The sequence below is a fragment of the Stenella coeruleoalba genome (assembly GCF_951394435.1).
Source record: "Stenella coeruleoalba genome assembly, chromosome: 10".
Lineage (NCBI taxonomy): Eukaryota > Metazoa > Chordata > Mammalia > Artiodactyla > Delphinidae > Stenella > Stenella coeruleoalba.
In genome coordinates this window covers 5,672,929-5,817,107 of record NC_137156.1, presented here as the reverse complement: position 1 = coordinate 5,817,107, position 144,179 = coordinate 5,672,929, and the positions used below count along the sequence as shown (strand labels likewise).

General features: G+C 41.6%; 2 protein-coding genes across 4 annotated transcripts; both read left to right on the top strand.

Moving 5' to 3' along the window:
- Positions 1-29,591: 29,591 nt before the first annotated feature.
- On the top strand, positions 29,592-54,517 carry EEF1E1 (eukaryotic translation elongation factor 1 epsilon 1). 2 transcript variants are annotated; one of them, XM_079935308.1, is made up of 4 exons: positions 29,592-29,716; positions 33,254-33,454; positions 39,430-39,525; positions 44,984-45,891. In XM_079935308.1, the coding sequence occupies exons 1-4, from the start codon at positions 29,630-29,632 to the stop codon at positions 45,122-45,124; spliced, it is 525 nt and encodes a 174-aa protein (XP_079791434.1). In that variant the 5' UTR covers positions 29,592-29,629; the 3' UTR covers positions 45,125-45,891. The 2 variants fall into 2 exon arrangements, with proteins under 2 accessions (XP_079791434.1, XP_079791433.1); XM_079935307.1 differs by lacking the exon at positions 44,984-45,891 and adding an exon at positions 54,454-54,517 and having other exon boundaries at positions 29,621-29,716.
- Positions 54,518-61,201: 6,684 nt separating this feature from the next.
- On the top strand, positions 61,202-138,816 carry BLOC1S5 (biogenesis of lysosomal organelles complex 1 subunit 5; the record flags this gene model as incomplete). Of its 2 annotated transcripts, none has more annotated exons than XM_079935491.1 (5): positions 61,202-61,325; positions 65,771-65,853; positions 82,666-82,795; positions 88,955-89,013; positions 138,107-138,816. In XM_079935491.1, the coding sequence occupies 5 exons, from the start codon at positions 61,202-61,204 to the stop codon at positions 138,275-138,277; spliced, it is 567 nt and encodes a 188-aa protein (XP_079791617.1). In that variant the 3' UTR covers positions 138,278-138,816. The 2 variants fall into 2 exon arrangements, with proteins under 2 accessions (XP_079791617.1, XP_079791616.1); XM_079935490.1 differs by lacking the exon at positions 138,107-138,816 and adding an exon at positions 99,364-101,969.
- Positions 138,817-144,179: the final 5,363 nt, after the last annotated feature.

Genomic DNA, 144,179 nt, shown 5'->3' with positions numbered 1-144,179 from the left:
TATTTGGCTGTGCCAGTCTTTAGTTGCAGCATGCGGGATCTTTAGTTACAGCATGTAGGATCTTTAGTTGTGACATGTGAGATCTAGTTCCCTGACCAGGGATCGAACCTGGGCCCCCTGCATTGGGAGTGTGGAGTCTTAGCCACTAGACCACCAGGGGAGAACCCTGGCATCTTTAAATTTCACATCTTTTATAATTGCTTTTTTTTTAAACATCTTTATTGGAGTATAATTGCTTTACAATGGTGTGTTAGTTTCTGCTTTATAATTGCTTTTTTTAAATTTCCAACTCAGGAGAAACTTTAACCCAGGCAAACATTGTAGACACCCAAAGCCCAAAAGCGGTTTCAGAAATAGAAAACTTGCATGCCAGAGTTATTGGATGATGGTTCTAAAATTGATGCCACATAAATATCACAGATAAAAATCTTCTCACTGTGTCACAATAAGAAGGCTGTCATTTCCAGGCTCAGTTTACCGTGAAGCTGACCATCGCAATCATCTTCTTTTCCCAACAGAGGTGGTTTTGAAATATCACAGTGAGTGATCACACCACTTGCAGGATGCTTGGCACTGCCTCGGTCATTCACATTTCGTTTGGACTTTCTCTCTTCTGATGAACCAAAAGTCCTTCTCCCTCACCAAGCTGTGAAGGGGGATGTTTCTAGGCACAGTGTGTTAAAATACAATTGGGGAGAGGTGGTGGCCCCCAAGTTCTCTTACTTTTGAGTGGTGGCAGCATTGCCTTGCTGCGTGATGAAGCAATTAGGCCAGCCAATAAGTGCTCTAATTCCTGTGATCCAGGCTTGTAAAATCCCACCATTTACAAGCATTATTATTCTGCTTACAAGTGATGGCACTGAGTGAGGCTGTATGCCTGTGAAGTTTCTGCTCGTCCACAGTGAGGGGGAAAGGCTCGCGTACCGCAAAGAAAACAAAAAAACAGGTAACTATTTTCTTTTCAGGAAAGAAAAATAATAACGACAATAATAATAATAATAAATAATCCAATTCCAATTTGCATCACAGTTTTCCTCAAATCTTTTTTTTTCATTGAAGCAGAGTTGATTGACAATATTGTGTTAGTTTCTGGTGTACAGCAAAGGGATTCATTTATATAGACATATAGATTTTCTTTTTCAGATTCTTTTCCATTATAGGTTATTAAAGGCATTGACTCTAGTTCCCTGTGCTATACAATATGACCTTGTTGTTTAGGTAAAAGGTAACAATTAAATGCTGTTGCTGGGCCACAAATAAGAGATGTGCCCACTGAGTTCTACAGCGTGTTGGTACTTATGATAGACAGAAATCAGCAGGAGAAGAAAAAATTTTCACTTACCCCGATCAAGTCAAATACCTTGTCATGTATCCACGGCTATATTTGATCACCAAAGAAATGACTGGCCCAGTCTTCTCATGACTGTTGTCCGAGAATCAGCCAAACAAAATAATCCTACTTTCATAAAAATTACTAAGATAATTTTTCTTTTTTTTTTTTTGCGGTACGGGGGCCTCTCACTGTTGTGGCCTCTCCCGTTGCGGAGCACAGGCTCCGGACGCACAGGCTCAGCAGCCATGGCTCACGGGCCCAGCCGCTCCGCGGCATGTGGGATCTTCCCGGACCGGGGCACGAACCCGTGTCTCCTGCATCGGCAGGCGGACTCTCAACCACTGCGCCACCAGGGAAGCCCCCTACTAAGATAATTTTAATACAGGTGTTAGTACAGCTGAAATACCCTATAGCGAGCAAGACATCTGTTTTCCTTTTTTAAAGTAATTCCTAATATAGTGTCGCAACTCTTCCTTAATTCTCTCTCTGACAAACTGGAGGAGGGGGTAAAAACGTTCTCCTGACCTGCTCTGGAAGAGGCACACAGCATTTGTAGCTTTCCTTCACTTCTCATATTTTTTTAAGAAGTGTTATATGTAATAGCAACGTTTCAATTATTTTTGCAATCCAAGCTCTTATTTATTCTTCACCCAAAAGTTCATATTTTAGTTTATCATATGTGTGAATCTTAGTTGCCTTAAGTTGAATGACTTAGAGAGGCAAGACCGTGTACATTTAATTCCATTTTTATGGTATTCTCATGCCACTTCACATATACACAGGTACCTAATGGCAGTGGAAACAGGGAGAATGCTGGTGAAGATGATGTTGATGAAGATGATGATGAGGATGATGAGGATGAGGATGGTGGGGATGAAAATGCTGATAAGGTTCACGGTGATGAATGATCAATTCTTCCTCTCCAGCATCTTCCACAAGCCATTTTTCTATGGCCTTCAAATGTCTTTCCTCCTCGGTGACACCAAGTTTCTCTAAAAGGCTTTAACTGGCCCTTCAGGATGATTTGGGATGAAAGAAAAGGAGAAGTTTTCCATAGCTCAGAAAAACTCTTGCATTATCGCAAGGAAGTTTGGCAATCAGGTGGGGTAAAGGAGAAATTGCAGAAGAAAGATAAATCGTAACAAGCCTCAGATGACCTCCTCTGAGTAGAAGGACTGTTAAAATAGAACAGAGACATAAAGGTAAGAAGGTTAGGTTTTGCCAGTAAGTGTTCGAAACTTGAGTGTATCTGCGGAGATGCTGACGACACCGTCCGACAACAATGCTCTTGGCCTGAGAAGGCAGGGCTGGGCTACCTCTTCCCATCAGGCTGGTCAGAGCTGATTAGCCATGACAGGCAGCTCTGAATAATTGCTCTAATTGCTTCAGTGAGCCCTTTACCTCGTCCTAAGAAAGGAATCATGCCTCAGCCAGCTTCAGAGGCCAGACACCCCTAACCTGACATCTCTAACAAAGATGCGTTTATTTCCATGGAAGCATCATTTGATGTTGTTCGTCAGAAGCAGAGATGCGAGAGTTCAACCGAGACCTCAAAGTTGGCCGTAGGTAAGGGCCTTGTTAAATGGCTCGGGAGTTTGTATTTGCAGGTTGACTTGGTGTGATGAACAGTTAGTGGAGACTGCTAATCCCAAGAAGGGCAAACATATGTCACCCTGAATTGGGTTGTGGATTCCACTCTCCCGGAGAGCAGGAGATAATGAGTGCAGTGTGTCATCAAAACTTTTCATGTCAACTGTAGAACACATTCTCTCTAAATAGGAAACTGTCAGATCCGCTTAAAGCCGTGAGTGACAGGGACCTCTTTCCAGCCTATACCTTCTCATTGGAGATGCCAACTTACTTTAGACGGCTAAGTGGTGAGAGGCTTCACTTGAGTCTTGGTCTCTTATGCATTTGTTTGTTTTGCTACAAAATGAAACATAAATGATAAAACTTCTCAACCCTTGAGGAAATTTTCTGTGGCCTTCCCTAATACTTGAGCATTTTTACCTCACTACTCAGATAATTTCTACAGAAGACAAAATAATTTATTCTGAGTCTAAGCGATGCGTTACCCTAACTGTCCATCTAATGGCAAGGAATTTTCATGGAAGGAAGCATTGCATAAAACTCTCTGTAATGTGTTAGAGACTACGGGAGCTCAAAGAGGTCAATCAAAGTAATCTTTTTGTGTAATGAGATCACCCGTCCATTCACCAATGTGCAGACTTCTCTTTATTATGGAATTTAGCATATCTTGTTCGAGATAATTATTTTTGTACCAGTGCCACCACATGAATTTGAGGTCCAAGAGGGCTGGAACCAGTTTGCTCACTGTATAATCCTAGTGCCTATCCTAGTACCTGGCAATCAGTTAAATTAACAATTAACTAAAGTTGTGCTTTTGAACTCATTTTCTTATTATATTGATACCATTCCTTTACGCTTTTTTATTCTCTTTCTTTCTCCCTTCCTTTTTTCCATTCTTCATTCACTCTATTGCATTTACTTGAGGCTAACGTAAGATTTTCCTTGAGTATGTCAGAGAAAAAAAGTGAAAGAGAATGGATATTTATTGAGGGACTTACTATATGTTTGGTGGGTGCTAATTTTTTTCCACACAGTATCTCGTTCAGCACTCACCAAAAATACTGAGAGGCAGCTAATATTATCTCAGTTGAGGAACTGGGGCTCAAAAAAGTAGGGACTTTCCCCTATGCCTACTCAAACTCCAAATTGCATAAGCTTTTCCCTGTACCAAACTGTGAGAAAAAAATAGGAAAGTTGTTCAACTGGAGTAAGGTAGAATATCTTCTAAAAATGTTTCAAAACTTCACCTCGATGCCAACCAACCTGAGAATTGAGTACAAGCTGATCACACACCCTGCAGTCCCCTCCCTCACACTGCCTTTAAAAACCTTCCCTGTATATATATAACTGAATCAATTTGCTGTTCACCTGAAACTAACACAATGTTGTTAATCAACTATACTCCAATATAAAATAAAAAGTTAAACAAACAAACAAACAAACCTTCCCTGAACCCTTCTACACTGTTGGTGGGAATGTAAATTGGTGCAGTCACTATGGAAAACAGTATGCAGTTTCCTCAGAAAACTAAAAACAGAATTACAATGTGACCCAGCAATCCCAGTCCTGGGCATATAACCAGACAAAATTATAATCAAAAAGATACATGGGGCTTCCCTGGTGGCGCAGTGGTTGAGAGTCCGCCTGCCGATGCAGGGGACACGGGTTCATGCCCCGGTCCGGGAAGATCCCACATGCCGCGGAGCGGCTGGGCCCGTGAGCCATGGCTGCTGGCCCTGCATGTCTGGAACCTGTGCTCTGCAGAGGGAGAGGCCGCAGCAGTGAGAGGCCCATGTACCACACACACACAAAAAAGATACATGCACCCCAATGTTCATTGCAGCAATATTTACAATAGCCAAGACATGGAAACAGCCTAAATGTCCATTGACGGATGAATGGATAAAGAAGATGTGGTATACATATTCAATGGAATATTACTAAGCCATAAAAAAAGAATGAAATAATGCCATTTGCAGCAACATGGATGGATCTAGAGATTATCATACTAAGTGAAGTAAGTCAGACAGAGAAAGACAAATACCACATGACATCACTTATATGTGGAATCTAAAACAAGACACAAATGAACATATCTACGAAAGAGAAACAGATGGAAAGAAAACACTCCCCAGAAGGGTGTTAGCAAAGGGAAGTGAGGGCAGGGTGAACCTTAATTTGAATCTTGTTTTAGAGAACAGACTTGTGATTGCCACGGGGTGGTGGGGGTGAGGAAGGGAAGGATTGGGAGTTTGGGTTAGCAGATGCAAAGTAGTAACAAAAAAACCCCCAAACCTTCCCTCAAAGCCATAAGGGAGTTTGGGTCTTTTGAGCATGAGCTGCCCATTCTCCTTGCATGGCTCCCTATAGTAAACGCTGTACTCTCCTTTATCACAACCTGGTGTCAGTAGATTGGCTTTGCTGTGTGTCCAGCAAGTGGACCCAAATCCAGATTGGGTAACACTTGCATGGGGCTGTGTGTTCACTGTGGCTGGCATGACAAGATTGCTTCCCATTTGAACGTGGTCAGGTCTCAGATCCCACTGGAGCATTTGGTTGACAATCTGACAGTTATCCCAAGAAAAGGACATTAAAAAAACATAAATTGACATGAAGTAATTGCATTTTTTCTTCAGCACAGAAAGACTGCCTGGAAACCCCCTGCAGCTGCAAGACACAAAAGTAACATGAGCTTGTGCTTCTACATAAACCAATACCTTTTCATCGGGATTTTACTCCAGTCAGTGCCCAGTGCTCTGACTTCCACGCTGTGTCACGTGGGGAATGCACAATGTCATAAGCCACTCCAACAGGGAATCTGATGAATTGATTGCAAGATATTCTGCCTTTTGAAGGAAGCAGTTGGCTGTATTCATCTATGGATGAGAACCCTAGGCAAATTCCATTAACGTTTGAAATGATATTAATGTACCTTCTGTGCATACGTTGAGTGGCTAAAGCTGATTGAGTTCAGCAAGAAGCTAGAAAGTTTGGACCCTCACTTATAATTCATATGCCATGACTGTGCAGGGTTTTCATTTTTTATTTTTTTTATGTATACACCCAGTATTCATAAACTGCTTCAAATAGATTGGCAATAATAAATAAATAAACAAATAAATTAAATATCTAAAAATTTGGAAAGTGGAAAGCAAGCTTTCTAGGGGAAAACATGCTTCTCTATGATATGGGAAAGTTGATTCTTTGGGGGCATTAGTTAGTAACTTTCCATTTCATACTTAACTATAAACCTCCTTCTAAAGAACTTAAAGAAACCATTCAATCTCCCTTATAAATCTAGGTAATTATAAGTAACATGTAGCAGTAAGTGTCATTCCTCTAATTTACTTGTTTACTTACTGGGACTAGTGATGTTTGTAGGAAAGACAACTAAGCCTTTCTCCTTAGCATAAAGAATCATCATCCAAAATCCTCTTTTCTGATTCTTTCAGCATCAAATGTTTTGGTCTCTTTTGTGTCCGCCTTCTCTATTTTTCTGATCAAAGTACCAGTTGTGCAGACCTTGCTTTATAAACTTATAATTACTGCTATCATAGGAACTACACCCATATCACATGATCAAAGCCCATTTCTTTAGCTGCTACTCCCTTCAATAGCTATTCCATCAGCATTCTAGAGACAAAACAACACAGCATGTTACTAGGAATAAACTAGATAACTAATGAGAACCTACTGTATAGCACAGGAAACTCTACTCAATGCTCTGTGGTGACCTAAATGGAAAGGAAATCCAAAAAAGAGGGGATATATGTATACGTATAGCTGTTTCACTTTGCTGTAAAGTAGAAACTAACACAACATTGTAATGCAGCTATATATGTAATGCAACTCCAATAAAAATTAATTTTAAAAATAAAATAAATTTAGAAAAACAGCATAGCATGAGGATGCATGCAAAGGAACAAAAGAGCATGAAATATCAATAAGAAGGAAGCATTTTATAATCACTACCGAGAACCAACTCATATAAGATAGTAATGAATAACATGCAGGGAATTTTAACTAACAGGCCTCCAGAGCATACACTGATACAAGTAGATGCCAGGATCTAAATATTACAGCTCCTTAAATAGGACAAATATATTGATACATGCTACTTAAAAAAAAAAAAAGATTTTGTTTGCTTGAGTTTTGCAGACTTTTACTGAACTTTCTGTTCAGTGTCACGAAATGTCGTAATTGTGTCCTCCAAGCTCCTGTAAACTGGATTCAGCGATTCCCACTCATATCTTGCACAGAACTTGTAATCAGATCAGCTCAAGTTGATAAGCATCTTAAAGCTAATTGTCCAGGTGCTAAATTCATCTCCATCTATTTATTGCAAAGCAATGAGTTAATGCATCTTGTTGGGGGATTCTTAACATGTCTCCCACTGAGCTTGATGAGGTTGAGATAAAAAGTTGGAGAAGGGAGACAGATGGGGCCAAATACAAGAAGAGATCTGAGAGGGAAGTTCCCGGGGACAGATCTCTGTCTGGAGAAAGCCATCTCTCCTTTTTCTCCTGGCTGCCTTCTTATCCTCAGTTTTCTTATCTTACCTAAAAGCCTGGGAAGCATCCGTTTCCACCCAGAAATCACTTGGATGCCGAAAAACCAAATTAATTACTGTTTTCAGGTTTTCCATTTCTATGGAAAGTTGAGATATTTTTAAATCCCATGTTTGGTATAATATTATTTTATGACATAATAGACACATTCATCAGACCAGGTTATGCTGGGTAACAAACTGTCCCCCAACCTCAGTGTCTTAAAGTATCACATGTGCCTTCTGATCATTTCTATTGTGCAAAACATGTCACATGAACATGGGGAAATTATGATTTCACCCCCAGAAGGGCTGTGCATATTTGTGTATAATAATAAGATCTACCACAGTGATGGACCACTTGATAAAATTTTAAATGTATGTGTTTTAATCTTTAAGTTGAGATTTTTTGGTATCATAATTTATTTTTAATGGAGTGTGGGTACGAAAGAGTCCATAGAATATACTGAATTTCTCATTAAGTTAAAATAGAATATATGCCTTTGAGAGAAAATTTTAGTGTATATTACCGATTTCTATTTTTTAACAAAAAAAAAAAAGCAAGTCTGCATAATGATCTTGGATGCCCACTTATGGCATAAAAAAAGGATTTTGCTGTGCTAGTCGTATCTTTCTTCTAACAAATACCTGGATGACTGTAATAGACCCCTCTGAGCCATCCTCTGCAGCACAGCTGAGCCACCTGCTCAAAAGGCAATCTAACTGGATCATTCCTCTGCTTACAAACTTCCGGTGGCTTCCCATTGACCGGCTGCAGTTACCATGGTTACTGTGGTTTCTCCAGCCCATCTGATGTGGTCCCAGCTTCCTCCTCAGCCTCATCTTTTGATGCTTCCAGCTCCACCTAAGCACACCTTACCCCTACCTTTAGTTTCTCAAATAAGCCTGCCACTGGGCCCCTCACATGCTGTTCCTCGTCTGAAACACACACTCCTCTTTTCCACCCCCAACTCTCAAAACCCTCTCTGCCTTGGCCTGGCCGACTCCTTCCTACACATCCTTCAGGTTGTAGTTTGAGAGAAACTTTTCACAGGAAGCCTTTCTCAGGAACCGGAGACTAGGTTCAGAGCCTCTGGTTTACATACCTCTAGCACTCGGTAATAAGTGCTCTCCCACCGCACTTAATACACTTTAGGCTAATTGCTTGTTTAATTGTTCAGCTCCTTCAACAGACTCTTAGGTGAAAGTACTGACAGAACCAATGGCCCATGCAGGTCTGGGGTGAGTTCAAAGAGATCTCAGAATTCAGGGACCACAGCATCCCCCAGCAGGCCCTGGGAGGATGCCCGAGACCCATGCGGGACCTACCATACTTCAGCAGATCCCTCTCAAGGTAAAAAGTGACCAAGGAGTGGACATCTCAGCTCCCAAGAGGATTCATGAGCGTTTCCCTTCATTCACATGCCATCCTGAGCAGAGTGAGTGGGAGGAAGTCTGTCAAAGGTCACTGTCTGAAGGGCCGTACCATCTTGGCCTTCTTCATATATACCCCCAGCACCAAGCACAGACCTGGGGCGTGGTCCTCAGTAACTCTTTGTTAAATGACTGACCCTATGAATAAATATCAGGTGACAGGGCTTCCCTGGTGGTGCAGTGTTTGGGAGTCCGCCTGCCGATGCAGGGGACACAGGTTCATGCCCCGGTCCGGGAAGATCCCACATGCCGCGGAGCGGCTGGGCCCGTGAGCCATGGTCGCTGAGCCTGCGCTTCCGGAGCCTGTGCTCCGCAACGGGAGAGGCCACAACAGTGAGAGGCCCGCATACTGCAAAAAAAAAAAAAAAATCAGGTGACAATTGTTAAACCCCTATGAAATACGCAGGGCACATATCATTTGGCCAATGAGGAAGCTGAGCATGAAAGAAGTTAAGGGATTGCCCCAAAGTCACAAAGGACAAAAATACAGGGGCTCCTGGTTACTCCTGCAAACCAATTCTGTCCAGCTGGGTGCCTCTCTTAACAGACTGAATGTTTATATCCTCACAAAATTCTTATGCTGAAGCTCTAACCCCCCACTGTGATGGTATTTAGAGGTGGGGCCCTTGGGAGAAAATTAGGTTTAGATGAGATCATGAGAGTGGCGTTCCCATGATAGAATTAATGACCAGAACTAACTCTCTCTCTCCATCTCTCTGTCTGTCTGTCTGTCTGTCTCTCTCTCTCTCTCTCTTTCTCTCCCTGCCATGTGAGGAGATGACAAGTAGGCAGCATTTTCCAAGCCAGGAAAAGGACCCTCCTTACCAGAAAGTAACCAAACCTGCAGCATTTAGACTTCCCAGCCTCCAGAACTGCGAAAAATAAATGTCTGTTGTTTAAGCCACCCCCCTATGGTATTTCGTTATAGCAGCCTGAGCTAACTAATACAGCCTTCAAGTTTACCTTTAATTTACTTGAGTTATCACCACGTGATATAGCACCATATTTCATAGAATCTAAAACGTTATCTATTGGCGACATGCACCTGTATTTTGTGTGTATCACTAAGGGGAAAACTACTTCCAATTCCACTGGGACACAATGCTTCCTTATCACATACAAAATAATTTTTTGCTCATTAACAGAGCTTTTTTAGACAGAATTAGGCATAGATTTCATCATGGATCCTCTTTGCCCAAACATTTTTAATAAGTGAAATAAATCAGTTAAGATTTTCCTAAAACTGGGACTTCCCTGGTGGCACAGTGGTTAAGAATCTGCTTGCCAATGCAGGGGACATGGGTTCGAGCCCTGGTCCGGGAAGATCCCACATGCCGCAGAGCAACTAAGCCCATGCACCACAACTGCTGAGCCTGCACTCTAGAGCCCACGAGCCACAACTACTGAAGCCCACGTGCCACAACTACTGAAGCCTGTGCTCCGCAACAAGAGAAGCCACCACTGTGAGAAGCCTGCGCACCGCAATGAAGAGTAGCCCCCGCTCACCGCAGCGAGAGAAACCCTGCGTGCAGCAATGAAGACCCAACACAGCCAAAACAAAAATGAAAACAAAAGAGAAAAAAAAGAAGAGTTACAGTGAACTGATTTTTCTTTCTTTTATTTATCTGTACTTTCTAAATTTTAACATGACATTATTATGTCATTAATTTTATAATAAAAGTATAATATCTGCACATTTGCTTTCTTTTTATGTAGTCGAAGGCTAAAGCTATCCATACGGCAGAGGAAAAGCCAAATAATTCAATTATTTTTGCATTAACCCTATTTTCAATAATTTAACTTTTAAAGTGTCTTGGTATAAGATTTCTTAAAAATGCTATCTACAGCCTGAGGATCCATGGAAGGAGACCACATTAAGGTACTTTGGGATCCACCATAATCTCTCTCTGCAGCCGAGGCCTGGGCCCTGGCTCTGTGGGCTTGTGCAGACTTTGTTCTCCCAGGCTCCGTGGTCTTCAGGGAGGCTCCCTGGACATCCCCAAATTCTCTATCATCTCATGGTTCTGAAGAGGGGAACTACAGGCCATCAGTGAGTCTATCCCATGCTATTCAAAAATGCATAAGGAAGTTAAGGAAATTGAGGGATATATTTCAGTCAAATAAATCAGCATCCCAGACTGCTCAACTTCAATCTAGACCAGGGAGGGGGTGGAAGGGGTGTTATGGGCTGAATCATGTCCCCCTCCAAATCACATGTCAAGGTCCTAACCCCCAGAGCCTCCAAATGTGACTGCATTTGGAGGTAGGATCTTTAAAGGTGATTAAATTAAAATGAGGCCTTTAGGGTGGGTCCTAATCCAATCTGACTAGTGTCCTTATAAGAAAAGGAATTTAGACATAAAGGCATACACCAGGGATGCACACATGCACAGAGGGATGGCCGTGTGAGGACACAGGGAGAAGACAACTGTCTACAAGCTGAGGCAGAGAGAAGTCTCAGAAGGAAGCAATCCTGCCGACACCTTCCGACACCTTGATCTTGAACTTCCAGCCTCCAGAACTGTGAGAAAATAAATTTCTGTTGCTTAAGGAACCCAGTCTGATATTCTGTTATGGCAGCCGGAGCAGACCAATGCAGGGGGTACACAGTAAGTGACCCCATGTCAGCAGGACTCTTCTTTTAACACTTTATTTTTTGTTTGTTTTTAGCAACTTTATGCACTTTTATGACTCCAAACAAACTGCTTTGTATGTACATATATGGTTTTTAATTGAAGTACAGTTGATTTGCAATGTTTCTTGTTAATACAACCTTAAGCTCAGGAAGTTTCATCTGTGGCCTCTGAGAGCCTGTGCATGACAGCAAGTGGTGGCGTAAGTGCCTTCTACCTATGGATGGTTCCAAGGTTCTTTTCTAGCTCTTACTCTTAACCTTCCGCCCCCATACCACACCTCCAGGATTTGCTAAAACTTTGTGACCAAGAGACTGATTTGAAATCTCAAGTCCAGCTGGGACTCTGCGATGGCCCGAACAGATCAAGAGTAGGCACAGAAAAGGATACAGGGAATAGGAGGTCTAGAAAATAGCCCACCCAATTAATCCCATTTATAGATACTGTAGTTCTAAGTTAGTTGTACCTAAGAAAATGAAAGTGAAAGCTTATAGCACTGGAAAAAGAAACTGACAGATTATTAGCCTGACACTCACCATTTGCGAAACAGAGATAATAGATTCATTATCTCGAGTCCCGCCCCGCCCCCATCCTTAACAGTGTGGGTTTGATTGCCCTCTTGCCTACAGGTAATACTCCATCAAAATTAAATCTGACAGCTAGTTCTCAATTTTATAAACTACACAGGCAGGGGAAGAGAGGAGGTTGGGCGGAGGCTGGCGCTGGGTCTGAGGGAGGTTGTCTTTCCCCAGGCTACCAGGACGCTAATCCAAAGTCCCTCTGAACCAAGGGTTTGGAAATACGCTTACATTCACGGTCCCATAGTGACATCAGCTGGTCAGTTCCCAAACAACAGCCTAGCCAGGGAGGAACAGGCCCAAAAACAGTCATCTACAGCCAAGAATCACTGGGTAAATGTATTTTTTAAGCAGCTGCACAATAGCTAGATTTTCAAAGTGTCTTTTACAATGATTCTTCCAAATATGTAATATCGATAGCTGATGGTAAGTACAAATTTAGAAGTAAGCTTTCAGAAATGGGAGTTTAAAACCTTCCAGTGGCAACAAGTACGATAATCAACCCCAATAAAGTATATGCATTTTGTAGATCATGAATGGATTTTAATTTTGAAATATAAGGTCGAAACCAAACACAGTTTGAGATGGATTCTCAGACAATATTAAGACATAAAGTGACTTTTTTTGGAGAGTTACAGCTATGCCAATTAGCCCGGGCCCAGCATGAAGTACAAGAAGATTAACAATTCAGGAGAGTGGGCATAAGAAAGTACAGTCAAGTCTATGTCAGTTAGACCTCTTTTGTTGGGTCACCAGAAGGAGGGCTTTGGGTAGGGATTTCAGCATGGTGCTCATAATTCCGTAACCCTGTGGTTTGCACTTTCTTTTAACAATACAGGAGATTCTGCGGTTGAAGCCAAACAAGAATGCAGGTACAGAAGATTGAGAAGGGGGTGAAGAAGGCTCTGAGCATCATGCCTCTACTTCACAGTGGGGAGCAGAGCAGAGATGAAGACGTATCCTTGGGATCCACAGAGCACAGTTTGAAAGCAACTGTCTATAACCTAATGGTCTTCTGAAGAGGAGAAATCGGAGGACCAAATATTAAACGAGATAATCTAGACGCTCGGGAAATGATTTCTTTCTTAATTCAAGGTAAACTCATTTTAAAGCTAAAGGAAATATTAATATATTGGTAAAGAAAGAATAAGAAGGTTGATTAAAACTGAAGAAGCCTTAAAAATTTAGATATTAGAATTAGATATTGGCTGTTGGAATGTATGATCACAAAAACACAACCAATTACTCAATATTTCAAGTTGATTTGCTCACGTAGAGAAGCTCTTATGTGTAACTACTGCCCACAATAACAAAGATTTCTTACTCATTATCCGTATCAGCTGTAGGTCAGCAGTTGTTCTATGTGCCTTGTTCGTTCAGATTCAGGCTGAAGAAATGCCCCATGTCTGGGGCACAGTAATCCTGTGGCAAAGAAAAGAGCTAAGACCAAACCATTCAATGGCTCTTGAAGCTTCCGCTCACATTTCATTGACCAAAATAAGTCAAACGTCCACCCCTGACATCAGTGGGGTAGAGAAGTATAATCCTCATGTAGGGAGGCACTGCAAGCCACATGGCTACAGACAGGGCTGAATAATGCTCTTATAGAGAGGGCAGAAAACAACCAGGGACAATAATACAATCGACCAGTCCACTAAACTCCCAGTGACTAGCACAATGTCTTGTACAAAGTAGATGCTCAATAAATGATTAAAATAGTTTGTGAAATGACAATGTTGGCCATGAATTCACATTAAATGTAGATCAGTCCATCTGTTCTGCTGCAGAGTTTTTCTTCCTTGGAGTGTTAACACAGTGATTTCCACTTTGCTACCGTAAATATCCTACTAAGAATGAATCTCACCAACATCATGTTGAGCCAAAAAAGCCCAGATGCCAAAAAATACTAACAGGCGAATGGATAAAGAAATTGTGGTGCATCCGTCCAGAGAACGACTACCAGCACTAAAAAGGAATGACCTAGTGATACACACAACAGCATGGGCGAGTCTCAAAATAATTACGGGGAACGAAAGACAAAAAAAAGAGTACACTCTGTATGATTCCATTTATAGAAAATTCTAGGAAATGCAAAGTAATCCATGGTGACAGAAAGTGGTGGCCTAGGGAGAGGAGAGGTAGGGCTGGGGGAGAGGGTAGATAAGGGAACTTTGAAGGCGATGAACATGTTAATTATCTTGATTGTGGTGATGGTTTCATGGGTGTATTCATCTGTCAAAACCCATCAAATTGTACACTCCAAATATATGCAATCTACTGTATGTCAATTATGCCTCAATAAAGCATACAAAGTACTTTTTAAGGCGTGCTTACCGGGCTTCCCTGGTGGTGCAGTGGTTAAGAATCCGCCTGCCAATGCAGAGGGCACGGGTTCGAACCCTGGTCCCGGAAGATCCCACATGCCGCAGAGCAACTAAGTTTGTGTGCCACAACTACTGAGCCTGCGCTCTAGAGTCTGTGAGCCACAACTACTGAGCCCGCGTGCTGCTACTACTGAAGCCCATGCACCCTAAGGCCCGTGCTCCGCAACAAGAGAAGCCACCGCAATGAGAAGCCTGCACTGCAACGAAGAGTAACCCCCACTCGCCACAACTAGAGAGAGCCCGCGCACAGCAACGAAGACCCAATGTAGCCCAAAATAAGTAAATAAAATAAATAAATTTATTTTTTTAAAAAAAGCGTGCTTACCTCATGATTTATATGAAGTTCAACAACAGGCAAAACCAACCTCTGGTGGTTACTCTTAGGCTAGGCGCTGACTGGAAAGATTACAAAGGATTCGGGTGATGTTACCTTGAGCTGGATGCAAGTCAGTTACACAGGTGTGTTCTATTGGTGAAATTTCACTGAGATGTATGTTTATGCCGGATGAGCTTTTCTGTAGGCAAGTGATATTGCAATAAAAAGTTTTTAAATATGTCACTATTTTTAAAATACATACTGATCATCTTAACAGTATTAAAGAAAGCCATCCTCATAGACAATTTATGACAGAAAAATAATAGTTATGTGATTGCCTTATTTATCACCTCCTTTGGAAATTCGAGGGCTGTGAGTGGATTTTTGTCCTGCAAGTCTCCATGACTGAGGACAGACCACAGAGACTAGAGACTCGTAGACTGTAGACCCTGGGAGGGAGCAGTCACAGGGACAATGGGGGCAAGTGTCAACACAGTCACCACGAGACCAGTGTCTGTCCACAAAAATGTGCCAATGCTGACGCTTCTGCTCTCTTTTGTGTCCCTAATTCTAATTACTCTTACCTTTATTGTCATCTTAGGCAGGGATGCAGGGAGATGCCACGTATACACACAAGGGGTTCACGTGTACCCAAGAGCAAGCCAGCTATGCCAAAGCCCCACCGATGGGATAACACGATTGCAGACAGCTGAGCGAAGATAAGAAATGAAAATGCCTAAACATTTTTATGAACCCATCTTTTTCACTATTTAATATATTTTTTAAAAAAAGAAAACCTTATTCCCATTGACCGATTACTTTAATGAATAAATATAATGTGCTGTCAATGGTTGGACGGTTGAAGTGGGTTATATTTCCCTTGCTGGCAAGCATGGTCTTAAATAAAAACAAATTGAAGTTTCAACAACCCTCTGCCCCCCAAAAAAGAGAGAAAATCAGTCTGAGTTTCAAATGACTTTGATCTTTGTGTTTATTTTATAAATTACTACCTGGTCCCTATGAATGTCCCTATGGATAAAAAAACAAATCCAAGTGTCTCCAATTGTGTGTTTAAGTAATTTTAAAAGACAAATTTTCAAAATGCCATTGATCTATGGTAAAAACTAGTACTCTCTTCTCATGCATAAAACTTTAAGATTCCCCACTAAGCTCCAACTAATCAAAGAAAAATGAAAATAACCATAACCACTTATGATCACTATTTAAAATGTGAAGAAAAAGGAGACGAAAAGAACGAACTGAAAATCGAATTCCGCATCAAACAGCCACTCTACCCCGTGCTGTGCTACAAACCACATAGATAGATAAAGACCTGATTTGGGTACGAGAAAGTGGGGTGCTGCCCTAACTAAATCCTAGAACATATGGCAGTTTTCAGGACAGAGTGTTGGTAGAAGGCCTGAGGGCCTTCGAGAGACTGTTGGCAGAACCCTGATGATGGCCCCCAGGAGGCTGTTGGTGAGCTTAAAGGAAAAGAAAAATGTTCTAGGAAACTAGAGGAAAGGGGATCATTGTGATGCCGTAGCCGAAAATGTAGTAACACTCTTGTGTGGGAATGTGGAAATAGAAAATGTACTTCTGGAAGGGATAATCTAACTAAGGAGACGTCCAAGCATAGTATGGAAGGTGCCACCGGCCTCCATTTGCTGCTACAGAAAAGGCGAGTAGAGAAATAAACTCAATAAACTAAAGAACTGCTAGATATAAAGGAACCAGGGCTTGCTAGGCTCAAAAATAAAACTTTCTCATTCCCAGCCTTTCCAGGTAGCAAACGGTGCTAAGATTAAGAAATACCTTTCGGACGAAGATCAAATCCAAAGTATGTCAGGAAAATATGGTCTAAAAATGAAGCCAAAGGTGTGATTGTAAAAGTCTTTGTTAAGATCTCAGAAGGCAGCACCCATTTCAAAAAGAAAAAAAAAGTCTAAGGGTCTTAAAGCCACTGTTCCTTGGCTGCTTTCCAGGGAATCTAAGCTGCAGAAGGGTTTATTCAAGAGATTTCAAGTGTTTCTTTTAGTTAATGGAATGGATTTCAAATCAATTCACCGAAAAACCTGTGAATTTTTAAAGTTACATTAGATTGAATTGAGAGCATAGACGGTACAACATGAAATGATGCCTTCAAATGCTCAAATTTCTATGGTTAGAAACCAGATAGAGAAATTATTCGAACACTTCAAACATGGGCCACATTTTAGGGAAAAGGAAGGGTATTTCAGAGGGTGGAGGAAAGAGCCGCAGTGAATCTTTCCCAGGCGTTCGAATTGAGCCCTAATCATGGAACTGCCAACACATGCCCAGCTGGACCTTGGAATTGTTACAAACCTGTAACTGCTGTGTGCCTTCACCTGTTTTGAACAGAAATGTCTAAAATGGTTATCCCATGCCTATCCCATCGTTGGGTGTTGGCTAAGTGGGGTCCAGATAACTTAGCTCACAGGTCTTTCTGTCAAAAGGAACAGTTCTCAATGAGTTGTTCCAGAAGAATAATGTTCAAACATCCTCATCTTCACCTGGACCATATTTAAATGACAGGATACTGGACACTGACTTGGAGCCTAGTGTCATAATGGGATGATGCTTCCGGGCAAGTATAGTTTCCATGTAGGAAGGACTTGCATTGCTGTGACCAGAATGCAATCTGTGGAGACTCCAGCAGATTGCATTTTCCAAAAATAACTGCAGCAATAGTTTTAGTCCCACATGGTCTTCAGAACCTTGCAACTACTCTTCAAGAGGTAGAGTCTATTTCCCCTGCCCTTGAATCAGGGCAGCCTTGATCAATAGAATGTGATGAAAGTAATACTGTGAGATTTCCAAGGCTTGGTAATTTTAGAAGGAAATTTTTCAAAATATCATTGATCTGTATGAAAGCTACAACTCTCTTCTGATTCATTGTAGAAACGAAATGTCATGCAGTGGAATTTCCAAAGTGAATTCTGCTTTTGACAAACACTCCTAACCAATATCATAGTTTCCTGATAAAAGGGAAAGACTCAGTTGGCAAGTGATATTTTTCCTTTTGCCCTTCTTCCTACCTGGAATGCAGATGCAATGGAGATATGGCAGCCACCTTTCAACCATGAAGACAAGGGCAATATGTTGGAATAACAGAACAGGAAAACAGAAAGAGCCTGGGCTTTTGGAGGCATGGTAGGGTGGCTATGTACTTCCATCAGCTGCTTGCAGACAGACTTCTTCTTATATGAGAGACTGAAACCCTGAAGAGAAATGGGCTGGTTGCAAGATGATAAATAGTCACTACTTTGCTGCCTTAGTTTTAGGGGATACTTGAGAGAGGGTGAGTCTATGTTGAACCAGAGAGAGAATGCCCTCCCTCCAAAGGGAGCAGCAGCTACTCAACTCCAGATATGTGTCCCCAAGCAGGAAAGGATGTTGAGTGTTGCCAGATTTTCCTGTTCTTAAAGGAAAGCCAGAAATCTGGATTTCTATGTAAAATTTCTTGATTTTAAATGTCGGCAACTAATTCAAGTTTTTGAAGCTGTGTAGTTCAACATCGTGCTGGATAAACAAACACATCTATAGACTGAGGAAGATTCACTGGCTGCAAATTTGTGGCCCTGTCGTTTCAACTACACAGCTTACACTAGGATGAAAGTTTGGCCTTAGGAAATGGATAATTGTATTTGCTTTATCAACGACTCATCGAAAAAAAATGGAGAATAGAGACGTGTAGTGGCCAACCTGGTGAGCATTGAACTTGGAGCCCTGGTATCTCCCTTGAACTACTCCCTGGAATTAGCGATGCAAAGCCAAAATGTACTGTCTTCCTGGAGCCCTTCTCCCTGGAATGGTGTTCTAGACTGAATAACTCAGACTCGGGGAAATATGCTGGTCAGAAGAGAAGGACCAATCTCAGTGACTATAGGATGGAGTTTTCTGGCAGGTCGACGGACAGACACATCATGGAAGTTTAAAAAAGAGGGGCACCTTTGCGAAATTGTATAAATGTGCGGATGGAAGAAATGAGATGAAGATCTGGGAATATCCATGAGGGTACCCTGAGCATCCTTCTGGGATAGGGACCAGTTCTTGAACTAAATGAAACAGTCAAATTTGGAACATAATTTGAGGCTTCTTTCTCTTGTAATTCCCTGTAGTTGCCTTGACCCTTTAGGAGATGTATAAGAAAACAAAGGAAGCGGGCAGAAATGAATGTGGAGCCTCTCAGTGCCAGGAGGCGGCCGCTGTCTTCAGGGGGCGTGCAGTGTCCCCTCCCGGCTCCCTGGACTGGAGTGACGTTGTCCATGGGAGCTCCTATCTGTGCACAGCAGTCACCTGCAAAGTCCCCAGCAGCTGGTCAGCCAAAATGCCACTGCCCAGGTAAAAAAATAAATCTTTACCCCTCCACAGGCACAAGGAGAGCAAGGGACACTTATCAAGGCATCATAACCAGCAGAGAAATGAATAATATTTGTCCACTCCAAAGCTGGCAGAGGAGATGAAGAGGGTCAGTGGCCAAGAGGACAGCTCAGGAGGGGCACACATCAAAATCTTCTCTTTCAATTTATACGGAGAGACTGGCCCTTCAAGACAGGGAGGCTTAGCGTTACCTATAAAATGGAATCGTGGGACCTCGGGCATTATCCAGTCCATCAGTTTCTACATCCATTTTTCACAGTAGCACTTCTCTTCAAAAGAAATTGTATAATTGTTGAAGCTGGGTGACTATGAATAGGGATTTATTATATTATTCTCTCTGCCTGTGTGTATGTTTGAAATTTTCCTTATGAACTCCTTTTAAAGAAAGAGTGCATTGAAATTTAAAATACGAAACAAATTGAATGCATGCAGTTTAAACACCACCAAATTATTCTGTCAATATTCTGCGTACTTGCTAAGAACCATTTCCTAGGAATTGTTGGCAGATGATCCGTCATTGCTTAAATACCTACGATGACAAGGAGCACACTCACTTGGGACAGAGTTGGATGGCTCTGCTTGTGAGAAATCATGTTGAAATTGATCCAAAATTGGACCCCTTATAACTTCAAATGAGAATCGGACAATTCCTCCACTAACAAAGTATATTTATCCTTTTTGTTTTATTCAGTGTGGTTTCAAATAATCCCCCCCAAACTGACACAGTTCGGTATTCAGTATCACAGTCTTATACGCTACAAAGTCTGCTAGAGAGCTGCTAAGGGCTATGTTTTTCCATCCTCTGGGTTCAAAAAGATGTGAGCAAAATACTTAAGTAAAATTAAGATACCTACAGGCAAAACCTGACAAAGTGTTTCACACTGTGTTGCATAATAGATTGAGATTCTTTTTTTTAATATCATGGCACTCCATATCTTCACCTACCTGTCAGCTCCACATCATTTGTTATTAATTTAACACCAGAGAGCCTGGAAAGAGCTTCAAGCTAGTGAGAGCACACAAATCAGGAGCAAAGACAGCAAACCTCCTTGGAGGTTCTTGTTCACAAACTAACGGAGTTTAAAAAATGCCCCTCAATTTGGAGGATGCTTGATATGAAATCAAACGAAGTAGAAACGTGAGTTTCAGTTGCCTAATTTAAACCAAAAACTGAGAATAATACATGGGCAGCCAGGTCATCTATGGAATTCCAAGCAGCACTGGAGGAGAAATTCTTCTCTTTCTGATTTTCTTTAGCATGTCAATTGCATGGACCTATTCCCAGCATCCTCTGATTCTAAGACAGGGACATCCATGGGCATCTCAACAGGATGAGTAGGAGGAAAACATGTGTCTGGTTTGCGGACTGATTTTTACAGCAGTGCTTCCTCACTAAGAACCTCATCTGGCTTTCCACTGAAGCTTTGTATAAAACATGCTCGTCCTATATTAATCAAAGTCCAGTCTCAGGTGAGTAATCTTCATTCCGATACATGTCCAAATGCCATCACAAAAGAGTTATAGCAAAATGACACTTGAATGTCAAGTGCATGAAGAAGACGTTCCTCTACTAAATTTCCTAATCAAATCCCATCTCCTTAGGCCGGTGTGCATACATACCCATATCTGTCAAAAGCCAAGGAAAAAATCCAAAGAATGACACTGACTGTAATGTGACAGCAACTAACTAGATGCTCATCAAACTTGTTTCCTCTTCTTCCAGTAGCAACCAGGATGCTTGCAGGAAACAGAATCCAACTCTGATGATTCAAGAGACTTTAAATGAAAGGACTATTTACAGAGGCATGGAAAGGATTGAGAAAACGCAAAAGGGTTGCTGAGGCATGCAGGAACTAGCGAGAAGAGAAAAGTATGACAGCCCCGAGCTTACCAAGGACTCTCAGATAACACAGGCTGTCTTCTGATTATCCCACAAATACGAGATGGACTCCCTCTCAATTAACAGGTTGGCTGTCTCAACGGATGCCACGTCTTCAGGCACCGAGAGAACTTGAAAGAAAGTCTGTTACCCACACGCAAGGGACTCTGGGGAGAGAAGAATAGGTTCAAGCCCATCTGCAATGGCAAGAGCAAAGAGCAGAGCCTGAGTCTGGTCTTCATCGTGCCTGGGGGCTAGAAGAGGGTTCCCATGGCCAGGCTGGGATTGCGAGTTTCAAACTTCCTTTTAGTTTTAAGAGCTCAGGAGGTGTATGGGGTTTTCTTTGGTAAAGTACCAGATTTCGGGGGTGGAGAGCGGCAGTGGTGGAAGCCTAAATGCTATCAATTGTCTAACATCAAAAACAGAGAACAGACTCGTGGTTGCCAAGGGGGTGGGGGAGGGCTGGACTGGGAGTTTGGGGGTGATGCAAACTATTACATATAGAACAGATAAACAACAAGGTCCTACTGTAGAGCACAGGGAACTATATTCCATATCCTGGGATAAACCGTAATGGAAAAGAATATAAAAAGGAATTATATATGTGTATAACTGAGTCCCTTTGCTGTACAGCAGAAATTAACACAACATTTTAAATCAACTATACTTCAATTTAAAAAAATTTTTTTATACATCAAAAACAGGGTTAGATTCTATTGCACAGCCAAATAAAGGAAGGGAACAAAGTATAAAAACTCCAAACTCAGGAATTCCCTGGCTGGCCATTGGTTAGAACTCTGCGCTTCCACTGCCGGGGGCACAGGTTCTATCTTTGGTCTGGTCGGGGAGCTAAGATCCCACAAGACATGCAGCAATGACTGATAAATCCTCCAATAACGAGGACGATGAGGAGGCGGATGCAATGAGATGATAAATGGCCACTTTCTGAGCCCAAAGCTGGTGGTTCAGGAAATCGGTGAACGAGGGATTGGGAGACTGGGGCGAGGAAGTGATTCTTCCTTTAGTAAATTTTTCCTTCTAGTAGTTTTCTGAGTCATTTTCATTCGCACAGACCTACCCAGCAGGCGTGGATTCTCTGCTTTGGGGATTTTCACATTTGCTTTAAGGCAGAATGCTACCACGTCCTCGCAGTGTGCATGTTGGTCTCGGTGACCCATTGACCAGCATCATGTTCATTTTCTCATTCAGCCAATGAAGTGGTCAAGGGCCCACTCTGTTCGGTCTCTCGTGCCAAGTGCTGATGACTCAGTAATAAACGGGACGCCGTCCACATCCTCAGCAAAAGCTTGCAATGGGCACAGAGGGAGAAGAAGGCAGTTTCAATACAGTGGAGCACTTCTTATGTGAGGAGCATTCCCAAGGCTGCTGGGAGAGCTCAGGCTCAGCCCCAAGAGAGGACCTGGGGCGGGGCGGGGGTGTCTGGGGAAGGAGCATAAGAGATACTATAGTGAGTTCAGTGCAGACACGTTGAGTTTGAGGCGCCTCAGAGACTTTGGAGAAAAGCCTTTTTTTTTTTTTTTGCGGTACACGGGCCTCTCACTGTTGCGGCCTCTCCCGTTGTGGAGCACAGGCTCCGGACGCGCAGGCCCAGCGGCCATGGCTCACGGGCCCAGCCGCCCCGCGCCATGTGGGATCCTCCCAGACTGGGGCACGAACCCGCGTCCCCTGCATCGGCAGGCGGACTCTCAACCACTGCACCACCAGGGAAGCGCAAGACTTTTTTTTTTAAGTGAAGTATAGTTGATTTACAATGTTCTGTTAGTTTCTGGTGTACAGCAAAGTGATTCAGTTATACATATATATACATTCTTTTACATATTCTTTTCCATTATAGCTTATTATAAGATTATTTAATATAGTTCCCTGTGCTGTACAGTAGGACCTTGTTGTTTATCTGTTTTATGTGTAGTAGTGTGTATCTGTTAAGCCCAAACTCCTAACTTATCCCTCTCCTTGCCCCATCCCCTTGGTAACCATAAGTTTGTTTTCTATGTCTGTGAGTCTATTTCTGTTTTGTAAATAAGTTCATTTGTATCATTTTTTTAGATTCCACATATAGGTGATATCACCTGATATTTATTTGTCTTTCTCTGTCCAACTTACTTCACTTAATATGACAATTTTTTTTTTTTTTTTGGCCATTCCAGGAGGCTTAGTTCCCCAACCAGGGATTGAAACCGGGCCCTAGCAGTGGAAATGCTGAGTCCTAACCACTGGACTGCCAGGGAGCCCCCCTAGTAGGATAATCTTGAGGTCCATCTTTGTTGCTGCAGACGGCATTACTTAATTCTTTTTTATGGCTGAGTAATATTCCATTGTATATATGCACCACATCTTCTTTACCCATTCCTCTGTCGATGGACATTTACGTTGCTCCCATGTCCTGGTTATTGTAAATAGTGCTGCTGTAAACATTGGGGTGAATGTAACTTTTCAAATTAGAGTTTTCTCTGGATATATGCCCAGGAGTGGAATTGCTAGATCATATGGTAACTCTATTTTCAGGTTTTTAAGGAACCTCCATACTCTTCTCCATGGTGGCTGCACCAATTTACATTCCCACTAGCAGGGTAGGAGGCTTCCCTTGGAGCAAAGACTTCTTAACGCAGCTGACAAGACTCCTTCTGGGCTTCCCTGGTGGTGCAGTGGTTAAGAATCTGCCTGCCAATGCAGGCGACGCGGGTTCGAGCCCTGGTCCGGGAAGATCCCACATGCCACAGAGCAACTGAGCCTGTGCGCCACAACTACTGAGCCTGTGCTCTAGAGCCCGCGCACCTAGAGCCAGTGCTCCGCAACAAGAGAAGCCACTGCAATGGGAAGCCCGCACACCGCAACTAGAGAAAGCCCTCACAAAGCAATGAAGACCCAATGCAGCCAAAAATAAAAATAAATTAATTAAAAAAAAAAAAAGAGACTCCTTCTGATCCAGCACCTACTTGCTTGCCCAGCTTCCCTCTCCCCTACTGACCCGGGACAGTTCCTGCAAGAATTGCGTTCTCCTCAATTTACAGCCTCTGCATGTGCAATCCCCACCCCACCCCCACCCCCAGAACTTCCATTCCATCTCACCCCTCACCTGAAAAACACCTTTTCCTCCCTCTGGTCTCAGCTCAGACACCTTGACCCCCCAGGGAACCTTCCCTGACCTTCCCCAGTTCTCTGTGCTCCTGCCCTTCTCTCTGCTTCCTGCTCTTTGCCTCTCACATGATTCTAATGGTCTGTTTTCAAGCTTCCTCCCTCCAGACACCCTACACCTGAGGGATCGTTTGTCCATGTGACCCTACTGCTTAATTCAGTGCCTGGTGCATAATAATGACTTAAAGAACCCTTGGGATAAATGCAGGACAAACGTAGATATGAGAGGTACCTGCAACAAAGAAATCAAAGCACGCATTGCACATGTATCACCTTATTTAGCACGCGGTTGATGGCAATGAAACCTGGGTTTAAAATCCCAACATCTTCTTCTAAAATAAAGTTCCCCTAGAACTGAACATTTTCAGATAGGCGCTGCTGAGAGCAATCTGATACAATCACGGTTTCTGGCATATGCGGCTCATTTTAACAGATGCCGATATGACATACAGAAAGCTGTCAGGCCTGCTCCAGAAAAGAAAATCAGCTGGTTTGTGTTCCACTTGACAAATTAATTTCCTTTGACATTTAATTTGTATCCCCAGGTACTGTGGATTTAAAACTTGACTAGGACAACAGCAGATTAGAGAAGTGTTCCATTTGACAAAATCAAATCATCAAGTTATTTTTATTATGAGCAAGGAGGTCTTCGCATGGATATTTCCAAGTCAAATATGCAGATCATCTAAAAATACGCATATTGACTATTGTAAGTAAAATACAACATTTCTCCTCATTCTTATGCCTAATATTGAGTGAAGGAAATACAGCATGCGTCAGCTCACCATAAAAACAGGGAAAGGAGGACTTCCCTGGTGGCGCAGTGGTTGAGAGTCCGCCTGCCGATGCAGGGGACACGGGTTCGTGCCCCGGTCCGGGAAGATCCCACATGCTGCGGAGCGGCTGGGTCCGTGAGCCATGGCCACTGGGTCTGCGCGTCCGGAGCCTGTGCACCACAACAGGAGAGGCCACAACAGTGAGAGGCCCGCGTACCGCAAAAAAAATAAAAATAAAGTACCAATTGTGGGCTTCCCTGGTGGCACAGTGGTTGAGAGTCTGCCTGCCAATGCAGGGGATAACGGGTTCGAGCCCTGGTCTGGGAAGATCCCACATGCCGCGGAGCAACTGGGCCCGTGAGCCACAACTACTGAGCCTGCGCGTCTGGAGCCTGTGCTCCGCAACAAGAGAGGCTACGACAGTGAGAGGACTGCGCACCGCGATGAAGAGTGGCCCCCGCTTGCCACAACTAGAGAAAGCCCTCGCACAGAAACGAAGACCCAACACAGCCAAAAATAAATAAATAAATACATAAATTTATTTTAAAAAATAAAAAACAAATAAAGTACCATTTGTATTGTTTTGGATGTGCTCGTGTAAACGACATAATGTGAATTTTGCTTTGTTAGCCAATTCGAAAACCCTTTTCTTTTTATAGGTCAGTTAAACCCATATATATTTATTAATATAATCGATATACTTGGCCTCAGCTCTGTCATATTGATTTTATGTTATATAAATTATATACACTCATGAAGATTACAGTAATCCACTTACGTGGTCTGTTGTTTCTTTTTTTGCTTGAGTGTTCTCTTCCCCTCGGCGTTTAGGAAAGTTAGTATTTTTGTTCTAAGGTTAGCTTTATATAATAACTCTAATCCCCTCTTCTTTGGGATGCTGCCTATCAGTTACCATTTATGAACAATATTAGAGTTCGCTAGTAATCTTTTATTTCACCTTCTCCCCTGTTCTTCCAGCATCTACATGGAAACAACAGCTTTTTTTCTTCTAATTAATACCAGTAAGGCAATCACAAGTTGTTTTCATTTCCATGTGCTCTTTACACAACATTGTAAATCAACTGTACTTCAAAAAAAAGAGAAGAAAACGTGAGTAATGCTCGGAAAGACACCGTGCATGGAGATGCCCTCTTTGAGGGAATAGCTGGTAGCCAAGGCAACCAACTTCCAAAGGCAACAGTGAGAGAGACGCAGTTTCTCAATGATTTTAAGGTCATGTTCCTGATGCGGAAGTGGCATTGGTGCTGGTAGCAGCAGTGGCTGCAGAAAAATCTAATTTCTTATGTTTGTAGCAATACTTTGTAGCCATGACATCAGCGGTAGAACTTTCCTCATCAGGCCACTTCTCCAGCTTGGTTTTGGAGAAACCTAGCTTTGAGATTGTTCCTGTAGGCTTCCTAACATTATTGTGAGCTTCCTAATATCCTTTAAATTAATCAGAGTAGATACGTCCTTTGCATCCAAAAGCCCTGACTGATAACTGGAGGCCACACATCTCCCATCGTTGTGAAGGACTGAATGAAATAACTTATGCTTAAAGCACCTAACACACAATAGTGCTCAGCAAGCACTAGTTTCCTTCTGGATTCCCTATAGAGGAGAATAATGTACACAGAGGCAGCCAAGCTAGATCTTGTCCAAGTTTCTGAAATAGATTTGCATTCATGAAAGATATATTCAGTTACCTTTGTCTGGACACTGAATGTCAAAGCCTCACATGTTTCTTGGAATCTTTTTAGCCTGTAAAATCAGAGCGCAAAGGTAATAAGCTTTACATGCAGGACTGGCTATATAAGTCATTGGGCCCAGTGCAAAAAGACAAGGCAGGGCCCCTTTTTAAAAGCTATTAAGAGTTTCAAGATGGAGACTGCAGAGTGTTATACCAAGCACAGGGTCCTTCTAAGCATGCCCTTGAAAGCAACCCTGTCTACGTGTACTTCTCATCCTCTTTCTCATACGTTGGTATTAAGACTAGAGGGTATGACAGGAACATCTAGACCCCCCCTCCCTATGGCCACCCCCAAAGTCTGTTCAAACAAGCAAGCATTTTATCTATACACCACAGGTGGCCACAATAAAAGGCCCTTCCAGCCAACAGTACAAAACTGCATTAGTAACACCGTTACATTATAAATTTACAATGACAAAATTACATTAGTGGTACAAAAATACCTATTCACTTTCAGGCAAAAGTCTCGAAGTATTGAAAAAACTTGGATGTCAACACCAAAAGGAACCAGAGAGGATATCTAATCCAAGCCCATTGTTTTATACTTGGGGAAACTGAGTCCCAAGGGGGTTAACTGCCTTCCCAGAATGACACAACTTGTCCATGCTAATCAGAAACCAGAATGCCTGACTCCTGAAATCTGGTTTAAATTTGCCCCTTTTTATGTGACACCACCTGCTTTCCTTTTCAGCTCAGAAGCACTGCAGTGGTCAACCAATTTTATTCCCCAGTCATGCACATCCACAACAAAAGGAGGAATACCAGGGAAGAAAAGGAAATTCAAGGTTAAAAACCTTCAAGGCCCGCCCCCTGCACACCAACTGTCTCGACAGGCCATGCTCTGACATTAATTCTTCTCTGAAGAATGGAGTAATCCTCTCCCCTTCTCCACTCCACTCTGGGAGACCTTGAAGCCTGATCTACGGTAGCAAGACCCATGCACTAGAGAAACTCTTGCATACGTACACAGGAGCCTGATCAAGCATCTTACGGCAGCAGTGACGTAAGGGCAAGAAATTGGAAACAACCTAAATATCCATCAAGAGGATGACGGATGGTGAAACCATTACAGCTCTTGTCTGAAGTGCTGAGTAGCAGCTAAAAAGAATGAGGTGTGTAAGTGGCATGAAAGAAGTCTCCAACACATTATTGAGTAAAAGGAAATTGCCAAACGATACATAGGGTATGAAAAAAATCAAGGAGACACCCAAGGTACCATATACATGTGTGTACATGCCCAGTAAAAGGTCTTGAAAAATCCACTCCAAACTCACTGCAGGGGTTGCCAGTAGGATACAGAATGGGATCGTGGAGAGTCTGATGGTCATAATTTCAAGCCTCAACTTGAAAATGCCGGGTTCAATCCTGCCTCTAGGCTTTCACACTGGCTGTTCCTTCTGCCTTGGGACACTCTTCCCTGGGGTTTTTGCATGGCTGGCGAGTTCTCTGTTAGGTTCCTGCTCAGTTTTCCCCTCCTCAGAGGTGTCACTGATGCCCTGTCTAAAGCAACCATCCCCAGGCTGTGGGTGAGGGATGGAGAGAGACTTTTCATTGTATACTGTTTTGTGCCCTTGAATTTCAAACCAAGTGAACTTCTCACCCATTCAAGAAATAAATAACAATGTAAAAACCTTCAGGACTTGAAGGGAAGAAATAAACTTATAACTACTTTAAAACAAACAACTTTCTTTTAAATTACAAAATCTATCTATAATATTTCAAATCGAAGTGCATAAATTAAAAAGTGATATTCCACCCATATATCCAATCTTACTCTCCCAGAGTTATCACTTTTACCATTGGGTGCATGTCTTTTCTGATACTTTATATTGGAATTCAAATCAAATCTCAGAAATATAATGCCTATTGGAATTAGATAACTGTACAGATGTTTTTAAATATTTTATTGCAAGCAAAACGTGTAAATAGATGAGTGAATTCTCTCAGAGGACTGGACTTTTTGGAAGGAGTGAAATAGTTATTCAACTCTCTGTATAAGGAAAATAAACAGATAATTAATGCACAATAATCCACTTATACTGGAATATCCTTTGTCTTTTGTTTATGTCGACTTGGCCAAATTTTCTTTTCTTTACATTTATGTCTGCTGCCGTAATTAACTCTTTAAGTATTTTAGGGTAGGGAAGGTGTCACACAGTGACAGCATTCCCCACTTAACTATATCTCTGACTTAGTGATGAACTACCTTGTGTTTCCTTTCCATTTCTCTCAGACTAATACACACGTTGTTTTTTCATTCTTCAATGTGGAAATCATTTTTCATAAAACTTCTGGAAATATTCTAAGTTCAACATATACTACCCATTTTCTACTTTGAAGATGTTAGAATATCTTAGGGAGAAAGCGTTTTGTGCATTGTTTATTTATATACCAAAAGCTACATAAATTGTATCACTATCACACACAAATTAAACATAAATATACATAAAACACATAAATATATCTACATAAATTATATCGCTATTATATCTTTTGGTATTGCAAATAAAGATCATTAAAACTAGTAATGGCTGAATGGGCTATACAAATTACTTGACACTATCTAACACACCCAGTGTTCTTTGATAATCTTTAAATTCAGAATTCTACTGCTAGCCCTGAGCTGGAGCGCTGAGGTTTGCTAGTTCCTTTTCCACCTGTCACATCACCCGCGACCCGCCTTCGGCCCCGCCCCTCACTTAGCCCCGCCTCTGCGCACAGGCGCACCTTCCACGCCCCCTCCGTTCAGCCAGTAGCCGCTGACGTTTGTGAGAGTAGAACGTCCCTCTCAGCCAATGCAGGAGACCCTTGCTGACCTGGTCCCGCCCCTGCCGAGAGCTCGGCCGGAAGATGGCGGCGGCCGCTGAGTTGACGCTGCTGGAGAAGTGTCTGGGGCTGAGTAAAGGGAACAAGTACAGCGCTCAGGGCGAGCGCCAGGTGAGAAGCTGAGGCAGCGCGGAGGGGGAGAGGTGGGCGGGAGCGCGGCCTGCTGAGCCGGGGTGGGACCGGGCCGGCGGGCGGAGGCGGCGGAGCGAGGATGCCACGCGTCTCCTCCCCACAACGTGTCTGCGCCGCCGGCTCTCCAACTGCGGCCCTGGCTCCCGGAGGGAGGAGGGGGCACCTGCTCCTCTCGGGCTTGGCCTGAACTTTTCCTCCTGCGAAGTTGTCATCATCATCCCATTCTGGGAAAGCGAGGGGGTCCTCAGAGAGCCCTCGGGTAGACCGAGCTGGAGGCCCCGCGTGTGCGTTCAGTGACAGCATTTGCTGTAACAGTACTTTTCATTCAGAATTACGCAGCGACTGCGGAGAGCAAACGGCGTGCCGAGTACACCGTGTTAGGCCGGGGGATACGGAGGTGGTCGAGGCGGACATGCCCCTCCCCTCAGGAAGCTTGATTTTTAGCTAGGTGGACAAGCATTGCAGCTGTGTTAGTTACAGTACTGAAAAGTGCTGCATTGCAGCGTAGACGTATGAGAGATCACGTAGTGAGTCCTGGCGCAATCTGGGAGATTCGGTTTTTCTGAGGCCTTGTGAGGTCAAGTTCAGTGTGCAGCGTGCAGAGATCGAGGGGGGAAGTTCCGCGGTTGGAGATTGCCTGGTGGGGTGTAGGGACTCGGATTTCTGAGGGCTTTGAAGGACGTTTGTGTTTTATTAGGTGGGTGGTTGCGGTGGAGGAATCAATGTATCAGAGGAAACTGTAGGAAGACAACTTTGGATTATGTACGTTTTTTGCCCCTTTGAGATTTTTTTCTAGATGATACTTGGTTTTTGTTGTGACTTTTTCTGTTCCTCATTTGGTCCATCTTAAAATCTTGTCTCCAGAGCAGTCGTATTGTAGTTTTTACACGTCAGTTAGATTGAAGTCTGGAAAGGATAACATGACTTGCCTGAGACCAGCCCACTGATGGGTGCAGAGTAGGCACTGGAGCCAGAGTGGCCGAGTGGCCAGCTTGTGCTTTTGCCTCTGTACTCCTGCTGATTCCTCCCCTTCTGCCCCTACTCCCTGGTTTGGTTTCTATTTTTAGGGGACGTTGCCAAACACGAGTCTTGCCTTCAGAGAGCTTATGATCCAGTATGAGAAGTAGTCATCGACAGTTCATGTTAATCAGAACAGCAGAGCTGCTAAATGGAGGAGAGCGTTGTTGAGGAGTGTGGAAGAGAAAGTTAATTCTGACTCTAAAAATGAGTTTGTAAACTATGTGACAAGCTGGTGTTTGAAGTGTGTAAGACCAGTAAATTACGAAAGATGGGGTAATTGGGGGTAACAAGTAGAGCAACACGGTGGATGATGCAATGCAAAGTAAACCCAGAGTTGTAGTTTGAGGCCCAATTGTGAGGGCTGTGGAGTTCAGAGTGTGGTTTCTTATCTTATTTTAATTAAACCTTTGTTCTCCTTTTTCTTTCTTTTTTTTAAAGCAGAGGACAGCTATTGAAGGTTTTCGTTGATGTGTTTGGGGAAAGGGATGAGGATATATGGTAAGATTTATTCATTTTGGGGGGAAGACAACTGACAGCAATAGCCAGCAATAAGGCATCGCTGCAATATTATCGATAATAAAAATTTGAAAACAATCCAGGAATCCAGCTCTAGGAGAGTGGTTATTAAATTATGTACATCAGCACATGGGAACATTATTCATGTAGCCATTGAAAGTGATCACTTTGAAGACCATGGAACCGTAGGTGAATGTGAAGTGGTGTGTGTCCCGTGACTGCAGCTGCATGTGGTTTGTCTACTTAGGCTGCGTAAAGGAAGGAGAATGAACTTTCCAGCCAAATGTACTTTACTGAAACCCTGACTCTGCCGTTACAAACCTGGTGGCCTTGGTTCTTTATCTGTAAACTAAGGAGGAAATTACTTACCTGTCTTAAGAGATATAATGATTAGATGAGAAAGTAACCGGAAATTTTTTGAATTCCTGTGATGGGATTGTGGATAATTTGTTTTTCAAAATAGTTTTCTAGAATTGTCATTTTACCCCCACAGTCAGCAGTTGTGAGTCCTTTTCTTTCCTCTTTCTTTCTCTCTTTTCTCCCTTTCTCCCTCTCCCTCTCTTTTTTTTCTCCCTCCCTTCCTTCCTTTCTTTCCTCCCTCCTTCCCTCCTTCCCCTCCTCCCCCCACCCCCTCTCTCTCTCCCCCTTCCTTCCTTCCTTCCACCCTTCCTCCCTCCCTCCCTCCCTCCCTCCCTTCCTTCCCCTACCTAAAAGCACACGCATCTCAGTGAGTTACCTGCCATAAAATGCACACAAACACAGTCAAGGAATGGAACACTGGCAGCATCCCCAGTGAGTTGCTATTGTTTTCTTTTAATGCGTTTTTTTAAAGGAGGTTATTGGTGATCTTAGAAGTAATGGTTTCATTTGAGGGTGAAGGCAAAAGTCAAAGTTCAAGGAGCTAAGTAATGAATGGAAAGTAGCTGGTGAGGAAGTGGAAAGCTGAGACTACCTCTGGTTGCTTCCTTTACCGTTTAGGAGGTAACCTTTGAATCTGTATCCATAAAATGTTAATCTCCCCGTATACTTCACATGGTCTTATTGACCTAAATGTAAGTGTGAAAGGGCCCTCAACAGTGAAAATCGCTATCCGAGTTCAGTATGCTATTTGAACTGAACAGATGGCTGAAGAGAGCAGCCGTCTTCCAGGGGAAATATTCTCTTTTGGTTTCCTGAGGTCCTTTAGATTGTATACTTGTTTATAATTGATCAGTCTCCCCATTGGTGATACTTTCCATTTTCTTTTAAATTTCTCAAAATGCTTCGCTTAGTTGCGCATCAAGAACATTTAAATTAATTAGCAATTTCTTATAATCTGAGCCTTCGGATTGCTGTTACAGTAGGGGAAACTTAGAAAGTAGGATTGTTTTTCAGGTGATTACCTGAAGCCCATACTTTATTATTAGACTTTTATAATCAGTGACCTCACTCTAAATGACGCCAAAATGGATGAATATGCAATCCATGGCAAGGAAATCACCATCGCAGTCCACACCTAGTTAATGAGATAACTATATTAGATCACATATCACTTAAACCAGGATAGAACTCATTTGGTGGTTCTAGCTGTATCAACATGAATTCAGTGTTCACTATAACTGTTTCTTACTTTTGTTATTACAGAAGTTGGGTTTATTTAAGCATGTTCATTCACCTTGCTAAATAAGGTATGGGTAATCTTGATCAAAATTAATGTGATATTATTAGGATTTCCATTTTCTCTTTTTGTACATACGTAGTTATAAATTATGCAGAAGCATCATTACTAATTTTTGCAATGTTATTACCAGTTTCATAGCATCAAGCATCTATTATCAAATGTAAATTATGTAACTCTTATTTTCCTGACTCATTTGTAGGTAATTTAATATCTTAAGGGTATTTGAAAAGACAGTTTGGGAATTAGCGATTACTTAGAACTTACAGTCGTGATGGTATTTGTTTTTAAAATTTATCTGAAGAATTTTTTTTCTTTTTAAGATTCCAGTTCTTCAGACGAACAATGGTCCAAGTCTAACGGGATTGACTACCATAGCAGCTCACCTAGTCCAGCAGGCCAACAAGGAATATTTGCTGGGGAGCACCGCAGAGGAAAAAGCAGTGGTTCAACAGTGGTTAGAATACAGGGTAACTCAAGTAGATGGACACTCCAGTAAAGACGACATCCGCACTGTTCTGAAGGTATCGCCACGTCTCTTTATAGGCTGAAATGTGTGAACTCTTAATAACAGGATGTCTCTTCCCTGAGATTCAGTAACTGAAGTTGTTGGCTTTCTTTACTTGTTTCCTTCTGCCTCATGTTAGTCTGTACAAACTAACAAGGAGCACCTTGTTACATAGGTACCTCCTTGCCTGGAACAGCCTCTGCCAGCCCCTCAGCTCACATACCCCTTCCTCAGCTCGTCTTTGGCTACTCTCTCTCAGACAGATGCACTTCCTTGTTCTCAGTGATTTTCTTTCCTAACACAGCACCCTGTGTTTTTCCTTTGCAGCACTAATCATAGTTAATAATAATAGCTTTGTATGATTTTTTAATGTGATGGCTTGATATTCATTTCCCCCACTCTGCAGTCCTGATTCCCTAACCAGTAAAGTACTTTCTTAAAGCCAAGGGGGAATCAAAGTTTTGGGAGTTGTAGTTTGTAAAAATCTGTCCCTTTGATCTGAGAAAGCCCACATTGCCCGCCTTTGAGACTGATTGCTTTGGGATTTGTATTTTCTTTCTAAAGAGGTCAAGTTAGAATTAAAGAATCTATTGATATAAAATATAAACCAAATATGGCTCCAGAATCACTAAGAATAAAAAATCTTTATAAATAAAATTATTTTTGTTAATTATATAAAAATAAAGCATTGTTTTGTTTTTTTTGTTTGTTTTTAAGCTTAAAATTTGAAGGAACCTTAGAGATCACCCAGACAACCACATGTCATTGTAGGAATCCCTTCTGTTTCCTAATTTTATTCCAATTATAATATAAATTGGTAATATAAGTTGTACAAGAAGATCTTATGGTACTGAAAGTTTTTCATTTATCATTCTGGGAGAAATGGTTTAAACTGTATTCCTGACAGATACCATCAATAGAACTGGTAGAAAATAAATTTCAGGTCTCTTTCGTTTATAGGTCTGTCCTGATCAACTACTCTTTTTTAATATCCACGAGTGGCAGCGCTCCCAAAGGAAAGCAAGCATGTCTTCCCTCTAAGTGAATGGGAGCTTTCAGGCAAATAAAAAGTAAATACAACTCTCTCTTACAGTTTTCCAAAAGAAAGCATTAGTAGTAAAGTATTTAATTCTGAAGTATTTCATTGAAATTGGGTGTGTAAGTTCAAAAGTCGTATTCAGAGATTTGGTATTAGGAGCTTAGAAGTATAAAACATTGTGTCTGGGATATGTCAGTATTATTATCTGAAATCTCAACTGGGAGAATCCAGCTGGCGATATGACCATCTTTGAAATGTACAAGGCACTGGATGATTTGGGTGGTCGCCCTTGCTCTGCCACTGTTTGCTCATCTGTCCCTACAGTGATGAGTAGGATACGGTCCTAGGGGCTGATGATACAGTGACCCACTAGGCACAGCCCCTGCCCTTACAGAACTCAGACCAGTGGGGGAGACAGATGTGTGTGTGATTTGGGGCTAGATGAGAAAGGGTTGTTTACTGTTTTACTTTGCTTTTTGCTATTTCATGATAGTGTTTTTATTTTAAAGGCAGTATCCGTTGTAGAACTTTAAGAAATATAAGTAAGCAAATAAGAGAAATTTCAAACATTTGTGGTCCCACCATCGAGCGAGAACTGTTAGCAACACTTATGTTTGGTCCTCAGGTAGTGGACTGTTGACTCCCTTTTGTGTTCTTCACATGCTTTTTCTTTTCTCATATATATATGTGTGTTGTATTTTAAAAACGGGCCACTCTTGGACACTGTAACTTGTTTTTTTTTGTTCACTGACAGTATGTCGGGAGCATCTTTTCAAGTCCGTAAATACTCGCTTATACGGTCTCTGATAACCTGTTAGTACTCCGTCACATAGCTGTGCCAAGATTTAGTCTGTCCTCACGTAGTGTTGGATTGTTGCTGAATATTTTCACACATTCCCATTGGTTTCCTTAGGCAAATCCCTACAAGGGAAGTGGTTGGGCCAAAGCTGTATATGTCTAAGGCTATGTTGCTCCTCTGCCTTCCAGAAAAGTGTATTGACAGTGGCTTCTTCCACAAAACCCTTGCTGCCCTGGGTGTTACCCCTTTTCCTTCTTTACCACCCCAGTTTCATAACCAGAACAAACCAAAAAGTGATCTCTTTGTTTACTTTGCACTTTTTTCCTTGACATATTAATGCCGTGGCATTGTTTTCATAATGCTTATGAGCATCTTCATTATTTTTAAAAATTTGCTTACATGTATTCTTTGCCTGTTTTCATACTGGGCTATTTCCGTTTTTATTACTTATTTTTTAAAATTTTCCTACTAAGGATATTGTGAAAGGATTTCATTTACTTGCAAAAGTTCCATTTCAGAGTTAAAACCACAAAGGCTCATAATTAAGGTGTAATTTCAGAAAGCAGGCATTATGATACACTAACATTTGGATCTAGATGGAGGATATATAGTTGTTTATTATACTGCTTTTTCAATATTATTAGAAGGTTTAATAATAGGTAATTAAGAGGAAAAAGAAAAATCAAGTGGAACTCTATAGAGGGAAATATTTTTTAAAGTTTGGCAATGGCATCAGAAAGACTTGTTTAAAAAAAATGTAATGAACATCAGACATTAGTTCTGTTCCCTGAATATTTTGAATGTGTGAAATTCTGTTTTGAATTTCAGAATTCAGTTTCTGAAAAATTTCTGAATTTCTGAAAAATCAGAATTTAATTTCTGAAAATTTTGATTTAGATCACTAATCAGAAAGATATTACCTATTCATAGTTTTTGAAACTCCATTTCAAAGTCTTTATAACTAAAGAGTATAACCTTAAAAGAGTCTTTATAACTAAAATATAGATATGGATTCTATTTTAAGAATATATATACTATACAAAGCAGTGTTGAATTATTGTTTCAGACCTTTTTAAAAATGCTTAACATTAATTGTAGATATATTTATTTTATTCTTATGCTTTATTAAACTTGTTTCATTTGAAGACATTTGAAGAAAAACCATCTCCATTAAGCAGATTATTATAGAGTTTAAGTGGTAGCCTGTAATATACCAGTGTATTTTACCCTCTTTACCCAATTTTATTTTGATTCTTATGCATTTGCTTCCCTGTTTATGTCCGTGTTCCTTTATGTCATCGTCTGTACCACCCCTAACAGTCCCATATTCAAATACCGTTCTGAAAATTACTGTCTTTAAGTGAAGGCATGGGCAAACTCAAAGAGATCAGATTCAATTCAGCAAACATTTACTGATTACTGAACCACTATGTGCCAAGCATTTGGCATATGATTTGAGAATCAAAACAGACTTCTCTCTCTACAGCTTAAGAAATTTTTCTAGAATGAATGCTGTTGACCTCTGGGGCAGTATTTTATAACTAGTCTTTAGAGGAGCCTGTGAGAATGTCTGATATTTATAAATCTTTCTCTGAAGGTGAGATGAATCTTTTGTCTCCTTTCATGTGAATGTAATTTAATGTAAATTCCTGTGCTGTTAAACTACATGTTAATTTCGAGAGGGACCAAAAATATGTATATAATATATTTTCTTTTGTCTAGATTTTTTCTTTTCTCAGGAAACTAATTGATTTTATTTATGCTGGTCTATCAGACAATACTTCTGATTTAGATTAGGATCCTTTAAATTTTTTATTTAATTTTTTTAACATGTACTTAAATTTTTTTTTCCTTCAAAAGTGCCTCTGAGCTGTTTAGGGAGCTCAGTGCTTAACCTTTTAAAAATTGATGGTCATTGTCTGAGGAACAAATGACAGAGAACTTTCTGTAGCTTTAAATGGTGTTTAAAATTGGAGTCTTTAGGGTGTTAGAAAAACTAGATATCCAACTGCAAAAGAACGAAACTGGACTCTTACCTTACACAATATTTAAAAATTAACTCAAAGTGGATCCAAGTCCTAAACATAAGACCAAAAACTGTAGAACTCTTAGAAGAAAACCTGGGGGGAAGGCTTCAGGTCATTTGATTTGGCACCGATTTCTTGGGTATAACACCAAAAGCACAGGCATCAAAAGTAAAAATAGATAAATTGGCCTTCATCAAAATGTGAGGCTTCTTTGCATCAGTAGAAAAAATCAACAGAGTGAAAAGGCAACCCATGGAATGGGAGAGAAATATTTGCAAATCATATATCTGGTAATATCCAGAATATATAAAGAACTACAACTCAACAACAACTAAGAACCCAGTTAAAAGTGAACAAAGGACTCAGGTAGACATTTCTCCAGAGAAGATATACGAAGCTAATAAGCATATGAAAAGATGCTCAACATCACTAATCATTAGGGAAATGTAAATCAAAACCACAATGAGACACCACCTCACATCCATTAGGTTGACTACTACCAAAAATAAACACCAAAATAGCAAGTATTGGTGAGGATGTGCAGAAATTGGAAAACTTGTACACTGTTGGTGGGAATGTAAAATGGTGCAGCTGCTATGAAAAACAGTATGGCGATTCATCAAAAGAGTTAAAATAAAATCATATTTACCGTATGATCCAATAATTCCACTTATGGAAATATACCCAAAAGAATTCACACTAGGTCTCAAAGAGATATTTGTACACCCATGTTCATGCCAGTGTTATTCACAGTAGCAGTTAGGTGGAATCAACCCAAGTGTCTGCTGACAGATGAATGGATGAATAAAATGTGGTCTATACATACAGTGGAATGTTATTCAGCCTTAAGGAAATTCTGACACATTTTACAACATGGATGAACCTTGAGGATATCATGCTCAGTGAAATAAGCCAGACACAAAAGGACAAATAGTATATGATTCTACTTATATACAACGTATAAAATAGTCAAATCCATAGAAACAGAAAGCAGAATGGTGATTGCCAGGGCCTGGGGGATGAGGGAAGGGGGGAGTTGTTTAATAAGTACAGAGCTTTAGTTTTCTGAGATGAAAAAATTCTGAAGATTGATTGCACCACAGTGTGAATACCCTTAACACTTACTGCATTACGCACCTAAAAATGGTTACGGTGGTAAATTAAAATTTGATTAATTTTACGTGTTACATGTATTTACCTCAATTAAAAGTTAAAAATATACATATATTAAAATGCAACAATAATTACAATAATTATTAACAACATTAATTTAATTAATATTAATAAATAATTAATATGATCAATATTATAATTAATAGCATTGATATATTAATATAATTGATATTGATTATACTTATTGTAATTAATAATTATATTATAGTTATTATAATTATAATAAATTATAATTCTCTTAAAACATAGGAATTGTTGGGCTTCCCTGGTGGCACGGTGGTTAAGAATCCACCTGCCGATGCAGGGGACACAGGTTTGAGCCCTGGTCTGGGAAGATCCCACATGCCACAGAGCAACTAAGCCCATGCGCCACAACTACTGAGCCTGCGCTCTAGAGCCCGTGAGCCACAACTACTGAGCCCGTGTGCCACAACTACTGAAGCCGGCGTGCCTAGAGCCCATGCTCCGCAACCTCAATGAGAAGCCCGCACGCCGCAACTAGAGAAAGCCCGCACGAAGCAGTGAAGACCCAACGCAGCCAAAAATAAATAAATAAAATAAATTTTTTTAAAAAATAGGAATTGTTGAGGAGCTTTTTATATTTTAATGGAAAAAATAAATCCAACATGAGCATGATTTACAAAATGCTCCCCCGCAAAAAAATTGGAGTCTTTGAAATGATCAGAGATGGCTGTGAATATCATTTTCTAATGTTTTCTTATTTCTTTAAAATAAGGCTAATAATATTTACCTTATTTTTAAAAATGAGTTGATTGTTATGGGATTTGTGATTTTGAGTGAATTCAAATCTATTATTGTCAAAGATTAAATTTATTAAATTAAATGTCAGTATTGTGTTTTCTAATAGCCTTCTAAATGTTTCAAGTCAAATGTATAGTTAACTTTATTATTACTGTTTTGTAAATTAATATTTTTCAATTTTTTTTCCCTAGGATCTTAATTCATATCTTGAAGATAAAGTCTACCTTACAGGATATAACTTCACATTAGCAGATATCCTCTTATACTATGGACTTCATCGCTTTATTGTGAGTATTTGAATAGTTATTGGTGTTTTTGTCTGTGATGTTCAGAATGATTTGTTTTGTCTTGAATTTAAATCAAGTTTGAATTTTCAACTTATCACATGAAAGTGAAAGGAATTATTTTTATACAAGGTACCTTATGCAAATATTCCTTCCATGGATCCATCACACATAGGAGCTTCCTGTTCCTTGACCTGCTTGATTCCTGTTCTTGTTCCTGTTTTTCTTTGGGGCTCCTTCTCTTGCCACCCTTTGTACTCGCTTGTCATCCTCACCTGGACCCCACCATCCCCTTTCTGCTCCAGCTCTACGCCTCGATTTCAGTACTGCACCTACTGTGCCATCTCTTACCCTAGCTCTTAATCTTACTCCCTAGTTCCATCATTATCCGAAGTAACTCAATTCCTTCCCTCTTTCCAAACCTGTACACTTTCTTCCCCATCCAGCCTAGATCCCCTTTGTGTAACTCAAATCCCCAACTCTTGGTCAGTCCAAATATGTGCCTTCAGTCCTATCTCCTGGCTGAGCTATATCGGAGAAATCACACACAAGCTGTCATTAAGAAGATGAGCATTTCTCCCCTCTAATTAAAAAAAAAAAGATGACAAGGAAGTGTAACTCTTGCACACCAACGTGTATATTTACCTTCTTCCCTCTCTGGCTTATACAGGTCATGCAATAGGGAAAGGAAATACTCGGAGAAGGAGGGAGCTTGTGTGGAATTTCTTTGCCAGCAGAGTGGACAGGGTCCTAATGCACAGCACTTGTAGCACTGGCTGCCAAGCTGTTTCACTGTGAGTCTAGGTGCCCACAAGGGCGTATGGTCTTCAAGCAGGTTAGAAGAGTTTCATTCAATGCTGCGTGTGAAAACTAGACTTCCAGGGAGTTCCCTGGTGGCCTAGTGGTTAGGATTCCAGGCTTTCACTGCCGTGGTCCGGGTTCAATCCCTGGTCAGGGAACTAAGATCCCATAAGCCACGCAGCTCAGCCAAAAAAAGTAAATAAAATAAAACTTTAAAAAAACTAGGCTTCTGTTAACAATATTCAATGATCTCTGCCTATTTATATTCCCTATTTTGACATGTATATCCTTTTTATATTTAGTGATTACAGTATTATGATTGAGTATCTCATGCTTATTGTTTTCCAAACAAAATTGAGTGAAATGATACGTAAATCACTGTTCACCGTCCCTTTGGGTTCATAAAATGAGGCCATAACCAAAGCAGCTCTCCCACCCTGGTCCACATGCAGGCAAATTATGGCAGAGAAGTAAACACCTTCTCAAGGAACGGGCCTCACAGACGAGGCCTGTGCTGTGACAGCGTTGCCCTGCGGTGTTAAATGACATTCCTGTTGAGTGAGGTGTAAATATACCCAGGTGAGAAGAAAAGTGATTACTAGGTGTTGAGTTCGGGCAGAGGAGACGGGAGGTTCAGAGCGGCTTCCTGCTTGTGTTCATCAGACAGTTCTAGCGCTTTGTTTGCCATGGCAGTGCATTTATTTTTGCCCTCATACGTTCCTTCATTTACTTGTTCACGTTATTAAATACTTAATATCTAGTCAGCACGATCAGCGCAGTATACAAAGCAGCAGTCAGGGAACCTTGATGGCATCAAGTAGTCCTGCTGTGTTTGGTTTCAGTGTGAGCCGGATTTTAGCGGTGGCTGATACTCTGAGATCTGGTCCATCTTAATTCCCTCTGAGCAATATTACATTGTTCTTCCTTTGTTAAACTGCCAGTTACTGTGGCCGTTCATTATCACCCCTGTGACTCATTGCTTTCTTAAAGTGATTTCTTCAGTAGATAGCAGTCCCTGCGAACAGGCTGTTACTCAAGATTATTAAAATCCTTTGTAAATATGTGCTGCTTGACTATAAGATTGTTATCAATGAGATACATTTGTTTCCAAGTTCGGAGCACCAGTGGAGGTGTCATTCTTTTAGAAAGAAAGGAAAAGTAAAAAGAGCTGCAGCACAGTCCAGGAACGCAGGCCATAAAGAATGTCCCAGGGGCAGCATGGTGCCAGTTGGAAAGGTAGCAGACCAGCATTTCACCCTGGTCTGGAATGGGTCACTCAAAGAGTTTCTCACATGTCTTCATGGAAAATTAGTGACTAAGAATGTTATCTGTTTGGCTTTAAAGTTCAGACTAGTTGTAGAGTGCCAGTATAAATAAGAAGGAGTGATTAGGTAGAAGAGCCAAGCACCACTGTAGACTCGCTGGCATTCTGACCAGTAAGAAGCAGGAAACGGTAACTAGAACAATCGCATCGTGTTTCCCGTTGTAAAAAAAAGAAGAAGAAGAAAAAAATAGTCAATTAGAAAGGAATGATGGAAAACCAGTTTTAAGTAAAATATTTGATGGGGATCCCATCCCAAAAGTTCTAAAAAAATGTAAGTTTGGTGAGGGTGAAATCTTTCTGTTTGTTTGTTTCTGGTTACAGTATGTTCAGAAATAGAATGTCTACCAAAAAAGTAGTGGCGGTAACAAAGCGAGGTCAGTCATAATTTTCTCAGACTCGAGGGGCAAGCTCCAAAGTTTAAACCAGAAGGTTAAGCATAACCTGATCCGTCTGAAAAAGTGCTGCATTTCTAGCAAAATGTTCTGAGGGAAAATGAACAAATTTACATTGTCTAAACTAGATCATCTAGTTAAAAATTATCGGAATAAATTAGGAAATGTTAGAAGAAACTTTAGAAGTTCCTGAAATAACAGTTATTTTGTGCTGTGGGTCTGTTGTAATCCTTACACTAGAGACCAAAAAAGTGAAATTTTTAAGTTGGAGAGTATCGATTTTGCCATGTGTTGTAGTTTGTTGCTGTTGTTAAAATCTTCAGTGATAGGCCTGGTGGCAGCATATGCTAGGCCCGGTGATACCAAATGCTGTTCTGAAGTGTAAATAGTAAATAGACACTGCCCTTTTTCCCTGTGTCAAAATCTGAGTGCACAACTTGAACGTAGATCAAACAAGCATCAGTACTTTATTGTTCGGAAATGCTTTCTTGGTGCATTTTAATTCATTCTGAAAAATAACATCTCACAAAACGGCTGAGTAGAGACTTTTTAAAATGAAAGAGTTCTGAAATTAGTCAAATTTGTAAGCAGTCAGATTGGATTCATCATGTATTTCAACAGCTGACATGAAATCAAGTTGCAGTGATACTTGCTACTTCTTGCTTTAACTGTCAGTAAAGAGGTTTGTTGAAGTTGGTTTTGAATTTTATTTACATATGTAAATATGTACGTATGTATTTATGTATGAAGGGAGGGAAGGAAGGAGGAAGGAAGGAAGGAAAACTCACCCCCATTTCCTGTTAGAGTTGCAGCTATGTTTACTAGTAGTTGAACTTTTTAAAAATCTTGTATTTTCTTTAGAAGTCAGTGGTGAAGTTCACCTATGGTAAAGATTTAGAAAAAGAACAAAAAGTTAGCTCTTTTACAAAATGTGTTTTACCTTTTGAAATATGGACTGATACTCGGTTTATTCCGCAATTGTTGTTTAAGTGCCTTCTATGTACAGTACAAGATAGTTAGGAATAATATGATTCTTTACATGTGAAACCATGAATTCTCTTTTAATAAAAGTAACTTTTACACTTAAAAAAAGACTTTCTTGACCAATTTTCTTGACTATTGTGTTAATTTTTTTTTTTTCTCGATGCGCGGGCCTCCCACTGTTGTGGCCTCTCCCATTGCGGAGCACAGGCTCCGGACGCGCAGGCTCAGCGGCCATGGCTCACGGGCCCAGCCACTCCGCGGCATGTAGGATCTTCCCAGACCAGGGCACGAACCCGTGTCCCCTGCATCGGCAGGCGGACTCTCAACCACTGCGCCACTGTGTTAATTTTTTAATCTGCTTGCCATGGCCTAACTGTGTTATAGGTGAACAGTCCTAGTCACATGTTTCTGATAACTGGATGCAGCCCTCCACCCCCGTAAACAAGATGAGTGTATTTTTGTAATTTGCTGTAGCAGCTTGCTGTGTAGGATTTAGACCAGAAACTTAAATTTTACATAACAGTAGCAGTGAGACCCCCCTGCTAGTAAACTGGTCCTACAGAGATAGACATTTGACACCAAAGATGTTAACAGATCAGATGTTGATACAGTTGTATCCTAATGTCATAAAGGAAAAAAGGAAGGCAGGATGACTTCTATCACTTTCTCTTTTTAGACTGCATTATAGTAAATGTGAAATGAAAATACAAGTTCAATTAAACATTTATTGAGAAAATGCTATATGTCTACCTTTTAATTTTATTGCTAATAATATTTTACATTCTGTAATAATTATTAGATACCAGAGTGATTTGTCCTTCAGTGTTGTTGACCTGGTGACTTAGCAGAGTGTTTGCCTGTAGGCACAAGTATATGCTAAATTCTGAACAGCCATCGGGCATCCATCGCTATAAGTGCCTTCCAACAAGCAGACTGCCAATGGGTTTGAAGCAGTGAGGGTGACTGAGATTTTTGGTGTGGATGAACATTCCTTGTCAGTTTTAGGGAGACTTGCAATATGTTAAACAAATGAATTAACAACAGAAGGAACTACACTAATCTTACCCGGTCCATGGCCGTCCTACTGGCTTCTTCTTACCTGACACCTCTTCATGATTCTAATCCAAGATGTGGCTCAAAGAAAAGGTTTCAAGTCACCTACTTTGGGATCTGAGCCCAGTGAAATGATAGGCACCCACTGTTTTGATTGCATCTTTCCCTAACCAAATCTCTGGGCATACTTGGAGCTTGACAGTAAATTCTGTGAACTACTACATCCTCTAAAGATTGAGTGCAGCTTTATTGCAAACAGAATTCAGAAGGTCTGTTGTTCATCTGAGACATACACCCCAGAAACAGCCCTCCCTTCTTGTATTAAGCAGTAACCCCCTAACATTAAATGAGTCAGTGTCTTCTTCAGTAAAAATTTCCCCCAGAGTTTAGTAGAAAGAAGCAGTTGTCTACACATACATATACACCAGCCATCTACAAATATATATATATATATATATATATATGTATTTGAGTTTACATTGTATTCCCTTGTTAAGTATGTTAGATGCCAATAAACCTTTCTTATTTTAGGTTTGCGAAAAATATTGGAGAAAGAACCATGTCTTAGTCTCTCAGAAGCTATTCTCTTCCTTTATTCTATTTTCCTTTACAATAAAGTAAAAAAACAAATTTTAGTCCTCCAGGTCCTGTGTTAATGTAAATTTTTCATTTGTTGAAAACTTCAGATTTCGCCCCTAAGCACATCTGGTTTTGAACTGAACATGAAATCATTAAACAAATGGTGGGCTCGTCCAAGTGGCTGAAGTGGTTCACTCCTATCTGAATATGTTGGCTTTGAGAACTGTGGGGGTTTTTTCCCCCCAATTTCTATCTCCTACTCAAATGGTATTAATAGTTGCACTTATGTAATGTCTGTGTTGTGTGTGTGTTTTTAATCTCTACTTAGGTTGACCTGACAGTTCAAGAAAAGGAGAAATATCTTAACGTGTCTCGCTGGTTTTGTCACATTCAGCATTATCCAGGCATCAGGCAACATCTGTCTAGTGTTGTCTTCATCAAGAACAGACTGTATACTAATTCCCACTAGAAGCCATCTGCGCTGTACAGAAGAGTGATTAAGATATTTTAAATGGAAAGTGTATTCTGGACCAGAGGACTGACATGAATTGATAGGCAGCCATTCTTTATTCATTGAAGTTGGTAGAATTTTTAAAGTATAAACTTGTGTCCCAACATTTTATTTGTTCTTTAGTTGAAATTTTGCAGTTTTTTTAATGTAAAACTTCAAGTGCTGTCAAAACTTGAGATCAAGGTATCAATTATCTTATTTTTAGAGATGAAATTTATTTTAATAAAAGTTGCAAATCAGTGGCTTAATCTTAAAAAAAATAGTCATTCTGATGGTTGACAATATTTGGCTATTTATTGACCTCTTTCATCTTATAAATTAATTTTACCCTTCTGAATATTTATAGTAGTTTGTTTTTTAAGAACTAGGGTAAATTGTGCCAAGGAGACAAAAAAGGGAAGACAGATGGATTTGTTTTCAAATATTTATGTGAGCCAGTAAACGTGGTTGAAAAATTGAAAAAGTCATTTTTTTGTTTGTTTCTTTCCTGTTGTCGGTATTCATTGAGGTGAAACTACTGCACTGCCCTAGAGGGAAGTGGAATAAAACACATTCCCTTGAATTCATGGTTCTTTTGTTGTCTTTGGGCTCATTGGAATATGCAGTAGCTAAAAAGCAATGGGAAATTCCCACTATCCCACTAATTTCGGACTTGGTAACTACTAGATTTTTCTAAACTAAAACCAACATAGAAAGGCTGCTGTTGACATTCTGTGTAAAGAACGAAGACTCATACTGTATTAAAACAAACCTATACAGTTTATAACTCTCAGTGGCTGAGTAAATAAATAATCAATGATTGAGAGCTAAAGAGCTTATATTTACAAATAATAGGAAAAATTGTCTTTGAACACTTCACTGTTAATGCTGTGCAACATTTTGGTGCTAACTCTGAGTCTCAGTAGAGTACAATTCAAAGCTCAAGTGCAAAGAGCAGAGACTTGGGAAGGGTCCATCCCTTTGGCCCAGTCCTGCTTTGATCACATACTAGCTGAATGCATGACCTAAAACAAATCAGTTAACCAATTTTCTTAATCTCTAAACATAAAAATAAAATGTAAAAGTAAAGATAACTCTAAATGTTGAGGATTTGTGGAGACAAACAAGCCTAACATACAGCCCATGGCTGTCAGTAAAGGTTTCTCTTTGTAAGAGGCCCCCCACTCCCGCTTTTGTTCTTCACGTTACTGAGTCAAGAGATTTAATAGGCCAAGGGTATTGAGTATATTGTGATAGATCAAGACAATTTTTACAGGATTGGATTTCACAATTCATTGCTATTGGGAGCATTTTTAATTTTTACAAAGTAGCCTTTATATTAGAAACTCTGAACTTGTGTTTGCATGTTCAGAGACTAAAGGGCTCAAGTTCCCCTTGGGAGTTAGTACGTGTGCCACAGAGGCAGGCCCAGTCTGACTTCTCATGCATGCCGCTGCCCCCGCTGGCTCTGCTGTAAGGCTTCCACCTTAAAGTCCACTGCTGCAAATTACTCCTTCCCCTAACACTTCTCTGGTCTCCCCTAGACCGGGGAGGTAAGCAGGATAGACAGGATAGGCAAGAGATGGGCTAGCCAGTCCTTCCGTCCCAGCCATTTCACTCTTTTCCTTCAGTGTAGGTCAGCTGTGAGGAAGCGGGGGACAGAGGATACTGGATACCTCTTTGCCAAATGTATCCTCTTCCCACTTCCACATGGTGAGTCTTTTTTTTTTTTTGGCCACGCCCCGTGGCTTGCTGGATCTTAGTTCCCTGACCAGGGATTGAACCCGGGCCCACGGCAGTGAAAGCGCCATGTCCTAACCACTGGACCACCAGGGAAGTCCCCCTTGTGAATCTCATATCTGCTAGTCAGTCCTTCATTGCAGAGCATATCATTGCTTCCATAGGTTATCACCTACTACGTGCCAGGATGATCTTGGAAGATGCAGGGGTGGCAGATAGAGAAAATCCTGGCTCCCGTAGGCAAAGGTTAGATAAGGTTAGATGTTCTCAGCGTCTAAATCGAAACAGTTCATTTCCCCTTAGAAAGGCTGCGGGGCGTCCTGGGTCATTTCCATCATGTACTTCTCTACCTGAAATGCCCTATCTTTCTCACTTGATGACCTCTTCAGTATTCAACTTTGTCGTGTCCTGGAAGTCAAGTCCACGCTGACCAACCCATCTCCCCCTGCCTCCCATCTGGCACTGACGTCATTGTGCTATTTTTGATCACTAGTCTCTTCCACCAGATGTTTAATTCCTTGGTTTCAGAGACTGTCTTTTCGCAGCTGTCCAAACAATAACTGACACATAACAGTAAATGCTCGATGTGTGTTGAAAGAATGTAGTATTAAGTGCATTTTGAGCTAACCAAGAAAAATGTAAGTGTGAATTGCAGTTAGGTACAGATGTATAGCAGAAAAACCACATAACATTAAACTGGGTTGTTTCTTATGTGAAAGAAGACAGTCCACAGTTGGTATTAGGCATCTAGCTGCTTTCCACTTGAAGGGCCTTTCCGGGAAGCCCTATTCAGCAAAATCTATTTACATGTCTTTGGCCATCCCAGCTGGGAGAAAGGCCAGAAGTGGAGTCCTTTAGCACACACATTGCCAGCCAGAACAAAACTTGCGCTATGCATGAGGAAGAAGGAAGAAAGGATACAGCTAGGTAGGCAGCTAGCTATCTCTATCACGGTAAGTAGTGTTTAAGTGGGAAAATACTTTCTGAATGCTAAATAATCCAGTTGTAAAATAATTTTTGTGAGTAAATTGTTGACGTTCCATGGATCATCAGTTTGCAAAGAATTCGAATACCATAGAATAAATACTTTTCACTGATCACGGTTTTCAAGGTTCACAAGCTATTTTAGGATCCTGCAATACTGAGTTATGAGGATCTGTGAATGCACTTTTAATAACAGCGCTAACAGCTAAACACTTCTTGAGCATTCAGTATGTGTTCGGCACCACTCTAAGTGTTTTAAGTGAATTCACTCCTTTAATTCTTATCCCCTTTTGCCAGATAATGAAACTGAGGCACAGATTGGTTAAGGAACTTCCCTGGGTCACAGCCAGTATCCAGGGGTTGGGATTCAGTCGAGTGTCTGGCTCAAACTCAGTCTGTAAGCACCAGTGTGCCTGGCAACTTCTGCTTAACCAACTTGTGAAATTCGTTTTTGCCAACCTTAGAAAAAGCTGCCCTAGGCATTGGATAAAACAAAACTGTACATAACTTTGAGAATAAATTAGATGTTTCCACAGTTCTGGATATACTAAATATGCCTGACTCGTACACTTTAAATGGGTAAATTTTGTGATATGTGAATTATAGCTTAATAAAGCAGGCTTTTGCTGTTGGTTTTGGCTGCACCACGTGGCATGTGGGATCTTAGTTCCCCAACCAGGGATCCAACCCACGCCCCTGCATTGGAAGCGCAGAGTCTTAACCACTGGACCGCAAAGGAAGTCCTAAAGCAGCTTGCTTGCTTGCTTGCTTCCTTCCTTCCTTCCTTCCTTTCTCGCTCTCTCCCTCCCTCCCTCCCTCTATCTCTCTCTTTCTTTTTCTTTCTTTCTTTTTGAGTCAAATACATTAGCCTTACCGTATATTAATTACGAGACCTTGGATAAGTCACTGCATGTGAAATTCCTCTTATGAAACAGAGGTGAAGATGACTGATCTCATTTAATTTGCAATAAGAAGGTATAAAAATTACCTAGCACAGTGCCTGGCACACAGAAAGTGATCAGTGAAGGACAAACTGCTATGGAAGATTGTAGAATCATAACCCACAATTTTGTAAAGTCGAATTCTTAACTAATCCATAAGCCTCTTCCCACCGGCCATCTCTGAGGCACCTGCTCAACAAGATCAGATAAGATAACTAGGCAGAGCATCTTGTGGTTTTAATATTCAGTTGTTTATTTACTTTGGCTGCGCCAGTCTTAGTTGCAGCATGCAGGATCTAGTTCCCTGATCAGGGATTGAACCCGGGCCCTCTGCATCGGGAGCACGGAGTCTTACCCACTGGGTCGCCAGGGAAGTACCCATCTTGTGATTTTGGTAAAACATCAATCCATTGTATTACTCACCAGCTTAAAAATCTCTGGTCCTCATATCTTTCAAGCCATTGAACAAAGGGTGCATACTATTTTTCTTTTTTTTTTTTTCCCCTAAAAGATCAACGAAACTCCTCTAAAATAAAGTGTATGCCATTCCTTCTGAAAAGCAGATGCCCCTTTTCACCATTTCCTTTCTGTAATTCCCAGAAGCCTAGAGCACTCATCATTCAATAATCCCTCTGGGGCTTCCCTGGTGGCGCAGTGGTTAAGAATCCGCCTGCCAATGCAGGGGACACGGGTTCGAGCCCTGGTCTGGGAATATCCCACATGCCGCGGAGCAACTAGGCCCGTGTGCCACAACTACTGGGGCCCGCGTGCCTAGAGCCCATGCTCCTCAACAAGAGAAGCCACTGCAGTGAGAAACCCACTCGCTACAACTAGAGAAAGCCCACGCACAGCAACAAAGACCCAATACAGCCAAAAACAAAATAAATTTTTAAAAAATTAATAAATTTAATAATCCCTCTACATTCAATATCTTGTAATAACCTATAATGAAAAAGAATATGTGTATATGTATAACTGAATCACTTTGTTGTACACCAGAATCTAACACAACATGGTAAATCAACTACACTTCAATTTTTAAAAAAATAGCCCTCAAATATTTCTTTAGCACCTACTGTGTGTCGACAGTCGACTAGGCCCTGTGGACAACACAGGTACACACTTGCCCTCATAGGGTTTCCAATCCAATGGTCTGTAAACAGATTCCTGAAACAGCAGGTAAAGCATCCTTGGGAAGGCAACCAGCTGCTCAGCATTCTTTGAAAGTAAATAAAAATAATCAGATACCATTTACTGAGTGTCTACTGTGTCTGGGCTCTGTACCAGACACTTTACAACCTTCACATTATCTCATGTTACTCTAGGAGGTAGGGCAGAGGCAGAGACTAACCCACATGCTGACCACCCAGTTAGACCATGGCTGGAGTGACTGGGAACTGTACAACTGCAGAACTGGAGGACATCACCCATCACCATTTTATGCACTGGGGTTTGATTTGACGGCCGTGACTAGGTACTGGCCCTGTCTCCCTACGCCCTGTGCAACTTTCAAGAACAGGTCAAAAATTCCAAGTAGGGAAGGATCATTCTTCAGTCGAGGATCCACAAATTTTCCACTAATTACAATAAATAATGGTTTTAAACCAAATAGAGGGGAATTCCCCAGGGTCCAGTGGTTAGGACACTGCAGTGGAGGGCCTGGGTTCAATCCCTGGTTGGGGAACTAAGATCCCACAAGCCACGGCGCTGCCCCCAAAATAAAAATCAATAAGTAAACAAACCAAATAGAAATAATAGAACTGGAAGCAGTATCAAAAGGCCATTTGTGGGACTTCCCTGGTGGCCCAGTGGTTAAGACTGCACACTTCCAGTGCAGGGGGTGTGGGTTCGATCCCTGGTCAGGGAACTAGGTCCCGCATGCATGCCGCAACTAAGACCCAGCACAGCCAAATAAATAAATATTTAAAAAAAAGACCGTTTGTCTTTCGGCCCACTTATACCCAAAGCATCCAAGATGTCACGAAGTGATTTGTGGAGTTCCGTCACAAGATGGTAGAAAAAGTGACCTAACTTAAACTCTCCTCCATCCCCATCCAGATTCAGCATAACATTACTGCATGGAGGTTTTTAACAGATGTGTGGGCAAGCTCATTTTTACTCCCTGTTAAGCATATAGGTCCCCCATTGGCTCCCCCAAGTTAAACCTGAATCTGTAGTCACCACAGTCTGTAATGGGCACATTAGGTTTACCGCAGGGACCAAGGTAGGAAGGTAGGAGTGGAGAGAATGGGCAGATCACCCGCTGCTGGTGCGTCGTGTGAGAGCCCTGCTAAAAGTCCTTCCAGCATAGCTTCAAGACGTGTTGATAAAAATTTAAGCAGAGATATTGTTAGGAAAGAATAGAACTCTATTGCAATCAGGTACACGTACATCACACCGAGAGATAAAATACACAACCCTTGACGAGGAGTCAAATTAGAATGATTGTGAAGTACAGCTTTTTCATTTATGTATGTTTTTTTCTATCAGTTCACTTCATTCCTTTAAAAAAAAAAAGTCAGATGTTACACAAACTTTAATATTAATCTAGCTTTGGCAGAGATGTGGTGGTTTTGTGGATTCGAGCATTTAGCTTTTTAGCTCCAGAGAGCCATATTTCTTCTTTCTCTCCATGATGAGATAACCTGCTTCTACCCATTACCAGGGCACTAAATTTGAAATTCTCCATACACCTGAGTAGGCTGCTACATATCTGGCCATCTTAATTCTAGTCTTGATTTATTGAAGCTGAATTACATTCCCAACTCTTCCTGGAGCTCTGGGTGAATTTTATTGAAAAAGCAGTGGGGAGAAGTTTGCTATCATATATCGCTCTTGCTGGCCAGAGCCTTTCGATACACAAGGGGATCTATCTGCTCCATGTCTTGTATGCTGGATTTATGACACTGAAGCCCAGCTCTAGGGTTACATACAGGCATATCAGAGATGAGATGGGGAATTTGATTTTGTAATAATGATTACTTGTTGCTGGAGCCCATATTCCTGCAGGCTCTTCCTTTATTCTCCCTGCCGCCGATGAATAAAACTAATTCCAACTGCTACCTTATCTAGCAAAACCCATCTTTCACTTACGAGAGAGGCCAAAAGAAGGGAGACAGGAAGTCAGGAGAATTTGAAATGCTGGCCATTTTTGCTATTATGTCTCAAGGGTTTCTTCTTCCATTATCGTGATTCCTTTAGGAATATTTTCATCTTTTAAACTTTCGTTTCTTTGTGGGGAGAATGAAAGCGTCACATGTCTTCCAGCCTGGCGAGTTCATTTGATGGCTCATCTGTGCTGTCTGTTCCACTTCAGAGAGGCTGGGTCCCTAGGGCTAGCCGGTTGTATTAGAGATCCTGCGGACTTGGCTTGCCATTTCTGCTAAGGGTCATCGGTCCTCGCGGTCTTGCCATGGATAATTTTTGCCTTCCCGAACATCATCTGCTTGAGAAATTTGTGCCTGGCAGGCCTGTCTGTCCAAGTTAAGCTTGAAATACAGTAGCCACACAACTAACCTGACAAAGCATCGCTCTACACAGCAAGGCCCCAGGCCTGCTTTGACCAAGACCACAAACTTCCAGCCGTCTGATTACAAATTCCAGAGTTTCTTTGGTGCAGTCCATGAACCAGTCTGTTCATGCAACGTGGGTTATCCTTCCTCCACTGCCCCAGTTTTCCCAATCTCCTGCAACACACACACACACACACACACACACAGATACACACACACACCCTTATCTTAAAAACCCTTAGAAATGCTTCACCCTCTGGTTGACCTTACCAGTTCCTGACTGTTCGGCACTTGACTTGAACCCTGAGACTTAGATGAAAGAAATGTAGAGCTGACTGTCATTGTCTGAAGTTTGAGGCACGTGTGACAGACATTACATGAAAGCAGTGGTTCTCAGACTTGAGCATGAGTGGTAATCACCTGAGGCTTCTCAAAACACAGATTGCTGGGTCCCCGTTGGAGTTTCTGATTCAAGAGGTCTGGTGTGGTGACCCCACCATGAGAACCGTTATACTACACCTGTCCGAAGCTTGGGTGACGATCAGACACAGAGCAGCTGCGCTCATCCAAAAACTCTTGCTCCTGTCTTTTTGCGTAGCTAAGTCCAGTTTTCTGGAGGTGGGCCTCGCCTGGTGATGGAGCATCCTGAGTTCTGATTGGTTGGCTCTGTCCCAGGAGTTTCTCTCTGTAGCAGCTCTCGCGGGAAAGCACTGCATGTTCTCCAAGTGATGGAGCTACGCTGGAAGCAGCTCTAAGAAGCATCAAGCAGGATTCAGTCCAAGAAGGATCAGTCCAGGACTGTAAAGTCGTTGCCTAGTCTCTGCCAATGCCAATACCCAGCACGTTATTTCATACCACACAGCCTCTGGGCTTAGCATGCCAGAGGCATTTCCAAAACTTCATATGATTAACACACAGTAATATTGAGTATTTTACCCCAAAAGACTGTCTAATCTTTTCCCCTCCTTTATTTTCATCAGTTTCTTCCATTTTTAATTTTTTAACCCACTTCAAAAATAGGTTAGACAGGGCTTCCCTGGTGGGGCAGTGGTTGACAGTCCCCCTGCCGATGCAGGGGACACGGGTTCGTGCCCCGGTCCGGGAAGATCCCACATGCCGCGGAGCAGCTGGGCCCGTGAGCCATGGCCGCTGAGCCTGTGAGTCCGGAGCCTGTGCTCCGCAACGGGAGAGGCCACAACAGTGAGAGGCCCGCGTACCGCAAAAAAAAAAAAAAAAAAAAAAAATAGGTTAGACAAAAAAGGATAAACAGTAACGCCAATAGAAAATATTCAGAGGAAATCTCATGAAGTGGATTTGATAAAAAGCAAAATAAATTTAGGAGCGCACTCCCTCAGCTATGCTTATCCATCATGGGCTTATACTAAGAAATGAGTTTTAATTTTGTTCTCAAGAGGCATGTAATTAAATACACATTTTATTTTTATTTTCTAACTTTTATAAGGTTCAATAAGGAGTTAGCAAATAATTTACCCTGAAGTCAGAAATTTACATCTTCTAAATTAGCATTATTTCCATGTTTTAGATGCCTTAACTCTCAAGAAGCACAATAATTGGCAAAATCCCTTTACCGTTCCATGGTTTAGAAGTGTCTGATACTGAGAGTCTCTAAAAAGGGATCAAGCATAGAGCGCTGTGCAGGGGAGAAGAGCTACTCTTAAGACAGGAGAAGTGCTTTGTGTATGATCCCATTTAGGTGATGTTTTTGAAATGACAACGATTTAGAAATGGAGGGTACATCATAGGTTGCCAGGGGATGGCGTAGGGCAGGGAGGAAGGTAAGTGTGGGTACAAAAAGGTGCCAAGGGGGATCTTTATGGCTCTGGAGCTGTGCAATATCTTGACTGTGCTGACAGGTACATAAACCCACACATGTGATAAAATTATATAGGACATAATACACACACACAATGAGTACAGGTAAAACTAGGGAAATCTAAATAAGATTGATGGACTGTATCAATGTCAATATCTTGGTTATGATATTCACATTTACAAAATGTTACCAGTGGAGGGAAATCAGGCAAAGTGTATGACGAATCTCTGTATTATGTCTTACAACTGTATGAGAATCTACAATTATCTCAATAAAAGTTTTATTTAAATAATACAGGAAACGTCTTATCAATCCAGAGACAACTAGAGATAACACAAGCCCTTCAGGGAGATTCCACGGGTCAAAGAGCAAGGACACAGAGAAGCCCGGACCCCAGCCCAAGGTATCTGTCAGGAGGGCTCTGCCACTGGAACTTTTCTTTCAGTTGCTCTTTGCTGTCTGAGCTGCAGCTGAAAGATTTGTGTAAAAGAGGAGAAAGAAACAGAGGTGTACTCTGGACCTGACCATCCCAGAGAACAACGCAACGCAGTACTGGGCGGAAGAAAACAATCAAACAGCTGGAACGTGTATCTACAGGCTGTAAGCAACAGAATTGCAGGAAAGTCATTGCATAGGGATTTAATATTGTCCCCTCTGGTAGATGTCCCCTCCGTGAGGGGAGGAACAGGCTGGGTCAGCGCTATATCCCAGCCCTTAGCACTGCGCTTGGCACACGGAAAGTGCTCAATCCATATTTGTTAAACGTGTTTGAATGAGGAAATGAAAAGGCCAGTTAGAGGTAGTATGGCTTCCCTCTTCCTTCTCTCCAGATCACCCTCCCCTACTTTCTCTTTATCCACCACCTACACTTAAACACGTACGCAGGGACCAGGCTGTTTCTGCCCCAAACCAGCTGGGCATTTAGCCTCTCTGCTTCAGCCTCTGCACCTGCCAAATGAGGAGAATAATAATGCTACCAACTTCAGAGGACTGCCATGAGCCCTAACTGGGTCAGCAAGCGCAGAGCACTTACAACATTAGCTGGCCTGTCATAAGTGCCACGTAAGTGTTCGTTCAATTGCAGCAAGTTCTGACACTGACTCCCAGAGTTAGCCCAGACCTCATAGACTCCAGAAGGCTCCACAGCTCTGGCGGTTCCCAGGCGACCTGAGCTTCTGGCCAGCTGTCTACAAATGTCAGGAGGTCTCACTTTACCCTTTCAGGTTCAATAATTCACTAGAATGACTCACAGAGCTAAGGAAAGTGCTGTGCTTATGATTACAATTTTATTGTAAATGATACAAGTCAAGACCAGCCTAATGAATAGATGCGTAGGGTGAGGTCTGGGAGGGTCCCAAACGCTAAGCTTCTGGGTCCTCATGTTTGCCTCACCCTCTTGGCACATTAAAGTACGGCTACCAACCAGGAAGGTCACCCGGGCTGTCCGGAAGGTTTTTACCGGGGTTGCACTGTGAAGACATGGTTGATGTATCATTGCCTGAATGACTGAACTCAATCCCCAGCCCGCCCTGCTCGCCAGAAGTCAAGCTGATATTACATGGCTCAAAGCCTCAACCCTTTAATCACGTCGTGGTCTCTCATGCATGGCCAGCCCCCATCCTGGAACCATCCAGGGACCCACGTGAGTGAGCACTTTAGCATAACTTCCGGCCCACCAAGAATAACAAAGCCACTCCCCTCACTTGGGAAATTCCAAGGATTTAGAGGTTATCTTCCAGGAACCAGGGATACGGATCAGCCAAGTTCTTTGTCATACAAGAAAAATAAAGTATATTCAACTCATTGAACAGGCAGAAGGGGCAAGGAAAACATTCCAGGAAGGGGGTGTCTAAAAAGAAAGAGGCAGGGCTTCCCTGGTGGCACAGTGATTGAAAGACCGCCTGCCGATGCAGGAGACAAGGGTTCGTGCCCCGGTCCGGGAAGATCCCACATGCCGCGGAGCGGCTGGGCCCGTGAGCCATGGCCGCTGAGCCTGCGCGTCTGGAGCCTGTGCTCCGCAACGGGAGAGGCCACAATGGTGAGAGGCCCGCGTACCGCAAAAAAAAAAAGAAAGAGGCAGAAATAATGTCTGGCACAGTCATGACACAGTGGAGAGACCACATCGCCACCCCACCCCACCCCCAGCTGATGGAGCTCTGCTGTTTTAGAATGCACCAGCCTTGAAGTCCATAGACCAGGGTTCTGACCATGGTTCTGCTATTTGATAACTATGGTACCATGTTGTGGGAGTACATTTACAGATCATTGTAAGCCATGTGAAATCCTTTCTATAAGAGGTGGGCATAATTTACACACACACACCTACCTTAGTGGAGTAAAACAACAAAAATTTATTATTTCTCATAGTGAAACTGCACAATTCAGATTGGGACGTGGAACCCACTGTCTTTTAATTGAAATCACACACCTGGTCTCAGGACTTAATGAAGCTCAGGTTCTTTATGTCTCAGCATAGAAAGAATTCAGTGAGAGACAAAGTGATAGGTAAGAAATGAATTTATTTAGGGAGATACACATTCCATACAATGCGGGCTGTCTCAAACGGCTAGAGTGGCCCTGGGAGAAACACATTTCACAGACAGTGTGGGCCATCTCAGAAGTTGAGAGGCCCCAAAATATGGGGTGGTTAGTTTTCATGGGCTGGGTAATTTCATAGGCTAATGAGTGGGAGGATTATTCCAACTATTTTGGGGAAGGGGCGGGGATTTCCAGGACTTGGGCCACCGCCCACTTTTTGGCCTTTTATAGTCAGCCTCAGAACTGTCATGGCGCTGGTGCGTGTGTCATTTAGCTGATGTATTACAATGAGCGTATAATGAGACTCAAGGTCCCCTGGAAGTCGAATCTTCCGCCGTCTTTGACCTAATGGTTTCTAGCCAGTTTTTGTCATATCCTCGGTGGCTATGTCATTCTTTTTTTTTGCAGTACGCGGTTCTCTCACTGTTGTGGCCTCTCCCGTTGCGGAGCACAGGCTCCGGACGCGCAGGCTCAGCGGCCATAGCTCACGGGCCCAGCCGCTCCGCGGCATATGGGATCTTCCCGGACCGAGGCAGGAACCCATGTCCCCTGCATCGGCAGGCGGACTCTCAACCACTGCGCCACCAGGGAAGCCCTATGTCCTTCTTTCAGAGGTTGTGCCCTGCCCCCTTCCCTCCTGTTTCCATAACACTGTGGGTTGATTAGGCAGTTTTCTGGCTTCATGTGGTGGTATCCACTCCACTGCAGTTCATGGGACTGCGTTCAGCTGGCTGATGGCTGGGCTGAAAGACCCAAGAAGGCCTCCCTCACACTTGGCGGCTAGGGGGCCTCCGTTCTCACCTATAAAGCCTCTCTCTACAGGGGCTGTCTCATCTTCCCGTGCTTCTCCACAGCACGGCCTCTCCCCAGCAGGACAGCCTAGACTTCCTGACAGGAGCAAAAGCAGAAACTGCCAGGTGACTTAAGGCCCACCATGTTCTACCCATCAAAGGAAGTCACAAGGTCAGTTCAGACTCCAGGGGAGGGGAAACAAACTCCGTCTCTTGATGGGCAGCAAGGGAGGAAACATGGCAGCCATCTTAGAGACCCTCCCACGTTCTCTGATCCTTCGCTTCTGTATCTGAAAATGGGTATTTTAATATCTATCCTAACTAGAATAATGAGAAGATGGTATGTTATGTGTGATGACATTTTATAAATTGTAAAGCGCCAAACACGTGCAAGACATTATAGTGGTGGCAAATAAAGGTGAATTGGGAGAAAGAGATTATACAGGGCTTTAAAAGGAGATAGAGGAGGTTATTGAAATAGTATTTATTGAGCATTTGCTGTGCCAAGCACTGTTCTAAGTACTTTACAGGTATTAACTTCTTTAATCATCACAACTTTATAATATGGATATCTTACTGCTATTCTGTAGAAAAGGAACATCAGGCAAGTGGCACAGTCAGAATTTGAACCCAGTTCTGTCTGATTCCAAAGTCTTAACTACTGCACCTGGAATTTGTAAGGCCGGCAGGTCCGGGGAAGGGCCCAGGGAGCCAGACGGAACCCCAGCCAAAGTGGCTGATGCAACCGACACCGGACATTGCCACACCACTCGGCCCCGGTCTTCCCGCTCCCCGAGGGGCGGAACCAACGGCTCTGAGGCTGATGCAACTGACACCTGACATTGCCACAACACCTGAGAGATTACCAAAAAAGGGCTGCTTCACACAGCAAGACCTCCCGTGTCCACCCCTATACATTTTGTTAGCGCCCGCACCCCGGGCGAGACTTCTCTGGCCCCTTTCTCTCGGACCAGTGAACCTCTTCCTGGAGCGTTCCCAAATAAAGCTTGTTTAAGCTCTCCTCCGTTTTTGGTGCCGTTCCTTACAGAATTCTTATATCATAATCAACTGGCAATTGGGTACGGGGAGGTAGCAGCTACCCCAGAACTACTGAAACAGAATTTGGGGAGGCAGAACCCAGAATCTGCAATTTTAACAGCCATGTTAATGTGGGGGGACTATCAATCTCACTGTACTAGAGGGAGCCTGAAGCCGAATCTGGCTTCTGTACCCCGACACCAAATTAAATCTTGGAGACTGAGTTTTGGGTGAAGTAGAAGAGAATAGCTTTATTGCTTTGCCAGGCAAAGGAGGCCACAGCAGACTCCTGCTCTCAGAACTGTGTATCCCAATCTAGAGGGGATAGTGAGAAGTTTTATAGTAATGATTCAAAGAGGGCGTGATCAGCTCGTGGATATTCTTCTGATTGGTTGGTGGGGAAGTAAGTGGGAGACAGCATCGTCAACCTTCTGGTTCTAACCGGTCTGGGGTCACCGTGCTTATTATGGTTAATTTCTCCCACCTGGTAGAGGTTTCAGTATCTGAAAAGATATTGTTATGTATCCCTGCCCCAAGGCTGCACTATTTTTTTTTTTTTTTTTTGGCCACACTGCGTAGCTTGCAGGATCTTAGTTCCCAGACCAGGGGAACCTGGGATTGAACCCCAGGCCACTGAAGTGAAAGCACCGAGTCCTATCCACTGGACCATTAAGGAACTTCTGACACTACTGTTTCTTTTCACTGTTCCTCCCTTGTCTCCGCATCCCCGCCCTTCCCTAATTAGCAACTGTTTGAACCTGCTAGTTGGAACTCCGGGAAGGTCATGGAGGCTGAATGAAGCCTATTTTCTGTAATCGAGTAATGAGGGACACAGAATTTTGTGCCCAGGAGCCCCACAGTGTCCTGTTCAGTATCAAGTCTTCCCAGGTTTTTCAGTAGTTCAAAGAAACTAAGCTTAGAGAAGATTTAGTCTGGCAGATGCAGAGGAAAACTTGAATACGAAAAGTGCCTAGAAGTGGGGAGGATAATGAGGGGCTTTAAAAATAATTACGTTTTCTAGAGGTTAATGCCAAAGCGAGGGAAATAAAAGGTTAGAAGCCAGACCCAATAACATGCAATTAACCAAGTTCACATTCTACTTATGAATTCATCTATTTTATGCCTCTTTGTTCTTCCTGTGCTAGAAAACCCCAAGTTCCATCTTCACCGCACCCCACATGACTTACACAACATTTCAGGTCTGAAGACAAAATATACCTCCTCTGGGAAGTCGTTGCTGGCCACCTCCTGCCCCCAGGTGTCCCACACATGTGCTGCACTTAACCCCATCCTATCACATACAAGGCCCTAGACTGTAAATGTTGGTGACTGAGAGACCCTTGAGGGTAAGGACAGTGCAGGAAGAGAGGAGGGAGAAGGGAGAGATTAAGAGATGATTCTTAGAAAGAACCGCTGGGTGAACACAGGAGATGACGGAGTCACTGAAAAGTTGCACCGTCTGTCGTTTGAACAGGCACAAATATTAACGCAAGTTCCTGTGCCCGACGAAACGTCCGCGTTTGGAGCAGAGAAAGGTTTATTGCAAGGCCGTGCAAGGAGACAAGGTGGCTCATGTCCTAAAAAGCCTCCTGCACTCTGAAGGGTTTCGGCAAAGCATCTTTAAAGGCCAAGGGCAAGGTGGGGGGAGGGGTCTGCAGAATATGCGATCAGATCGTGCACAATACTCTGGCTGTTGATGAAGGAACAGGGTGGTGTCACAGGTGTTAACTTTATCAGTCCTTAGGCTCCGGGAGGCCTGGGGCTACGTGCTCATAGTCATCAAGTAGTTAACATCCTCCATTTGGTGGGGGTGGGTTCACATCTTCGAAACACCTCAGGAAAATTTCATCAATTGCTATTATCTAGGTACTTCCGAGAGGAGCTAAAGCAGAGGCTATGGGGGAAGGCCTGTGCCAGGAAGGGAATGACAACTTGTTGAGAATACAAGATCAACTCTAAGGAGTTTACCAAACAGTAGCACTAGATACAAATGTCAGCACCAGATTTGTCTCTTCATGGCTACGAATCAAAGCAGCCTAGCAAATTATGGTCCCTTCCATAATTGCATGCATCTATTTTATCTTAGCCCCTATAACAACTGGTTGAGATTTTGTAAATACAAATGCTAGGAACAGACATTTTTGCTCTTTACATGGGCATGAATGAGTCTGAGAGGTGATTTGGGCAAATTACTTAATCTCTAATCCTGTTTCTTCTTTTGTTAGAAAGAAATGACAAAACTGTTTCCCGCAGTTGCCATGATGAGCAAATGTGGCAAAGCACGCACGTCAACAACCTCCATTAAATACTGGTGGCAGGTAATAATATAGATGATGTATTTACCCCACTATTATTCATATTCATCTATGACTAGATCCCCTCTCCGCCAACCTCTCTAAATCACGATAAATTCCAGCAGGTTTAGGGAGGAATAAATTTAGCTCTAACTTTCAAACACCTTCCTATTCCGGCAGCATCTGCCCTAACCCAGCATGGCGGCACCGGCTTCTTCAAACTCACATCCCTGGCCGCACCATAGTGGCTTTATAGGAACCGGCCCCTGGGTAGACTCAGCTTCCCCGATGCCCTTTGATGACGCCTAAACCCCGCGCGGGGAAAGCGGACTGTGTAGGTTTGCGCAGGCGCAGCGCGGCCGCGGGTGGGCGGAGCTGGCCGGGATGAGCGGCGGAGGGACGGAGACCCCCGTGGTTTGTGAGGCCGCCTCGGGCGGCGGCGGCGGCGGCGGCAAGAAGAAGGACACGCTGGGGACCGCGGGCTCGCCAGCCCACCTCATTATCAAGGGTACGGAGTACTAGGGTTCTCGGCTCGGTGGTCCCAGCGCAGCCCCACCTCCCAGGCGGCGTCCTCTGACCCGGGGCCGAGCCCCAGGTCGACCCCCGGCTCCCGGGCGGCCTGGCGTTTGCGGTGGGTGGGTGGGGGAGGGGTCTGCGCATTGACGCCTGTTTCCCCGCGCCAGGTGCTTCCCAGTAACAGCAAATCGCCCTAGCCCCTCCTGCTTCCTCGTAGAAGCCGCAGCCGAGAGCCGTCGGGCTGCCCTCTCCCCTCCCCCAGCCCGGGACCCTGCGTGGAGCTGCCGTGGACGCGGGCTCGCGACCCACGTGTGACGCCCTGAGCTTGGGAGTCGGGAAGAGCCCGCGCACCCAGGCAGGCCGCTTAGGAGGTGTGTGCCTAGGTCGTTCGCTCTGACCCTGTCTGCTCCTGGGTCGTGCAAGGTGGAAACGAGAGAACATGAAGGCATCTTAAAACACCAAAGGCCCCCAACACGTGTACCGATGTCCACTCGTCCCGTCTGCTTTGAGCTGGGAGAAGGTTACAACCTAGCTACAGCCCTTATTCTCACAGAACCTGAATTGGTTTGATTCTCCAAACTCTCAACAACTGTTTCGTGCAGGAAGATCTTTGCCAGTTAAATACCGCACCGCCTCGTCTCCGTCCTCTCTTAACCCCTCGCTTCTGCCGGCAGCCCTACCGTCTTGCAGTGTTGAAGCCCTTGTAGGATTCCGGCGCCCCTCAGCGCTGCCCAGGGAATGGCATCCTCGTGTTCATGCCTATTGCATTTTAACCGTATCTGTCAGGTTTGTGTAGAATTCAGGGTGTCTCAAATCTAGTTAGTAGTGTGGGCGTAGTGCATGGGTGTTAGCCCTTAATTATAATTGTTTACATGTGCAATCTTAGTGAACTATTACTTAAATTTTTTTAAATTACGGTAAAATACATGGAATATAAAGTTTCCCTCAAATCATATTTTAGCGTACTATTCAGTGGCATTGGTACGTTTCACGTTGTTGTGAAACCGTCACCACCATCCAGCTCCATAACTATTCCATCTTCCCAGACTGCAGCTGTGTACCCATTGAACACGGACTCCCCAGTCTCCCCTTTCCCCCGCCCCAGCCCCTGGCAGCCACCATTTTGCTTTCTGTTTCTGAATGTGGGTACTTTAGGTACTTCATATAAGTAAAATCGTGCATGTGGCAGAATTTCCTTCCTTTTTAAAGCTGACTATGATTCAAATATTTCATTGTATACACACACACACACACACACACACACACACACACACACACACACACACACACACACACACACACACACACATACACATATCCCACATTTTGGGTGTACATTCACCCATGGATGGACACTTGGATTGCTTCCCATTTTTGGCCCTTGTGAGCATGGATGTACAAATATCAAGTTGTTGCTTTCATTTGTTTTGGATATATACCCACAGCTGAATTGCTGGATCGAATGATAAATCTGTTTGTAACTTTGTGAGCAGCCACTCTGCTGTTTTCTGTAGTGGCTGAACCGTTTTACATTCTCACCAACAGTTCACAGGTGTTCCCATTTCTCCACAACCTAAACAATACTTGTTATTTTCTGTTTCTTTGGTAGTGGGTGTGAGGTAGTATCTTGTAGTTTTGTTTTTGTTTTTTAATATTTATTTATTTATTTTGGCTGCGCCAGGTCTTAGTTGCGGCACATGGGATCTAGTTCCCTGACCAGGGATCGAACCCGGGCCCCCTGCCCTGGGAGCTTGGTGTCTTACCCACTGGACCCCCAGGGAAGTCCCAGTAACTTGTAGTTTTGATTTGCATTTCCCTAAGGTTAATCTTCTTTATGTGCCTACTAGACGTTTGTAAATCTTATTTGGAGGAATGTCTATTCAGGTCCTTTGCCCATTTTTAAATCAGGTAGTGTGTTTTGCTGTTGTTGAATTATAGGAGGTCTTTTTCTATTCTGGATATTAGCCACTTTACAGCCATGATTTGCATATATTTTCTCCCATTCCATGGGTTGCCTTTTCACTCTGTTGATTTTGTCCTTTGATGCACAGAAGTTTGTGATTTTGATGTAGTACTTTTTTTTTTAATTGAAGTACGGTTGATTTACAATATATTAGTTTCAGATGTAGTACTTTCTTTAAAAGAAGGTAATTCAAAGGAAGTTTTTCAGGTTAATTCAAAATTGAGTTATAATTGAAAATATGTCTAGAACCTTCTTGGGTTTTTTTGTGGAACGATTTACTATTTTCAGTATGAAAATCTGTTTTTAGTTCATCTTACTTGAAGACTATCGATTGTGAAAATATACGTGTCGAGTTTTATTGCCAGGGTCTAGGGAGAGGGAAATATATAAATAAATGATTTCAATACTTAGGCCCCAGGTCTTTGAGGTTTTCTGGGCTGTGGTTGGCTGTTAGGAGATGGGGAGCTTCCTGGGGCATGGAGTGTCTGACCTGAGTCTTGAAGAATAAAGTGTTAGTAGTTGAGAAAAGCGGGCAAGGATATTTTGGACTTAGTTTGGAAGAGCATGAGCAAAGGTGTGGAGGCCTGAGTCAGCACGGCATGTTTGGGAAACTACACGTGGGAATCAGACCGAAGAAGAATTCTTGCCTTTTAAGGAGATTGGACTTCTTGTTGAATGTTCCATATTGTTATGGAACAACAATAAGTACAAGAGTCACGTGGTTAGATCTGTGTTTTAAATAGAACACTCAGGCAGGTACAGTGGATCCTCATCTTGCAGGGTGCCCATTTGTGAACTTGCCTACTTTATAAAGTGAATTTGTAACTGCAGAATCAGAGAATACAAAGGGCCTACTGTCCTGCAGATAAGCAGAATTGACTGTACATGGAGTGGGTTGAAGAGGGGTGTGACTCACTCTGTTGAAACAGTCCAAGACAAGCAAGGATGGAACAGAAGGGGTGGATTTGAGAAGCAGTGAGGTGACAATGGTGACGATGTGGGTGTTATCAGAAAAATTTACTCTGCAGTAAATTGTTCCTTATGATGGGCAAAGAGATCCACATACTACATTAAAGGTCTGCAAATTCAGGGCCAGAACTTCATTAGATAATGAGAGATCTGCAGTTTACTGTGTTTTTTCTTGTCTCATAGTCTGTTGAAGTGCTTATTTCTGTCTTTTGTGTGAAGAGATTGTCTAACTCCCACGTTAGAGTATGCACTTTGGAGAACAAAGGATTGTATCTTTTGTCTTGTTAACAAACAACAAAAGAGTGCTTTGCCTGTAGCAGGGCTAGGATTGAGTTTATGTGGAAATATGTGGCTTACCTTTACATTATTAAACTGAGAGAATTTGTTTGTAATCCTTGGGATACCTGCAACTCTGAATTATTATAATGTGTTTGTTTTGTTGTTTTAATGTTATTACAAAACCAGCTTAATTTCTGTGGTCGTGTGTGTTTCAGAATCTTTTTTCCCCTCATCTCCACATCTTAAGTTCTGGAGCGCAGTCAGGGTTTCAGAAGTGGTGATTATCCACTTCTGAACAGAATTGAATTCTCCAAAGACTAAGAAAATTCCCATTACATCAGGTCACAGACGCAGATATCCCAAGATCAGTGTAATGGCTTCTCAGTCATATAGAAAAATGTATGTTAACCCTCTGTGGATGATACAAACAATTTGGTCTCTGAGATACTCACTGGAGTAGAGAGGAAATTTCAGGACAATATGGTATGTGGTATGAGAGCAGAATATACCCCGGGATGACTCACCAAAAACAGTTAAAATTCAGAACTTTTTTTCCTTAATTATGACTTATAGTGACTTACAATGAACACTCACCACCCATATTAATAAACACACATAAAGAGCCCCATCGTGCCCTTTGCTCTCATTGCACGGCCCTCCCTCCTCTAAGGTAACCGCTGTCTTGAATTTGGTGTTTATCGTTCTCGTGCATTTCTTTATAGCTTTATGGCTTCTGTATATGTCCCAACAGGAAGTGATTTTGCATATTTTGAAAGTTTATATAAATGGCTTTATCCTTCTGAAAGTTGCTTTTTTGCTTAACATTTTATTTATGGGATTTATCCTTGTTAATAAATGTAACCCCACTGTATTCATTTTCACTCACTGATTTGTAATATCCATCCTATGAGTATGTTAGGTCGTTCCCCCCTTTTTTTTTGACATTATATTCATGCTGTAGTAAACATTATGCATTTCTCTTTCCTTTGTTTAAGAGTTTTTCTAGGGCACATACTTGGGCATGAAATTGCTAGGTATACGTCTTCGACTTTATTAGATATCGCCAAATTGCTCTCAAAAGTACTTTCCCAATTTACTGACTGGATAATCCATAGTCTGAACTGGATTTTAACCTTCATACGTTTATGGGGACAGGAAGAGTAAAACAAGCTAGAGATTGTGCCACTTAGCGTGGATTGACCGTGAGTTTCATTTTGTCTTTACAGATCTCGGAGAAATTCATTCAAGGCTGTTAGATCACAGACCAGTTATCCAAGGTGAAACCCGTTATTTTGTGAAAGAATTTGAAGTGAGTATTTGAAACCTATTTTGTAAAAAGACTGCCCTAATTGTTAGTGTGTTAATATACGGAAGGGAAATTCCCTAGTTTTAAAATCTATGATTTCTGTTCATGTGTTCATAAAATGTACAAAGCATTCAGAGGCATTGACATGAATGGAGGGAGCACGAGAGTAGGCAGCAGGTGCCTTGGGCTCCAGTTCTGGTGCCTGCTCTGGGGTGTTTACTGTCTGTTGAACTCAGGTTTTCAGGTATAAAATGAGATATAATGAAAAAAATGATTTTACAGATGAATGGGTCAGTTTTGCAGACCCATTTTCTATATTTTTTTTTTCTCATTTGGGGCAGCAGCATCTACTGAAAGCACTCAAGTTAAAACGTGAGAATCGCCCTTGGCTATTCCCTCCCCTTTAGGTTACATTCAATGATCAAGCCTTCCAAATGCTACCTAACAAATCTCTGTCCATTCTGATTGGTATGCCTGCTTTATCAACCCAGTCAAATCCAGTCTTCACCCTGCTGCCAGAGCGCTCTGACATTAACTTTTTCAAAACCTTTGATATCATTTTCTGTCTACAGGACAAAGCCCGGCATCTTTCTATGACCCGGCTCCTATCTTTCTAGCTTTACCGTCTCCCACCCCACCTCGTGTGCTATGTCCCAACAGTCCTGATGCACTAGCCTGCCATTCTGTTTCGTTTGACTGTGATTTTGCACATGTATAATTGGTTCACTGTGCATTGAATAGTAACATCCCAAGCTCCTGTTGGGTAGATGGTAAATGACGTTACACAAGCAGTTTTGTGATTTTGTGGAAGTTGGGGTTTTCTTTTTCTTTCTTTTTTGGCCTCGCGGCTTGCAGGATCTTAGTTCCCCGACCCGTGATTGAACCCCCTGGCAGTGAGAGCACCAAGTCCTAACCATTGGACCGTCAGAGAATTCCTGGGGTTTTATTTTCAAATGAGACTCCAACCAAGCAGGAAGTCTAAACCTGCTAAAAGGAGAGAACCTTTCCATAAACACTTTAAAAGTACAGAAAGCCTGTGGTACACAGCACTCAAAAGAGAAACAGAGCTGCAGCATTAGACACCATTTCTGGGTTCAAGAGACTTAAAATCTGCGTAATATCTGCTTCATGGAGTTATTGTGACGATTAAAGGTGTGTGTATCTTAGAATATTTTCTGGTACCTAGGAATAACTGTTAGTTATCTTTGTCATCATTACTATTGCTGTTGTAGAGTAAGAATAATTATCCCCCAGACAGAAAATTAACCATAGACTATTCCCTTATCATGCTATGTAAAGATTATTAACAATTGAATAGTGAGAATAAAGTAGTGGGAATAAAGTCTGGGCACAGCACGCTGGGTACTCTGCTCACGGTCTGACACGGTTAAAATCAAGGAGCTGTCCAGGCGCCATTCTTATTTGGTGTTCAGGGTCCTCTTTCTGACTTGCAGGATTTTGGCAGGACTCAGTTCCTTGCCCAGGTAGACGAAGTTCCCATTTCCTTGCTTGCTGTCGGCCGGGGCCGCTCTCAGCTCCTAGAGGCCACCCATATTCCCTGCCACACGGCCCCTTCCTTCTTCAAAGACATAAGTGAAGTCTGCCTTTCATGCTTTAAACCTCTCTTACCGAGAAGAGTCCCATCCCTGTTAAGGACTCACCTGATGGAGTCAGGCCCTCTAGGGATAATCTCCTTTTCTTAAAGTCAGCTGATTTGGGGCTTTAAGTAAACCTGCAGAATATCTATACAGCAGCACCTCGGTTAGGGTTTGACTGAATAACTGAGAGGTGTGTATATCCTAGGGGTGGTGCTCTCAGGGACCATCTTGAATTCTGCCTTCCATGAGCTCTTATTACTACCTATATTTTCCTTTTTGCTTAGTTATTGCCCGTTGTCCTTCCTAGAATATAGACACTTACCTTTCTTATGCTCTGTTGTGTTCAAAGTGCCTGAAAGAATGTCTTGTGCATTGTAGGGTAGGTACTTAATATGATTCAAAAGCACAATTAACAGAGCTTGGCCTAAGACCTGGCTTTTCCAACATCCTTTCATAAGTCATCTTTTTTTTTTGGCCAATCTGGTTAATTTGAAATGCTAAATAGCTTTTATTTTTAAAAAGTTTGTAAATGTATCTCTAAAGGCCTACTTTATATTAAAAGAAGCATAGAATTTTGGAATTAAGATGGCTTCTCTAATCTAACCCCCCCCACCCCCCCTTCACTGAGCCCAGAGATGGAAAGAAATGTGTGGAAGGTCACACAGCTGATTAGTGGCTGAGTGCTCATTAGATAATGTAGGTGGTTCCTGTGAAAGGGCTGTACAAGCAAGACTGAGTCTTGAATGGATGATGAAAGAAGTGTTATTTCATTTATGCTGCGGAATATGTTATATTGAAGAGCTCACCCCCTTTTGAAGCCAACACCTCTGTTAACTGGGGCCGAGAGAAGACGGGCATGTGCTTGAGAGGAGAGCAGTTACCTGGGTTCCGCGTTGTTCAGCCCCCAGGGTCTCTTTGGAGACAGGGCTGTGCTGAAGCATAAAAGAACATGGGCCTTGGAGCTGGACCTGTGACGTATCTGGGCTCAAATCCTGGTATCCCTCTTCCTAGCTGTGATTATTTGCTTTATTAAGGCCTAGTTTCCTCTTTCTTAAAACGGGAACAATAATACATACTGCAGAGTTTTTGTGAGGATTAAGTAATGTATCATTGTTTAAATTCCGTGGTATGTCGATGTTAGGCAGGTGTTGGTAACTGTTATTATTAAGAGAAAGATGGGAGCAAGTAAAATCAAATCAAAATTGTATTCAGAATTTGCAATACTTTGAGTTTTGGTTCCGTTTTTGATATCTTTAGGGAAAACAGCGATTTGTTAAGCAAGTGGTATAGACATCTCAGGAAAATGTTTACTAAAGAATAAAATTTTCACACTGGGTATGACAGATGTAAGCTTATTATAGAAAGTGAAACAAAATGTCTTCAGCACTTATTTTGTGTGAGACCTCATGTCAGGAACCAGTGCTGTATCCCTGAGTAAGACAGACGGGCCCAGCCTTTATGCAGCCGGGCAGGCTCATGTAGTCACTGAAGAATGGTCTCTGAAGGGCTCAAAAATATTTCATCAGCTGTGTTTGCGCTCTCTCCAGCTAATTGGTCACATGACTCCTCTTCTAGAAAAGTACTTGATGCCGTCCTTTCACGCAGTCACCTCCCCAGTCCGTCTTTTTTAGTGTCTCCTGGAAGCTTTCCTGTATGTCAGGCTCGGGTACCTTTTCTGTCTGTTACACACTAACCTTTCCCCTCAAATTATGAGAGAAAAGCTGAAAGCATTTTAGAGATTTAGATTTGAATAGATATGTGCATTACTTACCATTCTTTTCTATCTTGGCCCAAATAAAAACATCCTCTATTTACTAAAAGTGGTCTTTCCCCAGCGTCACACGGCTGGACCGGAGGAACGGGGAGGCAGAGCTGTCAGGGCTTCCTACAAGTTTTGTCTTTTTTTTAAAAATTGAAGTACAGTTGATTTACAATGTTTCAGGTGTACAGCAGAGTGATTCAGTTATATATATACACGCATACTCATACATATATATGTATATTCTTTTTTAGATTCTTTTCCATTACAGGTTATTACATGATATTGTATATGGTTCCATGTGCCACACAGTAGGTCCTTAAGTTTTGTCTTCTCTAGGTCACTTAAATGTGGTTCACTTGAAGAAAAACTGGCTAGCATTTAAAAGGAAACTCGTTTATAGTTTATATATTTTTAAAAGTTAACACACACGGCAACGATAATCCTTTTCTTTATAAAATTTCCTTTCTAAAAGAAGGCAATAAGTGCCACACGGTGGCAGCATTACTTAAATTATCGACCTTCTATTATAATATTTTAAGCTCTCTTTTTGTGATTGTTAGTATTTCAGGACAGTTGACTCTCCTGCTCCCAACTGCACACAGCTCTTTTATTCCCCCCGATTCCAGTAAATACTATGAACAGAGATCCCGGCAGGGCCCCTCCAGTGAGCCTGTCTGGTTGCGTCAGCGAGTAAAGGCATGATCTTCTGCACTGTTATCTTTCCAGCTGCAGAGACGCTGGGGCCTCTCTCGTGTGGGACAGAGGGGAGGCCGTGCAGGTCAGCGTTTATGAAATGCTTAGGGGCTGTGCAGTCCTGCACGAACTCATCTTCAGCAAACTTCAGTCTCTGACTGCTTTATTGACTGGTTCCTGAATACCTTGGTGTATCATAAGGAAGGTGTTTGGTCACTAGTGACAGACACCTGAGGAGAGTGGCTTTCCTAAGTGCTTACTTTCCTCTCATGGCAGCCAGAGCCTGGGGCAGGTGTGGCAGCCCTAGGACGTCAGCTCTTCCTCCAGCTTTTCCTTCTTCCTCACTGCCGTGGTGCCCTCACCCCAGGCTCACGCTCACAGGGTAGCTGTGGGAGCCCAGCCATGGCACGTGCACTTCATGCAGCAGAAAGGACGGCAGAGGGGCGACGGCTAGCTGTGTCTGTTACGCCAGGTTTACCACCACGTGGTATTTGGGTGCGGAGAGGAGGGGGATGGATCCAGAGCTGTCTGTCACACCGGATACGCAAAAATAGATACGAAACAGTCTCTACCTTCAGGAATTTACAGTCTGCGGAGAACAAATTGTAATGGTGAAATTATTATGATAAAATAAGCACAAAGTGATTGAAATCTCAGAAGCGGAGCTAACTCCCAGCTGAGCTGGGAGGGAAATCTTCAGAAGCGGGGCTGATACTTGAACTGAGAAAGAAAAATAGGTGTTAGAGAAATAGGGAAAAAATGGAGGAAATGTTGATTAAAATTGAGGCAAAAAAATTTGTTAAAATAAGTACAGTAGTTACAGGAGGTGTGAGGGTTCTTACTGCTGCGTCTGAATGTGAGTTGTACTGATAAAAAGATAAAGTCCCGGGCTTCCCTGGTGGTGCAGTGGTTGAGAGTCCACCTGCTGATGCAGGGGACACGGGTTCGTGCTCCGGTCCGGGAGGATCCCACATGCTGCGGAGCGGCTGGGCCCGTGAGCCATGGCCGCTGAGCCTGCGCGTCCGGAGCCTATGCTCCGCAACGGGAGAGGCCGCAACAGTGAGAGGCCCGCATACCGGAAGAAAAAAAAAAGATAAAGTCTCTTAAAAGGCAGGACAGACAAGAATTTCATTTGACATCTGATCTCATTTTTGTTAGGTTGTAAGAGTAGCTGTCAGAGTATTAAATATCAGGAAGAAGTCGATCCCACATGGCATGTAATAGGTTCACGTATGTATGATAACGGTTTTAAAACTTGTGAGAAAAGAAACTTGTGGGACTGACCATTTTGTGATGGAAAGAAAATTTTAAATATTACATCGGCCTCTCATTTCCTCTCTGATACTGTCGTTACATCTTTAATGTAAATATTACAGTGACTGTACTAACATTATGAACAATTGCTAACATTTTGAAGCATTTAGTGCCAGGCACTGTCTTGAAGCACATTACCTGAGCACTTGTTATTAATTTCAACTTGAGAAAAATTAACTGTATATGTAACTTTATGGGGTGTTATACATCAGAAACCAAGCTTCATTGGTGCTGTGCTTTGCTCTGAGAATTTTCACCCCAGAAATAATATTCATATAACAAATAAACAGATGTTGGTTTATAGTCTTCCTTTTTTTTTTTTTTTTTTTTTTTGCGGTACGCGGGCCTCTCACTGCTGTGGCCTCTCCCGTTGCGGAGCACAGGCTCCGGACACGCAAGCTCAGTGGCCTTGGCTCACGGGCCCAGCCGCTCCGCGGCATGTGGGATCTTCCCGGACCCAGGCACGAATCCGTGTCCCCTGCATTGGCAGGCGGACTCTCAACCACTGCTCCACCAGGGAAGCCCTATAGTCTTCCTTTTGTAGTAGGTGTCAACCGTATACCTTAGCCAAAAATATCAGCATAAAAACAAGCACATACCGGATGGGCCTATTTGTTGTTTAAATTAATTATTGTCATTAATGGGCTGTTAGAGAGGTGACAGTACAAATTCACTTACTATAACGTGTAATTTAAGGCTAAACAATGGCTATAAGGGAGAGAGTCAACCAGGTCACATGCGGTGGCTCTGTCTTCTGCCCGTGTAGATACAGCCTATCAGAAAACGGAAGGAGAGGGGAGGGCATATGAAAAGGAGACTGTCCTCAGTTGTTGCCTTATCAGTATTAACTGGGAGGGAAAGGATGCTATTGCAGATTAGATTTTGAGGGAGAGGGAAAGGCTAGAGACAGAAGAGGTGACCACCTAATACTAATCTTGCTTAGAGTAGGGAACCAACAGACAGTAGCCAGAGTGGAGACCGGGTTATTGTAAGAAGTATTAGTGTAAACATAACCATGAGAACAAAAACGCCAACTTTTTAAAATACTGAAAGAGATACCCAAAAGAGAGAACAAATAGACCGCGTGACCACATAGAGAAAGATTATATACGTTATGGGTGTGTGTGTGTTAATCAGCGTGACTCAAAGTGAAATAAGAAAAGTCTGTATATCATGTTTCTGTTTAAGAAGGAGTTGAAATATATTTATACATAATGTGTATATACACACACATATATGTTTATATACGCATCTGTGTATACATACACATACCTATGTATACATGTGGATGTATATCCTTATAGTTAAGACAATGGCAGGATAAAAATAATTAAAGAGTGTTAGAGGGAATAGGATACAAAAGGTAGTGATAGAAGCTAGACTTTCTTGAATATATATATTTTTAGATGTAGTTTGGGAGCCATGTAAATATTTTACATAATTTAAAAGAGAATTAAATTTTAAGGAGCAATCCCTAAAAATCAAGTAACGTGTAAAAAAAGCAAACCTATTTTCCTAGAAGGTGGCATTGCCACGCAGAGAAATTCTTCCAGGTAACTTTAAAACGCAGTAATTTGACTGTGTACATTTCTAGTGGAATACCCTTCAGAACAGAAAGTTAAAAAAAAAAAAACCTGAAATTATTTTCAGTAATTTTGTTAATTCTGGCACTGGTATTGTTATTTCATTGACTTGGTGATAAAGCAAATGAGTAACTCTGTTGGTATTTTGAGAATTGAAAAAGAAACATAAAGACAGGAGGGTAATTAAAAATCCTGTAGTCCCGAATTTAAGGGTTTTTTTTTTAAAATAAATTCATTTATTTATTTATTTTTGGCTGTGTTGGGTCTTTGTTGTGGTGCGCGGCTTCCTCTTGTTGTGGTGAGAAGGGGCTTCTCTTCGTTGCGGTGCGCGGGCTCTAGGCACGCAGTCTCAGTAGTTGTGGCTCGCGGGCTCTAGAGCGCAGGCTCAGTAGTTGTGGCGCACGGCCTTAGTTGCTCCGTGGCATGTGGGATCTTCCCAGACCAGGGCTCGAACCCGTGTCCCCTGCATTGGCAGGCGGATTCTTAACCACTGAGCCACGAAGGAAGTTCCCTGAATTTAAGTTTGATTATGAATGTGAACTTTAGATGTTTCTTTTCTTTTCACAAAAATACCTATTTCCTAGCCTTGTCCACTCAAAGGGCTAGAAATGATGACTGACCCTTAGTGCTCAGTCTCTAAATACCAGTGGTGTTTAGAGACCTGCTGATTCCAAGTCTGGGTCAGGAAATGGACAAGAAGAGCCTGGAGCATCAGGTCGAACTAGAAAGCAAAGAAGCTACTAAGGAGCACTGGGGTTTGGACTGAAGCATTCCAGAGCCAAGGTAAATAGGCTCTCCCTGGAAATAGGATGATTTCAGCATCAGGGAGGACAAATACTGCAATGGGTTAAAAACTTCAGATATTCCTATGAGTCATAGGAATGCGTGGAAACATACAGAAAAGAAACCTTTAGCAGCTTTAGGAAACCAAACCATTATTTTTGAAACTGGTGAATAAAGAGAAATAATCAAATGTTTTATTCTGCCTTTCATATGAGCATATCTCAGAGTAACCAAATAGTTGTCGAGGGGAAATTTCTCTTTATGGAAGTATTCCTGCTGATAAATGAATACGGAATGTTACCAGCATCCTGTTGAAAGTGCACAGCCCACCTCTGAAATATTCCTTTTTTTTTTAAATTTTATTTTACTTTTCTTATACAGCAGGTTCTTATTAGCTATCTATTTTATACATATTAGTGTACATACGTCAATCCCAATCTCCCAATTCATCACACCACCGCACACACACACCCTCCCCACTTTCCCCCCTTGATGTCCATACGTTTGTTCTCTACATCTGTGTCTCAGTTTCTCCCTTGCAAACTGGTCCATTTGTACCATTTTTCTAGATTCCACATATAAGCGTTAATAAACGATATTTGTTTTTTCTCTTTCTGACTTACTTCACTCTGTATGACAGACTATAGGTCCATCCAGGTCTCTACAAATGACTCAGTTTCGTTCCTTTTTATGGCTGAGTAATATTCCACTGTATATATGTACCACATCTTCTTTATCCATTCGTCTGTCGATGGGCATTTAGGTTGCGTCCATGACCTGGCTATTGTAAATAGTGCTGCAGTGAACATTGGGGTGCATGTGTCTTTTTGAATTATGGTTTTCTCAGGGTATATGCCCAGTAGTGGGATTGCTGGGTTGTATGGTAGTTCTATTTTTAGTTTTTTAAGGAGCCTCCATACTCCATAGTGGCTGTATCAATTTATGTTCCCACGAACAGTGCAAGAGGGTTCCCTTTTCTCCACACGCTCTCCAGCGTTTGCTGTTTGTAGATTTTCTGATGATGCCCATTCTAACTGGTGTGAGGTGACACCTCATTGTAATTTTGATTTGCATTTCTCTAATAACTAGTGATGTTGAGCAGCTTTTCATGTGCTTCTGGGCCATCTGTATGTCTTCTTTGGAGAAATGTCTGTTTAGGTCTTCTGCCCATTTTTGCATTGGGTTGTTTGTTTTTTTAGTATACAGCTGCATGAGCCGGTTTTATATTTTGGAGAGTAATCCTTTGTCTGTTGATTCGTTTGCAAATATTTTCTCCCATTCTGAGGGTTGTCTTTTCGTCTTGTTTATAGTTTCCTTTGCTGTGCAAAAGCTTTGAAGTTTCAGTAGGTCCCATTTGTTTATTTTTGTTTTTATTTCCATTATTCTAGGAAGTGGGTCAAAAAATATCTTGCTGTGATTTGTGTCAAAGAGTGTTCTTCGTATGTTTTCCTCTAAGAGTTTTATAGTGTCCAGTCTTACATTTAGGTCCCTAATCCGTTTTGAGTTTATTTTTGTGTATGGTGTTAGGGAGTGTTTCAATTTCATTCTTTTACATGTAGCTGTCCAGTTTTCCCAGCACCACTTATTGAAGAGACTGTCTTTTCTCCAGTGTATATCCTTGCCTCCTTTGTCATAGATTAGTTGACCATAGGTGCATGGGTTTATCTCCGCGCTTTGTATCTTGTTCCATTGATCTATGTTTCTGTTTTTGTGCCACTACCATACTGTCTTGATTACTGTAGCTTTGTAGTATAGTCTGAAGTCAGGTAGTCTGATTCCTCCAGCTCTGTTTTTTTCCCTCAAGACTCCTTTGGCTATTTGGAGTCTTTTGTGTCTCCATACAAATTTTAAGATTTTTTTGTTCTAGTTCTGTAAAAAATGCCATTAGTAATTTGATAGGGGTTGCATTGAATCTGTAGATTGCTTTGGGTAGTATAGTCATTTTCACAATATTGATTCTTCCAATCCAAGAACATGGTATATCTCTCCATCTGTTGGTATCATCTTTAATTTCTTTCATCAGTGTTTTATAGTTTTCTGCATACAGGTCTTTTGTCTCCTTAGGTAGGTTTATTCCTAGGTATTTTATTCTTTTTGTTGCAGTGGTAAATGGGAGTGTTTCCTTAATTTCTCTCTCAGATTTTTCATCATTAGTGTATAGGAATGCAAGAGATTTCTGTGCATTAATTTTGTATCCTGCAACTTTACCAAATTCATTGATTAGCTCTAGTATTTTTCTGGTAGCATCTTTAGGATTCTCTATGTATAGTATCATGTCATCTGCAAACAGTGACAGTTTTACTTTTCTTCTTTTCCAATTTGTATTTCATTTCTTTTTCTTCTCTGATTGCCGTGGGTAGGACTTCCAAAACTATGTTGAATAGTAATGGTGAGAGTGGACATCTTGTCTTGTTCATGATCTTAGAGGAAATGCTTTTAGTTTTTCTCCATTTGCTGTGGGTTTGTTGTATATGGCCTTTATTATGTTGATGTAGGTTCCCTCTGTGCCCACTTTCTGGAGAGTTTTTATCATAAATAGGTGTTGAATTTTGTCAAAAGCTTTTTCTGCATCTATTGAGATGATCATATGGTTTTTATTCTTCAGTTTGTTAATATGGTGTATCAAATTGATTTGCACATGTTGAAGAATCCTTGCATCCCTGGGATACATCCCTCTTGATCATGGTGTATGATCCTTTTAATGTGTTGTTGGATTCTGTTTGCTAGTATTTTGTTGAGGATTTTTGCATCTGTAGTCATAAGTGATATTGGTCTTCAATTTTCTTTTTTTTTGTAATGTCTGGTTTGGGTATCAGGGTGATGGTGGCCTCATAGAACGAGTTTGGGAGTGTTCCTTCCTCTGCAATTTTTTGGAAGAGTTTGAGAAGGATGGGTGTTATTAGCTCTTCTCTAAATGTTTGATAGAATTCACCTGTGAAGCCATCTGGTCCTGGACTTTTGTTTGTTGGAAGATTTTTAATCACAGTTTCAATTTCATTACTTGTGATTGGTCTCTTCATATTTTCAATTTCTTCCTGGTTCAGTCTTGGAAGGTTATACCTTTCTAAGAATTTGTCCATTTTTTCCAGGTTGTCCATTTTATTGGCATAGAGTTGCTTGTAGTAGTCTCTTATGATGCTTTGTATTTCTGCGGTGTCTGTTGTAACTTTTCTTTTTTCATTTCTAATTTTATTGATTTGAGTCCTCTCCCTCTTTTTCTTGATGAGTCTGGGTAATGGCTTATCAATTTTGTTTGTCTTCTCAAAGAACCAGCTTTTAGTTTTCTTGATCTTTGCTACTGTTTTCTTTGTTTCTATTTCATTTATTTCTGCTCTGATCTTTATGATTTCTTTCCTTCTGCTACGTTTGGGTTTTGTTTATTCTTCTTTCTCTAGTTCCTTTAGGTGTCAGGTTAGATTGTTTATTTGAGATTTTTCTTGTTTCTTGAGGTAGGCTTGTATAGCTATAAACTTCCCTCTTAGAACTGCTTTTGCTGCATCCCATAGGTTTTGGATCATTGTGTTTTCATTGTCATTTGTCTCTAGGTATTTTTTTATTTCCTCTTTGATTTCTTCAGTGATCTCTTGATTTTTTAGTAACGTATTGCTTAGCCTCCATGTGTTTGTGTTTTTTACGTTTTTTCCCCTGTAATTCATTTCTAGTCTCATAGCATTGTGGTCAGAAAAGATGCTTGATATGATATCAGTTCTCCTAAATTTACTGAGGTTTGATTTGTGACCCAAGATGTGATCTATCCTGGGGAATGTTCTGTGTGTACTTGAGAAGAAAGTGTAATGCGTTGTTTTTGGATGGAATGTCCTATAAATATCAATTAAATCTATCTGGTCTAGTGTGTCATTTAAAGCTTGGTTTCCTTATTAATTTTCTGTCTGGATGACCTGTCCATTGGTGTAAGTGAGGTGTTAAAGTCCCTCTATTATTGTGTTACTGTCGATATCCTCTTTTATAGCTGTTAGCATTTACCTTATGTATTGAGGTGCTCCTCCTATGTTGGGTGCATATATATTTATAATTGTCCTATCTTCTTCTTGGATTGATCGCTTGATCATTATATAGTGTCCTTCCTTGTCTCTTGTAACATTCTTTATTTTAAAGTCTATTTTATCTGATACGAGTATTGCTACTACAGCTTTCTTTTGATTTCCATTTGCATGGAATATCTTTTCCATCCCCTCACTTTCAGTCTGTATGTGTCCCTAGGTCTGAAGTGGGTCTATTGTAGACAGTATATATGTGGGTCTTGTTTTTCTATCCATTCAGCAAGCCTGTGTCTTTTGGTTGGAGCACTTAATCCATTCATATTTAAGGTAATTATCGATATGTATGTTCCTATTACTATTTTCTTATTTGTTTTGGGTTTGTTTTTTGTAGGTCATTTTCTTCTCTTGTGTCTCTAGAGAAGTTCCTTTAGCAGTTGTTGTAGAGCTGGTTACGTGGTGCTGAATTCTCTTAGCTTTTGCTTGTCTGTAGAGCTTTTGATTTCTCCGTTGAATCTGAATTAGATCCTTGCCAGGTAGAGTAATCTTGGTTGTAGGTTCTTCCCTTTCATCACTTTAAATATATTGTGCCACCCCCTTCTGGCTTGTAGAGTTTCTGCTGAGAAATCAGCTGTTAACAATATGGGAGTTTCCTTATATGTTATTTGTTGTTTTTCCCTTGTTGCTTTTAATAATTTTTCTTTGTCTTTAATTTTTGTCTATTTGATTACTGTGTGTCTTGGCGTGTTTCCCCTTGGGTTTATATTGCCTGGGACTCTGAGTTTCCTGGACTTGGGTGGCTATTTCCTTTCTCATGTTAGGGAAGGTTTCGACTGTTATCTCTTCATATATTTTCTCGGGTCCTTTCGCTCTCTCCTCTCCTTCTGGGACCCATATAATGCCAATGTTGGTGCATTTAATATTGTCCCAGAGGTCTCTTAGGCTGTCTTCATTTCTTTTCATTCTCTTTATTTTGTTCCACATCCGTGAATTCCAGCATTCTGTCTTCCAGGTCACTTATCCTTTCTTCTGCCTCAGTTATTCTGCTCTTGATTCCATCTAGTGTGTTTTTCATTTCAGTTACTGTATTGTTCACCTCTGTTTTTTAATTCTTCTAGTTGTTTGTTCTTTAATTCTTCTAGGTCTTTGTTAAACATTTCTTGCGTCTTCTCGATCTTTGCCTCCATTCTATTTCCGAGGTCCTGGATCATCTTCACTGTCATTATTCTGAATTCTTTTTCTGGAAGGTTGCCTATCTCCACTTCATTTAGTTGTTTTTCTGGGGTTTATCTTGTTCCTTCATGTGGTACAAAGTCCTCTGCCTTTTCATTTTGTCTATCTTTCTATGAATGTGGTTTTTGTTCCACAAGATGCAGAATTGTAGTTCTCCTTGCTTCTGCTGTCTGCCCTCTGGTGGATGAGGCTATCTAAGAGGTTTGTGCAAGCTTCCTCATGGGAGGGAGTGGTGGTGGGTAGAGCTGGGTGTTGCTCTGGTGGGCAGAGCTCAGTAAAACTTTAATCCACTTGTCTGCTGATGGGTGGGGCTGGGTTCCCTCTCTGTTGGTTGTTTGGCCTGAGGCGACCCAGCACTGGAGCCTACCCAGGGTCTTTGGTGGTGCTAATGGCAGATTCTGGGAGGAGTCACGCCAAGGGGATTACTTCCAAGAACTTCTGCTGCCAGTTTGCTTGTCCCCACAGTGAGCCACAGCCACCCCCTCTGCAGGAGACCTTCCAACACTAGCAGGTAGGTTTGGTTCAGTTTCCTATGGGGTCACTACTTCTGGATCCTGATGCGTACACTACTTTGTGTGTGCCCTCCAAGAGTGGAGTCTCTGTTTCCCCCAGTCCTGTCGAACTACTGCAATCAAATCCCACTAGCCTTCAAAGTCTGATTCTCTGGGAATTTCTCCTTCTGTTGCCGGACTCCCAGGTTGGGAAGCCTGACGTGGGACTCAGAACCTTCACTCCTTTGGGTGGACTTCTGTGTTATAAGTGTTCTCCAGTTTGTTAGTCACCCACTGAGTGGTCATGGGATTTGATTTTATTGTGATTGCGCCCCTCCTCCATCTCATTGCGGCTTCTCCTTTGTCTTTGGATGTGGGGTATCTTTTTTGGTGAGTTCCAGTGTCTTCCTGTTGATGACTGTTCAGCTGTTAGTTGTGATTCCGGTGCTCTCGCAGGAGGGAGCGAGCACACGTCCTTCTGCTCTGCCATCTTGAACCAATCTCTACCTCTGAAATATGCTTGCAAACAATTTAACAAAACAAACCGTGAATCTGATCAACTCTCTAGTTCTAACTACTAATTTACAGGAGAGAGAAGAGACAAAAGGATATCTTAAATCACACCATTAGGATTCATTCAGTTAAAAAACAGATTGTGGGAAACTGTGCAGAACAGATGACTCGCTTTTTTTCAATAAGTTGCAAGGTGGACAAAAAATGGAAGGGAAATCTATAGATTAAAAAGAATTTAGGAAACATATTAACCAGTTGCAGTGTATGAATCTTATTTAGATTTTGGTCTAAACGAACTGGGGTATAGAAGGAAACATTGGGATATTTGAGGTAATGTGAGTACTTCGTTGATATTTAGTATTGAAGAATTATTGTTGAGAGAGAGTGAGTGGGCGGGTTGGGGCAAGGGGAGGAGGATATGGGGGAGGGGGAGGGCGCTGTGATTTCATTTATTTTTTATTTTTAAAGAGGAATCCTTGTTTTTTAAAGGTAGATGTTGAAATATTGCTTTAAAAGAATCTAGGATTGTGGGTAGGGGGCTGTACGGAGTGTTACAGGGGGAACAAAGTCAGCCACGAGTTGAAGCTTGGTGATGAGTACATGAGGATTCATTCTTTCATTCTCTCTCAACTTTTGTATAAGTTTAAAATTTTTTATTATGGAAAAATTCGAGTAAAAATCTGACCACAGCTGCTCATAAGAATGGTTCAAAACAAAACCCCAGTAACTAACATTATTTCCTTACAGTCAAGTTTACCACCCTTTCTGAAGTAAACTTTTCGTCTTGTATTATTTTAAGATTTACAGTAAAGTTACTAAGGTAGTACAGAGGTCTCCTATACGTCTCACCCCCCCTTGTTTTGTTTTGTTTGTTTGTTTGTTTGTTTAGGTTGCATTGGGTCTTTGTTGCTGCGTGTGGGCTTTCTCTAGTTGCGGTGAGCGGGGGCTACTCTTCATTGTGGTGTGAGGGCTTTTCATTGCAGTGACTTCTCTTGCTGTTGAGTACGGGCTCTAGGTGCACGGGTTTCAGTAGTTGTGGCTCGCGGTCTCTAGAGTGCAGGCTCAGTAGTTGTGGCGCATGGGCTTAGTTGCTCCACGGCATGTGGGATCTTCCTGGACCAGGGCTCGAACGTGTCCCCTGCATTGGCAGGTGGATTCTTAACCACTGCGCCACCAGGGAAGTCCCCTCCCGTTGTTAATATTTTACATTAATTACTATACTACATTGGTAAAAACTGAGAAAGTGACATTGATACATTACTGCTAATGAAGCACCAGACTTTATTTGGATTTCACCGGTTTCTCCATTGCAGTCCTCTTCCTGCTCCGGGATGTAATCCAGGGCACCACACTGCATTTAATTGTCATGTCTGTCTAGTCCTCTTGGTCTGTGACAGTTTCTCAGTCTTTCCTTGTTTTTCTTGATCTTGACAGTCTTGAGTCCTGGGCAGTATCCTGTAGAATGTCCCCCAATCTGGGTTTGTCTGCTGTTCTTCCTAAGATTATACTGGGTTTCTGGGCTTTGGGAAAGAGTACCAGAGAGGTTAAAGTGCCTTTCTTGTCACATTACATTGGGAGGTGCGTGCTGTCACCATGACATCACTGATGAGGTCACCTTCATTGACTCCACTGTAAAGTTAATATTTTTCTTATTCCCTGCTCTATTCTTTGGAAGCAGGTCACTAAGTCTAGCCCACCCAAGTGGAAGGGTGGTTTAAGCTCAGCTTTCTGAAGGGGGGATGGGCTGGGGGTCCCCAAGACCACCCCCAGGTTCATTGGTTACTCACAGGACTCAGCATGTGGTTGTACTGGTGGCTGAACTCTATTATGGCAAAAGGATGCAGAGCAAAATCAGCAAAGGGAACAGGTGCATGGGGAGGCTCTATAGGAAGCCAGGCAGAAACTTCCAGGGGTGCCCCCAGCAGTGAGTTGTGACAACACGCATGAAATAGTGTCTCCCAGGGAAGCTCGTCTGAACCTGGGGGTCCATGGTTCTTATTGGGGACTGGACAAGTAGGCACACTGCCTAGCGCGTATCAAAATTCCAGACTCCCAGAAGGAAAGAGGTGTCTTACACCTCCATGGGAGCTGTTTTCTGGTCAAGTTCCCAGCCCCCAGCCGAAGGCCAACCTTGCAGGCAGGCCTTTGTAAGGAGGAGGTCTCAGGCACGCAGTGTTAACTCTTTTCTGTACAGGGAAGTTCCCACATACTATTACTTTTACAACACATTTTTAGTTGAGAAATCTGGAATCAGATGAAAAATACAGAGCATAATAATAGAAGCTTTATGATGGTAAGAACAACAAAATCAAATTTAAAACCAGATCATTTCTTTCTTTGCCACAGTTGAAATACATGGAGTCTAGGTCTTTTACTGTTCTTTTAGTATTTCTCATGCCCATTTTTTTTTTTTTTTTTTTTTTGCGGTATGCGGGCCTGTCGTGGCCTCTCCCGTTGCGGAGAACAGGCTCTGGACGCGCAGGCTCAGCAGCCATGGCTCACGGGCCCAGCCGCTCCATGGCATGTGGGATCCTCCCGGACCGGGGCACGAACCCGTGTCCCCTGCATCGGCAGGCGGACTCTCAACCACTGCGCCACCAGGGAAGCCCCCCCATGCCCATTTTTAAACATAGGTATAAAAATATTACATTGCAACTTGTGAAGCATTTCGTAATTTAAAAAAATGCCTCCAGGTTGTGACCTCATTTATTGCCAAATAATTAGAAGAAGGCTGGGTAAATTTCAGTAGTAGGTAATAAGATAACCAAAACCTGGGTGGAAATCCCAGAAAGTAATTACTAAGATTTAAGACACAATATGTACTAGCTGTTTACTTTCTTTTAATAGGAAAAACGTGGTCTTCGAGAAATGCGAGTTCTTGAAAACTTGAAGAATATGATCCATGAGACAAATGAACATACTCTTCCCGCGTGCAGGGAGACCATGCAAGACAGCTTAAACCACGTTCTCCAGAGACGTAAGCCGGAGGTTTTCTCATATTGCTTTATTTCAGATGCATGCGCTGCCAAAATGGATGTCCTTGAGTATCTGCTGAGAGATGGAGAGAGAATTCTTAAGCGGGAGCCAGGAGAGGGAAGTCACAGATAAGGTGCTTATCTAGCCGTTAGTGTGTGTTGCCCTTGATGCTAAGAGCATTAATCTCCAAGGCAAGATGGGTGCACAAGATAATCCTTCTAGGATGTAAGACAATCGAAACATTTTTTACCTTAAAAAAAAAAACTTATTCATAAGAAAAAGTTCGATGACCAGTAATTAGGATATGAAATGAAGCTTCTTTTTCAAACAGGATACTAGAGTTTTTAACTAAAAAAAAAAAAACCTGTCAAAAACGTTTATGTTTTATCACTTTTTTCATTAAGCAAAATATTTTAACATGGAGAGATGTTTGCTTAAAAGGATATTTATTAAACATATTAAACTATAAAATAAAAGGAGTTTTATTAGTAACTGAGTTTAAAATTAGAGGTGTATCAGAAACTCAGCGCTTCTCGGGTCCATATTGACACTGTTCAGTTTGTCCAAGGACAAATGATGCTGGTAGATAACGATGGAGGGCAACATGAAACAATATCTTTCTGGGGAGAAAATAGCAAAACTGGAGGGTAATGTAATGTCCTGTGAGGGAAGGTAGCAGGGGGGCTTGGTTAATGACTGAGTTACATTAAGAGTATGTGTGCAAGTCCAGGTTAGCCTGGGTCCTCTGATGCTCAGAGGAGCTTGGAGAGGACAGACCTCCCACAATCACATTTGGTTTCTTTGAGTAGAAGAGCAAAGAGTCTAGAATTGACTTCAGGCTTTGCATGGTAACTGCAAACACACCCTTGTTCGTTCAACCATCACTTCCTTAACCTTGACAAGCTTTCTAGTCATTACAGTAAAAGTAAAACTCAAATTATTATTGATAGAAATGCTTATGTTTACTTTCGAGATGTACTTATAACTTTCCTTGTACGCACTTTGAGTATATAAAAAATATTGGATAAAACTTAGTAAGAAAAAGAAAACTGTGAATGGTTGTTTTGACTTGTTTTGTTCTTGGGCCAAAGCTATTTCTGATGTGAGGCCTCATGCTAAAAGTATAGTCTTCACAATGAAATAGAAAAGTTTTAAAGTAACAGGGAATCCAGACTGTAAATGTATTCTGCTAAAAGAAAGAATTAAAGCACACAGAATGTGAAGTAATAATGAAAGTTTTAACCTCTGAGGACTACCTTATTGTTAGCATTAGAGACATGCGGTGGCTTTGGAGTTAATTTTGTTGCTAGAAGCAGGAATGGCTTCCTCAGTAGGCTCCAGCCTAAGTATTTCCTGGTAGCTATTATCATGAGCCTAACGGGGATAATGGAGATAATTATCTGATTTTAGAGCCAATGTAGTTTTAAAAATTGGCCTGGGCCCAGCTGTTGTTCCTGCAGGATTTCATGTTTAAATACTTTACATTTTGAGCCATGGTGCTGGCTTGCTTATAAAAGTGAGTTTATCTAGGCAGTATACTCTGATCTAACTAATACTTTACAAGGTTAGTGACAGTTGAGTTTTGTTTTGTGCCTGTTAGTAGATCTGTCTCATTTACCTCTTCTCTGCATGTTTGAGGGCTGAGCTGGGAGTGTGTTGGCTGAGAATCTTAGAACTCAGTGGTGTGGATCTTAAGCTATTGGTCGATCGTTGTGCACAAAACTGAGCAACAGTGGAGCATTAAGGGGGGGACGTCTCGGCTTGTTTGGATGGACACGGTTACAGAATCCTAGCTGAGTGTCTTAGCATTGGATGAGCAGAGGCTTCAGAACCAAAACTCACCTGTGGTTCCTTAAAAAATACAAAAAGTAAGTGAGAGCTCTAGGAGGGTACATAAGAGTAACCCGTAAAGTACGTTTTTCTCATCCTAGCGTCTATGTTCTACTTATTATTTATTTCATAGACTCGTAAACTTCACCATGTTTGTTGTCTCAAGATCTTGCTTAGCATTGAGGACCCAGCCTTTGATTTTAGAGGCTAAGAAGGACAGAAAGCCTTTAGGTTATTCCTCATTTAAATTAACTAAGTTTTAAGAGCAGTGACTTTATTTTTTATTATTTAAACAAAAGGATATATGCCTAAGTAATAAGAAAGTAGAAATAAAGAAGAAAATAAGAAAGAAAAAGAAGCAAGAAATCACTTTAATTGCCTCAAGATAACCAGTGCTTTTTAGCTTTGGTGAATATCATTCCCGACATCTTTTTTTTTTTTTTTTTTTTTTTTTTTTTTTGCGGTACGCGGGCCTCTCACTGTTGTGGCCTCTCCCGTTGCGAAGCACAGGCTCCGGATGCATAGGCTCAGCGGCCATGGCTCACGGGCCCAGCCGCTCCGCGGCATGTGGGATCTTCCCGGACCGGGGCACGAACCCGCGTCCCCTGCATCGGCAGGGGGACTGTCAACCACTGCGCCACCAGGGAAGTCCCAGTCCATTTTCTTTTTCTCATTTTTTGGGGGTTGGAGTGGTTATGGTGAGGTGAGGAGTCTCAGTTCTTTATAGACTCTGTGTTCCTATTCTTGGCCACCACTTTTTAAAAATATATTTATTTATTTATTTATTTTTGGCTGTGTTGGGTCATCGTTGCTGCGTGCAGGCTTTCTCTAGGTGCGGCGAGCGGGGGCTACTCTTCGTTGTGGTGCACGGGCTTCTCATTTCGGTGGCTTCTTGTGGAGCACGGGCTCTAGGTGCGCAGGGCTTCAGTAGTTGTGGCTCGCAGGCTCAGTAGTTGTGGCTCGCAGGCTCTAGAGCACAGGCTCAGTAGTTGTGGCACACAAGCTTAGTTGCTCCACAGCATGTGGGATCTTCCCAGATCAGGACTGGAACTCGTGTCCCCTGCATTGGCAGGTGGATTCTTAACCACTGCACCACCAGGGAAGTCCTTGGCCACCACTTTTCAAAGTTTAAATATGATTATATAATTCCTCATTGTTCACTAAATGATGGATTTTTTTTTTACCTTTTTAAAAAACTAAATTTATTTTATAAGGTACTTAGGGGGCTAAGTTTGTCTGATTTTGCTTCACTCTCCCTCTGTAGCTAGAAAACTTTAAGAACTCATTATGACTTAAAATACTAATTTTTAATAGCACTTGCCTAGTTAGATTTTTTACCTGTATTTTCCTCATTGACCATCTTAACTGTGTAAAGTAAATATTTATCACCCTCTTCCCAACACATTTATAGTTGAGGAAACTGAAAGTGTTTTAACATCCATGGTTCTCCCTAATAGTTGGAGGAACCGCCATGCAGACTTAGTGCTTCTGCTGCCAGAGCTCAAGCTCTTTGAACTTCAGAATGACGCTTCTGCGGAAGAGGTCATAAGGAGAGTCCGCCTTTTCTCCTGGATTCTCTCCTACAGCACAGGCTCCTCCTTCTCAGTCTGCTTTGTTAGTTTCCACTTCTCTCCTTGACTTTTGACATTGGGGTGCCCTACGGCTTGGTTCTGGGACATCTTTTCCGTCTGTACACACTATTTGTTCATTGAAATGAATGAATGAGAATTCAGCCAACATCTGCTCCTAATACCAAACCAGAGCTACTTTCTTAGGTGTGTATTTGCGGTTTACACATACACACTGTGACACAATGAATTTGTTTCTCTTTTATGTGAGGACACAGGGACACTGCTAGCTGTTGCATGTCACAATTACTGTGTGTGGTGCTAATCTCCTCAAGTAATCTTTTGGTTTAGAGAAAATAATTTGATGAATTCCTAACTCCTTAAAGTCAGTATAGCCTCCTGGGACACTGAGACAGCTGGGGAAGTGGCTTCCTACTGAGTCAGGCATGACCAATATGTGGTATAGAAGTGATAGGGTTAGATAAATGGCCCTTTTCCTCTTGGAGTCTCTACTTGTGAAGAAAGGGGAAGAAAGGGTAGTTAGGTAATTTTCTTAGATTTTAGAAGAGCAGATTTCATTAAATTCAGAAAGCAAAGCTTTTTTATCATGTGGATAAAGAATGAAAAATTTCAGGGACTGAAATTTCTAAAAATGGATATTCTAAGTACAAAGATAATCCTGATAAGGAACTAAAGTGTGCCTTTGTCTGATGTGTTCTAATTAAATTTTTAAAGTATATAACAAATGACAAAATATAAATGTCATAGTCCTGTAACTCTTCTTTTAGATAAAGCCCAGAATGATCTGAAAATGATGAAGCACCCAAAGGCCACAAAATGGGTTTTTTAAGAGTTATGTTCAGAGCCAAGAAAAAAAAAATACAGGAAATGATAGAACCACCACTTGGGAGAGATGATGTAATATTAATATACCACAGAAAGAAGGCAGAGCTCATCAACTCCTATTTTGTTGTGTTTTCAACTTTTCTATTAGAACAAACAATGATTGGGGACCTTAATTTTTAGTACTAAAGTGTTATCTTTGATGTGACTAAAATGAATTGTTACTGATAAAAACATGACTTTTTAAAAGCTGAACCCTCCCCTTTGTCATACCCTCTCAGGGAGGGGCCTAACATTTTTCTGAAAGAGAAGTCACAGCCCCTGCCCTGTATGGAACTTTGAACTTGGGGCTGGGTTGAGTGGGGTAGAAAGGCGTAATTGTGAAACAACTGGGTAAAATTGTTTAAGCAAATGCAAGATAAAGTGGTAGGATATACACATACCTAGTTACAGAATTTCAAATAAGAGAAAATCCTTATAGGGAAAGGATTCAACTGGAGGGCTTTATGAAGGCACTAAACCTTGAACTGGGCTTTTGAAACATGGAAACATTTTAATTAGAGGAAAGGAATAAGGAAAGCACTTTCAGTAGGGAGAGGACAGTGCATAGAATAATAGCAACAGTCACATTTCTTGACTGCTTACCATGTGTGAAGAACTGCTCTGAGTGGCTTTTATTATTAATCTTTCAATTATTTTTAAGCATACTGCGTACTGCATTATCTCATCCTTTTCTCATGTCCATTCTGAAGCCCTCTTATTAGTTGTTACGTTCATTTTACAAATGAGGAACTAAGGTTCTGAGAGATTAGGAGCAGCAGCAGTAGCACCTGGCACATAGCAAACACTCAGTAAATACCTGACAGACGGCTGCATGAACGAGCGAGCACACAAGCCCAAGGGCAGTCACACGCGTAACTAAAGTTCAACTCAAGGTTGACTGAGGAAGGCTGACTCTTAGCCCACACACCAACCAGCGAAGTAAGTGAAAACGTTTGTGTACAGAAATAAAATGGATCCGGTAAAGGAAGAGGCTTGAACAACTGATGGATTAAAACCAGTTTCATTGTTGAGATTATAAGAGAGGTAGAGCCCTGAAGGCAAGAGCCGAGTCTTAGGGTCAGGGGTCTGATTTTAAGTCCTGCTTTCTGTGCCTGTTAGTCATATTACCTCCTTGAGTGACGTTTCACTGCGTTTGTGCCTCAGTTTTTTACAGATGACAAAAATCTGTAAAATGGGATAGTGATACTCACTTAGTAGGAAAGTGGAATTAAGAGGAGTAATACATGGAAAGTACTTAACACACTTCTTGGCACATAGTAATACTCAGCAAATAACTACAATAATTATTACTAGCAATTTTAAGTCATTACAAAAGGGAAATGACTTAAAAGAAAGCAGCCCAGAGAAACCTGAATCTGGCAGTGGCAGCCAGGATGAATTAGAAGAGGTGAGAAGAATAGTAGAAAGTCGTCGAAGCATTCTGGGTATCAAGTCCTGCCTGCAAGAGAGCAGGGGTACCAGTGAGGAAGGGGCAGGGGAAGTTAATGAATCAGAGAGACTCTGTAAAGTCTACATCCATCAGAATGGAATGATACATTTATCAGGTGTTTTATATCTTTTTAGAGAATTCTGAGGTCATTGATGACAACTTGTCATTGGAATTAGTACTGAATGCCCTTGGCTTGCAGCTCAAAGCTCACAAATGATAGTGGTTCTCATTATGACATCCTGAATACTTTTTTTTCCCCTTTTAGCCACCCTACCATGACCAAAATAATACCAGCTTTTTTTTGCATAGTTTCTTGAGATCTAAAACAGTCCAAGTGTTGTTTTTTGTTTTTGTTTTTGTTTTAATCCAGGTAAGTTTCTCCTTGAACAAGGGCTGCTGATTGAAAACCCACTCTGTTTTATTTCAGTGCAAGCAGCTACGGACTCGGTCTGTAGGCTCCAACAGAGGGAACAGGAGCGAAACAAGGTAAAAGTGGACCATTTGGGTAATGGAGGCTGTAACTCCAGGGCTTTTATTATCATATTATTAGCAGTTGCTTTTGATTTTAAAAAATTCTCTGAATTTGTTTTCTCTTGTGCAGTGATTTTAAAAGATTAAAAAATGGCTAATTCATTGAAGGTGTGTTGAGGAGGTATGGTCACATAATTGCACGATCTGTATTTTTATAATTCAAATTGCAGACCTTTTTTTCTCCTTTTCAACTTTTCCCTGAAAGTGGTATTTGTCTCTTAGAGGAGAAAGAATAGGACTGTTACATGGAACAAAAAATACCCACCAGGTTGGAAATATAAATCTTCAGGCCTGAGGCCTTGAGTATATCATGTATATTTCTTCTAGAAAAGGAGGCATTCATGCCTGTGGATGGGTTCTTTAATGAATAGTCATAAGAGTGTGTGAATCACTTGCTGGGTAGTGCTTTGCTTATTTGAATTATATCTTAACTAAATTCAGATGTGGAAAAACAGCACAAGAATTTAAGTTCCTGTAATAATTTGGTGTTTTAACTTACAGTTTTCATGAAGTATTTTTATAACTTTATTGTTCTAAACTAGTGGGGATACACTTGTTAAGAAATGGTGAGTCACTCTGAAAATGCCTTTTTGTGTGTTTATATCAGCAAGTGTTACTATCTCCATTTGTCCTTAATGTGTGGTTTATCCATAATAATGGTACCGATCTGGCACTGTAAAAAAGAAATAGGGACCTTGCCCAAGTTTAAATTTCTCCACCCTTTGCTCAACTCTTAATGTTGATATAAATTTAAAAACTCAACAATCTGATGGATCAAGCCTTACTGAAAAGACAGTTAAGCCAGGTGGGAAGGCTGCCCGAGAGGAACAGGATCCCAGCGGGCCAGGTTGGGAAACAGGGCTGTTGCGAGACCACTGATAACATGGCAGGGCAGAGCCGTGGGCGGGGAAGTTGGTGTCGGGGTGCAGTGCTTGCACAGTGTCCGGAGAGCACGGTGGGGACAGCTGTGGGGGCTTCAGTGCGCCATGCCCAGCTGGACAGCAGATTTTTTTTTAGTCTCTACTTGGCTAGGTGCCACTGAAGGTGAAAGATTTTAATTTAAGTTTAAGGCAGCTCATACATGTAGGAGCTAAAAGTCTAGGAGTCCCAAACCACTAACGAGAATATAATGTAGGATAAAGTAAGGGCTGTGATAGTTACAAAGAACTTTGCAGGATCTTGGCAAAAAGTGTAATTTACTAGGAAGATAGTGACATCCGAGCCCAACCTTGATCAGTGAGTAGGAATTCGAGTGATAGAAGATGGGAAGAAAGATACTGTAGGGTAAAGGATATAGTGGAAGCAAAGGCAAAAGATGGGAGAAGTCGGTGGTCTCACGGAGCTGGTAGGTAGACTGTCTAGATGGATGTTTCCAGAGAAGAATGTAGAGAATCAAGCATTCAACGTTAAGCAATTTGTTGTGGAAGCACCAGGAACATTCCTGTGTTTGAGAATCAGAAAGACTTTTTCTGATAGAACACTGGCTGTGCTGGCTGTTACTGGCTGTAACTTATGCAGTTCTCTTGGCTTTCAAAATAAAAATGAAAAAGGGTTTTTTTTTACGTGAATATGCACTCACATGATATTGGTCTTTATTTCTAAGACATTCTCAGGGCAGTTATGATTCTGATAAAATGGCAATCCCTGTCATTCTTAAGCAGAACTAACCTAACATTAAATTATAATTGGGATAGATGGTTCCTCTTGTCACTTTGAACTTTTTTCATGTTTGGTGTATTAACTGTATGTAAGTAGGAAAATTACCAGATTGGGTAAAAAATATCTGGTGTCTTCTATTTCTGGTACTTGCCTTTATTAGCTAACTGTGTGCCCTTGGACAAGTCCTTGAGCTTCAAGGCAAATACTTGTTCTACTTACCTGATAGATTGATGTTCTACTTACCTGATATATTGTGTTATATAATTTATGTGAAATAGCTTTACTTTCCAAATGTCAGGTGGCTTTTTTTCCCCTACCACCTCGATCGTTTGTTTAAGATGCAGGCAGTCACTCTGGATAAGAGCCCTGCTGTGGTCTGTAGGGTTGGTGAAGCACTTGATTTTCTAAATTGAAAGATACTGTCCCTTGGTTTAAAAAAAAATGGCCTCAAGAAATAATAAAGCCCTTGGGGTATTTTGGTCTTAAATATATTTCTTCCAGGTACTATCTCAGAGAATGTTATTGAACTTTTTTTTTTTAATGGAATACACATTAAAAATCAGTATTTTAGAATATATTGAAATGTAGTCTTTATTTCTTTTATTAGTGCGTGTCTAGTTAGCGGAACATTTGAAATATGGATCCTTAAGGTCTTTCTTTTTTTCTGAAGTGCCATATCTGATTTCGCCAAAACTTGGTGTGGCGGAGGCTTCAGACGACATACATATGACAGACTACATACATATGACAGACTACATACATATGACAGAGAGGCAAAGCTAACTTCTCCTCTAGCAAATGTGCACAAAGCAAAATTGCCTCTAGCTGCAGTTTACAATCTAATGTTAGTTGTTGCCTCGGTTATTCTATTGGCTACATTTTGTATATTTGAATGGCTCTCAGAACAAAGAAAGATGGGAGTAGTAATGGAATACAATAGACTATTGCCATTAATCATTCTTTTATGTCAAGACAATTTGTGGAATTCTGTGGGAAGTAAGTTATGATAAACGTCATTCATCCAAATCATACTTCTCACAATTGATATCTAAAAGTACATTCAGAAGGACAATAAATGCACATTCCCCAGTTATTTGACATATGTCTTAAAAACTGGTAACTAATACAAACTGCCTATTGGGCACTAGCAGTAAGAGTAGTGAAATGAAAATACAATTGGCTTATAAAATTCACTGACTTAAATAAGCTGTCAAAGGCAGATGATGAGCTGATTAATATCTGTCACTGGTTTAAACTTAGGTTCATGCACAGGCATCAACTATTGAAGTTCTGTTCATCCAGACTAGAGATAATAATAAAGTAAACATGAATCCTTTGATTCATCTTGTCCACAAATATTTATTAAATTTAGTTTTCCCTCTATGATTTTTTTTTATGAGAGCAGTGAGATAGCATGGTTTATACATTTTTTCTTGATAGAGTTTGAAAATGTAGGGTAATGGATCAGTACAATTGGCCCTCTGCATCCGCTGGTTCTGCATCTGTGGATTCAACCAAAATGTTTAAAATGTATATTTTTTAAATTCCAGGAAGTTCCAAAAAGGAAAACTTGAATTTGCCACATGCTGGCAGCTGTTTCCAAAGCAGTTACACTGTATTTATATAGCATTTATATGTATTAGGTATTATAAGTAATCTAGAGATGATTTAAAGTATATGGGAGGATTTACAGGTTATATGCAAATACTACACCATTTTATAAGGGACTTGAGCATCCGTGGATTTTGATATCCATAGTGGGGGGGGAGCGCGGTCCTGGAAGCAAAACCCCATGGATACCACGGGATGACTGTACATAATATTCTAAATATTTTAAATAATTACTGGCAGTTGTTATTCTGGTACTTCTTATTGATGTAAATACTTTTTCATTTATCCTTGTAAGGCATATGTAAAATTAAAGGCACATGTATTGCTGACAGATGTTCCAAAGAACCTTTTAGACATTAGTTGCTTTATTCAGAGTTTTCCCTTAGACCAGGGTTTTTCAACCTCTGCGCTGTTGGCGTTTTGGAGCAGATAAATCTTCGTTGTGGAGTCTTTCCTGCATGTTGTAGGATGTTTAGCAGCATCCTTGGCCTCTACCCACTAGATGCCAGTATCACCACCCCCAACCTGTGTTGTGATAACCAAAAACCTGGGGGACAGGAGCCTCAAAATCACCCCCCACCGAGAATTACCCACTTAGACTAATGCGTGCAAAAATGTGTTTTTATTATGTATCCATGAGTTGATTTATAGACCTGGTCCTAGACACAGTTTGCCTTCAGGATTGAGTTTTCTTCAAATGTATCTCCAATGGGACATAAGTAAGCTGGGTTATTACTACTGTTTCTTTCTGTTGTAGAAAGAGACAAAAACCATTACAGCTAATTATTTTTGGTACACAGCTATAGCTCATTAATAAACTTTCTCTTTATTTTCTTTTAAAGTTGGCATTTTCTTTTTTATCTTGGGAAAACAAATGTATCCACTCCTTTGAGTATGCAATTGATTTCATTTAGGCAGAACCCTCTGAAACTTGATTTGAATTATTTTTATTGTGATAAAATACACAGATATGTCATTTGGGGAAGTATTAAACATAAGAATAAGTCTGGAAGAGATTCATAAAAGTCACATTTCACAATGAACTCTAGAAACTGTAATACTGTCTTTATTTCTTTGGAAACCATTTTAGTGGCTCCCAGTGTCCACAGTGTAAAAATTTTAACTACAGAGTGAAACATACAAATTTAAGTAAAAAAAAAAAGTAATGTAGAATGATAGATTTGAACTAATTCAGGTTTTATTTCTGCAGTTGCTGTGCTGGATCATTTTTTATTTTTTTTAGTTTTATTTTTTGACTGTGTCGTGTCTTCATTGCTGCGCGTGGGCTTTCTCTAGTTGTGGTGAGCGGGGGCTACTCTTCATTGCAGTGCATGGGCTTCTCATTGTGGTCGCTCCTCTTGTTGTGGAGCCAAGCTCTAGGCGCGCTCGCTTCAGTAGTTGCGGCGCATGGGCTCAGTAGTTGTGGCTCGCGGGCTTAGTTGCTCCTTGGCATGTGGGATCTTCCCAGACCAGGGATTGAACCAGTGTCGTCTGCATTGGCAGGCGGACTCTTAATCACTGTGCCACTGGGGAAGTGCTGGATCATTTTTTAAATGCAAGGACATTTAGTAATTCAGGGATTAGAGGGGCTGAGCATCTAAAGAAAGCTGACATGATTCTGAACTGTTAGGAATTTACTTTTGGAAATGAACGTGTGTAGCTGACTCACTTTGTTCAGGACTGGCTCTGTAACTGGAAGTCCTTTAAATTAACTTCAAGGTTTATTAAAGGATAAACAATGAAAATGTGTTAATTTGAAACTTATGTATTACTAAACTTCAACAGTAACCTCAATAATCGTTTAGAACTCAGACCAAAGAAGGATTTGGGGGTTAAGAGTATTTTATCACTGACATTACTCAGTATATTGCCAGCACCTGGTGGTAATAAAAACCAGTCTTTCAGTTGTGTGTGTCATCGGTTTAAATTCTGTTCAGACAGTGCACCCCCTTGTTGCTTGCACCTAGGGCAGAGCTCTCCCACCCTCGTGCTGTTGGTATGCCATTAGTACATATTGTATCGTTATTGAAAAAAGAAAGCTGCAGGCCATCATGTGTCGTATGACTACATTTTGTTGTAATTAAGTAAATAGGTTTGTATGAACAAAGGAAAAAGCGTAAGTGTACCCATCAAACTAGTAATAATACTAGGAAAAAGGAAACAAGGGACAGGATTTGTATGTGTATGTTGGGGGGGGAACTGTCCCTTTATATTCTTGTATTTGAATTTGTTTCTAAGATCTGTGATACTTCTTTAATAAAAATTAAGGGAAAATGCTAATATGAGGAATTACTGAGCCTTAAGTGTTTATACTTTCTATTTTGATAGATTTTTGCAAATTGCTCACCAGAGACCCTAATTACTGCCACCACCATGAATATCAAGTTTTAAACGTATAATTTAGTATGTACTCTTTTGGTAGCTGCTAGAAATTTAACTGCTAACCGTAATTACCTATTACAGGTAATTTTAAGCTTTAAATGGTAAGTAGTTCCATTATTATGTTGTGTTCCTTCTGTTAGTCTTGTGTGAATCTGTTGCACATAACGATAGTTAGATATGATCGTTATTTTTCAAACGCATTTCAACTGTAGAGGAATCCTTTCAGACTAAATCTGACGTAGAGCCCCCTATATTGAACGTGAAAGCCGAATTACTGTGCACAGGCGATGACGGTCTGCGGTTAGCTCACTGTTTATAAAAGACTGTTCCTTATTTCTGAGAGTTCTTTTTAGTTGTAAACAGACTCATTGGCATGTTAGGCTAAATCTTTGGCGTTTATAACTTGCTCTGCATGAACTGGAGGCGCGCTGCCCTTAGGACGGGCTTGGTTCTCGAGGAGGTGGCGCCTTTGCTGCTTCAGATCAAGGAGCAGTTCAGCTCCTTGTTGTTCTGTTCTGGTGAGGTTACCGCTGCCCAGACTGTATTTCCTGACATTTTGAATAGATTTGCTCTGAGGTAACCTTCACTCCTGTTGGCTTAAATAGTTTTTAACTTGCTTCTGGGTGATGATATGTGAGATATAGCTAACTTGGGATTTTTCTGCTGTTATATACAATGAAACCTCGCGTGTCTAGAAGTCTTAGAACACAAATCATTCCATATAGCCAGGTCAACCACAAAGCTGAGATTTTTATCATCTTGAAGCATAGTACTTTTATCACTTTAACTATTTTGGATGGAAATCTTTAAAAATATATTCCACACTTTTCTGGGTTTTATAAAAAGTTTATTAAATGTTACAGGTTAATTTTCTTTATGAATTAGGAATTACTGAGAATGTAAAATTTTATGCTGTGGTGAAAATGGTGATGTCCTCAGGGAATTAGAGAGAAAAACGTGTTTCTCTATTTCAGACGCGCTCAGATACTGTCTGTTTCTAAGTTTCTGTATCTGTCTTCTTTTTTGTAAGGCTGATGCCTATCATTTCTTTCTATCTCATTTATCAGCATTTTCTTTAATTTGACTTTTAATATGGTATAGCTTTAGAAAACAGTTAACTAACCTGGTTAGAATTGTGTGTAAGGTAGGGCAAATAAATTCAGAATCAGAAGAGTTTTTCATGAATACTGCAGTATTTTTAAATGGACTTTGTGTTATGTTATTTTGGGCTGGTGTGTGTGTGTGTGTGTGTGCGTGCGCGTGCACGCGTGTGCGTTTTTTTTTTTTTTTTGACCGCTTAAAGTTCTTACCATAAAGTTTTCAACTAAGTTTCAGGTAGATGTTATTTTCTGGTAGCTGACTTTTGTTTATAGGTAAAGATTACAGTGTTGTCAGTACAGGAATATACAAGCTACCCTCCCTTTTTTTCCTTACTAATTGTGGAGAATGCAAGATTTCAAAGCAGTCATTGTTATTAAAGGTGGGAGACTGAGAAAGGATAGATAAAGTAGAGTGGCTTCCAGACCTTTTTTAAAAAATTTTCTTGAGGTATAGTTGATTTACAATGTTGTGTTTAATTTCTGCCTAAGCAAAGTGACTCAGTTATACATATACATATATTCTTTTTCCTATTCTTTTCCACTGTGGTTTCACAGCATATTGAATATAGTTCCCTGTGCTACACAGGACCTTGGTGTTTATCCAACACACACACACACACACAACACACACACACACACACACACACACACACACGCACGCACGCACGCACGCGCGCGCGTTTGCATCTGCTAATCCCACACTCCCAATCATTCCTTCCCCTAACCCCCTTCCCCCTTGGCAACCACAAGTCTGCAGAACTCCTTGATATGAAAGCAAGACTAGATTTTCAACTCGGTTAGGGAATTGTCAGTCTTCACCTTCACCTGGACTCGGAGGCCAAGCAGTGATATGTGTCATATGAAAAAGCTACTTGGATGTATATGTCTTTGGTAATAATATTCTGAAGCTACAAAATAGAGAAACTGGTCTTTGGCAATGTCTTAATTAAAGTCTTGTCTTACAGCCAAATGGTAAATGGTGGAATCACGGGAAGATTGAGTTGAGTATGGGATTGGGAGGCGAGAACTATTACTTTTATTCGAGTTGCCTTGTATTGTTTGAATTATAAAAATCTGTTGCTAAAATCAGATTATTAAAATTAAAGATTTAAAACCCTAAATTGAAGAGGATTAAAAAGTGGTTTGATCTGCCTTCTAGATGCATTGCTCATATCTGTATAATAATGCTTACCTTCTATTAAGCACTGTAGACACCGAGCTAGGAACTTGACATGATACAGATTTATTTATGAATGTAAATATTCTTTTCCTCATTTTAAAATTAAAATTTAACGCGGCCAGAATCATGCAACTGGTAACAGGTGAACCAGAATTTGAAGCCAGGTTTATCCACTTCCCAAATCTTCATTTTTCTCTGTTGAGCTGTATGGCAACATGCTGCCTGGTGGGAAGTCGAACCTGGGCTGTTGCCTCATGGCACAGATCACAGGGTCAGCCAAGCTAATGACAGTGCTTCAATTAAAAAGAGAAGACTAATCTGTTAAACAGCTTCTGAGCATGCAGGGTTAGTATCCTCTGTACTTATTAGAAATTAATTTTCAGCCAAAGCAAGGCATCATTTTGATGAAATTTATTTGCATTTTTCTTCTCTATGACTTTTCTCTTAAAATAGTTTTGTAAAAGTTCCATGAAAAGAATTTAATGAACTCTTCATGTTTTATTCATCTTTTGAAGAATTACCGTCCATGAGGCCGAAAGGTTAAGAAGAAATGTTTTGAATTTTGTTTAACCTGTTTCCCAAACTTACTGGATCAGCAAACCCCATCCTAACCCTCTCTCCCCCCCACTGTACTGCCTGCTCAGATCACATGGGTCTGCGGGACATATTTTAGGGGAATGTTTCACTATAACTGAAACTTCAGATTCACTTCTAACCTCTCGCCTTGGTGCTGAGGAACTTTAGATCAGATTGGCAGAAAAAACTCTTGCAGTAGTTTTTTTTTTTTTTTTTTGTCTTGCAGAAGACCTTTAGCCATCTGTGTAAAACTTCCCTGGAAAGATCTGATTTGCACTTCGTGATAGAAAAGCCGTAGGTTTGGGTGTCAGCAAGCCCTAAGTTTGAGTCTACAATGCAGTAGCTCAGTGACCATGGAGAAGTAAACTTAGTGTTCTTCAGCCTTAATTCTTCATCTGTAAAATGAGAATCCTGTAACCTCAGAAGTAGATAAGATATACAAAACAACTAGCAGAAATACACCTTTCATAGATACTTAGAGCACCATGGCTTCTCCACCTTGCTTCTCATCATGGCCCAGATGAGAGAGAAGATAATGGGCGGCATTATGGGTGGTGGGAAAACACGGCTTCCATCTTTTTCCTGATAGCTCTCTCAGCATCTGAGTTACCGGTATTCTGAGTAACCAGGTGTCCTCCTGCTTTCATTAGGGCTCTGGGATTAGTAAGCCTTTTGGTGCTTTGTAGGTTTTGATGGTTTGCATCTGTCACAGTGCTTGTTTTTTAAACAGGACTTAGTCTGTGGCAACACTTCTAGACACATATGTAGAATACTGAGGCAGAGATAGAAAGTTTTTTTTATACTGTCTTTTTGTATTTAGCTCTTTGTGGGTTGACCAAAAGTTTCGTTCAGTTTTTCTGTAAGATGTTACGGGAAAATCCGAACGAACTTTTTGGCCAACCCAATACCTATTCAAAGATAATAACTTAAATTATATTAAATTTATGCCTTTTAATTTATATATTGTTTCATCTTTATTGTTGTGTTACTCAAAAGAAAAAATTTGTCCTCATATAGAAATATTAAGGGACATCTCAAGATGAACTTAGATATTTGACACAGATGCTTTTGCCGTTTATTTGCTTTAAGTTTTGGAACTGAACCAAGAGAGAGTTCTTTTTTTTTTTTTTTTTTTTGCGGTATGCGCGCCTCTCACTGTTGTGGCCTCTCCCGGTGCGGAGCACAGGCTCCAGACGCGCAGGCTCAGTGGCCATGGCTCACGGGCCCAGCCGCTCCGCATCATGTGGGATCTTCCCAGACCGGGGCACGAACCCATGTCCCCTGCATCGGCAGGCGGACTCTCAACCACTGCGCCACCAGGGAAGCCCAAGAGAGAGTTCTTGAGTTGTCTTCCAGTGATTAATAATCTGTGCCTCTTTTAATGTGGCCAAAAATATTTTATGTGAGACATGCATTTTAATTTCTTAAAATAACAATTCTTTTGGCATGTATTCTTTAAACTTAATTTTTAAATTATATGCGATTAAATGGAATTTGTGGAGAAATAGAGGTATGAAAATTTACCTGGATTATGTTTGATTCTGTCATTTAAAATACTAGACATTTTTGAAATTTCAGAAATGTGAATGCCCATGTTCAGGCATAGTAAGAGAAGCCTTAGATGTTTCTAATATGTCATGTTCTTGTTGGACATTAAAACTATAAAGCAGTTTTGTCACTGTGACTTATAAGCCGATTGTTACACTGTAGTGAGCAAATATCAAAATATTTGTCTCTCTGCATAGAAAAATAATTGTCTGCAAAACGTCCCATGACTTTCAAATTTTCTTTTCTCAGATGCGTAATGACCATTTAATAGCTAGTGAGAAACAGCATATAATGCAGTGGGAGGATTTCATGAAAGAACAACACAGCAAACAGGCTGAAGTGGACGAAGAGCACAGAACAGCCATGGAGAGGCTGAAAGAACAATACGCCGAGATGGAGAGGGGCCTGGCAAAATACCCAGCCTTTGGAGAACTTGAGCCATAACAGTGACAGACTGATGAGAAAATACTGCCTCCCCTCAGAAACCGCTCAGCCTCTGCCTCAAGTTGAGCAGTGTATTCAGTGTCACTCTTCTGCAGAAAAAAGAAACTGCTACCGGAGTCTTAGCTGTTTCCTAGAAGAATGCCACATCTTCCCAGTTTTAATTTCCTGTATCTGCCTGTATCTCTAAATGGGGAGAAGTAGGAGGAAAATGGTATAAACACGCTCTTTGTTAATGAGGATTGGTCTTAGTTTCCATTGATTATCTCGGAGAACTGTAAATACAGACTTCTTAGAAAAGTAATTTAATTCATTCTTATGCAGGGTTAATGTTACTTTATTATTGTGGCTCAGAAGGCCGATATGGTGGCTGCCTGTCAGAGCCTCCCTGGCTCTTGGAAGAGTGTGTACAGTGTTATTCCATGAGTAATGTACTGAGAAACAACTGTCCTGGGAGCAGAGACCACATTGAAGAGAGTCAAAACTTTGTCTCTGCTCTTCAAAGAGAGCCACGTTGGTCTCTGAATTGGCCTGTTAGGAGAAGTTGCAGATTTTGCATGGCAGCGTAGTGCCGTGTTTCACTGGATGACAAGACATGCTTGTTAAGTTTGTGGCCTTCCAGCACTTCATATTTTCAGCTTTTAAAATGTGCTCACAAGGAAAAGCTTACCAAATACAGAGTTGACTTTTAACCTTTCCAAGAACCATAATCTTGCCCATAGATTTACCTCATTTTTACGCGTGTTTTGCTGTGGGTAAGCTTTGTAAGATAAATAATGTCCATACATGTTTCAGCTGTTTAATGAGTGATCAGCAAAATCTGCCAAGGCAGCCCTCCGGAACCATATAAAGATTCTGGCTCTGAGTACACCAGAAGTATCTGCCCACATGGCAAATGATCCATGTTAAATGGAAATCCTTTTTAGTGCTTAATGTCTGTTCTCATCAGCAGGTGTATTAAGATGAAACATGTACCAGTTCTGTCATCACTGCGATCTTTAAAAATCTGCATTTACCAATCTAATTGAGGAACTAAGTTGATTTTTTATTTGCCATAAACCAAGCAGAATTAAATGCAATAATTTCAAGAGATTTATGGCAAATGAATTTGAGGTATGGATAAATCTTTCAGGTCTTTTTTTTTTTATTGCTCTTCAGTAAAGAAAGGCACAAGAAAGAAAATACTCAACTCTTGTGTTATCTCAGTGTTGCTACTGCAGAAAAGTGACAATGCTTGCTTGTGTAAATTTATGGCTTGCTGTCAAAGCTTCATTCTTGGCTGCATGTTGAAAATGTGATTAAAGTTAATAGAGGAGATGAAATAAGTATTTGAGATTTCTTTCAGTAACACTGAACTTCTGCCAACTCCCTCTGTCCGCTACTGTAGGCTTGACAGGTTCATCCATCATCCTCCGGTACCTGGACGAAAAAGAGCACTTGCTGACATTCAGGCATGTTGGAATTTTCTTAATTCTCTTTCAGTGGATGGAAAAAGAAAACATACTTCCCAAAATATCCCACACATGAAAAGGGAGGGGAACCTTAAATGAAAATTCCTTTTGTACCATAGGCAGTTTGGGGAGAGCCATTAATTGCCAATGCACCATTGAACAGATGCTGGAACCAGGAGATCAGGACTTTGTGTGATTAGGAATGGTTCCTCAACTTGTGCAGAGATTTCTGACAGTGTTTGTTCATCTCATATGAATAATAAATACTTTACCATATGAGTTTGTATATACTATAGGAGGATCTAAGAGACTTCTTAAACCAAAATGATTTAATGGACTTTTCGAGCTTTAAACATTGATACTAAATTCTTTCTTTGTGACTTTTTTAGCTGTTCAGTATAGCTTCTAAAAGAGAGGGTTGCTTTTCTTTCCCTTTACTATTTTTAGTAGTGAACACTTTCACTTATATTTCCCAGTTTTTAAATCACTTTTGATATGTGTTTTATTTATATATAAAAAGTAGCTTTAGTCGTTACATAACATACAGCGTTTCTGCTGCTCTGCTGTCAAGCAGAGAGAATATGGATTCTGTGTGCCTCACAGGATTAGTTTCTAATGATCCAACGAAATAATGTTTGTCAACTTAAAGTGCTATAGAAATATTTGTTTTTAAATTCTAAGTATTTTTTATTTTTCATCATGATTTCTTTTTTGACTTATATATGTGGATTCTTTTTTCCATTTCCTAACATGTAGTTTTTTGCTTTTTTTTTTTATTTGCGGTACGCGGGCGTCTCACCGCCGCAGCCTCTCCCGTCGCGGAGCGCAGGCTCCGGACTCGCAGGCCCAGCGGCCAAGGCCCACGGGCCCAGCCGCTCCGCAGCACGCGGGACCCTCCCGGACCAGGGCACGAACCTGTGTCCCCTGCATCAGCAGGCGGACTCCCAACCACTGCGCCACCAGGGAAGCCCTAACATGTAGATTTTTAAGTTCTGTTCTTATTATTGATTTCTGCTTTTATTGGATTGTGGTCCAAGGATAGATTCATATAAGACTTGAGATGTTAAAATTTGTTGAGATTTGCCATCTTACCTAAAATATGCTAAGTTTTTGTAAATGTTGTGTTAGTGCTTAAAAGTATGCATATTTTCCAACTGTTGGGTATTCATTAGACCAAACTTGTTAATTGTGTTGGTTAAATTATCTGTTTTACTGTTCTTTTTTTCTTCTACTTGATCTTCCAGATTCTGATATGTGTTAAAATTTCCTACTCTAGTGGATTTTCTGATTTCTCCCTGTAATTCTTTCAGTTTTTATTTCATATATTTTGAAGCTTTGTTATTAGGTACATACAAGTTTAGAATTATCTTCCAAGTTTAGAATTGAATCTTATATTTGTAGTCACAGCCTCTATTTCTAGTAATGTTTTTGTATCAGTTTATATTGCTTTAAAATCTGTTTCTAAAAGAGAGATTTATACAGGCCACACCAGCTGGTTCATAATTTGTAGGGTATATATTTCTTTATTCTTCTGTTGGACCTTTATATCATGTTTTCATGTGCCCCTTAAAAACTGTAACTGGATTTTTTTTTCTTTCTATCTAATTATCTTTTAACTGGAGACTTTAATCCATTTTACATTTGTTGAAATTACTTATATATTAGGATTTATTTATACAGTAAGTCCACTACATATGAACCTTCAAGTTGCGAATTTTCAAAGATGCGAACGTGCATTCACCTGTCCAATCACATAAGCTAGTTCACATGTCTTTCATACATTGAACACCTTGCTGTGCAACACGAGGAGCTTACTAATAAAGACCTGACAGAATTGGAGGCCCAGAGAAAGGACGAAGAGAGACAAGAGGAAGAAGAAGAACAGAAGAGATTCACAACACAGGAAATGACAAGGGGATTGTCTTTATTTGAGGAGGCACTGTTAGTTTTTGAGCACAGGACCCGAATGTAGAACGGTACACGAGGGTTGCAGCAGCCATTCAGAATGCGATCCAGTGCTACCGTGTCATCTGTGACAGCAAAAAAAAAAGAGAGCTCCTACCCGGACATCACTGGATCGTTTTTACAGGAGGGTAGGTAGAATTGAATCCAGCAAGGAACCAGAACCTGTGCCATCAGTGTCAGGCATGAGTGAAATTGCAGCTTGCCCTCCGTCTCCTATTGCTGACGATCCTTCAGCTCTACCATCTCCCACCTCCTCTCCCTCCTCCAGTCAGTAACTCTTCTTGCCTGTTCACTCGATGCCAGCCCCGGTATCCCAGCTATTGTACTGTACTACTGTACTTTTCAAGGTACTGTACTGTGAGATTAAAAATGTTTTCTTTATTTTTTGTGTTTGTTTTTTATGTATTATTTGTGTGAAAAGTATTGTAAACCTATTACAGTACAGTACTGTGTAGCTGATTGTGTTAATTGGGTACCTAGGCTAACTCTGTCAGACTTACAAACAAATTGGACTTAAAAATGCGCTCTCAGAATGGAACTTGTTCACCTGTAGGGGATTTGCTGTACCATCTTACTGTGCTTTTTGTCCCACCATTTTGTTTCCTCACTGCCTTTGGGTTTTTTTTTCTTTTCTTTTTCCACACTGAGTTTTGGTTTTGTTTTGTTTTACAATTTTCCTCTACTAGTTTGAAAGGTAAAACTCAATTTTTATCTTTTTAGTGCTTACCATGAAATTTAGTTTGCATAGTTAACAGAATCTAAAGTTTATGTCTTTACTCTTATTTGAATATTAGACTTCTGAACAAAGTGATTGCTTCCCCTTAACTAATAAGTGTCTAGAATTTTAGTTTTATCTCAGTTTAACTCCAAAAACAGTTATTTTTTACAGTCAGTATTTGCTTATTATCCTTGAAAGTTATCTGGGTATACAATTCTAGATAGACAGTTATTTTCTCTCAGTATTTAAAGATATTGTTCCACTGTCATCTTGCTTCCACTGTTGCTACTGAAATGACACTTGTCAGTCTGATCAGTATTCCTTTGTAGATAATCTGTCTTCTCCTTCAGGTTATGTTTAAGTTCTTATCTTTCACATTCTACAATCAAATGTCATTATACTACAGCATGTCTACTGTGGATTTCTTTTCATTGATCTATTCAGATTCACTGAGCTTCTTGAATCTGAGAATTAGTGCCTTTCATGAATTATGAGAAATTCTCAACTTTTACCTCTTTGAATATTGTACCTTTACATTCTTTGGATTCTCTCCTTTAGGAGATCAAGTTAGACTTAAGTGTTCCCATCTCACTCTGTTCTCCATATTGCTTTATCTCCATTTCGTATTTTCTATCTCATTGTCTCTATGTGTTGAATTCTGGATGATTTGTTTAAATGTGTCTTCTCACTGTCTTTAACATATCAAGTTTTTAATTATGGGTATATTTTTTTCATTTCCAAAAGTGTTGTTTGGTTCTTCTTCAAACTTCCTTCATCATTTGGGGTAGTTCCATTATTCCCTCTTTTTCTTTTCTTTGAACATATTAAATGTACTTATTTTGCATTCTGCATATGATGATTTCTGTATTTTTCTCCTTTTTTGTGAATCTGAATCTATAGTTTGTTGTTTTGTCTGAAACAAGTTTATGGTGACTTGTTTTCTGATGTGATCAGTGAATTTTCATTGTGAGTTTACATTCCTCTGAACTTTCTTTTCGGGAATTTTTGGTATGTTTTGTGTGTTTTGGTTTTTGGGTTTTTTTCCTAGGACCTCCATTTTGTTTCTTATGGCCCTCTAACCCTGGACCACTTCGAAGTCAGTTTTCACCTTGAGTTTCCCTCCACCCCCACCCTGTCACTCAGTGTGTGTGTACTCACAGACACTTACTCACAGGCAGTGTGAATTTCTTCCTCAAATGTATGCCAGTGTCAGGCTGTGATAAGACATTCCTAGAGATTTTTTTCATCCTTCACAGCTCTACTTGGAATAAAGAAGAGAAACTTTAGGTGTTTTCCTAGTTCCCTCACTGAGAGTGGTGCCCTTTGGGGATTCACCAATTGTACTGCAGTCCAGCTCAGTCCCTGTTGTGAGCTGAATTGTGTCCCCCAAAATTCATACGTTAAAGTCCTAACCAGTGCGACTGTATTTGGAGACAAGGCCTATGAGGAGGTAATTAAGGTTGAGTGGGGTCAGAAGGGTGGGACCCTGATCTGATAGCACGGGTGTCCTTATAAGAAGAGGAAGAGACAGTAGAGCACCCTTTCTCCACGTGCACACAGAGAAAAGATCATATGGTCGCAGCAGAAAAGGTGGCCATCGGCAAACCAGGAAGAGAGGCCTCAACAGGATGGAATTTTCCAGCATCTTGATCTTGGACTTCTTACCTCCTGAACTGTGAGAAGATAAATTTCTTTTGTGTAAGCTACCCCATCTGTGGTGTTTTGTTACAGTGGCCCAAGCAGACTAACACAGTCCCAGACCGTGATTCCTGCCCCCATGCAGGCACAGGTCCTTAAAACTGGGGTTCTTCTAGGCCACAGGGATGGGGACCTAGGACAGTTTATCAGTTCCAGAGCCAAATTATCCTGTAGAATTTCACTTTTTCCCAATCTGCCTTCAGTTGTTTTCATTAATTTGCGATGAACTTAGCCATGAATAAAAAATACAGTTAACTAACACAACATTGTAAAGCAATTATACTCCAATAAGAAAAAAATAATAAAGTAAAAATAAATACAGTTAAACTTTTTTTCTAGCATTTTTGGTGTTCAGTAGCTATTGGAGATTTCTCTGTTCAGAAAGGTATGTTAGGTATATGTTGATTTTATTATATTCAAATTTCCCTCCCAAAAGACCTTGTCCATATTCTAGTATAAAGGATGATACCTTTTCTTTCAATCATTGTGCCTAATGTTCAATAGTTTCTATTTTGTGTTTTCTTATTATTATCTGTGAACTAATTTGATTGTTTCCATTACTTCTATTGGATTCTTTTTACTATTCATGAGCTAATAAAAGCAAGTAAGAGTATAGCAGTCTCATTTTGAACCTGTATAACTCTTATCTGTATATTTCATTTTGGATTTCTTTTTTTTTTTTCTTTTTAGGGCATTGTTGTATATAGTTTGTGAAAACATCCCGGGTCCCTATTATGAGTATATAGATAGAAGTAGATTTGTGGTATTAAACCCAAGGTTTCATGAAAATCTGGAGGAATCACAAATGCCTCCAATATACATTGTGAATTCTCTTTTTTGTTTCTGTCACACATAGGCTTTCAATCTGAACACTTCCAGTCTCCATAGAGGTATTATTTATGAGTGAAACTTTTGACTATAAGAGAAGTCAGTGTCATCTGCAAATAGAGTTTTACTTCTATGATATTGTTTATCATAGACTCCATCGAAGAAACTTACAACTAATAAATTCAGTAAACTTGCAGGTTTCAAAATCAATATACAAGGACCTGCTGTGTTTCTATTCACTAACAATGAACGATTGAAAAGAGAAATTAAGAAAACAATGTCGTTTACAATTGCATCAAAAAGAGTAAAATACCTAGAAATAGAGGTGAAAGATTTGTACACCAAAAACTACAATATATTGATGAAAGATATTAAAGAAATAAATGGAAGATATTTCATGCTCATGGATTGGAAGGATTAATATTGTTAACATGTTCATACTACCCAAAGCAATCTACAGATTTAGTGAAATCCCTATCAAAATTTCAATGGCATTTTTCACAGAAATAAACAATACTGAAGTTTGGAACCACAAAAGAGCCCAAATAGCCAAAGCAATCTTGAGAAAGAAGAACAAAGCTGGAGGTGCTTCCTGATTTCAAACTATATTACTAAGCTACAGTAATCAAAACAGTATGGTATTGGCATAAAAACACATAGACCAATGGAACAGAGCCCAGAAATAAACTCATATGTATATGGTCAGTTAATTTATGACAGAGGAGCCAAGAATATACAGTGGGGAAAGGACAGTTTCTATAATAAATGGTGCTGGGAAAAGTGGACAGCCACATGGAAAGGTTGAAACGACACCTCCATCTTACACCATAAAACTAGTAGAAGAAAACGGGGTGAGCTCCTTGACATTCGTCTTAGCAGTGATTTTTTGGTTATGAAACCAAAAGCAAAGGCAACAAAAGCAAAAATAAACAAGTGGGACTATAGCAAATAAAAAGCTTCTGCACAGCAAAGGAAACATCAACAAAATGGAAAGGTAACCTACAGAGTGGAAGAAAATATTTGCAAATTATATATGTAATAAGGGGTTAATATCCAAAAAATATAAAGAACTTGTATAACTGAATAGACACTTTTCCAAGGGAGATAAACAAATGGCCGACAGGTACATGAAACATGCTCAACATCACTAATCATCAGGGAAATGCAAATCAAAACCATGATGAGATATCACCTCACCCCTGTTGGGATGACTGTCATCAAAAAGAAAAGAGATAGCAAGTACTGGTGAGGATGTAGAGAAAAAGGAGCCCTCATACACTGTTGGTGGGATTGTATTGGTGTAGCCTCTATGGAAAACATTGTGGAGGGTCCTCAAAAAAATTAAAACTATAACTGGTATATGATCGAACAGTTTCACTTCTGAGTATATATCCAAAAGAAACAATCACTATCTGGAAGAGATCATCTGTACCCCCATGTTCATTGCAGCATTATTTACAATAGCCAAGACATGGTAACAACCTAAGTGTCCATCAGTGGATGAATGGATAAAGAAGATGTGATGTGTGTATATATACACATACAACGGAATATTACTCAGCCACGAGAAGGAAGGAAACCCTGCCATTTGCAACAACATGGATGGACCTTGAAGGCATTATGCTAAGTGAAATCTGTCAGAGAAAGAGAAATAATAAATGATGTCACTTCTATTTAGAACCTAAAACAAACAAAAACCTCATAGAAACAACAGATTGGTGATTGCCAGCGGCAGGGGTGGGTGTGGGTAAGATGGGTTGGGGGGTGGTCAAAGGATACAAGATTTCAGTTGTAAGTTCTGGGGATGTAATGTGCAGCATGGTGACTGTAGTTAACAATATTGTATATTTGAAAAGTACTGAGAGCGGATCTTAAAGTTCTCATCACAAGAAAAGAATTCTAGATCAAATTCTTGACTTTTATGAAATCGTCCATATTTTTTAAATTACAGTTCTTCAGAGAAACAATTTTGTAAATATTTTTAAGGCTTCTATAGTGAGTCCCTTAAAACAGAATTTGTAGAGAATCTGAATAGAAAGCCATAAGTTAAATTTTTTTTTTTTTTTTAATTTCATGTACTCTGAAATGTTTACGCAGCTTTGGAGATGTACCTTTTTTAGAAGAATAGTTCATAAAATTACAGTGAGGTTGTGATCACACACACAAACCTTATGCGGTCCATTGTATATTGAATAAATTTATTTTAAAATTAATTATATATCAAATAATTTATTAAGATGGAAACTATTTAATTTTACTAAGAAAAATGTTGACGCTAAAGAATTTGTTTTTTACTCGGGATCTAAAATTTGTAGCTAAAAACCAGCAGGTGTCACTGTGATAACAGATTTTTTTTTTTTTCCCCACTAAGCAGTTTTGTGTAGATGGGTGCATACCATCTGTGAACAAAAATGTGTAAGAAATAATGAAAGTGAGTTATATCCTGAGCAAAATTGTCAAAATTTAAGAAAGCATATATATAGTATCCCTGGAGAGTTAGGAGTACTTTTGAGAATTGTTATTTTTTCCTAACTTTCTTCATGTTTCATACATACAGATTTATAAATTATATTATTGATGTGAAGGTATTATTAGCAGTAAAAGTACAGTAAAAACCCCTGGTGAGGCTTTGGACTTTATCCTGAAGTGTAGAATAGTACACAATTCATTAGGTTACATCTTGTGTAGCCAAAATCAAGTCAAGAAACAGCGCATTCCCCATAATGTTTTTAAATGAATTTGGGAAAAAACCTTGGTCCTTTCCTCCAAATTATAGTTTTATAACTTCCAAATTAATTTTTAGAGACAAAAATACGGTAATTGGTGGAAAATAATAGTAGGAATTAAAGAGCTGGTTGTCAGGGTATCTTTTTCCCACCAACTATGGACGCCAAAGTAGAATTTAATACACATTTATTCATCGAAGCATTGTGCTGTGTCTGGATTGTATTCCAAGAGAACTATAGTCAATAATAGCACTCCATCTTAATGGAATTTATGATCAGTTTTGCACATGTAATAACGAAATAGAAGAACCAGGACAATAGTATTACACAGTATCATATCAAAGACGATGCTCTACCAGGAAAACAGTTTATGATTAAGCGAATTCCTAGTAGGAACTATCTTTGTAAGTTATAATCAGAGAATCATTAGTAATAAAGATAAAACTTGAATTCAGTAGGATTTGGAGAGTGAGAAGAATGGCAGAATATCCGGTTCAGTTTAGTTCATTAAGCATTTATGAAGCACCTGTGGTCCAGCCACTTTGTATTCCTAGATAAATTGTAGGGATTTTTAAAAAATGCATAAAGCTCAGTTTCTGCCCTTGTTTATCAAAAACACAAATGAAAATACTGGCAAGTTCATACAATAATTACTAGACTTCTTTGGTGTTGAAAATATCAGAGAAGACTGGAAATTGGAAAGTGCACTTGTTTGAGAGTCAAAAGACCTAAGTTTCAGTTATGCTTCCATCGCTAAATTTACATCACTTAGACAATTTTCACATCACTTCCAACTTTATTAATTTGTGCATAGCCTGTAGGTTAATGAGACTGTGTGGCACAATGACAGTGTGACAGGAAGGTTGCGCTATAGACTCAGATGTGTGATTGATAGAGGAAATTGCTACCCTGCGCGTGGGTTTTTGAGAATGTGACTGAAAATAGCAATTCCTAGTCTAGACAGGGCAGGGATAGCGATGAAGATCTCAGTTTGGAATTTAAGATTGTGAGAATTTTGAACATCCATATATAGGTATGTCTATGCACTGTTTATATTTCTTATGACAACAAAATTTAGATAATCAGCCCTGTTGCTTTTTTATATATAATCATAATTGTTAGCCCAAGTGACTGAATTTTTTTGCTTTTGAGAACAGCATCACTATTAGGAAGATCAAAAAGATGTTAAGATATCTTTATCTTCTAGATAAATATTTTGCTTTTATACATTAGTGAGAAAATACTATGGGCTTTTATTAGGCAGCTAGGCCTATTTAAGGATTTCCCATTTCCTTTCCCAGAAGATTAAGTTATTCAAGGACAAAGAATGTGTTTTGTGCTGTTCTCTATCCCATGCTTAGAACATGTGCTGTGTGTTAAAAAAAAAAAAAGTTCTCTCCATAGTATAAGGCTAGTAATGAGTTTGATTAAGTGAGGTTTGAATTACCCTTGCTATTTTTGTTACATTTGTGTTTCACAGTGGATGAATATGAAGGTAAAGACTAGATGAACATGTTCTGTTATTTTTAGTCTACACCATCAGGTTTCTGGTCTGTCATCTAGCTTATAATATTTGCTATTTCTCTCAGGAAAGCTTTTAAGATAAACTATATACTGTGAAAGTAGAAAGTTGACATCTTTTGGAAAATACAGTGACTCCCAATTACCAAATAGATATCTGTTTGGGAATGAATCTTCAGATAGAAACAATGATGTACATAGTGATCAGGCTTTTCTAGCCACAAAGACTGTTGTGTCTCAAAGTATTATAGTACCAGCAGCAGGACCAGTGATGTAAGCTAGTAATCAGCCACTATATTGAAGGCCTTTTTTTTTTTTTTTTTTTTGAGAGATGTATTTAGAGTTTCAACTTGTGGGAACTGGACTGCAGCTCTGGAAGCAGTATTGCCGGCTAGGAACGGGGGTGGAAGAATCCATTCCTGAAGGGAGGCTTCTTTGGTAGAGGCCGAATCCTCCCTCATCCCCAGTTCCGGCCTCTCTCCAGTCTGCTTTCCTTGCTGTTGTTACACTTACTGCCTTGAAACAGAAAGTTCTCCATCCCACTTCCCAATGGAGTATCACCGTTTCTTATCTGGTGCTAAAGAGATGTTCAAGTTTTTTAAATGACTTGTTGAGATTAAGTAGTAGATGAGAGAAGAGAAGCATCCCTCTTCACCACCAACACACACACACGTTTTTAACGTACTTAGGTGACAGTGATAGTTCTTTAAACGCACCACCGGGTAAAAGGAACCTCCATTTGCAGGTTCAGTGAGCTCCCATAACGTTTTGTCCCTGGCCCTCTTAAGGTGGGACGTCCTGTGAGCCAACCAGTTGGCTGTGAGTTTGCTTCCCATAGGCTTCCACTGGGGCTGGAGAAGTGACGGGGGCTGGGGGGAGCAGCCCCCAGGGTTTATTTTCATTTCTTTTCTTCTTTCTTGCCTGAACTGATCCCGCCATCCCAGACATGGGTTACCATGAAGTGAGTCAGTGCTGTTGGAGGTGCCGGGTCCCACTGGTGTCTACACGCCGGAGAGGATGACAAAACGCCTTCCTCTCGTCCGTATCGGATACACGTGTTTGTGTGTATCGATTCTGGGTTTATTCTCTTATCATCTCATGGAGGTATTTCATTAGGGACACAGTAAGACAACACTTGAATCCTGGAATGTGTGGACATTCCTAATGTTAATCACCCGAAAAAGTGGTGATTCTTAGGACCAGGCAGGTGTGGAAACCTCTCTCTCCCCTCCTGTCCCCATAATGTTTTTAAATGCCTGTTCATCTGGAATTTCGGAAGTCTAGGCACACTTGATAGCAGCCTTAGTGGGTAGGGGTTACAGATGACCTCTGCCTCGTATGGAGGTGGTCAGGGAGTCTTTGTAGGAGGGCCTGGGCCAAAGTTGAGTGAGTTACGCTTTATAAACCAGATTATCTGGTTATATTTTGTGACTCGTAACATTTTGTGACCCCCAGTCTTTAGTGAAACCCTTTTTTTTTAATGTTCCAACATGATCTCCGCTGTGTGGAGGGAATTAAGGAAGGAGCTGACCCCCAGTCTCAAACATGCTTGGTGGTGACAGCAGGGAGAGGGGAGAGAGCCCCAAGGGGGAGGCGGGTGACGCACCTGTGAGGTCTGGTTTCCATTGCCCACCTAGATTCAATTTTAGTAAAGAAAAGGACAAGTTCCTTTTTAAGTGTTCGGAAAAGGAAAACTCAAGGCTACAGCAAGTGAAAAGTAAGAGGCAATATGCATAGTTGCTGTGGCCAGCGGACTGGCTGAGCCAAGTCTAGGTCCCCATCGTATCTTAAACACAAAACAAAACAAAACTTTGATTAATTGTGTACAGAAGAAAAATGCGTGTTTCAAACATTAGTTATAATCAATTAAACTAGTTTTATTTCCATTTTTTAGAAGATGAAAAATAAAAACTTAAAAGATTATGCAAAATCCTTCATTTAACATATTACAAGCGTGTTAGAACTGCCTCCTAAACCCGGGACGCCCCCCATCCGCCAGGCTCCACATTTACCCTTTAACTGCTGCTCCGCCCCTCTGCTCACATTTATAGCAGAATGCCTGGAAAGAACTTACCTTACCTTGTATTCTCCCCTGAGCCCATCCCAGCCCCTCCTTCAGTACCGCTCCTCCACTGAAGCCCCTCTTACCGAGGTCACCAGAAGCCTCCGTCAGGCCAAATCCAGTGCTCGGTCCTCGGTTCATGTTACTCTATCAGCAGCTGACACAGTTGATCCCTTCCTCCTTCTAGAGACGCTGTCTTCACCTGGGTCCCTGACGGCCACACAGTCCTGCTTTGCCTTCTCCCCTCTGTGGGCCTCCTCTTCCAGGCTCTGATTGTTGCTGTGCCTCAGATTTCCAGCCTGTTCTCTTCCCTGCAGCCCCATCCCATGCTTTTCTCGACACCCAGTTTATATCTCCAGCCCTGACTTTCGCCCTCATATATTCAGCTGCCCGATTAGCACCTCCACGTAGGTCTCTAGAATGTACGTCAGACTTCGGTGTCTGAAGAGATCTTGCTGCCTCTTCCTCTCAGACCTGCTCCCCCAGGCTTCCCAGCTCTGTGTACAGCACCACTGTTTATCCAGTTGCTTGGGTCAAAATCCAGGCATCAGTACTCACCCCACGTCCCACATCCAATCCATCAGTTAGCAACTTGGCTCTGCCTTCGTTATCCCGGGTCTAACCACCAATCCTTACCACCTCTACGCCTGCAATTCTGGTCTCAGCCACCGCGGTGTTCTCCGTGCACCGCTGGTTCTTACCGTCTCCTTGCTCATCCTCTTGCTTCCCCCAGCCCTACCCAATCCATTTTCCACGCAGCAGCCATGGATCCTTTAGAAAGCACGGAGCAGATCTTGTCACTCACCGACTTAAACCCTCTAATGACACCCTCTCCCGCTCAATAAAATCCAAGCCCCTTTGCATGGCCTGCGAGGTCCTGTTGCTGTCACGTTTCATCTCCCTCCCCGTACACCTCGCTTAGTTCCATCTGGCCACGCTGGCTTTCTTGCTGATCTTCAAACACACCTGAGCTCATTTCCACCTGGGAGCCTTTGCCTGACGTGCTCTTCCCTCAGATCCCACCGAGATTCCCTCCCTCTCTTTCCTTAGCTCTCTGTTCAAACGCTCCCTCCTCCAAGAGGCCTTCCCTGACCACTCAAGCCTTAAATAGCGCCCTCCCATTGGTATTTAATGTTTCGCTGACTAGAACATAAGCCCATGAAGGCAGGAACCTTGTCTGCCTTATCCATTCTATATTCCCAGTACCTGGCATGTGGGACTTACTCATTGAATGGATGGACGGATGGATAGATATGCTATAGTCTTTGAACCTGTATTTCTTTACACCTGATTTTTTTAAGGTATAATATGAAAGAACTGAGGTATTTCTTAAACTTAATTCTACATTTAGTAATGGATTTTTAAAAATCATTTAAAGATCCTTAAGCTTTTGAATGACAATGCTAGGCATTAGACATTCCATAGAAATAGTTTCCTCTTTATTGAAGTAACATATATAGCACTGCAGCATACTGTTCCAGGGAAAAATAAAATCTCTCTACAGAAACTACTGGAAACTAAAGTTGAATTATAATAGAACTATGGTGTTTCTATTAAAAATATTTAGACTCTAACCAGAAAATGTTTGGTGCTTCTCATTTCATTACCAAACCATCCAAATAATAATCTCTATGAAGAGGAGATAAGATCATTGTATCGTAACTGAATCGGACAGAAGTGTCTGAGAACCACCAGAAGTTCCCAGAGGTGGGATAGTTGAGGGGTAAGAGTGTCCACTACGAGTTCAAATTCCACCTCTGCTACTTATTAGCTAGGTGACCGTGGGCAAGTTACCTAAGCTCTCTGTGCCTCACTGTCCGCATCTGTAAAATATGGGTAGTAAAAGTACCAAAACCTACCTAGTTTGTTCTGAGGATTAACTTCGTTAACTTACGTCATATATTTTAAACAGAGCCTGACGTATAAGTGCTGTATTTAACGTTTGCTTTTATAACAGTTGTATTATCATCACCATCTCTTCTAGATGTCCATTTAGGAACTTACTCTTTGTAATCCACCCATAGAAAGGTTGATAGGTCGTGATCATAAGTAGCTTAAGCTTCTTAAAGAGAAGTCCATAGCAGCTCTCTCTTCTTGGAGCACTTAGCTAGATCAGACTGCTTTCTGTGATCCTAAAATACATATTAAAGCCAACGAAATACTAGTTTTCTAAACCCTTAGATGGCACATCCATACAGCTGGTACCACAAATGATGTCACATGTCAGGAAAACCAGCTAATATATTCCACAGACTCATAGGTACTTCTCAGGATGAAATGTGTTTTACTTCTAGCTCCCAGGCTGGTCTTTGATTTAGACCCAAATGAGAGAAAAATCAAGCCTTTCACATAGGTCTCTGCTGAACCCATTTTGATAGCACTTAATTTATTGGAGTTATTCATTTGCCACATTTAGTAGTATTGGTGAAATTCCTCATTTCTCAAAACAAGTTTTGCTTACACCCTTTCAAAAGCATGTTATTGGGATGTGGGTAGGTTGTCTGGGGCCAGTCTCTTATCTAGAGACCAGATTCAAAAAGTCTGAGTTCAGCGAAGTGACTTAGGCTGCACGCTCTTGTTTTGTTTAATAAGCATGTACGGGTCTGGCTGAAACGCAGTGCTCTCCCCACTAGGAACAATGCCATACACATCATTTCCTGCAATAATGGAGTTGGAAGGCGATTATCTACTCACAAAACAGGCTGAAACAACAGTTCCTGATATTCTTCTCAAATACTTTAACTTCCCAAGGAATCCGGAAAAAATAATTCCATGAGACAGTGTTGTGAATGAAGGTATGACATTTCAGTTTCCTTCACTGGAACCCAGTGACCAGCAGAAATGAATTACTACCCACTTGGCGTTACTGAGAGGGGCTCTGGCTGGGTGAGTTGTCTATCTTTGCTTTGGGACCCCTGTACTTGTGAGAGGATGGCCATGGGTTCCTTTTTGTCCATTTATGGGAACCATCCTGGAGATTACCTGCAGTTTCTGGAACTAATTTTATGACATTGTTTCCTTTTACTCCTAAAGAGAATTTGAGACTTCTGTTTCAGACTTTCTGGACAAGAAATGTATACGTTCTAGCAAGAATGAGGCTACATGTTTTATAGTAGTGTGAGAGCTTTTTAAACCCTGCGGCTCCTTTATCTCAAATATGGGTTGGTAAATATTCATAATAAGAGCCTTCTTCTCTGTGACCCTTAACCATCCAGGCATCGCCCAGGTAGCCTAATGATGTGCATATGGCAGAAAGGAGTGATTAGGATGAAAGGTTTAGACACTGTCTTCTGGAATTTTCATGTGAAGGAAAACTGCAACAAATTATTTCATCAGGGATGCACACATAGGTTTTCTTCACATCCTGAGACGAAATTGGGCACAGTCATTTGGCTGCCAATGTAGGATGCCAGTTGTAAAACTCTGAAAACTTCCAGGAGATTGCCTGCTTTGAATTTCATCTGCATATTTGACTTTGTGTTGACATACCCTCCCTACTAAATAAAAGGTATAATATATTGTGTGCAAGTGTCACTGGGAGGGACAGTCAGCAGAATGAAGAGAAACCTGAGACACTGTAATTACCCAGGGAGGTTATAGAAGCTCCGGAAGTTTGTCACAGAAACGTAGACTGTCTTCAGGCCGCTTGTTTGGGTTTCATAAATCCTCTGGCTGCCTGGAAGCTTAGGGATTGATTTAGTGTCTTTTCATTCAGATACATCAAGTCAAAGTGTTTGGCATATTTCTCTAAGGAAATAGATAACTTTTTAAAACGTAGTATGAAATTGGCATTTAAAATTGTTTCTTTCTGATTGTATCAGAAATTGGCCAGTTCTTCACAAATAGTGGAAATAGCTAACCTGAGACTTTCTTCCTTTAAGACATCTTTCCCTTTAGCCCGGCCCTTACTTGACAGTGTAGTTGGCACCCTCCATCCGGCTCCTGAAGTCCACATGTCCACACCACCCTCCATCCGGCTCCTGAAGTCCACATGTCCACACTGTGGACTTTCCTTTTGACTCCCACCAGCGCTGTTCAAGTCAAGAGACTCAAATTGAGAAACTGTAGGTGGAAATGGGTCAGATTGTTTTGGTAAAAAGGTAACAGGTAAAACTCAAGGTCTAGCGAAGGGTCCAGGATGAAGCTAAGCCTGACAGGAGGACTTGGGCCCTCACGTGGCGATGGACGGGAAGCAGCCATGTGCAGTTCTGGGACGTGGTTAAGGTAGGCCCTGCGGGTGGAAAAGGGCCAGGCGAGGTCTTGGCACCCTCTTCCTTCTGTGGCGTCTGCTGGGCCGGATTTCAGTGGTCTTAGGCATAGTTCAGGAGCTTACGGAGAATAGACCGTGTCTGGAGCCTTAAGTCAGTTGCCTTGGCTGTTTGGCTCTCGTTCGTATCAGTGGAGTCATTTCTGGCTTCTTATCTTGGCTCACTCCCAGGACTGGCTTAACACAATAGTTAGCCAATTCTATAAATCCCAGTTACCTTCATCATCTTTCTAACGACCGCAGAGGGAAATCACCAGCTGTGAAAAATCAACACATGGATGGAACACTTAAATCCTAACGGCTGCGGTATATATCTAAGGATGGATGCTATTAATGTTTTCTAGTATCAACATGATTTCCTTGGTAATATAGCAGTTCAGTAAGATGTATCAGTTAAGTTCCAGTTTGTTCCTCGTTTTCAATTCATTTTTACCCGTCGTGCTGGATAAACAATAGATTAAGAATCTGCATTTACCATGATACCGTTTTTATAAGCACTTGGAAATACAGAATGAAATTTTTCTAAAGCAAAATCTGTCTTAGACTGTATCCAGGGGCTGCATCGCTAATCCAGTCCACATTTATCTCGTTCTTGCGATGTACTTTGCAGAGAACAGGGGATGTAACTGAAGTATATGTGGCTGCTACTTATGAAAGACTTCAGGTGAAAAAACAAAAACTAACTTACATGAAATGGTTGGAAAACAATTTGAAACTAAATTTTAGACCTCTTGGGTTGTACAGGAGGAAGAGACCACGGTGGGCTGACGCAGTTCATTCCGTCTTTCAAGGACCCTTCATGGAAGAGGCAGGATGTAAAAGATGAGGGGAATGTCACTGGACAGAAAAGAGAGAGAGAAACATTTAGGAGCCTCTTTTGGACGCCAGGCTCTTTGATAGTAGCGTCGTATACGTGATCTCATTAATCCTGCTGAGTAGACATTTATATCCCTGTTTATACATGAGAATATTAAGGATTAGAGAGGTTACATAGCTTGCTTAAGCTCATATAACTAGAGGGTTGCTAATGAGTAGCGGTTAAGGTTATTGGCTCTGAATTCCAGGCCTTTTTGAATTTGTATCCCATCCCGTCTGCCGACTGGCTATGCTTAATGTCTGAACTGCAGATTTTTTTTCACCTGTAAACTGGAGACAATAACAACAGCTGCCTCATAGATTTAGTGTGATGAAAAAACTAATGAGACGAAGAACTTGGCGGTTTCTGACACACTGTACCTGCTCAATAAATGTTTTAAAAATATATATAGAAAGAATGTGAGTGAGATTCATACCTACTCTTGTCTGACTCCAAAGCCTATATACCCTGTATTATGTGACCCTGCAGAGGGAGCAGGTAGAAAATTCCAGAGAGGAGAAGAAGTACAAGCAATGTGTCTGCTAAAGAAAGGTGAAGTCCTCTTCATGCCTGACGTAAGGTCGCGTTGGTGAAGTAATGGCACAGCGATGGGATAAATCGGGTGGACGCTGATTCTGTAGGACCTCAGAAGCTGGGCAGAGGGTTGAGGCTGGAGGCCACAGAGATCCCGAAGGCCGGCGAGCTGGCGGATGGGGCTGAGGGTGTGGCTCTCAGCAGTGTGGGTGGCAAGGGGGGCAGTTCTGGGACTCCGCTTGTGACGCCACCAAGGAAGGCGTGAGGTCACATGGCCCCGCACTGGGGGAATAAAGAACAGGAAGAAGGGCCACGGGGGAGGATGCTGGCCCGGGTGTCACCACCTCGCACAGCTGGCAGCACAAATGGGGGGCGCTCAGTGCCGCCCTCCCTGCTGGGAGACCCCATCCTGCTGCCAGTGCCCTGGCCCTGGCGTCCCTGCTGTGGACCTGACCTCCCTGATGACCTCCCTGACCTCTCTGACCTCCCTGACCTTCTTCACCTACCTGACCTCTCTGACCTACCAACGCTACAGTCAGCTTTAACTAGAGATGATTTTGTCTTGATTAAGAGAAAAAGTCAACAGTGTTTTATTCTAGATAATCACAAAATTGAATGAATGAGAAAAATATAGTATACCAGAGAGTCCCTTAGAGTATAATCTTTTGCCTTCAGCGAGCTCACGTACTGTTTTGTTTTGTTTGTTTTGTTTTAAGCCTCACATTACTGTTTTAATGCCTACCTGTAATTTATGGAAGATTTAGTAAAGTGACTACACTGCTCAAAAGACCTGACATTTCTAATTTTACATCCCATTTTTTACATTTTCACCAGATAAGTTCAGTTTGAGTACAGTAATGCTCAGCCTTTCCTTAGCAGTGTAGCCGAGTGGTTCTGCCTAATAGGTCTTACTACAAAGGTTAATATCTGAAGATAAAAAGAAATCAAACAATGTTTCCTGAGCAAATCCTTTGTTAATTAGACTAAAAGCTGGCATCTGTAGGCACAGGTATTGCTAACATATCAAAGGAGCCCAAGTCTTGCAAATTAATAACTATTGTATGTTCAGCCAGTGGTTGGAATGAAAACATATAAGAATTGTAGTAATAACAGTAATAATTATATCATGTTAGGAAAGAGTATATCCTAATGATTAAGAATATGGGATCCCGGGCTTCCCTGGTGGCACAGTGGTTGAGAGTCCACCTGCCGATGCAGGGGACACGGGTTCGTGCCCCGGTCCGGGAAGATCCCACATGCCGCGGAGCGGCTGGGCCTATGAGCCATGGCCGCTGAGCCTGCACGTCCAGAGCCTGTGCTCTGCAACAGGAGAGGCCACAACAGTGAGAGGCCCATGTACCGCAAAAAAAAAAAAAAAAAAAGAATATGGGATCCCCAGAGAGTCATGGGGTCGAGTCCTGACCTCACTCCTCTTTAGCTGAATAAACTTTGCATGTCGTATCATAAATCATAGTTTACAGAAAACCTTGCTCACATGTTTATTTATCTGAACCAGTCAGTTCTGGGAGGTAGGCAGGAAAGGGGTTAGTATTCTCATCTGACGTAAGAACTGAGGTTCAAAGAGGCATTAAGTAACTTAACTGAAGTTAATTAATGGCAAATCCAAGACTCAAAATCTGGTGCTTTTTCCTCTACATCGTTCAGCTGCACAGACCAAAAACAAGACAGTGAAGGAGCCCCGACTTTCCTGAATATAAGAGCAGGTCCCTCAAAGTGAGAGAGTGGCATGGACGTATATACACTACCAAACGTAAAATAGATAGCTAGTGGGAAGCAGCCGCATAGCACAGGGAGATCAGCTCGGTGCTTTGTGACCACCTAGAGGAGTGGGATGGGGGGGTGGGAGGGAGCGAGACGCAAGAGGGAAGAGATATGGGAACATATGTATATGTATAACTGATTCACTTTGTTATAAAGCAGAAACTAACACATCATTGTAAAGCAATTATACTCCAATAAAGGTGTTTAAAAAAAAACAAACAGGTCCCTGATAGCAGTAGTTTCTGAGGGCCGGCCCACAGACAGTGATGATGCATGACAGCATTTTCCTGTCTGTGTCATTCAGACTTGAGGGCTGATGGTGAAGTGAGAAAATGTGGGGCAGAGTAGGGAGCTTTAAAGAGTTAAACTTACTCAATTTAAAGGACTGCCTTTTACTCTAAGGTTACATCTTTCCTACTTCTGGGTGTTAAAATAGTCTTATAAAATGATGACAGAACATAGTAATTTTTTTGTTGTTGTTGTTAACATCTCCACTTGATGTAATAGAACTTTGGCAAAACCATATTGGTTGACAAACTTTGTTTTAGAAATTTTTTGAGTCCAGAATTTGAGAATCAATGCTCTAGCGTGATTGCATTATTTTATGTGTTAAGAGTGTAAGTTTACAGTGTTATTTAGTTATCTACATTAAGCCATAAAATCAGGCACTTGGATTTTTATACACATTGAATTTTCTCTTTCTTTTTTATTGTCTAAGTCAGTGATTCTTAGCTTTTCTGGCAGCAGTCACAGACCACTTTGAGAATCTGATGAAAACTACGGATTCCTCTCACTACCCCACCCTCAAAAAGCACACGCACAATTACCAGTGCAAAGTAGTTTGCAAACTTGGCAGTACTGAAAATAAGGAGCCTCTAGGCGGCGCTAGTCTGTTTGATCATATATCCCATTCTGTTTTTTTCATCTTGTTTGTTTTGCTCTGTTAGGTATTAGGGCTTATACAGGGGACGTTGGTTTCACAAGAGACAGGGTAGGGCTTCCCTGGTGGCACAGTGGTTAAGAATCCACCTGCCAAGGCAGGGGACACGGGTTCAAGCCCTGGTCCAGGAAGATCCCACATGCCCCAGAGTAACTAAGCCCGTGCGCCATAACTACTGAGCCCACGAGCCACAACTACTGAAGCCCACATGCCTAAGCCCGTGCTCCACAACAAGAGAAGCTACCACAGTGAGAAGCCCACGCACTGCAATGAAGAGTAGCGCCTGCTTGGTGCAACTAAAGAAAGCCCGTGTGCAGCAATGAAGACCCAAAAATAAAAAAAATAAATAAATTTATATATAAATATATAAATTGATATAAAAAAGAGATAGGGTAGAAGGCTCAGTGTCAGGACCCAGTGTTTATTTGGAGGTCCCTATATCTCGTGTGGTTTTTCAGGTAGAGCTGTCATTTGATGGAAGATAGTAAATATTATTAGATGGTTTTGGCAAGGAAGTGGGGAGCAAGGGTTCTTATATACAGTCGTGATGGTATAAGTTGATGTAATTTCTTTGGAGGGCAATCTGGAAATATCTATCAGCATTTAAAGTGCACATACTTGTATGTGAAGACATGTATACAAAGGTCTTTGTTGGAGCTTTTCATATATGAGTAAACAACTGGAAACATACATATCCATTGGTATGAGACTGGTTATATAAATTATGTATTCAAACTAGAATACGATGCAGCCATGAAAAAGGATGAAGCAGCACTACTGATGATAAAATGGAATGCCCTCCAAAATATATTGTTATGTGAAAATGCATTTTAAAAGGAGGAAATGCACACACACATGGGTTTGGCTGTTTCTGGAGTTTACACAGCAGCTGGTAATAATGACTGGCTTGGAGGTGAGGCCTGGGGAGACAAGGGTCTGCAGTGGGAGAGATACTTACTTTTTCTATATATTGTGGTGCCTGAATAATTTTAACTGGGTCCTGGTATTAGTTTTTTAAAAAGCTAGTTTTTTTGTTTTTTAATTAATTAATTAATTAATTTGTTTTTTGGCTGTGTTGGGTCTTTGTTTCTGTGCGAGGGCTTTCTCTAGTTGTAGCAAGCAGGGGCCACTGTTCATCGCGGTGCACAGGCCTCTCACTGTCGCGGCCCCTCTTGTTGCGGAGCACAAGCTCCAGACACACAGGCTCAGTAGTTGTGGCTCACGGACCTAGTTGCTCCATGGCATGTGGGGTCTTCCCAGACCAGGGCTCGAACCCATGTCCCCTGCATTGGCAGGCAGATTCTCAACCACTGTGCCACCAGGGAAGCCCCCAGAAACCTAGTTTTTAAAAAGAACAAATTTTTAAAATCAGTATGCAATATGAGAAAAAGAGATGAAAGGGTATTTACATTAGATGAAATCTGCCTAAATGAAAGGGATGATGCAACACCAACAGACTTCTTTTTTTTTTTTTTTTTTTTTTTTTTTTTGCGGTACGCGGGCCTCTCACTGTTGTGGCCTCTCCCGTTGCGGAGCACAGGCTCCGGACGCGCAGGCTCAGCGGCCATGGCTCACGGGCCCAGCCGCTCCACGGCATGTGGGATCTTCCCGGACCGGGGCATGAACCCGCGCCGCCTGCATCGGCAGGCGGACTCTCAACCACTGCACCACCAGGGAAGCCCTAGACTTTTCTTTTTTAAAAATTTTATTGAAGTAGAATTGATTTACAATGTTGCATTAATTTCTGCTGTACAGCAAAGTGATTCAGTTATACATATGTATACATTCTTTTCCATTATGGTTTATCCCAGGATACTGACTATGTATCCCTGTGCTATACAGTAAGACCTGGTTGTTTATCCATCCTGTGTATACTAGTTTGCATCTGTTAATCCCAAACTCCCAATCCACCCCTCCCCCTTGGTAACCACATGTCTGTTCTCTATGTCTGTGAGTCGAACAGACTTTTGTTTCCGCCTCGTTCGCTAATTTAAGAACAGGGGACACCTGATGGAGGTGAGAACTGGTAAATGAGTAAATCGAAGGAAATAGCTTCTCATGCAGCGTGTGGCCAGTGTAAGGGATTTACCGCCAGAGGCATAGAGTCAAATATTGTGGCTGGAGTTTTTTTTTTTTTTTTTTTTTTTTGGAAGTCTGGTCACTTCTGTGCAGTCATAACACTGTCCTTACGCAAGAAAAGATAAGGGTAATCAGACCTGGTGGTGCAGGGTGTAAGCTGATCGTTGCAAAGGAAGGAATTTCTCCCCAACCTCCCTTCTTTTTTGGCTTCTTCCAGTGCCTCAGAATAAACATTACACAATTGGCTAGGTCTGCTTTGCAGAATGGACAGTACTTCCTCTGAATCATTAGATATCACCCACAGCCAAAGGAAGGATTCCAGACCTGCCAGGGCAGCAAAGCTCGTCATTCTCTTTTTTCTTTTTCTGCACCCAGAGTGATGGGCCCTTCAGCTCGGGATGAAGAGTTTCGGCAGAGCCCTCCTGCTGCTGTCCTGCTCCTTCTTTTTCCAGGAAAGCACAGGCTCAAAGGGAAGGAATGGATTTCAGCTCCCCTTCTGTGGAGCTGGCAATCTCGTATAAACAACAAACCCCAGATGATTGAGGGAGGGACTGAATAGATACTCAGGAAATAATTCATGCTGTTTTCTCTTTCTCTTTCCTTCTGTGGCTCCAGCTAGTGATGAATCCCTCCACCAGGGGGTAGACAGAAGACATAAACTAGTGCTGACCAATCTCATTAAGCCCCGGTTACCTATTGGACATCGTTACAGGTCTCGTTTACCCACATGACTCAAGAAATACTGCACCCATGTACCTCTGTCTTATGTTTTAAGATTGAGAGTAATGTGTATCATCAGGTTGACCTGGATTTGAGCAGGTAAATAGGGTGTAAAATGGAATATCATGTCAGGGTGAGCAAGATAGTTGCACTTAACAAAACCCACTGCCAAAGGCTCCATTCTGTCCCTCCCATGTGATCACGTCAAGGGCAAACCTTCAGGTGTCCAGTCACATGAATAATAGGACCCTCTCGTTAAAGGCATTTCACCCCCATTGTGGAATACAGTTGCAGGCAGACAGAGCATTTGTTCAGTGTGCAGGATGAATGCGTTTCCCTTTTTCTTTCTTTCTTTCTTTCTTTTTTGGCTGTGCCGCATGCCTTGCAGGATCTTAGTTCCCCAGCCGGGGCTCGAACCTGGGTCCCCTGCAGTGGAAGCGCGGATTCCTAACCCCTGGACCGCCAGGGAATTCCCCGCTTGCCTTTTTCAGGGCTTTGCATTGCAGGGCCTTTGCTGTCAGCCAGTAGCTGGATGGTGTCTACACAATTAGTGATCCTGGGCCCACCTGGTGGCCAAACACAGGGGCACGGCGTCTTGTATGTCCTACAGACAAGATTCAAAGCAGTCGGTATCTAAACACCCAAAGCCAGGAGAAACTTGTTTCGGTCATTATTCTTTGGCTTAATTACATGCTAGAAAGTTCCAGCTGAACTTTTAAAAGAAGATCTCTCATTATATTTAACTAGAATTCCTTTTTTGCTAGCCAAACCCACTGGCACCATGTGCAATCCCAACTTTCCACCGTTTTAGGAGACTCAGTCCATTTCCAACATTGTCCAATAGAACTTTCTGTGGTGAAGGAAGTGTTATGTATCTGAGCTGTCCAATATGGCAGCCACCAGCCCCCCATGTGAGGACTGAGCACTCAGAGTGTGGCTGGTGTAACCAAGGAACTGGGTGTCTGATCTGATCTGCTTTTCATTGACTAGTAAACAACGATGCCACCCCAGCTTCAGTGTCCCTTAACGTCTGAGCCTATTTGGACATTAGCGTCCTAGCAAATATACAGAAGTGGTGCAGCTATTTTCTTCCTTCCTGGGCAGAGCACTGACTCTCTTTTTTTTGCCATGAAGATTTAAAAGCAATGTTAAGATACTGTTTCTCTGTTTTCACACAGTTTTAGGGAAAGGAGTGCAGTCTTGTCACTGTGCAGAGGCTGCCGTTGTGACTCAGGTGCTGTAACAGGACCTGTGATCCCACCTTACACCTGAATGACAACCTCAGCGAACGGTAGTGAGGCCTCGTTTTCTAAGTGGAATAACCTTGAGTAGAAATCTAAGAATCTAATGTTTGCATGGCCAAGAGCAACATGGGGTACTGGGAAATTCCATCGGTAAGGCAAGCAACTTCTTGGCAGCAGGAACCATGTCTTTTATCTGTTTCCTTCATTCCTAGCATAAATTTTAATAACTGCTTCTCCAATGAGTGACATAGTATGTGAATGAAAAAATGAATATGGCTCAAAAGGGATGCTAGTAACATAACCTCCCAGGAGTCTCTCATTAAAGTCCCCAGCACCCTAGCAGGTATGTTTACTAGCAGAGATGTTATGGAAACACACAATGTAACTAATAATGTTTTGGACTTTTGCAGCAACTGATGCAAAACCACTGCAAGCTCCTCTATGACTACTTTGAGTACTGTACAGTTAAATGATAACCTACATTTATAAAATCTATGAGTCCAGAAAAAAGTTCCATTTTCTACAAAACTTTTGTTTCTCTTTGAATGTGTTTTGTACGATGGCCCCTCCTCCGTCCTCCCTTCCTGGCCATTCCTTTTCATCTTGACCTGCATTTTACCGTAGCACTGACTGATAGACGTGATGTGGCCCACTGCCTCCCTTCGGTGAATCCTGCTCAGTTTCAGCATTATTATGGTCAGTTGCATGAAACTGCTTTGTAGGGACTTCCCTGGTGGTCCAGTGGTTAAGACTCTGCACTTCCACTGCAGGGGGTGCGGGTTCCATCCCTGGTCGGGGAACTAAGATCCCACATACTGAGATCACACACGCTGCTCAGCGCTCGGCCAGAAAAAAAAAAAAAATTGCTTTGTAAACTAAAGCACAGGGTAGTTCCATTTGCAGATGGCAAAACAAGAGCCTCGCTTTTCTTTTCTAAGATGCTTCCTTAACAGCGTTCACCGTCTGCATGTTTTTTAAGAGCTGGGCAGCCTGTCTGCTTTCTTCATTGTTCTCATCAAAACAAATCCATCAGTTTCTTCACCTGATCAACCTATTTCTGCCTTTAAGCCTTTTTTTTTTTTTTTTTTCAAGTTGTACCTAATGATTGGAATGTCCTAGCAGGTCAAGTGCTCTAACCTCATTTCCTTCCTAATATCAACATACTTGAAATTCCAACTCAGAAGTAGATGCTTTCAAACAGCAAACCAGGTTGTTATGGAAGGAAGAACTCAGAGCTCTAGGAAGTGTGATAACTGATCTAAAAAATCTACTTGTGCACTAGCTGGTTGTATGATCTTGGATAAATTACTCACCTTGCCTGGGGTCATTTACTACCTCTGTAATATGGGGAGAAAGAATGATCCCTCCATACTGTAAAGTCTGTGGGATTAAGGTACACTGTCTGCTCCGTTCCATCCTGTCAAATCCCACAGTGATGACACGCTCTCTAACAAGTGATGCTGCAAATATATTCTGTAGTGAATTAGAAATAATTGCACACGTCATTTACGTGAAATGTATTGTGTGCACTGCTATACTCAGCATAGTACCATGGATGGATAGGCATGTAATATGTGGCGGTCATGAAACATTTTATGATAGAGATTTGCTTAGGTGAAGGGCAGACTAGTCAATTCAGATCAACCCCCCTCAGAGAACAAAAAAATATGTTTTTAGTTGGTTGAATATATGGAGTGCAAACAAGTTAGTGAATAATTATAGTGCCAAGATCAGGGAAAAGAAAATTACAGAGAAATGAGCATTTGGGCCCATTTTTTCCTTAGGGACCTCTGCCTGTTCCATAAGTGGTAGCTGAGAGATTGAAAAGCTGAGCAAAGTTTTTGACAAACTCACAGGACTGGGGATCCAGAAATTGAGTTTGGGGTCCATCATGGCAGCAGGCTGGCATACCTCAAACACTCTAGATTGGAAAGGAATCAGTATGTACTGAAATAGACCATTCCTCACGGACACTGTAGTTCATCTGTGGATCACCTCAATCCCAGCTTGGATTAAGATCATTGAAACTGCTATAGCCCTAGATGTCTGTTGAGAGCAAATTTATATTCCTCTTTGGAGAAGTATAGCCATCATCCGAGGCCTTAAATTCTCTCTACAACATTTCATATAAAATTTCCATAATTCAGTCAAATATTATCATTCACATAGGAGTTAAGACAATGTGATGAAATCCCAAGAGAGACAATACACAATAGAAATGGACTCACAGGGGATCTGGATAACGACATTATCTTACACAGACTTTAAAATAACTGACTAATATGTTTAAGGAAATAAGGTAGGCTTTCTAGCAGATTAGATACAGCTGAAGCAAGAACTTGTGGAGTGAAAGAAACATCTTAAGAAAATATCCAGAATGAAGCATGGAAAAAATAAAAGTTTAGAAAATACAGAAAAGGGTGAGGGGCAGGGCATATCATGAAAAATGTAACAGTAGGAAACAGTACAGTCTTTCCAATTATTGGCTCTGGGTGAATTGAATACCCACATGGAAAATAAAATGTGGCCCCAACTTCCATACCATGCAAAAAATAATTAATCCCACATGGGCTGCAGGTTTAAATATGAAAGGTAAAATTATAAAGCTTCTAGAAGATAATTTAAGAGCATATTTTCATGAGTTTTGAAGGGAAAGATTTCTTACACAGGATCCCAGAAGTTTAACCATGAATGACAAGGCTTCCTTAAAATCTACAACTTTTGTTTTCAAACAATAACATTAGAAAGTGAAAAGGCAAGCCACAGAGTGGGAGAACATATTTATAACATGTATAACAAGGGATTTGTAGCCAGACAGATTAGTCATGGAGCCCATAAAGAGAATATCCAAATAGCCGATAAACATGAAAAAGTGCCCACTCACATTAGTCACGGGGAAATGCAGATTAAACTAGAGTGCAACGCTATTACACACACACACCAGAATGGCTGCAGGTTAAAGGACGGGCCCCACCAAGTGCTGGTCAAGATGTGAAGAAATAGGAATTTATATATTGCAGGTAGGAGTATAAACTGGCACATTCTGGAAAGACTTGGGCATTATCTAGCAAAACTGAACACAGATCTGCTCAAAGACCTAGCAAGTCCATTCCCAACAGAACTGTGAGCCCAGGTGTACCGTAAGACACACACAGGACTATTTATCAGAGCATGGTTTGTAAGACACCAAACTGGAAGGAACCCAAATAAACATCAACAGAATGGGTACATAAACTGTGGTCTATGTTCAGGCAGTGAGGTAATATACTGCCCCCCAGATGAACTAACTCAGCTACATATAATAGTGTGGATGGACCTCAAAACGTAATGTGAGTGAAACAAGCTAAATATAAAATTATATACACGATACGACTCCATTGATATCATGTTCAAAACAGTAAAACTAATACCTGGTGGTGATAGAAGTCGAAATAGTGGTATCCTTGGGGAGGTGGGAGAATGTAGGGATTGGGGCTTGTGGGGTGGCGGTAATGTTCTAATTCTTGACCGGGTGATAGTCATGCAGGACTGTTCTCTCTGGATGATTCACTGAGCTGTACACTTTTAAAAGATAAAACCCTATGATTGTGTTTATTCAAACTAGGATTTATCATTTGCTGAACTCTAGGCTAAATGCTAGAATTGGAAAGGTGACTTGGAGACAGAGTCGGGTGTCCTGGAATTTGGAGTCTAGCTGTGGACTCGGGATTGCCTTCTGTCAGGAGTCGACATATGCATTGGGTCTTAAAGTGTGATCAGCTTTTCAACAAATGAAGGAGACGGTTAAGGACGTTCTACGTAGAAAGGGTGAACGTAAGCAACGTTTAAAAGTGCAGGCATGATGGACATATATACACTACCACACGTAAAATAGACAGCTAGTGGGAAGCAGCCGCATAGCACAGGGAGATCAGCTCGGTGCTCTGTGACCACCTAGAGGGGTGGGATAGGGAGGGTGGGAGGGAGGGAGACGCAAGAGGGAAGAGATGTGGGGATATATATATATGTATAACTGATTCACTTTGTTATAAAGTAGAAACTAACACACCATTGTAAAGCAATTATACTCCAGTAAAGATGTTAAAAAATAAACTTTATATGGAGACACACACACAAATAATATAAAATCCTGAAAAAAAAAAGTGCAGGCACGTTCACTCAGCCACTGAAAAGATAATGAGAAAAACCCATACGTGTTCAGTGTTGCATCAGTGCTGACGGCTGATGAGAACGCCAGGAGGATGGTCTGCTGCCAGTGGGAATGAGGAAGGACGAGCGAGGGAGAAGTGTCCCATGTTGATCTTCAGTCGTAAAGAAGAGTGGACTGACTTTATTTACTTGGTAGTAGCCAAGCACCGACAGAAGTAAATATTGAAAATAAAAATTGTGCATATCTTTAGGGGAAAATGCAGGGGCTCCTGTGCCCCTGTTTACGCTCTGCCCTCCAGTGCTGATGAGGCTCCCGGGGCACAGCAAGAAACACGTGTGCCCCACGGATTTATGGTTTTCTCTCTGGTCCCACCACTCACGCCACCACCGCCACCCCACCTGTGGGCCGGCATGTGCCCCAGCTGATTCTCCAAGTGGGCGGGCAGCTCTTCCCTAAGCTGACGCCTCAGCAGCGCCCAGGTCCTATTTTGTGCGTCCCTCGGCTGTGCATTTCACACAGGGTGGTCATCTACCCTGCATCTGTCTCACATTCATGTCCTTATCCCTCCGCCTGGCACAGCGGCTGGTGTGCCGCTGGTGTACCCCGTGGTGCTGAACAAATGTTTGTTGAAACGACATTAAATAAAAGCCCAGGTGGTGAGTGGCCCTAATATTGCAGCTGTGGCATTAGGAGAGCTTATCTTGAGCCCCGATAGGGTGTGGACTGACGGGAGGGCTCACCATACAAATAAAGACACTTTGGAGTGAGAAAAATGGTATTATGAATACATATGCCAGGGTCAACCCAGGATTTTCTGGAGGAAACTGAGAGATTTGGTCACCCTCATATGACGGTACCGCTACAGGGTGACATGAGGTGTCCCTGAGTCCCTCAAGGAAGTCCCATCTCTCCTGTGATCCCAATCCTGTGTGACACCACTCTTGTCCATCCTAGACCTCTGAGAGGAAGGTGGTCCTGGGACTAGAGCAGGCTTCGTCCCCCTGCATGTCCTCACGAGTTCCACTTGTGACACGCCACACCTTCAAGGTTGAACGCTCATCTCCCGCGGGCCCACGGGGTTCCTGCTGAGTCTCTGAAGCCTGGTGTTTGGCCCCCGTGTGACACGTGCAGAGGCCAAGAGGTGCTTGGTCCCTGTGGCCAGCGATGGAATCCAGCATCGTGCCGTGTTTGTAGGGACACGCGACGTGCACCCACTCTGCCCTGTGCTTCTGCCTCAGAGACAGAGCCTTCCCCAGAGCAAGGGTTCCTGCGTGCCGTTTTTATCTCACCACAGGCACTTCCGAGGCCACAGTCAGGATGGTTTCGCTGATTTCAGGGGGATCAGTCCAGGAGACAGTAAACGTCTTGATAGACTGAGGACTTCCTAGAATATGGGGTCCGACCAAAGGGGAGATGAATGACGAAGATATAAATTCGCCATGGAAGAAAACAGCACTCCCCAGCACCAAAAAATACTTTCCGTGCTATGTAAGTAACGCACAAACATTACAGCCAATTCGCACTTGATACACGATGAACTTCCCCATTTCTCCGATAGGAAGGCTGTGAAGCGAGATAAAGCAGAGGCACGCTGTGGAGGACAAACATCTCGGCATCCAGTAAACCTCCACGTGTTTCTTTTTCTGTTTTCAAGACTGGTTGCTATTTCCTCCGTGCCCCTTGTTTATTAGTGTATTGACTCATCCAGAGTCGAGCTCCCTGTTTCCACACCAGAGAGACGGAGTCGCACATCTGCCAAGCAGAGCCGGCAAGAGATAACAGCCAGCAACAACAATGGTCTTCCTCAGCCTGTCGGCCAAAAAAACTTCTGGCAGAGCGGGCTGAGAATAACTTATCACCGGTGCCTGTTCTGGAAGCACGGAGTAGTTGTTTGCCAGACAGAGATAACAGGCAGGATGCGACCAAGAGCCAGAATCGCCCTGGAAGTCGGGGCTCCACCTGGCAGACGCTGAAGAGGAAAGAGGGATAGAGCAGCCAGTTAGCACATGGTTTCCTGGTGCCGGGACCCGGCCGTCAACACGTGCCAGTGTTCCTAAGTCAGCCAGAAGGATTGAGTTCATTCCTGAGTCCTGTAAAGGATCCTTAATGGTTTATGCTGCAGGGAGGAATTTCCAGAGATGTGATTTTTTTAAAAAACCACCACCAACAAAAAAACTATTAATGCAAGCAACTCATCTGAAAGAGAGAATCTGTTCATTTTCAGTTGCTTTGGTTAAAAACTACATGATGGTGTGATGAGATGAGTGTTTGATTGTCTTACAAATCACCCTCTCCGTGTCTGACACATCCTTCATTCTCAAGGGGTGGCTTTGATTACCTAGAGATGTAGTTGAGGGTTTCTAGGAGGCTGGACCTGCTTATCCTGAGCTGCCGGAAGGGCATCTGAAACTAGACTCACCTCCCTTGTTGTTAAATGTCGGGATGGTACACGTTGCTCTGCAGGCTGTTTCAGCTTCAGAGGTTAGATGCACCAAGTGGCACCACCCTTGCCAGTTTCTGTTGTCAATTTCTGATGAAAATTTCCTTCCTTGTCTCCCAGAGCTTTTTAGAGTGATAATTAAAACAGCAATAAAGGAATGATTGTTTTAGTAATAAGTTCAACACTGTACTGTAAATCACTTAAACTACAAGTCCTGTGTAGCGTGAGAGTGCCAATAAGCTTTATTCATTTGAGAGAGGGCAGTGGAGAGCAAGGCATTTGAGTTCTCTTTCAAAGTCACAGAGCTTGTTCTTCAACAAGGACTCAAAAGCAGATGTCAGAGCTGCGTTATAGGAGTCTTGATACATAATTGATGTTTACAGAGTGATTCAAGATTCCAACGTGAAAGCTCCCTTGTCAATGGTGAGTAACTTAATGACACTGTCTGTAAATACGGTATACTCTTTCCCCTCACCTAACGCCCACTCTTGTTCTGTCAGTTACTGTAAACTAATCAGCATCATCTCCAGGGGTTGTGCTAGGTCACCTAAAAATATCCCTCTGGATTTCACAGCACTCCTTTCTTCTTAATATGTGGATGGGTTTGTTTTTGTACGTTGGTCATTTAAATCCCCTGAAGAGAGGGATCTCAGAGTAGGAGTCTTACCTCAATGAAAGCCATGTTTCCTGGCTCCTCTGCAAAATATTTTCAGTAAGATTTTGGCAGGTGAAGATAAGGTTTAGCTACAGATTGCTTCGGTTTGGGTAAGGACCACGCATCTTTTTTTTTTTTTAGGTAATTTTTTTAAAATTTATTTTTTTAACATCTTTATTGGAGTATAATTGCTTTACAATGTTGTGTTAGTTTCTGCCGTATAATAGAGTGAATCAGCCATGTGTATACATATATCCCCATATCCCCTTCTCTTGCGTCCAGGACCACACATCTTGGTTGAAGCATTTTTGTCATTAGCCTGTTGGTCTGTTTAAGATTGTGGTTAGCTATCTGATATCAATAGCAGCCCATTTCTTGCACTGGGCATTTCACTAACTTCATATAGATAACTCAGAAATGTCAAGGTCAGAAGGTATAGCACTGACTGCCTTGTTAGGAGGGGATTTCAGTGCACAGAGCCCTAAAAAGAGAATTCTGAATCTTATGGCTCTACCTCCCTTGGGCCGGCCACCTGGAGGGCAGGTGGGAAAGGAGGTAGCAATCCAGAAGCCCTAGGGCTGTCTTCTGAGTCATCTTCTCCATATAGAAAAATAGGACCTAGTGGGGAAATGATACCTGCTCCCTCCATGGAAGGCCTGCAGTTTATGTGTGTATATGAGACAAAGCTGGTTTCTGTCAGTACAGAAGGTACTAACGGGTAATTGGTGAAGAATTATTTTCCAAAATTCAGTTAATGTGATAAGTTAATTTTTCTTTGATTTTCAGAATGCTTGTAATGGAGTGAAATAGGCCCTTGTTTTATCTCAGCCACATCATCCCCCATCTAGACAGTTTTTTCTAATAAACAATTATGTTTTGAGACAGTAATATTTTAGAACAGAAAATAGATAAGGGAAAAGTGATGACACTGAACACCTTTAAGGCAAATCATCTGAAAGTTAAAGGGAAGCAAAGACAATCTTAATTACTACTATATTGCCATATTTTCTCAAATCTGAGATGCACTTGATTGTTTTCTTACATATTACATTTCTGAAATGAATAGCATCTTACAGTGGATCTCTGTATTTAATGTGACGGTGTTACTTTCCTTCCCCATCTCCCCCAAAATCTGTTATAAACTCATCATCTTAAAAATCGGGGGGGGGGGGCTTCCCTGGTGGCGCAGTGGTTGAGAGTCCGCCTGCCGATGCAGGGTACACGGGTTCGTGCCCCGGTCTGGGAGGATCCCACGTGCCGCGGAGCGGCTGGGCCCGTGAGCCATGGCCGCTGAGCCTGCGCGTCCGGAGCCTGTGCTCCGCAACGGGAGAGGCCACAACAGTGAGAGGCCCGCGTACAGCAAAAAAAAAAAAAAAAAAAAAAAATCAGTGGCATCCTAACATTAATGGAATAAAGAGGCCCAGAATTAAGCAGAGATAAATTTTCCTATATTTCCTCAGAGTCTGTCATTTTACATATTAAAGTTGGAAGATTAAGTTTTTTCCTTTCTGATTTCCTGATTGTCCTCAGCGGAGTGTCCCATATGAGGGTGATCGTCTTAACTCTGTATTTCTTGGATAAAATGTATGCAAAATCATCACCCATTGCGACATTTAGTATTTCTTAATTATTGTCAGTTAATGGCTCAGAATGGTGAGAGAGAAAATATAAAATTCAGTAACGTTTCCATTTGGAGCTAGGCTTCTAAAAATCCCTGGACACCTTCACAACCGTTGTGTAATACATGCGGCAACTCGGACATGCTCTGTTTGCACGCCAAGCGGGCGTCCTGCAACACAGTCTGACACCAGCTACCTGGAGTGAATGTCACACTCCACAGGGTTAAGGGCTCAGTCTCTCAAGCCTGCCCTCTCTTCTGACACCAACCCCAAGTCTCAGGCACCTGCGATTCTGACAGACTGGCAATAAATGTAAAGGGTTCCCCTAGAATAAGTCACAGAACTCAGGAAAGCACTGTACTTATGATTACAGTTTTATTATAAGGGATACAAATGGAAGAGACACCCAGGGCCAGGTCTGGGAGGGTCTTAGACACAGAGCCTTTGTGCCTCTCCACGTGGAATCTGGGTGGGCCCCCTCCCTGCACATCAGGGTGTTCACCAACCAGGAAGCCCCAGGGTTTAGGGGGTGGTCTTCTTAAGTAGGTGCGATTGATTAAATCATTGGCCACATGATTGAACTCCATCTCCAGTCCCCCTTCCTGGAGGTTGAGCTGGTTCTCAGTTCCAACCCTCTGATCAAGTGATTGGTCCTTCCGCAACCTGAAGCTCTCTAGGGACCCCCCCTTGAGTCATCTCATTAGCATAACAAAGACACTTCTGTCACTCTGGAAATTTCAAGGATTTTTGGATCTCTGGGCCAGGAACTAGGGACAAAGACCATATGTATATATTCTGGTACCACGGGGCATGGTCCAGATTCTGTATAAAGTTCTAGCTTGTGTCTCTAGCTCTGTCCTTCTCACTGGCTTACTTACATTCCACTGCAGGCTCCTCAGGATGTCTTCCTGCCATCTGCAGCTCAGCAAATTCCAAATTATGCTTAGCTTCATCCCCTGGATTAGCTTGTCCTAAATCCCCCATCATGGTTTATAGAAACCACTGTCCTGTGCGTTGAAACTCCAAGTTTCGGGTTCATCCTCAACTCTCTCTGGTTATTAAGATTTTCTGTTAAGTCTTGTCCGATCCCATTGTTTAGGTCACTTTACAGCTTTTTTTGAACATAGGCTCCCTGATAATGTGTTAAAAGATCCAAAAATGAACAAGTCATGAGAACCCAGACCATGTTAAACTCCACACACTTCCTCACTTTGTCTTTTGCCCCAGAGGTGCCGGGAGGTCCCCTCTGGTTGAGAATTTCGGGGCTAGATTATAGCCGGATCACAGTCATCCTCAGCCCTTCAGAATCAAAGGTCATCAGTCATGTTCCAAGGGAACCTCCTCCCTGTGCCCTTGACCACACTGCCACTAGGTATCTCTCAAGGCAGGTTTGGGGACTGAACCCTGAGGTGGGGCTGGGTGGCTTGGGAGTGGCAGGGAGAGCTGGCAAGCAGTAGGTGATTGTAGGTTGCAAACAGACTAATCTCAATTTTCCTTTCCTTTTCCTTGGTATTCTATTTTATACATCCCACCAATCAAAATTTCCTACCCCACTTCTTTAGTGCATCCATTCATTCACTTGATCGTTCACTGATTCACTCGTCCCCGATCTCTTGAGCACTTCCTCTAGGCCAGGCACTGTTCTAGCATCAGGATAGAGCAGCATTTAAGAAAGCACAGCCCCTTCCCTCTGGGAGATCCCAGTCTGGTGGTAGGGGAGGTAAGTAGACGGATATACAAGAGAATTTCAAGATGTGCTAAGTGCTATGAAAACAGTATTAAACTAGGCTAACATGATAGAGAGTGCTGGGGGGACGGGTGGTTGGGTGCTCAGGGAGGATTCTAGGATTACACTGCGCAGAAGCCAGGGAAGTGTGGTAGTTGAGAACATGGGATTTGGAGGCGAATAGACCTGTTTCAGGACCACAAAGGACCACTTGCCCGTAACTCTGAAGTTAGAGAAATTGGGCCCAACTTTGTTCAGCTTGATTGGCTCCTGGTTCCCATGAGGGAAGCTCTGTGCTTTGAGGGAGCCCAGCATTCTTTCCTGGAGGCTCAGTGTGATAAGGCCACACAATCTGGTTGCTGTGTCCTCCTGCGTCCCCTTCCTTACTGTCCCTAAGAGAGCCTCCAGGGGCCCATACTGGCTCCCTACTAAAGTGAGGGCTCAGGAATGAACCTCTCCGCTTCTGCTCCTTCAGATTCCGTGGCCCCCCTCCCTCTCTCCATAAATAAACCTTCCTTCTGTTTATCTAGGGTGGTGAGTCTCTATTTCCACACAAGGCCGCAGTCAGCCTCAGGGCCCTCCTTGAGGTCTTCTGCATTCAGGGGTCTTGGTAGGGAGCACCCCTCTTGGGATTAATAGGAACTGGCAGGGCAGTGACAGTGAAATGTGAAGAATGTTTGGGGGTGGGGAGCGCCCTGCAAGGCCCGTGGTGCTTTTCCACAGGCAGGCAGCCCCCGGATGACTGAATGCCTTATTATTAAATCATGCAGGGGGGAAAAAGTCACTTTTGGCCTGAAACCAAATATGGGAACTTTCAACACCAAAGGCAACTTTCTCAGAATGTTTTATAAGGAGCTCTGTTTGAAGTCTCAAGTCAATGTAATATCCAGCTCAAAGATACACTTTTGTTGTAGTTCTTAATCATAACTCACTTGAAATAACAGGTATGTCAGTTTCCAGTCGTCTGCTCTGATTCATCAGGACAATGCTGTATTTCATCCAAATTAATGTAATAGATTATAAAATACCTTTTTATCTATACTTGTACCCAGAAGGTCTGGAAATTCATTCTGCCTCCCTATTCTTTTCCTTCTACCCAGTCCATGCCCACTATGCACCCACGTCCCTCTGCATGGCCTGGTAAGGATCTCTCGCTTTTTCTCCATCTCATTCTGATCTCTGAGCAATAGAAGTAGAAGGAAACAGAAATTAAAAGAGCTTTTCTCATAGAACTACCATACGACCCAGCAATCCCACTACTGGGCATATACCCCGAGAAAACCATAATTCAAAAAACGTCATGTACCACAATGTTCATTGCAGCTCTATGTACAATAGCCAGGACATGGAAGCAACCCAAGTGTCCATCGACAGATGAATGGATAAAGAAGATGTGGCACATATATACAATGGAATATTACTCAGCCATAAAAAGAAATGAAATTGAGTTATTTGTAGTGAGGTGGATGGACCTAGAGTCTGTCATACAGAGTGAAGTAAGCCAGAAAGAGAAAAACAAATACCGTATGCTAACCCATATATATGGAATCTAAAAAAAAAAGATGGTTCTGAAGAACCTAAGTGCAGGACAGGAATAAAGATGCAGACGTAGAGAATGGACTTGAGGACATGGGAAGGGGAAGGGGTAAGCTGGGACGAAGTGAGATAGTGGCATGGACTAATATATACTACCAAATGTAAAATAAATAGCTAGTGGGAAGCAGCTGCATAGCACAGGGAGATCAGCTCCGTGGTTTGCGTCCACCTAGAGGGGTGGGATAGGGAGGGTGGGAGGGAGGGAGACGCAAGAGGGAAGAGATATGGGAACATATGTATATGTATAACTGACTCACTTTGTTATAAAGTGGAAAGTAACACACCATTGTAAAGAATTATACTCCAATAAAAACGTTAGGAATAAATAAGTAAAAGTCTAAAAACAGAAAAATAAATAAATAAGTGAAAGAGCTTTCTCACTGATGTTTCCTAGGGATAAAGTGGAGTGTTTCCCCTTCTAGCTACTGCTGAATTGATGGCCGTGCCCTGTGTGAATCCACAGAGAGAGAAAGTCAGCAGAGGAATTGACTCCAAACCAGAACACTGGTATCCACCTAGCTATACTAGAGCCGATTTTGTAAAGACTTCATTAAATATCAGGAAAAGCCTGCTCACGGGTAATTAAATTTAAAGCTGCCCAGAAGACCGCATTACATTCAAGAGCATAAGTGGTAGCGGTGCTCCAGGTAGAAACAAACAAGCCAGCAATTCCCAAGACCTCTCTGTCAACAGCGCCTTAAGCCTCTGAGAATGCAGAGGCCTCTGGGGTTCATTAGCTCCTGAAGCTCTGTCCCAGTACTGGATGGCCCTCACTGTTAGACCGTTTTCTCTTATTGAACTGAAATTTCTCTCTGCCCACTGGAAATAGCTCTGCATCTGGGGAGAAGGGAAGGGACGTACAGAAAAGGTCCAATTTTTCTTTTGGGTTGAAAACACCCTTCTATCTTATCTCTGGGTTAAACAAACACATGGATTTAAGGAAATAATTTTCTTTCTTTCTTTTTGTTTCTTAGCCACCCCGCGAGGCTTGTGGGATCTTAGTTCCCCGACCAAGGATCGAACCCCAACCCTCGGCAGTGAAAGCGCCGAATCCTACCACCTGCACCACCAGGGAATTCCCAGGGAATAATTTTCACATGAAGTTTCTTCAGGTCCCCTCAGCAACTTGCTTTTCCTCCTCCTGAATTCTTTGTAAGTTGTCTCTGTGTCTCTCACACTGTCGCATCCTAAACCCCTTCCTTCAGTGTGCTCTCTCCTCCCATCGTGACCTTTTCCCCTGATGAAACCTGGGATGGTATCTACCACATGCTACCCCAACCTTTTAAATTTGCTTTTATGGCTCTACTCTCTATAAAAACAACCACTTATGTTCCTAAAAACATGTGGAATGTGTGTGAATGTGTGTGAATGGGAATATATATTCTTGGTGTTATTGGTAATTCACACGTATTTCTGTGTCTATACAGCCTGGGAAAGGCGGCTATGTGGAAAACAGACAGAACACTCATCCGAAGGTCCTGTGACACTAATAATAGCATTTTGTGTTTACACTGAGTATTATTTGATAACGGCCACTGTTCTAAAAGCTTTACATGGATTCTCTCATGTACCTTAACCCTCAAAAACTTACCAGGTAGATGAAGAGAAGGCTTAGGAAGATTACCTAACTCATCCAAGCTTCACAGGCCGGTAGAGCCAGGAATCAATCCACCCTCACGCCGACTGCGGTATCCTCCAGCCACCTCTGTGGTCTTTGTCAGTATCCGATAAACACTCATAGGTTTCATTCATCAAAACCTAACCTTTTTTTTTTTTTTTGCGGTACGCGGGCCTCTCACCGCTGTGGCCTCTCCCGTCGCGGAGCACAGGCTCCGGACGCGCAGGCTCAGCGGCCAGCCACAGGCTCACGGGCCCAGCCGCTCCGCGGCATGTGGGATCCTCCCGGACCGGGGCACGAACCCGTGTGCCCTGCATCGGCAGGCGGGCTCTCAACCGCTGCGCCACCAGGGAAGCCCCAATTTTTCCCATTTTGAGTGTTCATCTAAATAGTTTTGAGCAAACGCTCAAAGTGTGTTTGAAGTCAATTCCCTAGATAAAGGTCCAAGGATTTGACCATATTAGGACACATGCAAAACTTCTGTGTTTTCTTTTACACGTTTTGTATTTTTAACTTGTGCACTTAGGTCAAAGAACTGTCTTAAATTAATTTTTGTGAATTGAGGACTTGTAACCACTAGTTTGTTCTCTATATCTGTGAGTGTGTTTCCTTTCTGTTACATTCACCAGTTTGTTTTGATATTTAGATTCCACATGTAAGTGACATCCTATAGTATTTGTCCTCTGTCTGACATTTCAGTGAGCATCATGCCCTCCAAGTCCATCCATGTTATTGCAAATGGCAGAACTTCATCGTTTTTTGTTTTGTTTTTTTTTTTGCGGTACGCAGGCCTCCCACTGCTGTGGCCTCTCCCATTGTGGAGCACAGGCTCCGGATGCGCAGGCTCAGCGGCCGTGGCTCACGGGCCCAGCCGCTCCACGGCATGTGGGATCTTCCCGGACCGGGGCACGAACCCACATCCCCTGCATCGGCAGGCGGACTCTCAAACACTGCGCCACCAGGGAAGCCCAGAACTTCATCCATTTTATGGCTGGGTTGTCTGTTCATTATTTTTCTGTATCTTCCACTTGTGGACAGCAACTCTGTCTTGTCTCTAAATGAATGAATACCTAGAAGACCCTGAAATATTTGCAGAATGACTAGTGCAATACCACGCATAGGCACTTTAACTGAAGGTATGTATTTGTTTCACTGTCTAAAATATTTAGCTTTATTAATCTGTCTCAGTGTTCCAGGCTATAGAAGTAAACTCCAGGCCTTCCCGCCCAGCCCCTGCCCTTCCTCCTCAGTAGGACAGCATGTTTGGGGTGGGAGCGGGCCGAGAGTGGGAACAGGAGAGGGATGGTATCCCATAGGCCAGACTCCACTGCAGCCTGGAGTGAGACACTTCATGACTTCTCACTTTTGTGTTCCTGGTTCATTTGATGTCTTGATTCTTGGTCTTGGGGCTGTTTCTGCTTTGCTCTGACAGTTCGCCTGAGAACCTGGCCCCGTGGTACCTCTGCGGGGCTCCTGGTGCCCCAGGTTCCCGGGCAGCCCCCCACTGCGTCCGCATTGCTCAAAACAGTCTGCAGTGCCCGCTTCCCTTCCTAGAGCATAGACGTCTGACGTCTGAATGTTAGGTTTCGTTTTCTGGGGACTCCCGTTTGCATTCCATTTTAATGTGCCCTAATTTTTCCTTGTCTTCCATCTGAGAGGATATTCTTTCTCTCTTGGGTGAGTTACTTTCTCGTTTACGTGAGGGGTCTGCAAAGGATGGCAATATCGTATGTCTTAGAACTGCTCTAAATATGACATTCTGAAATACAGACTCTGATAGTGAGATTAAAACTGTTTTAGGATTGTAACTTCTCCCTGGAGAAAGTGATTTAGTGGTCAAAGCCTCTGCTTGATGAGAGATCGTGACCCTCTAGAACCCCAGAGTTGGGTCCTTACTACTTATACTCACCTTTAGCTGGCTGCTGCCCTTCTTCTAAAGACCGCGATACCTTCTTTTGTACCTTAAAGCCACCAGCATTTATATGGGTGAACACAACCATCTGGGAAAGAACTCACTACTTAAACTAATACTCAGGACTGCACTTCATGGAACTTGGAGTTAATTCCATTAACAATAGATCAGTCTGTTTTATTTTTACTATTTTTCAATAATAATAACTTTAACATGAGTGTTACCTTTGCTTTCTGGACATGAATAAATAGCTTTCTATCTTCCATATTTGGGAGCAGCCTTTATACTACAGGATTTTTTTTCTTTGTGAATTGGATAAGATTCACCAGTAGAAATATAGAGCCTATTGGGAGGACTCTTTGATGACTGTCTACATTTCTTTCTTGATATTTGGCCTATTCAGAATTTCATCAGTTTTGGTAACATTTTTTTCCAGAAATGTTTTCCATCTCAATGAGTTTGTTGAATCTGTAAGCATGCAGTTGTATAGACTCCTCTTATAATTTTAGTGAATTTTCTGATTATTTTTAGAAAGTGAAAAAAAAATCAGGGAGATGGTTTTTAAGATTGTTTTAATATTTTATTTGGCTGGGAAACCCAGAAATCTCCAAATCGGGCTGTGGTTCAGTCAGCCCTCTTTTCTGAAGAGACTCCAACGGAAATATAAGAACAGGGTGCAACAGCAAAGTGAAACAAAGGAAAGTCAAGTTTAATTTCATCTGGGACTTTGCCCTGCAGGGTGGAATGGCAGTAGGCCGAGCTGGGTCTGGGTTGCGCATCATCTCCTGGGTAATTGAGAATGGGTAGAACCGAGCAAGTTTCCCATCGTCCCACTCCAGTGATCCAGAAGAGGAGGAAGAGCAGGCAGGAAAGCACTGGCCCTGGTGACGAGCACTGAGCGGGTCCAGGGTTCCGCCCCAGGACGTTTCTAACAGACCAGCAGTGGCCTGCCTAGCTGCCACATTGGCGAGAAGACAGAGGAGAGAGAGTGAGCAAGTGATACATCGGGAGAAATAAGAAGCCCTGAATTGTATTTTTTATCTTCATGTTTTTACTTAGTGCAACTTTATTTTTTTAAATTTATTTTATTGAAGTATAGTTGATTTACAATGTTGTGTTAATTTCTGCTGTACAGCAAAGTGACTCAGTTATACATACATACATATATATATATTCTTCTTCATGTTCTTTTCCATTATGGTTTATCCCAGTATATGGAATATAGTTCCCTGTGCTCTACAGTAGGCCCTTGTTCCCTGTGCGCTACAGTAGGCCCATCAGTTCTATATGTAATAGTTTGCATCTTCTAACCCCAAACTCCCACTCCACCCCTCCCCCAACACCCTCTCCCTCTTGGCAACCACAAGTCTGTTATCTGTGTCTGTGAGTCTGTTTCTGTTTCATAGGTAAGTTCATTTGTTTCATATCTTAGATTCCACATATACGGGATATCATATGATATTTGTCTTTCTCTGACTTACTTCACTTAGTATGATACTTCATACTACTTACTACATACTTCATACTACTTACTACATACTACATACTTCACTTAGTATGATAATCTCTAGGTCCATCCATGTTGCTGCAAATGGCATCATTTCATTCTTTTTCAAGGCTGAGTAATATTCCATTGTATATATGTACCACATCTTCTTTATCCATTCATCTGTCGACGGACATTTAGGTTGCTTCCCTGTCTTGGCTATTGTGAATAGTGCTGCTATGAACATAGGGGTGCATGTATCTTTTTGAATTGTAGTTTTGTCCAGGTATATGCCCAGGAGTGAGATTACTGCATCACATGGCAAGTCTGTTTTCAGTTTTCTGAGGAACCTCAGTACTGTTCTCCATAGTGGCTGTACCAATTTACATTCCCACCAACTGTGTAGGAGGGTTCCCTTTTCTCCACACCCTCTCCAGCATTTGCTATTTAGTACAACTTTATTATTATACATTTCTCTGTTGACAAATGTTAATACTGACATTATAGTGGAAGCACCATCACTTCTCAGCCCTGTCAGCCACTGGTTTTCTCCTGAGTCACTGTGATGCATATTTGCAGTATGAAATGGACACGTACTTTCAAGAGAGGCCAAAGAAAAGGCAGAGATTTGCGGGTCCAACATTTTGCTCTAACGCTTTCCTCTTTTCTTCATTTCTTATATTCTTTATTTTATCTGGTTCGAATAGGATTTACCATGGGTGATATTGTACATGATTTAAGTGTTTTTCCTCCTTGTGAAAACCTGATGGGGTGAAAATGGACATTCTGTTTTTAATTCATCTTCGTAAGATGTGAAGAATTGCCAGATAGGATTTTCTCTTTGGCCAAAATGAAATTTAAAACAAACATATTGATATATATTTTTTAATTATAAATACTAACTTTTATTAAGAAAATAGGCTGATGATCTAATCTCCATTATATTCTTCTTGAAAATTTTATGAAATGGGTTGGCTAAAAGAAAATTAATGTTTTCCCAATATCTACCTAGTCCACTCTCTTCCACAACTGTTTCGATTGCCAGCTTTGTTCTCTATGTATTTAACTATTTGAGCGTCATTTTGTTCTTTTTTGTACATAAATCAATGGTTTTCATGGACATCATTAATTATACCATTTTACTCTTGCATAGCAAATATACGTTTATATTTTAACTGACCAGTAGAATTTCAACCTATGAAGTACACAAAATTTTCATCTAAGTTTTATTAAGTGAGTAATCAGATATTACCAATAACTTGCACTGACACTGACATGTCTTATTTTACTTTATAAATTTATTTCATTTATTTATTTCTGGCTGCATTGGGTCTTCATTGCTGTGCGGGTGCTTTCTCTAGTTGCGGCGAGCGGGGTCTACTCTTCGTTGTGGTGCGCGGGCGTCTCATTGCAGTGGCTTCTCATGTTGCGGAGCACGGGCTCTAGGCGCGTGGGCTTCAGTAGTTGTGGCTCGCGGGCTCTAGAGCGCAGGCTCAGTAGTTGTGGCGCACAGGCTTAGTTGCTCCGCGGCATGTGGGAATCTTCCCGGACCAGGGACTGAACCCATGGCCCCTGCATTGGCAGGTGGATTCTTAACCACTGAGCCACCAGGGAAGTCCCTGACATGTCTTATTTTAAATTGATGTGATGCTAATTAGAAATTTGGGGCACATGGTCATTGATATCATTCTCAAGTCAAGGAAGAGTAAAAATGAAATAGAATTCAGCTCTTTGGCCTTCCATATGCCCAGGAGCAAAGCTGAAGTGGAAGAGCACACTTTTGCCACATTGGAAGCTGCAGCTGAAATCTGGTGCGTCTTAACATTTAACTTCCTCTTTTTTAGATGTTTTTCGGAATAGTTATAATTATGGTGTTATATTGTTTTAACCACTTGTTAAAGTCATTCGGGAGAATGACTTTTGGAATTTCCAAATAGTTCTTTTTAATGCAAACTAGTACTTATTGTATCCTCTTTAGGTATTTTGCATTTTTTCAAAGACACTTTTTATTCTCTTTGATGCATTTTGAAT

Excerpts from the sequence above, each read along its gene's own strand:
- EEF1E1 (XM_079935308.1), top strand. The coding sequence starts at position 29,630 with ATGGCGGCGGCCGCTGAGTTGACGCTGCTGGAGAAGTGTCTGGGGCTG. Across the intron at positions 29,717-33,253 it reads GCGCTCAGGGCGAGCGCCAG|ATTCCAGTTCTTCAGACGAA; the intron begins GTGAGAAGCTGA and ends TTTCTTTTTAAG. Across the intron at positions 39,526-44,983 it reads ATGGACTTCATCGCTTTATT|GTTGACCTGACAGTTCAAGA; the intron begins GTGAGTATTTGA and ends ATCTCTACTTAG.